At 51.4% G+C, this 116,858-nt stretch overlaps 2 protein-coding genes and 1 long non-coding RNA gene across 3 annotated transcripts; 1 reads left to right on the top strand and 2 right to left on the bottom strand.

The window, feature by feature from the left end:
- Positions 1-51,119: 51,119 nt before the first annotated feature.
- On the top strand, positions 51,120-61,223 carry LOC127193920 (uncharacterized). The gene is made up of 3 exons (XR_007831191.1): positions 51,120-51,258; positions 60,862-60,962; positions 61,074-61,223. It is a non-coding gene; the product is annotated as an uncharacterized LOC127193920 (long non-coding RNA).
- On the bottom strand, positions 52,169-79,021 carry LOC127193916 (cholesterol 24-hydroxylase). The gene is made up of 15 exons (XM_051151228.1): positions 78,859-79,021; positions 71,914-71,994; positions 71,202-71,283; positions 67,709-67,782; positions 67,163-67,249; positions 61,906-62,044; positions 61,217-61,327; positions 60,248-60,398; positions 60,001-60,063; positions 58,016-58,088; positions 55,958-56,042; positions 55,337-55,447; positions 53,487-53,575; positions 52,777-52,843; positions 52,169-52,552 (listed from the first exon to the last, which is right to left on the bottom strand). Exons 1-15 carry the CDS (start codon positions 78,975-78,977, stop codon positions 52,382-52,384), a joined length of 1,503 nt encoding a protein of 500 aa, XP_051007185.1. The 5' UTR covers positions 78,978-79,021; the 3' UTR covers positions 52,169-52,381.
- Positions 79,022-84,439: 5,418 nt separating this feature from the next.
- On the bottom strand, positions 84,440-106,100 carry Hhipl1 (HHIP like 1). The gene is made up of 9 exons (XM_051151214.1): positions 105,828-106,100; positions 99,108-99,754; positions 95,939-96,082; positions 94,005-94,333; positions 93,280-93,406; positions 92,787-92,932; positions 91,157-91,238; positions 86,930-87,012; positions 84,440-85,086 (listed from the first exon to the last, which is right to left on the bottom strand). Exons 1-9 carry the CDS (start codon positions 106,098-106,100, stop codon positions 84,542-84,544), a joined length of 2,376 nt encoding a protein of 791 aa, XP_051007171.1. The 3' UTR covers positions 84,440-84,541.
- Positions 106,101-116,858: the final 10,758 nt, after the last annotated feature.

The following is a 116,858-nucleotide window of genomic DNA, read 5'->3' as shown; positions in this document are numbered from 1 at the left end:
TACTTGACAAGAATTTAAAAGCAGCTGTTATAACCAGTGTTTTCAGTAAGATAAAATATCATCTAATCAATATAAAGATAACAATCTCAACCAAGAAGTATAAAATATAAAAGTGGATTAATTGCCAGCATTGTTCATAATAACCCATACGTGGAAAAAAATCTAAATACCTATCCTCTGGTGAATGGGTGAAGAGACGTGTTATGTCCATACAATGGATATAAGTTACAACGTGGGCAAAGCTGAAGCATTACAGTAAACAGAAGGAGGCAGACGCACAACCCTTCAGAGAGGAGGGTTCCCTTTTAGGACACAGCATAGCTAGAAAGTGAAATGTCCTTCATACTCCAGGAATGTGAACAGTTGGTCCCTGTAGCTGCTTTGAGATGCTGTGGAGCCTTCTGGCCGTGTGGCTTAGTGAGTAGATAAAGACCTTGGGGTGGGCCTTAGGGTTAGTGGGCTTAGATCCAGCTCTTGGCCTCCTGAGCCTCTGAGATTAGCTACAGTTAGGCCACAGCTCCACAAGTGAGCCCAGACACACACACACACACACACACACACACACACACACACACACACCGTGCCTTCTCCATAATAAACTGCATTTCCTTTAACCCTGGAGCAAATAAACCCCTCCTCTTTTATGGTGCTTTCGTTGGGTGTTTTGTCCCAGTGACAGGGAACTCCTAATGCACAGGGCCCTTGAGAACAGGCAAATCCATAAAGACATGAAATGACCCGGTGGATGCCAGAAGTAGAACGTGATGGATCATGAGAGTGGTTTTCTGTTTGGGGTTAATGAAAGGTTTTGAACTTAAATATTGACAGTGGCTATAGAACGTCTGGGAACAGACTAAATGCCGCTGGCTTGAATTCTTACACAGAATCGAGTAAGCATCGCACAACTGCACAGTGTCTGAAGTCCTGGGTAGACTGCATCGGTGAAAATGACAGAAAGAGTCAACAAGCCAGAAGAGAGATGGGTGAAAGGAGTGTAATCTGAAAGGGAGAGAGGGGAGGGGAAAGGGGGAGGGAGAGGAAGGGGAGGGTGAGAAAAGAGGAGGGACAGAAAGGGAGGGAGAAGAGAAACAGAAAGCCTGGGTGCTGTTTGAACTGGGTAGACGGAGCAAAGAACAAACTGACTGAAGGTGGAGAAGTGGGGAGGAGGCAGAAGGGACTTGTGGGAAATGTTCTGGGCGGGGGTGTTCAGATCTCTCTTACGGGGAGCAAGATGGCATCAGTTGCCATGCCCCTCCCACTGTCCGGCCGCCTTTCCCGAGAGAACAGCTTCAGAGAGATTTTTCTTTTCATTTAAATTGCTTGGACCTGAGTCCATAACCCATAACCGATGTAAAGATTATGAGATGTCAGGTGCAGGGTGTGGGCCTACAGTCCAGTGCCGGAGAGGCGGACCCAGGTGGATCCCTGAGACTTGCTGGCCCACCAGCCTCATCAACTTGGTGAAGTTCGAGCAGTGGGATGCCCTGCCTCAAAACAAAACAACAACAACAAAAACAAAAGCACTGGCTGAGGAATGACACCTGAGGGTGTCAAACGAGATAACAAACATGCAGGCACATTCAGAATAAGTAAGTAAATAAATTCAGTGTTTCCGGTTTAATGCTCTGAGCAAACCTGCCCCTCAAAGCCAGGTGTGGCTGGAGCTAGCCCGATTTCTTCCCTACAATTTTGAAGTCTCCTCTTCCAAGGCAGGTCCATCAACCCCACAGTCCTGAATCAACTTTCTATAGACACCACCTCCTGGCCCAGACTCTGCAAGCCTGCGCAGTGAGCTTTCACCTCACTACACGGAGGTGTCCTTCCTGCCACTCAGTCCCATCTGGGACCCACCCATATGCCCTTGTGGGGGCTTCCTAAACAAGGCTCTGAGATGATCAAATTTCGTCACCACCAAGACAAGCCTGTTTCCTTGTCCAATGTTACAATGGATCTTTCATCCAATGTACATCTGCACTGTGTGTGTGTGTGTGTGTGTGTGTGTGTTCCCATCCATAAGACAGACAGAAAACAGCAGTAAAGCAAGATCAACCTCCCTTTACCACCACTTTGACCTAGAATAAGGGATTTGTGTTATTTTGAGAAAGATGTTAGCATTTGCAAACATCCTGCATTTTGTCAACTAACTGGTTTCCATTCCCCACCCCGGTTTACAGGGAATGAAACTGAGGTTTAGAAGGGGCTCCTCACCCAACAAAAATGACTGGACAGTCCTGGAACCAAGCCCAGCTGCCAGCCCCCAGGCCTGCCTTGCAGCCCCTCTCAGACATAGCAGCAAGACCCACTACAGAACCCCTCTTCTCTGCACTCAAAACTCATAGCCCCACTTTCCGCGGAAGTCCGAGCTTGGCTGTGGAAATATGAAGTAAACTCTGAAGTTTCTCCCCGGGCCTTCTTCTCACATGGTCACCATGGTGATGGGAAAATATTATGCAGTGGAGGAATTATGGGAATATGAATCAGCAGAAGCAGGGAGAGAGCCCTCTGGAAAGCGGGGACTCCCAGCGGACAGGCTGCCTCTTCAAAGTAAGCCCCTGGGATGATGGATTGCCCTCCGCTTCCTGGAGAAGCCAGCGTCAGGCTCACTGCATTAGTGGCTGACCTGCTTGCTCCATGCAAACATGTCTTACAAGGAAAGCAATGGCCATTTATTAGTGTGATTGCTGCTTGGCAACACAGAGTTATGGAAATCTGCTGGCTCCATTAAATTTTAAACATCACTCCTTGCCAAGTGAGACGAATTATTGATGTTGAGTTGGGTGGACGCTTAACGCTGTCCAGCAGGTTTCCAGTGGTGAAGAGCTGAGCCCGCTTCAGGGGTCGAGTGCCGGAGCTGTTGGGATGGAATGGCCAGCAGAGGCCGTGGTTGGTAACCCCTTCCAGCTGCTCTAAATGGGATTTTTTTTTCTTTTAAGTTATCAATTGAGTCCCTCAAAGTAATTAAAAATAACATTCTAGCCAGGCACAATGATGTGCGCCTGTAATCCCAGCACTCGGGGAGGCAGAGGCTGGCAGATCCCTGTGAGTTTGAGGCCAGCCTGGTCTACAGAGCAAGTCCAGGACAGCCAATGCTACACAGAGAAAATCTAAAAAAAAAAATAAATAAACAAAAAATTCTAATACGAACCAGCAATTCCACTTCTAGATATACACCCAAAAGGACTAGAAACAGAGGTGCAAACAGAGATTTCCCACTGTATTCACGGTAACTCTCTCCACAGTAGCCAAGGCTGGGAAGTACCAAGTAGCCACTGAAGGAAGAGGGGACACATCCCTGGCTGGACAGGAGGGGTTCTGCTGAGCCTTGGCAGATCACGGCAACACTTGCTACGACACGAGTGAACCCTGGGGCTGCCACACTGAGCAAAAGGTGACAGATGTAGACGGTTAAAGTCTGGAGGACGGAAAGTAGGATAGTAATGAGGGTTGCTGTTTAACGGGGACAGAGTTCACACTTCTGCAAAATAAACTCATTTCTGAGGAGTGGCGGTGAGAGCTTTCTTAATTGCACTGAGCTTACTTCCACTGTGCACTTAAAGAAGGTTAAGGTAGCCAGCACTTTTATGTATTTTTACCACATTAAGAAACTGCTAATCAGGGCCGTGGGTGTAGCTCGGTTTGGAGACTGGTTGCCTGCTTTGCAAAAGGCCCTGGGTTGGATTCCCAACACCACATAAACTGAGAATGGTGATGCCTGCCTATAATCTCAGCACTCAGGAAAAAAATCAGATGTTAAAGTCATCCTTGGCTACATAGTGAGTTTGAGGCCAGCCTGGGCTACATTAGATACTATCTCAAAAAAAAAAAAAAAAAAAAAAAGTAGACTAGGGAAGAAAGGAAAGTGCCAACAGAGGAATGGATGGTGCAATTATTCAGACATCTCTATGCATCGGCTTGGACTCACTTCTAGTCAGCTCACAGGTCTCTCAAGCAACTTTTCATCAAAACATTTGATGGTGACATTTCATCAAAAAGTCATCAACTGCTTTTTAAAATGTATTAGTCTCAATGGGGATGGTGATACACACCTTTAATCCCAGCACTCCAGAGGCAGAGGCAGGTGGATCTCCATGGATTTAGTGCAGCCAGAGCTACATAGCAAGTCCTTGCTGTCTTACACAGAAAGAGAGAGGGAGGGAGGGAGAGAGAGAGAGAGAGAGAGAGAGAGAGAGAGAGAGAGAGAGAGAGAACTGCAGCTTGTGGCTTGAGCTGAAGACAACCCAGTCAATGGCAGGAGCTATCAACCATCTCCAAAGCTAAAAGCAAACACCCATCCTGAGATTGTGGCTGCACAAAATGTCTTCAACTGACTGTGAAATCAAGACTAACAGTCACAGAGTGGGATTAATGGCTTCTTTCTCATCTGGTCAGAGGAAAGGAAGTATAGTTTCCAATCTCAGGAATCTCACTGTTCTGGGAAGAACACAGTTTTCATGCCCATCTCAACAAAAGCCTGGATGGCCACAGACATGGGATACTGGGTTCCTTACCCTCTCTGGTGAACCAGCCTTAATTCTCCAAGGCATACCCAGCTCCCTCTCTCATTCTTTCCCATGGCCTCCATTTTATTCTTTGAGGATGTGCTGTTACTGAGGTATGTGTAATCTTGTGCCCAAGGCAAATCTCTGTTCTCCAAGCATGATGCCTTGGCCACAGAGCACGCCCTGCAGTTCCTGTGACTAATGTGGCAAGTCATGCCCGCTCCTTCCTGACACACTGACCGCCTCCCTCTCTGCACTCAGCAGCACATCTGCTGTGCATGGCCATTTCCATTTGACTTTACCATGGAACATTTACCCATTCTTTTTTAATTAAGTATTTGTGTTTTCCCCAATAGACCAATTTTTTCAATCCGGAGGTGACACTGCCGGGTCTTCTGATGTAGAAATGACACTCTAGATCAATGGTTCTCAACCTTCCAAATGCTGTAACCATTTAACACAGTTTACTACAGTGGTGACTCCCAACCATATGATTGTTTTCATTGCTAGTTCATAACTGTTATTACTATTACGAATTATAATTTAAATATCTGTGTTTTCCTATGGCCTTAGGCAACCATTGTGAATGGGCTTGAGACCCACAGGTTGAGAGCCAGGGCTCTAGATCCTAGATAATCCTGTTGTTCGCTCTCCTCCCTCCATAAGACTCACTTTCTCAGCCTCAGAGGACTCTTGTTCTCGGGTGGCATGAGAAGGGGTCCCACACAATCCACGGGTGGCAAAGACTGCTTCCCTCAAAGCATGCCTTTTAGCTCAAGCCACTCCTGGTGGCAGGAGAACTACATGTGACAGCCCAGCTGCTCTATTCACAGTGAGGCAATGTGGGTCAAGAGGCAACACAGATACTCTGAAGCCAGACAGAAAAGAAGCCATAACATATAGCCCTGGCTTCTTTGCACCTCAACCAGGGATGGGGTGCGCACACAGCCTTGGCCAGGAGGTATAAGGGCCTACCTCTGCAGTGCAGTTTGCCTCATCTCTCTGGGACCCAGAAGCTTCAATGCACCTAGCTTTCTGGTAAACAGAAGTAACAGCCACACCGTGGCATGGACCAGGGAGGGCCTGAGGGTCTCACACAAAATCTGGCCCTGAGGGCAGAACAGCCAGGTTTTTCAGGGTCATACAATATGATAGTCTATAGTCTGCGTTCCTTGGGGGAAGGGACCAAGTGTGTACACTTGACACCTGGCTATAGTTGGCACGGACACTCTTCTGAACCAGTGCCTAATGCCCTAACACAAGAAGCTTGGATTAGGCGCTATGTCTGTTGGAGAGGGGAAACAAGATGGAGGAAGTGGTCCACCTTGGCCTAGATGGTGAGCTGAGGAGGAAACCCTGGTGGAGGCAGAGTCATGGAGCAAGAACCCCGCGGGAAGTCGCTCGGCCTCTCTGAGCTGGAGCATGCGCCTGTCTATAAACAGCAGGACCCCTGCAAGGAGGCAGGGAAACCCCTGGGCACAGTGCTGCTATTGGGAAGTGACAGGTGAGACACAGAGAGGCAAGGACGCAGGCCCAAGCTACCTTGCTCAGTGGTCACGTGGGAGTCACAGAAAGTGTTGGGGAGAAGGAGAATGCCACACAGCAAATCAGCAGACATCAGGACTGGCCATCTGCCTCACTCCCTCCTTTCCAGGGCTCCTTGGCCCACTCCAGCCTTCTCCAGCATGCTCTGCTGGCATAGGGCTGGCATGAAACCACGGGTGGACATGACATCCTAACTCAGCCTCGAAGCACCTTCCATCTCATCAGGAGCCTCAGTCCTCAGCAGCCAACCATGCTCTCCTTGCATAGCAGAGGGGGGTGTGAGGGTGCCATGAGGCAGAGGAGGGTGCGGGGGTGTCATGGGCAGAGGAGGCTGTGGAGTGTCATAAGGCAGAGGGGGGTGTGGAGGTGTCATGAAGCAGAGGGGGTATGGGGGTACCATGAGGCAGAGGGGGGCGTGGGGGAGCCATGAGGCAGAGGAGGGTGTGGGGGAGCCATGAGGCAGAGGGGAGTGTGGGGGAGCCATGAGGCAGAGGAGGGTGTGGGGGAGCCATGAGGCAGAGGGGAGTGTGGGGGAGCCATGAGGCAGAGGAGGGTGGGGGGGAGCCATGAGGCAGAGGGGAGTGTGGGGGAGTCATGAGGCAGAGGAAGGTGTGGGGAAGCCATGAGGCAGAAGGAGGTGTGGAGGAGCCATGAAGCAGAGTCCTACCAGCATCTCTCCTGCCCTGACAGCTGGACCGTCACCACCCAGACATGTGCTTACTTCACTCCAGTGCAGTAAGAGGCTGAGGAACCTTCTGTCCATGGTGAAAACCTGCAGAGAGCCTCACAACTGAGCCTTGGACAGCAGTCAGTAATGACGCCATGTGTCCTGGGGTTCTTCTAAGCACAATCTGGGTGTTTCTTCAGTGGCTCCTGGAAACAACTATGAGTGACCCTATCATGTGTGCTGCCGTGGTCTGCCCTACTGACTTCCTTCCTCCTGGGTGCAGTGTCTTAGCAGATGAAGCTGCTGGTCTTTCTCTCTTCAGTTGCTAGTTTCCAGCTGGAAACCATCCTGCATGTGCTACTGCGGCCACTGTCACCTGAGGAAAAGCACATGTGTGCACGTCAACAGCGCACACTCCTCCATCTGTCTCTCTGCCCAGGCCCCACATGCCCCATACATACATACGTAAACACACACTGCGCCTAGGGATGTTACTCAGCATTGGATCATGCTCTGGTTTTCACATGGACCTAGTGGAGGCCAAGTGTTCACGTCACCAGTGTGATGGGATAGAGTCTACTGGGAGGTCACTCACTGGGTGCTCTTCTCTGAGAGTGGATTAAGATGGCTCTCAGAAGATGCAGCCATTTAAAAAAAAAAAAAAAAAAAAGGAGCCTTGCAGGGTGTGCTAGTTGCACATCTTTAATCCCAGGGCTTGTGAGGCAGAGGCCTCACAACGAGTATGAGGCCAGCCTGGTCTACACAGGGAGCTCCAAGACAGCCAGGGCTACACAGTGAGTCTCAAAAAATAGATAGCTAGATAGATGATAGATAATAAATTGATTACATAAATAAAACTAAAAGACAAGCCTGTCTCTATTGATATTTGGGGTCATTTTGTTATTTAATGCAAACAAACTGACCTGACCAACCAAATTCATCTACACACTTAAGAGCTCTTCCTCAGAGAGAGAGAAAGAGAGAGCGAGAGCGAGAGAGAGAGAGAGAGAGAGCGAGAGAGAGAGAGAGAGAGAGAGAGAGAGAGAGAGAGAGAGAGAGAGAGGAGTTTTTTCTCTGATCTTTCTGTTTTAATAGTGGAATCTTTTATAATACTAAACAGAACAGCAAAAAGCAAAACCAAACCAAAGTATAAGCCTGGCCACTCCCTGGAATCTTTGTCTTCCTCTGTCTGTCTGTCTGTCTCTCCCCCCCACCTCCACGAATGTGCGCGCACGCGCGCACATACACACACACAACCTGCTATTCTGCTGTCCTTTGCCTTGTCTTTAGAAAATCACTGTTGCAACAATCTCCGGGTCTTTTGTTAGTCACAGAGCTGACAGAGCCTTCAACCACTGCACCATCCTCCAGCAAGACGTTAGCAGCAGACAGTTGACCAGCCACTCATGAGAGCTCAGTGGCTCCAAGTCTTTACCAACACATGCTGTTGTCATTTACACAAAATCTACAGAGAGCAAGACTAAGCTAATGTCAGAAGCCAACCTGTGCTTGCCTTGGGATGGGGGGACTGGTAGAAAATGAGGGGGGCTTTCGGCACCGCGGTGTTCTTCCTCTCTTTTACGTGTGGGACCCAGAGTTTTTTTTTAAAAGATTTGTATTTCTTTTGAGGATGTCATACATGTTTACAATGTATTTTTACCATATTCACCCTCCACCCTCCCCCAGCTCCTCAGAGCTCTGTCCTAACACACCTCTCTCACAAGTTCATGTCTTCTCTTCTTTTTTATATTCCAACTTGTGCTGCCCATGTGCACATAGTGTGGGACTATCTACTAGGGCTGTGGCAACCTACCATGGGCCATGCCCACGGAGGAACTGCTCCTCCCCCAGCAAGCATCACCTGCCCACAACTTCTTGGCTGGGAGTGGGGGTGGGACAGGGGGCAGCCCTCTCATGCCCTTCCATGCTGGCCTGTTCTGTAGTCTCCCCGGCCAGGTGAGCTCACTTTGTAAAAATCCATGAAGCCATACACTCTGCATCTGAATGCTCTGTATGCTATAATTTTTTTTAAAGTATATGAGATAAATAAATTTAGAAACAACCCAGCCGAGCCACTGCTATTATTGTCACCGTGAGACAGAGGAAGACGCTGGCAGTCAAGGTCACTGTCTGGTTCAAGGCTCCCAGTTGGAGCGGATTTATATAAAGTTCTGTCTGTCTCACATGATCAGAATCTGTCTTTTCTCCCTCCATCTCTCTCTCTGATTGTCGTTGGTTTTCCTGTCATGGCACCTCCACAGGCTAACCTGGGTGTTGGACTCTGTGACCAGAGTTTCTTCCCTGTTTTAGCCACACTCACCCTGAGGCCTCCCTAGCCCTTCCTTGTCCACACTAGCTGTGCCTGTGAATACACTTCCTGTCAAATCCTCCAAACCCACTCTGGGCAGCGTGGCTCTGCCTGAAAGCAGGCAGCCGAGCCCAGTGACACGCAAAGATCTCTGCTGGTCTGTGTTTGACACCTGCCACCCTGCTCCATCCTTCTACCTGCCTTCCTCTAAGTCACTCAAAACTGTGATATCTGTCGAGCCCCAGATATCTGATAAAATCAATCAAAAACCTACCATGACTTGGAGAGGAAAGAACAAGGTGTTCGAATCCCAGCCCTGCTGCTCTGAGAGTCTGAGTTCGTGTTTGCAAAAGCCCTTTAGTGGGTGTCTGGCAGGAAGAAAACACTCAAAAGCCTTGTTGGTGTTGATGGTTGGTGTATTTGAGCTCTGGCCTTGTCTCTGGCTTCTTAGTTTGTTTCTCCTTGTCTGCCTACCTGCGGGGTGGGGAGGGGGCTCCTCGAAGCCAGGCTTTGCTTGGCTCTGTGGTAGCAGAGGGGAAATACACAGGAGGGTTACGGGGGCCGTATTCAAACCCCAGCTTTCTACTTACTGACTGAGCACAGGGATGGGCCTAGATCCTAGTTGTCCAGCCATGCAATAGGTTACTGAGGCACACCCCTCGGGGTTTCTGGCCCAGAGAGGAGTTTCCTGATACCAAGTCTGGCACTGGTGACTCTCACATGTTTTTGGGGATGAAAATGGCTCCCAGGTGTCTTCAAGGTCCCTTAGGGAAAATAGGGCTATTGTTTGCTCTAGGAGGCCAGGTGGAGGAGGGGCCAGTCAGTAGTGGTCATAGGTTGCCAAGGAGATATAGCAGAGGGCAATGTGAGTCATGGTGACTTCCAAACAGACTGCTTGCTTCATAAGGCTGATGTGACAGAAGGGGACGGTTGCATGCAGAAAGCTGCCTTGTTTGACTTCAGGTCCCACGGTCCTTATGAACATAAGCAACGACTGAGCAGCGTGTGCCTGTGACAGGGAGGGAAACAAGTGGGAGGAGCCCTTTGATGGAAAGATCCCAAGTGCCGGGACTGTAGCTGCTTTCATTTTTCTTTTCTCCACTTAACTAATTGTCTGGAGAGATCTGGCTTCTAACTCACATTTGGAAGCCCCACCCCCACTCCCACCCCCATCCCCAAGAGAGCAGCTTGAGCCCAGCCTACTGCCCTTAATCCATGGCTATGGATATCTGAAGGCATCTGAACGCAGCTTTCTGGAACCCTGCTGCAGAAGAGGAAGGCCAAAGCTGGACTACTTTGCAGGACGGTCCTCCCGACTCTGGCTGCAGCCTGGTTTGTGTGTACCATGCCAGGTCCCTCTCCAGACTCCTGGAGGGTTGTCTGAAAGGAGATATGAGTGCCTGTACCTATTACCTATGACTATATAGGAGTGACAGTGCTGAAGTCACCCAGAAGACTTATAAAGAGCTGAGACCTGACGGATGCCCAGGGGTATGCTCCCATAGAACTATCAGAGTCAATGGCATCCAGAAAGATGAGCAGGGAAAGGAGGACCCCGCCCCATGTTATGTATGCCACACAGCCAACACACCACCCTGATAGTGTGCCATCTGTGTGCTTGGCTTAAAGGAAGAAAGGACAGAAGAAGGGAAAGGTTCAATGGCTGGCTCCTCTCCCGGCCACAAGGACCTAGGGTGCAGGCTGGTCGCTTCCCCCTGGCCCTCCTAGAATCTGGGCTCTACCCTTGCATGAGTCTGGCTGCCTATACCCAAGAAGCTCAACTTTGGAGACCATATCAATCACCATCTGAGTAGCGGCTGTAAGAGCAAGTGATGAGGTATAGGTCTTTTCTGACCCTTGATAGCCACTGGCATCCATGGCCATCAGCGCAGCCACTGCCGAGGAAAGCCCAGTGGTTTCACAAGCAGAGTCCAGGACTTCCTTAACATGCCCCTCAAGTTCATTGTGATGGGAGGGAGGGATGTATGTGCTTGTGAGCAAGCCTTCTGTCGCCTGGGGCTAAAAATCACTCAGCCCTGCTTAGCCTCTCCCAGAGAAGACATGGAATGCATAATTGATGGACCAGTCTATGCATATTCATGAGCTCATTGCCTTCCAAGGCCAGTTGCCTCTGTGAAGGCTCCTTGCATAATGAACCAGCGTGAGTGTGACCAGACTCAGAGAGACCTCCATATTCCTCAGCATCACGTCTGGGCTCTGAAACTCACTTTGAAGAAAGTTCCCCCAAACTGTGCCTGTCTGTGCTAAACTGTGGGAGATCCAAAGAACGAAGTCTCTTCTGTGGGCCCTGGACCCTATGGGTGTTCAAACTAGGGTAGCATTTCAGGGGACGCCAAGCCTCTTCTCCCAAAGCAATCCCCATGACTATGGGCAGAATTCTATGTTCCTCGTGGTGACCAAGCCTAGAAATAAGTCCTGTTCAGCCTCGGATATCATGGCATCCAGGCCGAAGTCACTGGCCTCAGTCTTTCCACAAGATGATGGAGGCTCTCAGCCACTCTAAGATGTACTTGCCACACACCTGAGACTAGAGCGAGTCTCTCTCTGTCCATTCTGTCTGGTGCCAGAGTTTAAAATTGGGGACTTCCTTTCCTAGGGGCCTAGAAAAGATATGAGTCTCATAGTTAGGAGGAGCCTAGGCTCTGAAGAAATATAACAGTTACCTTTTGCCATAGACCCACTGTGTGCCACATAGTGTGCCTGGTGTTTCTGAATAGTGGAGCGTGGGTGACATCCGCAAAGCAGTTGAGCACGGGGCTGGCACATAGTCAGAGGTTTCTTCCTTTCAATACGCTCTACCTTGTTTATTGAGACAGAGTCTCTCCCTGGACCTGGAGCTCACAGACTGGCTAGGCTGGCGGACCAGCAAGCTCTGGAATCTACCCGCATCCCCTTTCTTCCTCCACTCCAGCACTAACACCACGTTTTTCCATAGATGCTATGGCCTCAAGCAGGGTCCTTCCTTGCGCTTGCCCATGCTTCCTTCCTTCTTGTTCCTAGGTAGAGAGAGAACTGACCTGTGCATCCTTTTTCTATGGTAGATAAACATTCACAAAAACTCTTTAGTCCACATTTTATTGAGAAAGCATCGTGGCTTTGGGAGCCTTAGTGCTGGTTGAATTTGGGTTTGGGAGTGGAAGACACCCAAAAGTTTTCCCAAACTAGTCACAACCCAATTAAAACGTTACCCGTGAAAGCGGAGACGATGATTCACAGACTGCCCCATCTGCTGGTTCTCACCACAAGCATTTCGCATGTGATTCAACTCCGATTTTTTTCTCTCATTAAATGCTAAACAGCACACTTCCCATCACAGCATAAGAACACTTTAAAAGCCTTGTTGCATGTGAGAATTCTCAGTGGGTACACACATGAGTGTGTGTTCGTGGCATCTGTACTGTGTGGCACATTGGTCTGGGAGGCCTTGGGGTGTATGCATGGGTCCAGTTTTGTTGACCTGTGCTGTGTCTCAGGTCCTCGCTGGTTTGGAGGTTCAGAATCAGTGTTGGGAAGGCCTTTAGCATTCTTTCACGTGCTCACTTCACACAGGGCCCTGCAAATCCTGCAGCTAGTGTGGGTTGCATCAGTGTGTGCCTGCACACTCATATGGACACAAGCATGCACATATGTAATGCGGAGGAGCACTGCCTGTGTGTGTGTTCTTGGAAGTGCAGACTCTGGTAGGACCTTGAGAAAGCAACTTGCAAGGGGAATAGAGGCTCCAGGAAAGGTCCAAAGGGGCCAGAGAGAGGGCTCGATATGTAAAGGAGCTTGCCGACGAGCCTGCCTCAATCCCCTAGACTCACTAAGTGGGAAGAAAGAATCAACTCTCTTAGGTTGGTCCCCTGACCACCACACAAGCACCAGGGCCTAGCACCCCCACGAGTGTGCACCCACTACAAAATAAATAATTTCAAATAATTTCTAGAAATAGTGTCCAATGGCACACTGAGACAGAAGGTCTCTGACATTAGGGGACCACACTGATTCTCCACTCCAGAATGGGTCCCTCTTGTCCTTACTGTTTTGGCACAGGTGTCACTATGTTGCCCATGCTTGCCTTGAATTTCAGGGGCCAAGAGGTCTTCCTAGTCCATCCTCACCGCAGCTGGGACTAAGAGAGCATCACCCCTGGCTTCAGTGCAGCATTGAACAAGCTCCCTAGAGCAGGCACCTTTAATGTTGTAGGTTTGGTCTGGGGAAGGCCGGTAAGGCAGGCACCCTTTAGAAATGCGCTGATGGCCTCTCACACAGATTAAAACTACATGGCCAACCACTTTGTGATCTTACGTTCCGATTCCCTGGGGCCTCAAAGCCACCAGGAATCTGAGGGCAATGCTGAGCTGCTAACACTGGGAAGTCCAGCCACAGGCCTCCCTCAGCCTCTGTCTGGGCCTCCGGCCAGCCAGTGACTCACAGTGGGGCCTGGACAGAGTGGCCTGACTGGTCAACCTTCTCTCTCCCCCAACCCTGTACCAGAGCCAGGCCAGGACTGCTGGCCTGTGATTTCTTCTTTGGTTTGGTTATATTGCTTGACTCTTCCACGCCAGGATCCCTCAGATCAGATGTGATTAGGCCTATGTGGTGCCCCCAGGCTCTGATGCCATTGGGCTGACATTCCTGGCAGTGTAGGCAAAGACCTAGTACGCAGATCTAGGACCCACACATTTTGACTGGCTCCCCTAAACTGTCCACCGCACAACTCCACTCCCTGGTTCTTTTTTCCTAGAAACCATCCGAGGGTCAAGATGATCCTTGAAGAGTCTGCTGACCACATGACAGGCAGCACAGTGACAGGTGAGGCTATGGCTGTCATATTCTGCCACTCCCCAGGGGATACCTGCATAGGTAGTGAGATCCCTCATCACTACAATACCCCCGTGCTGAGCATCATCCAGCACGGAGCCCTCTCTCAGCTTCCACTCAGTCTTCCTGGGCCATCATATGTGCACGTCCCTCCCAACCCAGCCTCTCACGAGGCTAGTAATGGGGTGACCAGTTCACACCCACCGCCAGGCACCTACTGTACACCTGGCATTGCACCAACTCTCTTCTGGAGCCCAGCAACAACTACAGAGAGATGAGGGTGTTGCCACTGATGAGAAGAAGAGGCCCAAGGGTGCACAGCCTGTGGGACCTGAGATCTAACTCTACGGCCTTTGGAGTACCCTGCAGTAGAGACACCGTACCCAGCCCTCAGCTACTGTGGACCTCAGACTCTCAGGCTGCCCTACACTGCCTCTCTCTGCTACACACACCACACACACACACACACACACACACACACACACACACACACACACACACACCCTCCGTTCAAAACACAGACGGGTAGCTGGGATTCCAGTGCCAGCCTCTCTATATTATTCATGGCTCTCTTCGGCTGCCAGCAGGGACCTGGCCCAGAGGCCCTGCTTTGCCAGGAAAGATAAGGAACCAACACCTGACTTGGCTTGTGTGGTCCCTCCTGTTCCCGAAAGAACAATGACAAAGGCCTGTTGTTCCTGGCATTGTGCAGGAAGCCTGACCTCCTCTTCCTCCTCCTCCTCCTCCTCCTCCTCCTCCTCCTCCTCCTCCTCCTCCTCCTGAGGAGATGGACATCAACCATTAGTGAGACTGCAGCCGTTTAGATTTACAGCTTTCCTCCACCTGTTCCCTCCCGCAGTACAGCAAAGGCCAGAGGCGGGCGCTTGCTGGCTCAGAGGGCACAGGGGTCTGATGGGCCCCTTCCTATATTATATACTGGGCTTCAAACACATGGCCGGAGAAGTCTATACAGAAACTTGTGGAGTTCGGATTGTATATACCAAGTGTCAGGTGGGGAAACTGAGGCTGGTGAGGCCGAGGGAATACTTAGACTGTACACTTGGCCATGTGCTGCCCATGCGGGGATATGCCAAGCTGAGTCATTTGTCCTCAAACAAGATTAGGAAAGATTGAGTTCATGCCCACCCACGCCACTGTCCTGAATACAGTCGAGTCAAACGGAAGTCCACAGCACAGAACAAAAAAAAAAAATGCAAGGCCACCAAAGAGAGCCAGAGGTCATGCTGTAGCCATTGCCTGGCCCTTCCATCTCCTTCAGCACAAGGAGGCAGGCAGGCCACACCTACAAGTCTGACAGGGCCTCCCAGGGCCAACGAGGACTCTGGTTCATAGTCACACGTGCCACTGTGGTGTGGCAGAAGGCAGGGTTGAGCGACGGGGACCCTGCCAAGCTGGCAACACTGCTGCCTGCCATGGAGTGGCATGCAGGAATGCCTGGACACTGACAAACATGGCCACGCCCTGGGATTCCCCACCCCTAATCTAGGGACACGTTAGAGATGACCAATTACAGCTTCCTTCCATTTACACAAACCGGGTGGCTGAAGCTCAGAGAAGGGATGCTACTTTCAGGGAGGGCCTGGTATGGCAGGGGCGGCTAAGGAGGGCCTCAGACACTGACCTCATGGGGATTCTCAGTGGAAAGCCCTGTGGTCTCCTTCTACCCCACCCCAAAACCCTGCAGCTGGACCTTGGACTAGCCCCACTGACGACTGATCACACCCTCCCAGCTGCAGTGTCCTTGTCTAACTAAGAACACCACCCACCGCTTGGGGCCCTGCAGGGGACTCTTCATTTGGAAAATCAGTAATGATCAGCGGGGTATGGTGGCCCACGCCTGTAATCCCAGCACTACTTGGAAGCAGAGGCAGGCAGATCTCTGTGAGTTCGAGGCCAGCCTGCTGTAAAAAGCAAGTCCAGGACAGCCAAGGCCACATGAAACGAAAGAAATGAATGAAAGAAAGAACGAGAAAAGAACATTCATGATCACGGGGCAGATTTAACAGTTCTGCACCTACTGTGAGCCAGGCACCGGGGAGAGCTGAGGCTCAGACCCTGCGCCCTGGCACTATCATTTAGTAGGTGGCCAGCATCCAGGACGCATGGAGTGATGGAGGCTCTTAGGGGCTATCACTACACAAAGGAGAACCCTCTCCACCCGTAAAGGAGAAAGCAGAAGGAAGAACTAGCCTGGGGTAACATGGGACCCCAGCAGAAGGGGCCTTCCCTGGCAACAGGCAGGAGATGAGAACTGTCTGTCGGCCTCAGCGGCTTTAGAGTTTAAGTGTCCTTACCTGCTGCTGTGAGAAAATACCCTGACAATCCCCTCGAGAAAGGCAAGGCGGACGCGGGCGCATGCGCAGTTCACTCTCTTCATTTTATACGGGCCGCGTCCCAACCCAGGTGGTCCCCTCCCAATTAATGTAATCAAGCTAATCCTTCACAAGCATGCTTAGAGGCCCATCTCCCAGACGATTCGAGACTCTGTCAAAATGGCAGTTAACTCTAACGGGTCACGGAGGCGGAGAAGCAGAGCTGGGTCTGAGGCCAGGCAGATGATGAGAGCAGTGCGCAGGAGCTCACGCTAACAGCGGTGGGGAATTCCCCTTAAGACTCTATTCACTGAAGTGTTAGCAACTGGGCTGAGACCGCACGCCCCTGCCTGGGAGCATTGGATGCATGTGTGCGTGCGTGCATGCGTGTGTGCGTGCCCTCCATGTGTGATGTGCCCATTCATTCACTTCCTGCTTCCTTCTCACAATTACCCTGAGACAGGCCTCCAGATACAAACAGGGAAACCAAGGCTTACGTGCAGTCAGCAGCCACAAATGACAGAGCTGGGAGAAAAGGCCAGGACTGCCTTTGCTCTCTGTGTCCCTGCCTTTGGCTTCCTGGAGAGTGATGGCAGGGCTTACCTCCTTATTTAGGCATCCCTCTTTTAAGATACCGCTTGGAAGTGTGTATTTTTTAACTTTTTAATTTTTGTCTAATTATTGCAAGGGGGTGTCACAGAGGGTGCCGCGGAGGTCAGTGGATTCTAAGGATCAAGCTCAAGCCTTAACCTTTTACATTTCTCAGAAACCCTAAAATGTGAGTGTTTTTGTGTAAAGTGTGTGTCCCTGTATATGCGTATGCGTGTGTACTGAGGCCTCAGGCTGACATTCCGTGTGTTTCTCTGTTACCCCTCACCTTATGTGTTGAGGTGGGGGCACTCACTGAACATGGAGCTAGGCTGGTAGACGGCCAGCGCCAGTGATCCTCTGTGTCTGCCTTCCCAGAGCTATGGTTACAGTTCGGTCTCCATGTGCAGCTTTTCACGTAGGTCCTGGGGACCCCAACTCAGCTCCCCATGCTTCCACAGTGAGCACGTCTCCCTGGTCCCTAAAACTTGTTTTTCTTTTTTTTTAAAGGGTAGCAGCTGCTACTCTTCCTGGAACCAGGCCTGCGCATCCTCTCCCACAGACCCTGCTTTCTCAGGGTTGTAAATCAACTCCTCTAAAGAGGACCTGGGGGTAGGGAGGACAGAGACAATTGCCTTTGGCAAGCTGCAGTTCACAGGCCATGCAGAGTTCAGGCTGTGCAGGCTGCGGGGCAGCAGAACGCCACCCTTGAGGTCACACTGCCTGCTAGGGGCCTCTTTCTTGCCACCCTGGGTCAGCTTCTGCACTGAGGGGGTACGGATGCTTCCTACTTCAAGGGCCTGACCTTGTGGCGGGGGTGGGGGGATGGGGTTGGAGGGTTGGGGGTGGGGTGGGTGGGCAGGGGGTAAGGGGGGTGGGGGGATGGGGGGATGGGCAGGGGGTAGGTGGGTGGGGGGATGGGGGTAGGAGGGTGGGCAGGGGGTAGGGGGGGGGGGGGGGGGTGGAGTTGGAAGCACAGGAGGAGGGAAGAGCTGTTAGTGGCTAATAAAAAGCATATATGCTGGTTTCCTCCATATTTGTGGGACACCGGATTCCAGGTACCCCACACCCTATACACCAGACCCCAAATCTCTCACAGGAATCAGGGTAGTGCTTTTAGAGCGCCCCACATCAGCCTTCCTTGCTGTCTAAGTCATTCTCAAGTTGTTTGTGACAGTTAATAGGATGCGACCGTTAGGTTGTTGTCTAGTGATCACAGCACGGTGTCCCGATGGCGGCATGGCTGAGGCTGCAAATGTGGGGTCTGCAGATTTAGAGACCAATTGTGCTTCTTCTCATATATGCCGCAACCCTGCCATTTATCTGAGATGGTTTCTGTTTTACATACTGTCTTGCCCTGTTGTCCAGTTTGGCCTGGAACTCCTGGGCTTAAGGAAATCCTCCTGCCTCAGTCTTCTGAGTGGGACTACAGGCATCACTGTACCCAGAAATGTGTGAATTTCTTGATTCTTCACTCACCAAAGCTTTCCTGAACCAGACACAAACACTTGGCGAGGGGTGGGCACGAGAGGCCAGGAAGGCCTAAACTGTAGTACCCACACAGGACAGAGCATGTGATGATGCCTGGGAGAGCCTTGGGATCCAGCCTCATGGAAGGACTCAAACTGTTTCTAGGGCTGGGGAGATGCTCAGTAGATAAACTGCTTGCCACAGGGTGTGGTGTCACACACCTTTAATCCCAGCACTCAGGGGGCAGAGGCAGGTGGATTGCTGTGAGTTGTGGGAGCAGTGAGGAGACAGACTGGCTCTGAGGCCTGGATCCACCTAACTCCTGCAGGCTTTGTTCAAGGCTGGCCATTGGTCTCTGGCTCTGTGGTACCCATGCTGTCTGCATCCATGGCTCCCAAGGCTGGCACGGAAACATTCAGCAAACATCTCCTGACCATCGGCAGACACGGTGAGGTCCCAGTCTTCGTGGTGGGGGGGGGGCTGACTTCTCCCTCTTCTTTCTGTCTCAACAGGTCACACATAATACAATGGAAGCTCTGATTTTAGGGGGCTCTGATCCGAAAGGACCCTGGTTCTCCAGCTCTGTCTGTCTGTGAGCACGTGACTTCATTTGCTTGTGGCACAGCCATCTGCTAAGACATTGTACTAGTGACAGAAGCAGCTGGCGGGAAGAAGGGCTCACTTGCTCGCTGAGAGGGTACAGTCCATAACCAAGGGCAAACAGAGGTGGGAGTGGCTCGTGGCGTGGCAGAAAGAGCCTGCGGTGGCTTGTTCGCATCTTGGTCGATCAATAAACACTGCTGGGACCAGAAGCTGGGAACCCTCAACAACCCACCCATCCCATAGGACACATAACTTCCCAAAGCGGTGCTACCATCTGGGGACCAAGCTTTCAGCCTATCAGGACCTGTCATATCTCACCCGAAGCAGGCATTATAAGCCTCATCTTGCACACAAGGCAAGAGTCAAGAGAGGTCACAGATCACACGGTGCCAGGTGGCAGATCTCAAGTGCCAGTGCCAACCTGATTCCTCCATCCTGCTCGCCTTCCCTACTTCCCACCTGTGGCCCTTTTGGCCCAGAACACAACCCCGGGACAGAGAATGAGACTGGTGGCACACAGCCTGCGCAGTATCTACAAACAGCTGGCTCAGGGCCAGGAGTTCTGCCTAGGGTATCACCTTCCTTCCAACTGAATAGACTCAGTGAACACCCAGGGCCCCTCGGAGACGCTCCTCCCCACCTGGTTCAGCTCCCTGGAGCCTCCTAATAAGTTTGCTGTTCCCAGGTGGATTGGGTTCCACTGTGACAGGCTGATTAGGTGCCTCACCTCCGCCCCCGCTCAGGTTACACCTACACAATCAGCCGCCCCAACACGGGGCACAGCTGCCCAGCCTCAAGGGAGGGTGCTCCTGGCTACAAAGCCCTCCAGTGACCAGCACAACTGTAGCAAGCCACTGCAGCAAGTCCCCGGGTGGCCAAACTATTTATAAGAAGGACACGCCAGGTCCCCTTGTCAGATGCCTGGTGCCAGCCAGGCCGTCAGCATTCCGCCGGGGAGTATCTGTCTTGGCCTGCCCATCCACAGCCTGGCAGCACTTCAAAGCTGGGGAAAGATCACCCAGGGCTGGGCCAAGTCCATCAGCATCTTCTCTGATGGTCTTTCTAATAGGGTTTTGGACACGCATATCCTTCCATGTGCCTGTTTTGCTTTTTGTCCCTCTCTACTCCCAGTTTTTGAAGGAAAGACCCTAATGCAGCCTCAAGCTCCAAGCAACAATAGCCACTTGCAGGCATCTGGGGTCAGGACCTGACCATTGCATAAACTTGGAAAGCAGATGCTGTCATTGTCCCCTTACACAGGTAGGCAAACTGAGACTTGAGGTCACAAAGCCAAGGAATGCTGGTCAGTAAGCATTTGAGGAAATGCATAGCAGCCTTAGCCACCAGAGAAGCCAAAGTCAATACCACAGGGAGATGACACCCCATCCTCCCCAGAGTGATTGTCACCCTGATTCTGTTTCCTGTGGGAGTGTGGGGCCAAGGCAGAGACGCCAGCCGGCAGTGCTAGTGGAACACTGGGTAGAAGCCACCGTCTGGAGAGTGAGTTCTCCAAAGGTTCAACACAGCCAGGTGTGGTAGCCAGTGTCATCGGCTAGTGAATGGATCTGGGTGCACAGTGGAACTTGCACAGAGGGAGAAGGATGGCATGACTCTGGCTGCAACAACAAACTTGGATATTACGCTAAGTGAAAGAGATCTCAGCTCTGAGCATCCAACAGCACACATGTGAGCAGTGCAGAGTGGGCAAACCCACAAAAACAGGAAGCAGAGGCTGAAGTGAGGGAGGGGTGGGAGTGCCATTGGGTACGGGATGCCTTCAGGTGACAACCACTGCAAATGAGCAAGATAAAGGGCAGAGTATTATTATTCTTTTGAGAAAAGAACCTATGTATCCTCAAAGGGTCTCACACTTCATATGTAGCAAGGATTACCTTGAATTTCTGGCCATTAACCTGAACTCCTGAATGCTAAGGTTACAGGCATGCACCACGTGCTGTACACCGTCTCACCTGTTTGTTTGTTTTTTTTTTTTAAGATTTTATTTATTTATTGTATATGAGGGCTCTATTTGCATGCATACCTGTATGCCAGAGGAAGAGGGCATTAGATCTCATTATAGATGGTTGTGAGCCACCATGTGGTTGCTGGGAATTGAACTCAGGACCTCTGGAAGAGCAGACAGTGAGTGCTCTTAACCACTGAGCCATCTCTCCAGCCCTTCACCTGGTTTTAGGCAGTGTTGGGAACAGAAGTCAGGGTTTTAGGCATGCTAATCAGGCATTCTGCCAAATAAACCACAACCTCAGCCCTAAATGGTCAAATCCTATAGCATATGAATGGTATTTCAAGAAAATTGTTACCCCCCAAAAAAAGAGAGGTAGGACAATGATTAGAACCCAGGACTCACCCTCCACAGAATGCAGCTGTAGGTGTTCCTAGCCATCCGTTTTGTTTCCTCAGATGGTCTCAGAAGACCCTGAGCATAGCTCACTTGGCTGGCTGTCCACTCTATGTCCCTATATTCTCTGAAAAAGGCAGGTCAAGAGCCGTAGGCAGGAGCTGTCCAGTACCTCAGGGCCAGCTCTGTGGCCTGCTCCTTCTTGCTGCCCTGGTGTGACTAAGGCCACCAGATATATTTGCCGAAAACCTGACTATAGCCTGTCCTCCTGCCAGGCCTGGACCAAGTGGAGTCCAGCGTGACAGGGAGTAGGGACACACACAGCCTCATGGCCATTACACCTGTCAGCCCTGGTGGTACCTCTCTACGGCAGCTCGTCACCACTGAGGCTCATCACTTCTGCAATACACTCAGCCAAGTTTCCGGAAAGACAGAAAAGGACAGAGAGTGCACAGGGAACATGGTCTGGCGTTTTGTGGCATAGGAGTCACTTCCCTGAGCCTCGCTGTCCCCACAGGGTCCTGCAGCCTCATCTTCACTCCCTGGCTGATGTCTGCCAGAGGGCAGAACAGAGACTTGGTGCCTTTGAAGAGCATGGGTGCTGAGCTGGGTGCACCCTCCCATCTCCTCACAGGCATGCCCAGGGCTGGCCGACCTCTTTTTCCCCAGGCCCTGCAGTAAAAGAATACCCAGGCCTGTCCACAAGCTTGCCTTGTCAATCCTGGCCCAGTGCAAACCTGAGTTTGACACAGGAGTGATCAACAGACACAAATGGGTGCTCTGGGGGTCTCTAGAGTGCCCTGGCCTATGAGCCATGGCATTTCTCCACTATCTACAAAGCACAGACCACCCCTGGAAGGAAACCAGCCCCCCCCCCCCTCAGATTCCACTGCCTGTGAGCCACGGCTGGCATTCCTTGGACTCCTGTGATGCTGCGCCCTGGATATAGAGTTAGACTGGGACAGAGATCAACATCCTTTAGAGGTTTCTCTACATTTCCAGGAGAGTTAAGACCTTAGCATCCTACAGTGGGGAATAGGTGGGGTATGGGGGCTAGAACTTGTGCCCCAGTGCTTGCACGACAGGTACATCCCTCACAGCTATCAACCCCAGATTTTCCATTGGTTTGGTTGGGGTTTGGTTTTCTCTCCTGAAAACCTTAGCTGTTTGTCAGTTTAATTGTGCTCATCCCAAGTGTCTGAGCTTGTGCACAAGTGTCACCTGATAGGGTTGTAACAGCCTGGATGAGCAAGGACAGATGGGAAGGAGTGTCTCAAAGCAGGGCACATGGGCATACATCGCAGGAGTCTGGTCCCACTTGTGCCTCCCTCTGTAAAGAACTGGGGTGGGGCAGAAGGCAAGTGGCACAGGCAATATCATTGCGGCCCTGGGCAGGATGGCAGGTCCTACTGCCACAGGTGTTACTCAGCCTTCTCCTGTCACGGGGCAGACCCAGGAACCTGCTGCAGTCCCCAACTGCTCCAGCAGATGGCTGGTGATTTGTGGGCCACCTCCCTGGCCCTGGCTCCTGGCTAAGACCTGTGATAAGCTCTCTGGAGAAACAGACTTACCTGAGTCCTGGCTTTTAAGACAGAGCTGGCGCCAGGCCAGGCCTCCAGCTTCAAACCCAGGGCTCTCCAGGAAGCCCTGCTTTCCAAGGACATGTGGAACAGGTAGCTCATAGTGCATGTTTGGTAAATACTGTGGGGTCAGACTGAGTGCTCCCCTCAGAGCGAGGCGCCTGGAAGGGTGTTTGTGGCAACTGTACCAATACCTGACATTTTCCCACTGGCAGTGATGGGGTAAAGTTCTAGCTGATGTGGTTAGAACCAATGCAGATTGCAGAGATATTATCGCCCCAGAGCAGAGCCACAGCCCCAATTACAATTCCAGCCCTACTTCCAGTCACATCATATATTCTTAGGGAAGGGTTCATAAACATCACCTAGGCCTCAGACTGAGTGTGTGTGTGTGTGTGTGTGTGTGTGTGTGTGTGTGTGTGTGTGTGTGTGTGTGTGTGTGTGTGTGTGTATCAGATGCACACAGATCTGGAGGCCTGAGCTAGGTCTCTCATGGAACCAAAGTTCACCATTTCTGCTAGGCTAGTCATCCAGCCAGCTCCCAGCATCTTCTGCCTCTACCTCCAATGTTGGGGGTTACAGGCACTTACAGCCATGCCTGGCTTTTTACATGGGCGATGGGGATTCAAACTCAATTCTCCATTCTTGAGGTGCAAGTGCTCCTACCCACTAAGCCATCTCCTCAGCCCTGAAAACCAGGTCTTCTCTTGTTATAAGATTTAAGGTGTATAAGACAGGGGCATGGTGACACACACTTTTAATCCCATCACTAACTCGGGAGGCAGAAGCAGATGGATCTCTGTGAGTTAGAGGCCAGCCTGGCCTACAGAGTGAGTCCAGGACAGCCAAGGCTACACAGGGAAACCCCCTCCCCAAGCTCCCCAAGCTCCCAACTAAAAAACTCAAAAAACCAACAAGGTCTATTATGGTCTGTTCTCTGGTAGGCTATACATTTTTTATTTACTATGTACTATATGCTATATACTATGTACTATATACTATGTACAATGTACTATACACTATATACTATGTACTATATGCTATGTACTATGTACTATATGCTATGTACTATGTACTATATGCTATGTACTATGTACTATATGCTATGTACTATATGCTATATACTATGTACTATATACTATGTACAATGTACTATACACTATATACTATGTACTATATGCTATGTACTATGTACTATGTACTATATGCTATGTACTATGTACTATATGCTATGTACTATGTACTATATGCTATGTACTATGTACTATATGCTATGTACTATGTACTATATGCTATGTACTATGTACTATGTACTATATGCTATGTACTATGTACTATATGCTATGTACTATGTACTATATGCTATGTACTATATGCTATGTACTATGTACTATATGCTATGTACTATGTACTATATGTTATGTACTATGTACTATATGTTATGTACTATATGCTATGTACTATGTACTATGTACTATATGCTATGTACTATGTACTATATGCTATGTACTATGTACTATATGTTATGTACTATATGCTATGTACTATGTACTATGTACTATATGCTATGTACTATGTACTATATGCTATGTACTATGTACTATATGCTATGTACTATGTACTATGTATTATATGCTATGTACTATGTACTATATGCTATGTACTATGTACTATATGCTATGTACTATATGCTATGTACTATGTACTATATGCTATGTACTATGTACTATGTATTATATGCTATGTACTATGTACTATGTACTATATGCTATGTACTATGTACTATATGCTATGTACTATGTACTATATGTTATGTACTATATGCTATGTACTATGTACTATGTACTATATGCTATGTACTATGTACTATATGCTATGTACTATATGCTATGTACTATGTACTATATGCTATGTACTATGTACTATATGCTATGTACTATGTACTATATGCTATGTACTATGTACTATATGCTATGTACTATGTACTATATGCTATGTACTATGTACTATATGCTATGTACTATGTACTATATGTTATGTACTATGTACTATATGCTATGTACTATGTACTATGTATTATATGCTATGTACTATGTACTATATGCTATGTACTATGTACTATATGTTATGTACTATATGCTATGTACTATGTACTATGCTATGTACTATGTACTATGTACTATATGCTATGTACTATGTACTATATGCTATGTACTATGTATATGTTATGTACTATATGCTATGTACTATGTACTATATGCTATGTACTATGTACTATGTACTATATGCTATGTACTATGTACTATATGCTATGTACTATGTACTATATGTTATGTACTATATGCTATGTACTATGTACTATGTACTATATGCTATGTACTATGTACTATGTATTATATGCTATGTACTATGTACTATATGCTATGTACTATGTACTATATGCTATGTACTATGTACTATGTACTATATGCTATGTACTATTTACTATATGCTATGTACTATGTACTATATGCTATGTACTATGTACTATGTACTATATGCTATGTACTATGTACTATATGCTATGTACTATGTACTATATGCTATGTACTATGTACTATATGCTATGTACTATGTACTATATGCTATGTACTATGTACTATATGCTATGTACTATGTACTATATGCTATGTACTATGTACTATATGTTATGTACTATGTACTATATGCTATGTACTATGTACTATGTATTATATGCTATGTACTATGTACTATATGCTATGTACTATGTACTATATGCTATGTACTATGTACTATATGCTATGTACTATGTACTATGTATTATATGCTATGTACTATGTACTATATGCTATGTACTATGTACTATGTATTATATGCTATGTACTATGTACTATATGCTATGTACTATGTACTATATGTTATGTACTATATGCTATGTACTATGTACTATGTACTATATGCTATGTACTATGTACTATATGCTATGTACTATGTACTATATGCTATGTACTATGTACTATATGCTATGTACTATATGCTATGTACTATGTACTATATGCTATGTACTATGTACTATATGCTATGTACTATGTACTATATGCTATGTACTATGTACTATATGCTATGTACTATATGCTATGTACTATGTACTATGTACTATGTACTATATGCTATGTACTATGTACTATATGCTATGTACTATGTACTATATGCTATGTACTATGTACTATATGCTATGTACTATGTACTATATGCTATGTACTATATGCTATGTACTATGTACTATATGCTATGTACTATGTACTATATGCTATGTACTATGTACTATATGTTATGTACTATATGCTATGTACTATGTACTATGTACTATATGCTATGTACTATGTACTATATGCTATGTACATTTACTATATGTTATGTACTATAGCTATGTCTATGTACTATGTACTATATGCTATGTACTATGTACTATATGCTATGTACTATGTACTATATGCTATGTACATTACTATGATGTTATGTACTATATGCTATGTACTATGTACTATGTACTATATGCTATTACTATGTACTATATGCTATGTACTATGTACTATATGCTATGTACTATGTACTATATGTTATGTACTATATGCTATGTACTATGTACTATGTACTATATGCTATGTACTATGTACTATATGCTATCAGAACAATGTTAGGCTGATTGGTTAGCTTGCTAGTTAGTTTAGTTAGTTTGTTCGATCGTTCATTCATTCATTAGTTAGTTAGTTCATTAGTTAGTTCGCTCATTAGTTGAAGCAGGATTTGGCTCTGTAGCTCAGGCTCACCTCACACCCCCCATTGTTCTGGGCTAGCCTCTCCTGCTGGGACTGCAGGCCTGTGACTCGACCAGCTGGCAGAGCTGTTCACTGTGGCCCCGACTGTTCTGTGAGCTGTGTGCAGTCACATCTATGTCAGAGCCACGAAGCCGACTTTCCCAGAGCATTCACAGACCTTCCCCACAATCCTTTCCTTCTGAGCTCCCTGGGATGATGCCCCTTGGTATCACACCTCACCTGCCATGCTCCCTCTTTTGTGCCTTATCAAACAAACATGAGAAGGGACTTTGGAGCTGGGGAGGTGGCCCAAGCGGTAACAGCGGGACTCTTGACCATCAGGAGCTGGTGTTTCCCTTAGCTGTGCTGTTCCTTGTTGGTATTGGAACCAAATCTTTCAGAAATTAATTTTTGCTTTCCTTTTACTTCTTTTTTTAAATTGTCCCTCAATTCTGTGGCCAGAGGTCTGAGATTAAAATGTGTCTAGTCCCTCGTTGGCTAGCACATGGCCTCCTGCTGTCTTGATGCCTTCACCTCTCTGTCTCTGTTCTGATTTCTTCTTGTCAATGAAAATAAACAAACTGCATTCCGTGTTATTTATCATGTGCCACATGATGTTATAAGGCTTACACGTGATGGCAGAATGGCTGACTGGCCAAACGGACCACCTCACATAGCTGTCTAACAATGAGAGTCCTTGCCATCTGCTCTCTGTGTATTTCGTGCACATGGTATGCCACCCTTACCAACAGTCACCTTGGCCCTTACCGATCTTGAACATCCTGCTTCAGTCTTGCTTAGATCCTGTCCTCTTAGTTCCTCCCTGGTGCAGCCTCTGGTAGGTACCATGTCCTGCACTCCACATCCGTGGATCAAGGCTTTCAGACTCCACATGAGAGTGAGATCGTGCAGTATTTGTCTTTTGATGCTAGACTCATTATCATGTTGAGTAACATAACTTCATCCTATGTTGTCACCGGTGCCTGAGTTTCCTCCTTTTTGATGGCTGACTAATATTCCATTGTAATAGCCCACCACCAATGTACACATCATTCTAGGCAAGGATTTTTTTCAATAATATTTCAAAAGCGTAGATAAATAAGTGGGATTATATCTCATGAAGAAGCTGCTGCAGAGCAAAGGAAGCCATCCACATGGCATAGAGAGCACTTCCTGGACAGCACACGATGTTGGTGAGGCACAGTCACCTTCAGTGTCCTTGCCTGCTGCAGCCGCAGATCCAACCACCTGGGAAACAGTGTTGGAAAGCAAAACAGCCCAGCGGAGCTGACAAGTGCTATGTAGTTAGGACTAAGGACTCATCTACTGGACATGCACAGATGGCCTTGTCATCTCTCCCTTGCCAGCGCAGTGTTTCCGCTTCCCGTAGCCTCTGCACAGTGGCAGGAAGTACAAGCCACCTAGAGATGGAGTGAAGCGCTCCAGAGGACGTGTATGCGAATACCGCGTCATTTTATATAACACCCCAAGGGAGATCTATATACATCTAACAAAGGGTTAATATGCAGGGCACATAAGAAATTCAAAGGGCTGAAAAGATAGCGCAGGAACTAAAAGCGTGTATGGCTCTTGCAAAGGACCCACACCAAGGAGCTCACAACTCTGGTAACTCCAGCTCCAAGGGGTCTGATACCCTTTTCTGCCCATCTTAGGCACCCACGTGTATATGTATGTATACCCAGACACACACATGGTGGGCGGAGGATCTCAATCTTAAAAAGAAAGAAATAGTCCATGCCTATAATCCCAGCACTGGGGAGGCTGGGGCAAGTGGTTTTGGTGCTAGCCTGAACTACATAGTGAGTTACAGACCAGCCTGGGATACAGTATTAATGCCTGTCTCATTAAAAATAAGTAAACTAAAAAAGAAAGAACCACCCGGAGCAGTGGTGCACCCCTTTAATCCCAGCACTGGGGAGGCAGAGGCAGGAAAAGCTCTGTGAGTTTGAGGCCAGCCTGGTCCACAAAGTGAGTTCCAAGCCAGAGCTACATAGCAAGACCCCGTCTCAAAAACCTAAAAAAATAAAAAATTTAAGTTAAAAAGAAAAGGAGGGGAAAAAAAGAAAGAAACTAAAAATAGCTCCATAGGTAAGAACCGGGCAATCCAATTAAAAAGTAAGGAGCCAGACCTGACGGACACTTCTCAAAAGAGGACATTGAGATGGCCATGAGGTATGTGCAAACAGGCTTGGCACTGAAAATCACCAGAGTGATGCAAACTAAAATCACAGCAAGGCATTGCCTCACATCTGTTAGAGTGACTGGAGCCACAAAGATGAGGGGCAGGGGAGACAGCTTCACAGGGGAAATGCATTGCCACGCAGGCCCACAACCCTGAGTTCAACCTTGGAACCATGTACAGGTGGATGAAGAGACTGAGCTCGAGTTGTTCTCTGACCCCACACATGTGCTCAAGCACCTCCCCCAGGGGAGCATATCATCTGTGCACACACACTGACACACATACACACACACAGGAGCATATCATCTGCACACACACACTGACACATATAGAGAGGAGCATATCATCTGTGCACACACACTGACACACACACACAGGAGCATATCATCTGTGCACACACACAGAAGAGCATATCATCTGCACACACACACAGGAGCATAATATCTGTACACATACACTGACACGCACACAGAGAGGAACTTATCATCTGTGCACACACACTGACACACACACAAAGGAGCATATCATCTGTGCACACACACAGAGGAGCATAACATCTGCACACATACACTGACATGCACAAAAAGGAGCATATCATCTGTGCACACACACTGACACACACACAGGAGCATATCATCTGCACGCACACACTGACACACACACAGGAGCATATCATCTGCACGCACACACTGACACACACACAGGAGCATATCATCTGCACGCACACACTGACACACACACAGGAGCATATCATCTGCACGCACACACTGACACACACACAGGAGCATATCATCTGCACGCACACACTGACACACACACAGGAGCATATCATCTGCACGCACACACTGACACACACACAGGAGCATATCATCTGCACGCACACACTGACACACACACAGGAGCATATCATCTGCATGCACACACTGACACACACACAGGAGCATATCATTTGCACGCACACACTGACACACACACAGGAGTATATCATCTGTGCATACACACTGACACACACACACACAGGAGCATATCATCTGTGCACACACACTGACACACACAGGAGCATATCATCTGCACGCACACACTGACACACACACAGGAGCATATCATCTGCACGCACACACTGACACACACACAGGAGCATATCATCTGCACGCACACACTGACACACACACAGGAGCATATCATCTGCACGCACACACTGACACACACACAGGAGCATATCATCTGCACGCACACACTGACACACACACAGGAGCATATCATCTGCACGCACACACTGACACACACACAGGAGCATATCATCTGCACGCACACACTGACACACACACAGGAGCATATCATCTGCACGCACACACTGACACACACACAGGAGCATATCATCTGCACGCACACACTGACACACACACAGGAGCATATCATCTGCATGCACACACTGACACACACACAGGAGCATATCATTTGCACGCACACACTGACACACACACAGGAGTATATCATCTGTGCATACACACTGACACACACACACACAGGAGCATATCATCTGTGCACACACACTGACACACACACAGGAGCATATCATCTGCACGCACACACTGACACACACACAGGAGCATATCATCTGCACGCACACACTGACACACACACAGGAGCATATCATCTGCACGCACACACTGACACACACACAGGAGCATATCATCTGCACGCACACACTGACACACACACAGGAGCATATCATCTGTGCACACACACTGACACACACACAGAGGAGCATATCATCTGTGCACACACACTGACACACACACAGGAGCATATCATCTGCACGCACACACTGACACACACACAGGAGCATATCATCTGCACGCACACACTGACACACACACAGGAGTATATCATCTGTGCACACACACTGACACACACACACACACAGGAGCATATCATCTGTGCACACACACTGACACACACACACACAGGAGCATATCATCTGTGCACACACACTGACACACATACACAGGAGCATATCATCTGCACGCACACACTGACACACACACAGGAGCATATCATCTGTGCACACACACTGACACACACACACACACAGGAGCATATCATCTGTGCACACACACTGACACACACAGGAGCATATCATCTGCACGCACACACTGACACACACACAGGAGCATATCATCTGTGCACACACACAGAGGAGCATAACATCTGCACACATACACTGACATGCACAAAAAGGAGCATATCATCTGTGCACACACACTGACACACACACACAGGAGCATATCATCTGCACGCACACACTGACACACACACAGGAGCATATCATCTGTGCACACACACTGACACACACACACAGGAGCATATCATCTGCACGCACACACTGACACACACACAGGAGCATATCATCTGCATGCACACACTGACACACACACAGGAGCATATCATCTGCACGCACACACTGACACACACACACAGGAGCATATCATCTGCACGCACACACTGACACACACACAGGAGCATATCATCTGCATGCACACACTGACACACACACAGAAGCATATCATCTGCACGCACACACTGACACACACACAGGAGCATATCATCTGCACGCACACACTGACACACACACAGGAGCATATCATTTGCACGCACACACTGACACACACACAGGAGCATATCATCTGCACGCACACACTGACACACACACAGGAGCATATCATCTGCACGCACACACTGACACACACACAGGAGCATATCATTTGCACGCACACACTGACACACACACAGGAGTATATCATCTGTGCACACACACTGACACACACACAGGAGCATATCATTTGCACGCACACACTGACACACACACACAGGAGCATATCATTTGCACGCACACACTGACACACACACAGGAGTATATCATCTGTGCACACACACTGACACACACACACAGGAGCATATCATCTGTGCACACACACTGACACACACACAGAGGAGCATATCATCTGTGCACACACACTGACACACATACACAGGAGCATATCATCTGCATGCACACACTGACACACACACAGGAGCATATCATCTGTGCACACACACTGACACACATACACAGGAGCATATCATCTGCACGCACACACTGACACACACACAGGAGCATATCATCTGTGCACACACACAGAGGAGCATAACATCTGCACACATACACTGACATGCACACAGAGGAGCATATCATCTGTGTACACACACTGACACACACACAGGAGCATATCATCTGTGCACACACACTGACACACACACAGGAGCATATCATCTGTGCACACACACATAGACAAACAGACTCACACAAACACATACACAAATGGGCACACATCATTTGTATACACATACAGAGACACACAGACACACACACAGGCACACATCATCTGTGTGCACACCCATACACACACTACAAAACATTTAAGAAGTTGAAAGGCTGTAGAGGAGAAGCTGTCAGCCACGGCTGGTGGGAATATAAACTAATCCAGCCGCTATGGGAATCAGTCTGATTCCTCAAAAAATTATAAATAGGCTCACCATCTGATCCAGACAGCTCACTCCTGGGAATGGACCAGTTTGTTCAGGGACATCTGCACTCCAGGCAGCGCCGTGAAGACAGCCAAGAGACAGAAACAGCCTAAGTGTCCATGAACAGATGAACAGATATTTTTGTGCTTTTAAGTGCAAATTCACGTCTGTGGGAAAGCAAGATAGCCAGAAAAGTCTCACCCCTTGCTTTGTGTGATTTGCATGTTGAAAGTCACATGACTTACATTGTGACAGTCTGCTGGCCACAGTTTATGCAATACGCTTTGAGTTTTTCATAACTAACTAAAGTGGATTACTGTAAAGTTACAAAAAAAAAGTTGAAGGGGGGGAGTCATCAGCGGGTGACTATTACTATTAGTCACTCAGACAATACCCACCCTCTTGCCTTTATACATGTCATGTGACTTGCTTTGGCCAATGAGATGCCAGCACAGCCATGTCCATCACTTCCTGGGGCTATACGGGAGTATCCCAGCATACAGTTCTGTGTCAGGGGCCCATCAACCTGTACTGGAACAGACTTTGCATGAGTGAGAAGCCTTCACCACTGTGAGCCACTGCTATTTGTGTTTTCCACAGCAGACAGAGCCTGCCGCAACTTTCCGTGCAGCTGGTGAAAACCAACAGAGGCCATTTGAATGAGTGCCAAGTGCAAAAGTTTGAGGTGCTGCCTGAGTGACCGCTCATAGGTCAAACCTGCCTCAGCAAACAGTTCCAGGGCTTTACTGGACTGTATAATATCAAGGAGCAAGCAGCCTGCAGCTTGAAATGCTAATAACTTTATTTCATTTAAAAAGAGATAAAAGACGCAGGCGAGATGGCTCCAGAGGTAAAGGCTTTGCTGCCAAGCTCATGGGGTGAGTTTGATCTCCAGAGTCCACACTTCACCATCGCCCTCCCCCCCCCGCCCCCATCTCTCTCTCTCTCTCTCTCTCACACACACACACACTTTCTCTCTCTCTCTCTCTACACACACACATACACACACACACACACACATTATTTAAAAAAAAAAAAAAAAAAAAAAAAACAAGGGCCCAGCAAGATGTCTCAGTGGATAAAGGTGCTTCCCCCAAACCTGACAAACTGTGTATAACCCTGGAACCTATATGGTGGAACCAACTGCCACAAGCTGTCCCCTGGTTACTATGCATACATATGGCACATACCCAAACTTATACACACACATGCACGTAAATAGACAGGTAAAATAGAACAGATAACACGTCCTGCTGTCTCAATGGTGCTCAACTCCAGCTGGCCCTGGTCTCTAGTCTGTGACACTATCAGCAGGTGGTGGAACTGTTATGGGATGGGGCCCGGTGGGAGGAAGTTAGGTTACTACAGCAGGCTCTGGAGGCAATATTAGGACCCTATCCCCTCCCCCCAATTCTCTCTACTTCCTGACTACCATGAGGTAAGCCACTCTGCCACCATAATGTTCTGCCTGCCACAGGCCCAGAGCCACAGTGTCAAGTGACCCTAAAGTGAAGCCACAGTGGCCTTTTCCTTCTTGTGATGCCACAGTCTCGGGATTTTGTCCTGGTCACGGAACGCAGATGAACAGGGTGCTTGGGCTCCTGTCCTCCAGAGATGCTTCCCAGGCTCTGAGGTGGGTGTCCATCATCTTTGGTCAGCAGCCAAAGAGAGGACAGAACCCAGCCAGCTTTGCTGTCTCCAAGCCTTGGGGGCACTGCAATCATGTCACTTCTCTTTCTCTTCTGGGGCCAGCACAAGGCTTGGCTGAAATCCTCAGAGTGATCCAGGCTAGCCCAGTCCATTTCTGGAGCCAGTGGCCTTAGGTCATCTTGGAGGCCTCCTTGTGTCCCTGGGTCCTCTCTGTCTCTTTCAAAGTGTCTGAAATCAGGGCAGGCACAGCTGTTAGACCTGTCCTGGGAGGTCTGCACAGCTGCACGGGAGTCTGAGACAGCACGGATTGAGGGCAGCCTCCAGTCGGAAACTGAAGTGGTCCTCCAGGAGATGGAGAGAGGTGAGGCTATCTTGGTGCATGTTGAGGGACGCAATATCAGGCATTGGGAGAAAGAAATTGGGTCTCTTGTGTGCCCAGAGACACCAAGTGAGCTATGGATGGCCCCCCAATATCTTCAAGCCCAGCTCTTAGGGAAATGCCTTTGAACTGAGGAAAAGAGCCAAGTGCTTCAGGAGACAAGGGAACTGTGAGGATGTCAGAGGCCCTCTCAGCTGAATATCTTCTCAAAGGACTGTGAATGCAGGTGATGGTGAGAAAACAAACCTCCCGCAAAAGTAGCAAAGGCAGCAATTTCTCAAGGTACAAAGAAGCTACATAGAAAGAAATAGGTCACTGAACAACCAGGCACACGCTGAGTTACAGTGCACCAACCACACACTCAGTTATTGTCCCCCTCACACACTCAGTTACTGTCCCCATCACACACTCAGTTACTGTCCCCACCACACACACAGTTACTGTCCCCACCACACACTCAGTTACTGTCCCCAAAACACACACAGTTACTGTCCCCACCACACACTCAGTTACTGTCCCCACCACACACTCAGTTACTGTCCCCACCACACACACAGTTACTGTCCCCATCACACACTCAGTTACTGTCCCCACCACACACACAGTTACTGTCCCCATCACACACTCAGTTACTGTCCCCAAAACACACACAGTTACTGTCCCCACCACACACTCAGTTACTGTCCCCATCACACACTCAGTTACTGTCCCCACCACACACACAGTTACTGTCCCCACCACACACTCAGTTACTGTCCCCAAAACACACACAGTTACTGTCCCCACCACACACTCAGTTACTGTCCCCATCACACACTCAGTTACTGTCCCCACCACACACACAGTTACTGTCCCCTCCACACACTCAGTTACTGCCCCCAAAACACACACAGTTACTGTCCCCACCACACACTCAGTTACTGTCCCCATCACACACTCAGTTACTGTCCCCATCACACACTCAGTTACTGTCCCCATCACACACTCAGTTACTGTCCCCTCCACACACTCAGTTACTGTCCCCATCACACACTCAGTTACTGTCCCCACCACACACACAGTTACTGTCCCCTCCACACACTCAGTTACTGTCCCCAAAACACACACAGTTACTGTCCCCACCACACACTCAGTTACTGTCCCCACCACACACTCAGTTACTGTCCCCATCACACACTCAGTTACTGTCCCCTCCACACACTCAGTTACTGTCCCCACCACACACACAGTTACTGTCCCCATCACACACTCAGTTACTGTCCCCATCACACACTCAGTTACTGTCCCCACCACACACTCAGTTACTGTCCCCATCACACACTCAGTTACTGTCCCCCTCCACACACTCAGTTACTGTCCCCAACACACACACAGTTACTGTCCCCATCACACACTCAGTTACTGTCCCCTCCACACACACAGTTACTGTCCCCACCACACACTCAGTTACTGTCCCCACCACACACTCAGTTACTGTCCCCATCACACACTCAGTTACTGTCCCCACCACACACACAGTTACTGTCCCCTCCACACACTCAGTTACTGTCCCCATCACACACTCAGTTACTGTCCCCACCACACACACAGTTACTGTCCCCACCACACACACAGTTACTGTCCCCATCACACACTCAGTTACTGTCCCCATCACACACTCAGTTACTGTCCCCACCACACACACAGTTACTGTCCCCTCCACACACTCAGTTACTGTCCCCACCACACACACAGTTACTGTCCCCATCACACACTCAGTTACTGTCCCCACCACACACACAGTTACTGTCCCCACCACACACACAGTTACTGTCCCCTCCACACACTCAGTTACTGTCCCCATCACACACTCAGTTACTGTCCCCACCACACACACAGTTACTGTCCCCACCACACCACACAGTTACTGTCCCCATCACACACTCAGTTACTGTCCCCACCACACACACAGTTACTGTCCCCACCACACACACAGTTACTGTCCCCATCACACACTCAGTTACTGTCCCCACCACACACACAGTTACTGTCCCCACCCACACACCACAGTTACTGTCCCCATCACACACTCAGTTACTGTCCCCCACCACCACACAGTTACTGTCCCCACCACACACACAGTTACTGTCCCCATCACACACTCAGTTACTGTCCCCACCACACACACAGTTACTGTCCCCACCACACACACAGTTACTGTCCCCACCACACACTCAGTTACTGTCCCCACCACACACACAGTTACTGTCCCCACCACACACTCAGTTACTGTCCCCACCACACACTCAGTTACTGTCCCCACCACACCACACAGTTACTGTCCCCACCACACACACAGTTACTGTCCCCATCACACACTCAGTTACTGTCCCCATCACACACTCAGTTACTGTCCCCACCACACACACAGTTACTGTCCCCATCACACACTCAGTTACTGTCCCCCCCACACACTCAGTTACTGTCCCCACCACACACTCAGTTACTGTCCCCACCACACACTCAGTTACTGTCCCCACCACACACCACAGTTTACTGTCCCATCACACACTCAGTTACTGTCCCCACCACACACACAGTTACTGTCCCCACCACACACACAGTTACTGTCCCCATCACCTACACTCCAGTTACTGTCCCCACCACACACACAGTTACTGTCCCCACCACACACACAGTTACTGTCCCCATCACACACTCAGTTACTGTCCCCATCACACACTCAGTTACTGTCCCACCACACACACAGGTTACTGTCCCTCACACACTCAGTTACTGTCCCCACCACACACACAGTTTACTGTCCCCATCACCACTCAGTTACTGTCCCCACCACCACACACAGTTACTGTCCCCATCACACACTCAGTTACTGTCCCCACCACACACACAGTTACTGTCCCCACCACACACACAGTTACTGTCCCCATCACACACTCAGTTACTGTCCCCACCACACACACAGTTACTGTCCCCACCACACACACAGTTACTGTCCCCACCACACACTCAGTTACTGTCCCCCACCACACACCAGTTACTGTCCCCACCACACACTCAGTTACTGTCCCCATCACACACTCAGTTACTGTCCCCACCACACACACAGTTACTGTCCCCACCACACACACAGTTACTGTCCCCATCACACACTCAGTTACTGTCCCCATCACACACTCAGTTACTGTCCCCACCACACACACAGTTACTGTCCCCACCACACACTCAGTTACTGTCCCCACCACACACTCAGTTACTGTCCCCACCACACACTCAGTTACTGTCCCCACCACACACACAGTTACTGTCCCCATCACACACTCAGTTACTGTCCCCACCACACACACAGTTACTGTCCCCACCACACACACAGTTACTGTCCCCATCACACACTCAGTTACTGTCCCCACCACACACACAGTTACTGTCCCCACCACACACACAGTTACTGTCCCCATCACACACTCAGTTACTGTCCCCATCACACACTCAGTTACTGTCCCCACCACACACACAGTTACTGTCCCTCCACACACTCAGTTTACTGTCCCCACCACACACACACAGTTTACTGTCCCCTCCACACACTCAGTTTACTGTCCCCACCACCCACACTCAGTTACTGTCCCCACCCACACACACAGTTACTGTCCCCTCCACACACTCAGTTACTGTCCCCAAAACACACACAGTTTACTGTCCGCACCACACACATAGTTACTGTCCCCACCACACACTCAGTTACTGTCCCCACCACACACTCAGTTACTGTCCCCATCACACACTCAGTTACTGTCCCCATCACACACTCAGTTACTGTCCCCACCACACACACAGTTACTGTCCCCTCCACACACTCAGTTACTGTCCCCAAAACACACACAGTTACTGTCCGCACCACACACATAGTTACTGTCCCCACCACACACTCAGTTACTGTCCCCCCACATACACTCAGTTACTGTCCCCTCCACACACTCAGTTACTGTCCCCAAAACACACACAGTTACTGTCCCCTCCACACACACAGTTACTGTCCCCACCACACACTCAGTTACTGTCCCCACCACACACTCAGTTACTGTCCCCACCACACACACAGTTACTGTCCCCATCACACACTCCGTTACTGTCCCCACCACACACACAGTTACTGTCCCCTCCACACACTCAGTTACTGTCCCCACCACACACACAGTTACTGTCCCCACCACACACACAGTTACTGTCCCCTCCACACACTCAGTTACTGTCCCCATCACACACTCAGTTACTGTCCCCACCACACACACAGTTACTGTCCCCTCCACACACTCAGTTACTGTCCCCATCACACACTCAGTTACTGTCCCCACCACACACACAGTTACTGTCCCCTCCACACACTCAGTTACTGTCCCCATCACACACAGTTACTGTCCCCTCCACACACTCAGTTACTGTCCCCACCACACACTCAGTTACTGTCCCCTCCACACACTCAGTTACTGTCCCCACCACACACACAGTTACTGTCCCCACCACACACTCAGTTACTGTCCCCACCACACACTCAGTTACTGTCCCCAAAACACACACAGTTACTGTCCCCATCACACACTCAGTTACTGTCCCCACCACACACTCAGTTACTGTCCCCATCACACACTCAGTTACTGTCCCCACCACACACACAGTTACTGTCCCCATCACACACTCATTTACTGTCCCACCACACACTCAGTTACTGTCCCCAAAACACACACAGTTACTGTCCCCATCACACACTCAGTTACTGTCCCCCACCACACACTCAGTTACTGTCCCCAAAAACACACACAGTTACTGTCCCCACCACACACACAGTTACTGTCCCCATCACACACTCAGTTACTGTCCCCACCACACACTCAGTTACTGTCCCCAAAACACACACAGTTACTGTCCCCATCACACACTCAGTTACTGTCCCCACCACACACTCAGTTACTGTCCCCAAAACACACACAGTTACTGTCCCCATCACACACTCAGTTACTGTCCCCACCACACACTCAGTTACTGTCCCCAAAACACACACAGTTACTGTCCCCACCACACACACAGTTACTGTCCCCTCCACACACTCAGTTACTGTCCCCATCACACACTCAGTTACTGTCCCCCACCACACACACAGTTACTGTCCCCTCCACACACTCAGTTACTGTCCCCATCACACACTCAGTTACTGTCCCCACCACACACACAGTTACTGTCCCCACCACACACACAGTTACTGTCCCCACCACACACTCAGTTACTGTCCCCACCACACACTCAGTTACTGTCCCCACCACACACACAGTTACTGTCCCCACCACACACACAGTTACTGTCCCCTCCACACACACAGTTATTGTCCCCACCACACACTCAGTTACTGTCCCCACTACACACTCAGTTACTGTCCCCACCACACACACAGTTATTGTCCCCACCACACACTCAGTTACTGTCCCCACCACACACTCAGTTACTGTCCCCTCCACACACTCAGTTACTGTCCCCTCCACACACACAGTTATTGTCCCCACCACACACTCAGTTACTGTCCCCACTACACACTCAGTTACTGTCCCCACCACACACACAGTTACTGTCCCCTCCACACACTCAGTTGCTGTCCCCTCCACACACACACAGTTACTGTCCCCATCACACACTCAGTTACTGTCCCCTCCACACACTCAGTTACTGTCCCCACCACACACACAGTTACTGTCCCCTCCACACACTCAGTTGCTGTCCCCTCCACACACACACAGTTACTGTCCCCTCCACACACACAGTTACTGTCCCCTCCACACACTCAGTTGCTGTCCCTCCACACACACACAGTTACTGTCCCCTCCACACACACAGTTACTGTCCCCTCCACACACTCAGTTGCTGTCCCCTCCACACACACACAGTTACTGTCCCCTCCACACACTCAGTTACTGTCCCCACCACACACACAGTTACTGTCCCCACCACACACTCAGTTACTGTCCCCACCACACACACAGTTACTGTCCCCACCACACACTCAGTTACTGTCCCCACCACACACACAGTCACTGTCCCCACCACACACACAGTTACTGTCCCCACCACACACTCAGTTGCTGTCCCCTCCACACACTCAGTTACTGTCCCCACCACACACACAGTTACTGTCCCCACTACACACACAGTTACTGTCCCCACCACACACTCAGTTACTGTCCCCACCACACACACAGTTACTGTCACCACCACACACACAGTTACTGTCCCCACCACACACTCAGTTACTGTCCCCAAAACACACACTGAGTTACTGTCCCCTCCACACACTCAGTTATTGTCCCCACCACACACTCAGTTACTGTCCCCACCACACATTCAGGTACAGGTCCCTCAACACACACACATGTACATGCTTGTACACACACACACACACACACACACACACACACACACACACACACACACACACACACACACACCATGCTCTCCCACAGGACAAATGTTCACCCATCAGGTATGGACTTGTTCAACGCTACAGGATTTGAACCCTGGGCCAGTTTGACTACATTCACTGCTCTGATAATGCAGCAGCATGTTCTTAGGGCTCACAGTTGATTGGTTGCTTCATTTTCCTCCTAAGCACAGAGAAACTGACAGCCCAGATGCCTGGATACTCTCCCAACTGAAAGGAACAGGACACAGGAATGTCCGGGTGTATGGAATCAGTCCCTTAAGGGCCAGTATGTCCAGAAGATGCTAAATGCAGACCTGCTGAGGGATGGGGCTAGTCTCCATTTTACCAGTGATGAAACTAAGGCTTTGTTGGGGCATGTGATACATCCATGGCTCCCCTGTACCCAGGAAGTAGGGCCCAGTCTGAAGGGCAGGCATTGAAAAGGCAGCATCTTCAGTAGGCTGGCGGTTCCTGCTATAAATACAATGCTGACTCCTGGGTAACCTTAGCCTCCTCCAGGCTTGCCCGCCCAGGCATAAGGCCATAAATCCCAGTGCCTGCACCGCCTGCTGTGCTCCCCTCTTGACGGAATTTTCCGGATGCCCTAACAAGGTACCACATTTTTTAAAAACAGGCTCCAGATGATTGGAGACTGTGGTGAGCTACCTGGCTCTCCTGGAAAGGGGGTGTGGCTGAAGGCAGGAAGACATTCCTGGACTAAGGACCTGAGTACTGAGCCCTGGGAATGGGGGAGGTGGGTTCAAGCCTCTGCTAGACCCTACAGCCATGGGATAACCTTGGGCATGCTATCTGCCCTCTGGCTTCCGTTTCTTAGCTATATAGCGAAGTTGATGCCACTTGCCTCCAGGCAAGTAAAGTCTGATCCAAAGTGCTCAGGACTAGGAAGGTGTCCTGGTCCCTTCACTTCCTTCTCTGTGCTGGCGCTCATTTGTCACACTGCTAAGGAGGAGTGGCATCATTTCAATGCTTCTACGTGCTCGGGGGGGGGGGGGGGGGCGTCCCTTACTCTTACAGAAGCACAAAGAGCAGAACCGCTTCCCGGACCCTTCAGAATAATGAGAAAACAGTGGAGCTGTGTCCAAGAAGCACATGTCTCCAGAATGTTGACACTGTTATCACAGGCCCTGAGTCTGGTTAGGGACAACAGGGAGATTCCACTGCAGCTTCCTGGGTCTGAAGCTGGAGGCAGGAGTCCCAGAGAAGCCTGAATGTCAGGGGGATATATTCAAGGAGACTCCAGCACGGAGCCCCCCCCCCCAACACTGCACCCACAGGCCAGGTTCTTTGTTGTTGTTTGGGGAAAGGAGTCTTGTTTCGTTTTGAGCTGTTGTGTTTTTTGAGACAGGGTCTCTCTCTGTAGCTGAAGCTGGCCTCAGGCTTTAAACCCTCCTGCCTCAGCCTCCTCAGCAGGACTGTTTATATTCGCAGACAAGGGCTCTGTGTCAGACCCATATAAGGAAGAGAAAGACTGCTGCATTGCGTTTTACAACCAGAAAAAAAAAAATGATGCTAGGAGCTTGCTCAGGGTCTCTGCTGAGCCATGACAAAGCAAATCAGCAAGCCAGGGCCTAGTGCCCCCCTCCTAGTCGAGGAAGGGACAGAGAGGACAAGTCCTGGCCCCCAGGCCCAACACATGCATTCCCTCAGCGCCACACCATTGCCTTGGCAGGCTAAATATTGTCTTAAGGCCTTCCTGAAATACGGGTGGCTTTACAAACTGCTAAAACTAGGGCTGTGTCCCTGGTGCAGGGAGTGAGCTATTCCGGGTCTGTGTCAGGTGTGGGGCCTGGTCAGCCAGAGACTGCTGTTGGCGGCTCTCCAGGCACCGGTGGCCTACACAGCGCCACCAGCAATGCTTGGCAGCCAGCTCTGCTGGCGCCTAGTGGAAACAGGCGAGGTCAGGCTGCTTTTGAATATGTCTCCCTCCCAGCACACATGCACACATAGAGCCAGACCCAGACTGTCCATCAGATAGCACAGTGCCTCCTGGGACAGCCTGGCATGGCTGCAAATGCCTAAGAATCACCGAAGTGAGCTTTTAGGACAAAGACTGTATGGGCCAGAGATGAGCCACGTCTTACCAAGGACGCCACTTCAGGGAGATGCCCAGGCCATGTGTGCCTCTGAGCATCAGCTCTCAGTAACCACCCATCCTGTCTCAAAGGAACCACTGTGGTCATGATACACTGGGCACCAGCAGACACTTTTATACATTATTATAATTTTCACAAACTGTGGCTTAGGTATATAACCACAGTCCCGTTATCACCTGCGAATGCTGAAACTCAAAGGAACTGATCGATGTCACCCAACCTGAAGGTGACAGTTTGGAGATCAGAGCCTGGGCCACTTACTCCAGAGTCCCACAGTAAACACCGAGTGCGTTGTCCTCAGCTCCCACTATTTGAGACAGCCAATCCCCACAAGTCAGGACATGTGGCAGGACCAGAACCTGACTGTATCTCCTCTATCCTGTGTCCCCAGCCCTCTCTAGGCCGGAAGGTGTTCTCTGGAGCTGACCATAGGCTGATAGAGTTGAGTCAGGACATCCCAATGGGTTCAGGATCCCGGGAAACCCCGTAGGACATACGAGATTGCCCCAGATTCATGTTTACATGGCTTCTGTTACAGATGATATCAGAGGCCATGCACCCTGCACCTATTTTGAAGCCCAGTCCCCCATCTCGATCCTGCACCCTGTGGTCAGCACTGTCCTTTCTCCAAGCTGACCAGCCTGGAAATTTGCTAGAGGTACAGCTTCCCGCAAAGAGGAAATAAGGGGTGCAGCCAAGGCTGAGCTTTAAAACTCAAACTGCCTCTGCTGGGCTGCAGCTCCCGAGTGTCAAACTAAGAAGAAAGGGTCCCCATTTCACTGCTGCCTGCAGCCCGTGGGGGGCCCGGTGCCCTTGGTGACCGGAGGCCTTGCCTTTGCAACCGGAGCCATGGCTGGTAAATATAGCACTGCCACTCACCAGCTGAGGGGCCCTCGCCGTCCGACATGGTGGGGGAGATGGGCAGCCAGCTGGCCACCAGCCTGCAAGGACACTCAGAGCCCTCAACAGCCGTCACCCACCCAGCCTGGCTTGGAACTGCTGTGTCCAGCCCCTAGGCAGTGTCCTGCCTCAGCCAGCCTGGCCACCCCCCCATGTTGGGCTGGGCAGATAAGAGCACGCTCCCAGTGCCAGGAACCTGTGCGATTGGTGGATAATTCTAGGCACTGCCCTCCCCTGTCTGGGGCCTCTCCTCAGCAGCCCCAGAATGCTGCCTGAGAAGCCACGGCACCCCAGGGTGCTGGACCAGTCCCTAGAAACCCAGCTCTGGAGACTATGGAATGCCTATTCCCTCCCTGCTGGGGCTGGTCCCACCTACTAAGCCAGGCCCATTTATGGGCATTTAGTGAAGGAGAATCAAGGGGTGCCCCAGTGAACGCATGCTGGCACCAGGAGGCATGCAGACAATCACATTAGGTCCATGTCACAGACAGGGTTAAATGACCCTGAAGGGAAACCAGCCCTCTAGGGGTGTAACCGGGATCTGGAGCCAGGCTGTCTGTCTCCAAGGCAAAGGAAGCCTTGCCTTTGTTTAGCTGAGAGCACCCACACCTCTGGACATGCACGGGATGCTTTCGGCTCCCCACATATTGGAGAGCTTCAGGAAGAGAGGAGCTCCCTACAGGAAGCGAGATGACTTCTGTATTCACACAAGAAACATAAGATTGAGAGAGCGCACAGCCACATGCACTTAGTGTGCGCTTGTTGTGTCAGGAGTCCACGCAGCCCTCTCCTGGCTCCCACAAGGCAATGGGCAGTTCTAGTGGAGGACCCAGGATCCCAGAGGCATCACCTGGGGTCACTGCAGTTGTGAGACTCACCAAGTGAAACAGCTTAAAGAAAAAGGGGTTGGGGGTGGGGGGTGTAGGGGTGGATTTGGGAATGAACTCAATCAGAGAGATGGAGAATGTTCTCATATTGTCCCTGAAAGCGTTGTCTGGCTACAGCGTCCATCCCAGGAACGTGAGCCAGCAGGTACAAAGGGAAGCGCTGGTAAACCCCAGCAAGAGACTGGCAGGGGTCCCCAGCATAGCCTGAGGGTGATGCCACTGTCCAAGCAGGAAGTCTATTTTCCTGTGGAGGGAAACATTCAAGGCAGGAGAAGCCAGGCAAGCTTCCTGGAGGAGGAGGCAAATATTTGTGCTAAGGGCTAGGAACTCTCAGAAAAATGGTTCTGGGGGCCTCCTGGCAACTTTTATATGGCCTCTGAGGCCTTTCCTAGCTCAAAGACCACAGAGGGTTAAGGTTACCAGCTTTCAAAGGAAGTCCTTTCCAGGAAAAGGGAGGAGGGAGGGCTGAAAAGTTACATCTCACCCTCACCCAGCACTGGCCCACTGGAAGGCAGAGGCTTGCAAAGGAATTCAAACTCTGCAAAAGGCCCCAGGTCTTCCAGTCTGGTCCATGTTGCTCCCTGTGCCGAGCACTCCCCCCCTTCCTCCTCCCTTCCCCCTTCTCCTTCCTCCTCCCTCCCTCCCTCCTCCTCCCCTTCCTCCTCCCTCCCTCTTCCTCCTCCTCTTCCTCCTCCCTTCCCCCTCTTCCTCCCCTTCCTCTTCCCTCCCTCCCCCTCCTCCTCCCCTTCCTCCTCCCTCCCCCCTCTTTCCTCCCTCCTCACCTCTCCTCATCCCTCCCCCCTTCCCCCTCCTCCTCCCCCCTCCTCCTCTCCATCCCCCTCCTCTTCTCATCTAATTGTCCAGAGGCAGCTCAGGGCCCCTGCACTGTGCGTCCACTGCCCCTGAACACCACTGTACAAATGCTGACCTTGCTGTGGCCAGGTCCTGGGCACCACTGTGCCGACCCCTTGTTGCTTTCATGGGCGATGTGCTCACCACCACTAGAAGTGTGCAAGCAAAGCTGGGCAGCCTGGCTAGGTCTACAGAGGAAGCTCGGGCATCAGATGGGGCTGGAGAAAATAGTGTTAGAGTCCCCTTGAGGGCGACTAGTAAATTGGAACTGATGGCCATACTGGGTCCCTGCCAACTAAGGCCTTAATTTTAAGGGATAAAAGAGAAAGCAAATCCAGACACTCCAGGACAGTCTCCAGATCTGTGAGGTCTTTATCGCCTCTGCCCTACAAGTCTTCTTCTTCTTCTCCCTTGACCCAGGCTGAAACTACCCAGTGCTCACCAAATAGCGTAGGCACTGAGGATATCAGAGCTTGGACGATGGGACAGTATCTCACCTCACAGTGGTCCTGCCTTTGGGAGTGTAGTGGTTTGGATAAGAATGGCCCCCATATAGGCTTATCTATTTGAACACTTGGTCTCCAGTTGGTGGACCTGTTTGGAAAGGATTAGCAGCCAGTGGCCTTCTTGGAGGGGCCAGGTCACTGAGGCTGGCCTCAGAAGTTTCAAGAGCCCATGTCCCTATGCTGAGCCATGCCCACTTAGATCTCCCTTGTGCTTGTGGATGAAGATGTGAGCTCCAAGCTCCTGCTCCAGTGCCACGCCTGCCTGCTTGCCTGCCTGCTGCTGCCGGGCTCCCTTCCACAATGGTTACTAACTCAAACCTGCTGCAACCTTGAGCCCCAAAATAAATGAAGACAGGGGGTAAGGGCAGTGGGAGTTAATAGTGCCAGGTGTCCCCAGTTTTGGGTAATGCAGCAAGTCACAGTAGGTACCATCTGTGTCCCCAAGGAAGTGACCAGGAAAGGGGTAGCCATCAGAAGGCAGGGTGTTGGGGAGTCAGACTTGGCTCTTGGAATCTGCCTTGCTCTGTGGCTTTGGGCTATGGTGCCCCTCTCAGTGCCTCTCCTTCCAGGTTTGGAAGCACTAGTGGTGTGTAGCTGGCCTTAAGCTACATAGTGGGCAGGAGAGTCCCACGTGCCATCAGGTGTGCACAGCCTCAGATCTCACCTTCTACTCTGGGCTCTTGAGATAGGCTCATTTCACAGGAGTACACTTCAGGATAGAGGAGTGCAGTGACTCACTGCAGGGGCCTCGGAGACTGCTGAAGTCCCAGCCAGGGCGTCAGGTATGCAGCTTGTCCTAGTATGGGCAACAGCAGGGCTTAGGGAGAAGGCTGCACGGAGATGCTCACATTTAGCCCTGGTGGGCAGACTGCAGGCCCAGGGCTGGAAGGAGCCTGGTGACACACACAGAGAAAGGGTCAGATGCCAGCTCCACAGGGGCCTCTGGACGGCTGGACAAGCCTGGGCCCAACCTCAATATCCTCCCTATCAGGGGCTGCCAACATGTCACAAGGAGCCTTCGGCCTCCTTTTCTGGAGCCGTCTCTCTGTCTGGCTCTACATCCCACCCAGAGGGAGAACCCAGTGTTGGCTCCTGTGTGCAGGCCACTTCCTCTTCCTGTCCTTGGCCCCAAGTCCCTTCCTGTTCTCTTTATTGTGGGAACATGTGTTAGGAGGAAAGAAAAAAAAAAAAAAACCCACCAACAACGACAACTTGATTATCTTGCCCTTGAGTCATAATAGCAAGAAATGAGCCCACTGTATGTATGAGAATTTGTGAGCAGGTGAGTGGGCATGTGTGCATACGTGTGCTTGGTAGTCGGCATGTAGGATATGTATGTGATGCTGTGGGTATGTGCTCCCATGTAATCATGCACCTGTATACATACATGGGCTTTACATGCATAGAGTGTGTATATGCATGTGAGGCAAGCAATTGCACATGTGCAGTCAAGCTTCTGCCAGTTTGTGCCAACCTTGACAGCTAACCCCACCAGCTCCCAGCGCTCACGAGCACCTGGTGAAATTCCAACAACTACTGGTGGCCACTCCCAGGCCTCTAACAAGGGCTCAGTACAGTCTCCTGGAGCCCCAAGCTGCTACAGGTGGAGGGGCTGAGGTCAGGAAGGAGGGACAGGTGGTCGGGGTAGTATTCTATGGGGAACAGTTTCGCAGAAACTTAGGGGATGATTGGGAGCGGGCAGGAGAAAGGCCTGGTGTAAGAAAGACTTCATGGCTCCCCAAGAATGGCAAGGCGTCTGCAGGTGGGATGAGAGAGGTTGGCAGGAGTTGAGGCCTTTGAAAAAGAATAAGGTATGAACAGCCACCCCTGTATATGGACATCAGTGGGATCCAGCCCTGAGCCTGGAGTCTGGGTGACATGGTCAGAGAGGAGGCCCACTTTCTACCCACTCTCCCACTGGGGCACTTACTTGCCTTCAGCTCATCAGTCCTGGCCAGGTCTTGGGCGTCCAGCATCTCATCCTTTCTAGAAACCTCCTTCTCTCTTTGTTTGGTTTAGTTTGGTTTTTCGAGACAGGGTTTCTCTGTGTAGCCGTGGCTGTCCTGGACTCACTCTGTAGACCAGGCTGGCCACAAACTCACAGCGATCCGCCAGCCTCTGTCTCTTGAGTGCTGGGATTAAAGGCGTGCGCCACCACATCTGGCATAAACCCCGTTCTCTCTTGACCTTAGATGAGAGAGTATACAGCTTACCCCCCAGCAACTCAGTGGGTGGGACTTGAAGGTTGGCACATGCCCGCACTGAATGGAACTGCACTGAGCTGGTAGCCTTGTGGAGGAGGCCTATGCTATGCATGGGAAGAAGACTACTTAGCTAAGGCTAGCCCAGGGCAGTGTTCTCACTTGTCCACCAACTCAGATTGGAGCAGACACCTCCTCCAGCTAGGATAAAGTCAGTTACATCCAGCTACACACAGCCTGAGACACACACACATGAACATACAGACATGCATGGAGACTCCCATGCATCACATATGCAAAGAGGAGACTACGGGAACACACAGCGATGCTGAGAGACCCAAGCAGACGCAAATGTGTACCCATGGGGCTCACGCACATATAGGTTTACATACATAGGGGTTTACATGTATGAGGCTCATACATAATAACAGGAAGCATATGCACATGGGAAATGCACAGGCACGTGTATACACACACACACACCCCTATGTGACTCCAGCACAGCTCTGGAAATTAATCCTGCATGCCCAGCCCCCTGGCCCAGCCCAGGCACCTAAGTAAAACACTCTTGGGGTGTCCTCTAGGCTCTAGACCAACAGGCCAGGACAGCTACTTTAGTGTGCCTGGTGGGAGGAGAAGCAGCCTGTGGCTCCTCAGGTCAAAGCCCTCACATCTAGCTCAGGACCCTAAAAAGCCTACCTTGTGGTGAAAGCAGGAAGAGCCTCACAGGAAGGCTTCTTGTCCTGGGCACGGCACCTGGATGTTGAGGCCCTCACTCTCTCTTGGGCCCTGTAAAAGGGAAAGCCCCCCACCCAAAGCTAGGACCTCATGAGCACTGCGGAGAAGCTGAACTCAAACGTGCCATTTTTGTAGTGCTCAACAGGCCATCAAGGCTGCCTCTCCTGATGCTCTCCCTTTCACACAGAGGCAGTCTTTGCCCTGGTACAAGGGCAAAGGCGCATACCCTAATCTCAGGCTAAACCTTCAGCCAAGACCTAAAGAGGGAGTGGGAAGCAAATTTGGATCCTCTGACTCCACCCCATCCCCACTCAGGATAGAGCCTGGAACCTGACCAGTCACCTGGAAGGACGTGATTATTCCCGCTGCAGCTGGCCCCATTCTTACCCATCATGCCCAGCTCCGAACACAGCAAGGTGGGCCCTTCCCAGTGAGCTGGCATCCAGTGGAGTCCCCAGCTTCCCTTTAGACTCCACGCTCTTGGAGGGTCAGAACCCACCACACCTTACCCATGGCAGCGAGAATTCCCAGCATGCCTCTTGCTGGGGGGAGCCACTCTGTCTGCTTGGGAGCTGGAGCCACCCCTGTTAAAGGGTCTCAAGTCTAGGGAAGTATAAACTGCCCACCCAAGACCATAAATACTAGAAGCTTCCTGCCAGAGAGCGTATATTCCAAGCCCATGTCCTCCTCACATTCTTGTGTCCATGTTTTCAAGGGAGGGAACTTTCAGAAAAGGTCACCATTGCCTAGAGGCAGGCAGGGAGGCAGCAACCTCCCACGCCCCACGCCCCACCCCTTGGGGGAGGGCATCAGAGGCAGAAGGAGAGAGCTGACCCAGCCACCCTCCCCTTCTACAGCTCTGGCCAATGACTCCCATCTGTGGTCTGAGAGTTCCAGCTGGCTCTCGGAGTCAGGTTTTCCCCTCCCTAGCAGCCCACAGTGCAGGTCCATCTCTAAGAAAGCTATTGAAAACTGAGGGCCAGGTTGTTGGCCAGCAGGAGACTGAACCGGCACCTCCCAACCCCAGGATCCCGGCAGGGTAAGGAAAGCACAGAGCACCCCTGTCATAGTGAGTGGGTGAGCAGGCCATTCCAGAGCTGCTCCAGGGTGGCCCCATGTGGCTGGTCTGGGGACTGCAAGCGATATAGACGTTAATAATGGGCAGCGGGAAGGGATTCCAAGGCTCTGTGCCGAGCTCCACCCCATGCATGACGGTGCCTAGCTGCTCCACCAGCCCCCAGAAGTGAGTCCTTTTGTCTTCCCTGCCTTTTGGGTGAGGAGACCATTGTGCAAGCTCCAAAGCCAGTGACAGGTGGGGTCAGGATTTGACCTCTGCTGGACTGAGAGCCCTACCCCTCACAGAAGGCCCACTGTGTGGTAGGGAGTGGTTTTGGAGGTCTTGGGAGGACCCTTCCTGCCTTCTGCCTCTCTGTCCTTTAGGTTCCAGCACAGAGATCTAACTCAGGCCTGGGTGACAGGCCGCCAGGTGGGAGGGGCCATGAGTGCATCCTAATTCCATAAGAACTTTGACGTCCCCAGTTCCTGTCCCCTGGGAGGATTTGGGGCAATTACCAGCCCAAGTCAGAGGACACTGACTTGTGTGTGCAATTTGACACTTCTGGAAGCAGCTAATCCTCCAGATAAGGTTGGGCTGTGCCCTTACAGTACGGAGACGCAGTGACTCGTGGCCCTTCAGGTGGATAAGGGAGGTGCTGTCCTGTGGAGGTCAGGCCCAGCCATGGCAGAAATCCGGGACTGGCATGGGGCTTGAAAGTGGCAGGTGAGCTTCAGACATGCTCCAGGCAGGGGTTGAGGGGTGGTTGTAGTAGGGCAGAAGCGAGGCAGGGCTGGTAGGGGCAGTGACCAGTCAGGGGTGGTTTTGCCTGTAAAACATAAGCCAAGCTACAGAGAGTGGCAGGAGGTGGACTGGAGCCAGGCCTACAGCTCCAGAGGTGTCCCCAAGCCCCTGTGCAGAAGCTGAAATCAAAGTACTTGTATAAGACAACCTGGGCTGGGGCAGGGACAGGCCAGGAACCCAGGCCCTGACTGTACAGAGCAAATCACCTCCTCTGTAAGCCTTGGCTTCTTCATCTGTTCCTTAGGAAAATCAAGACTGCTCAGGACCAAGGGACACAACGGCTATCGAAGATCGTCACAGGTTTACACCTCCCCTAGTGTGGAGAAGGGGCCTTGCTGAGGTAAGGGCAATTTGTCTCTGACACAGGCTCCCAGTGACAAAGGAGGAGCTGAGACCGCCCCCTCCTCCCTGAGACTGGCCCATAGCACACAGCCTGCCAGGCAGCCTATAAAGGAATGATTTAGTCAACCTTGAAGTCTGACCACCCCCAAGACCCTACAGCTGCCCAGAGCCTCCTCTGGCTAGGCTCATAGGTACAACACAGTGCCCGCGGGTGTTGGCAGGTGTGAGGCAGATATGGGTGTCCAGTTCAAGCATAAACTTTACACAACTGCTTGAGGGCCAACACACACACACACACACACACACACCTCAAAGCCAAGACCCCTCCTGTAATCCCAGAGCCACTCAGCACCTTGCTGCAGAGACTCTACACACAGCACATGAATCCTGCTAAAGCAGGGCCCTCCTTCTGGTAACAGGCAGGCTTCTTGAACAGTGATATTGTCTGGGCCTCTCTAGAGCCTTCTGTAAGCAGACAGCCCCCCCAGGGATCACCCACATCATCCCACCCTGCACCCAGAAGAAAGGAGAGCATCCTGGCCTGGGCGGCCGTTCATTCATGCAGTCAACACACATTTATTGGGCATCGACTCTGGTCCAGACCCTAGTTAGCAACAAGGACCTCAGAGGTGAAGTGCACACAGACCCTGCCCTGTGGCACTCACAGCCTGGCAGGGCAGCTGGTCACATGAGCAGACATTCACAATACAGTGTGGTCAGTGTGTTAGAGGTAGCACAAGTGACCGAGGGAGCACAGAGGAGGGACCCTGGCCCGGCCGTGGGTAGCAAGGACGGCTTCCTGGGGGATGTGTCACTTGAAAATTTTAGGGAGTGAACAAGAGTTAGGGTGTCTCTTTCGAGGGTATAGCCAGTGCAGAAGTTCAGAGGTTCGGGAGAGACAATGGTGGTGGTAGTGGCTAGGAGTCAGGCAGGGCCCACCAGAGGGCTGAAAAGCCAGTGGTGACAGGAAGCACTGAGGGTGTGAAGCAGGCAAGGGTATAGGGCCCGCCAGGAGCCATCATGGAAGGTGGCAGAAAAAGGGTTGGGGCGCCGGTGGGTGGCCATGGGCAGCAATGGGGGCCATGAGGCCCTGGTCCAAGGAGTCTGACCCTAGCCAGGGCTCAGCAGGGTGGGGGTGGGGGTGCAGGCTGCCAGCCCCGGGGCCTCAGTGTGCACAGCACTGGGTCCAGTGGCTTGAGTGTAGCCTGCTCTTGCAGCCCAAAGCGCTGCCCAGGCACCAGCCGGAACTCAATCCTCTGCAGCAGCTTGGCCATAACGACCTTCACCTCCATCTGTGGGAGCAGGACATGAAGGAAAGAGGGGAAGGGGGTGAGTGAGGGAAGCAGTGAAGACACGATGAGGGACGGTGGAAAGGGAGGGCACAGTGTGGGAGAGAGAGGCAGTAGGGAAGCATACTCTCCTTCCTGGTTCTCCTGTCAGACATGCTCAGCCTCACCCCCGGCCCCCCAACATGCCCCCAACCCTGTAGTCATTTCACAAGCCCTGTGCCTCCTACCTGAGCAAACTGCTGCCCTATGCAGGAGCGGTGGCCCAGGGAGAAGGGAAAGTAGGTGAACCGTGGCCTGCAGGAGAGAGGCCCTTCAGGGTCAGTACAAGGTGTCCACGCCACTGTCCCCTCCTATGACCAGGTTGGGCCCAGGGGCAGAGCCATCCTCAGCCAACTGCTGAGCTCCAGCCCTTGGGCAGGTATGGTGGCTACTGTTAATCACTGACTTGGCAGAACCTAGAGGCTGGGAGGAGGCTTGCCTGTGGATCATTATCTTGATTGCATTAATTGGGTGGGAATGGGAAGACTGCCCAGTGTGTGGCACCATTCTCTGGGCAGGGCACACTGGACCATCTAAGATGGAGAGAGTGAGGTAAGCACTGGCATAAACATACCCTATCCTCTCCGCTTCTTTACTGAAGAAGCCACATGCTAGCTGCCTCAAGATCCTGCCCCTGTGACTTCCCGTAAACTGCACGGACTGCATCCTCAAACTGAGAGCCAACCTAAAGCCTTTCCTCAGTAAGTCAGTTTCTCCACGTATTTATCACAGCCACAGAAAAGAAACTCAAAACAGCATGTGACCAACATCTCTGAGCTGTGATGTCCCCCCACACAGCCCCTCCTGGGGCTCTAGAGGAATGGGTCCTGTGGGTGCAGGTAGCTTAGTCCAGAAACCTCTGTGGTGCCCCATCACGGCAGCTCAGCAAGGGACTTACTTGGGTGCGCCAGGGCCGAATCGGTCAGGGTTGAAAGTCAGTGGGTCTTCAAAGTGGGTGTCCATCCGCCCCATGACATAGGTGCTGAACTGCCGGGCAAAGGAGCTGGTGTCTCTGGTTCCCAGGCCATTCCCCTTGTACCTCCCAACCCATTGCCCCCCAGAGGTGACCTGGAACATTGCCCCTTTCCACTACCCAGCCCCCAGAACCTCAAAGAGAAAGAGAGGGGACTCTGTGATATACCCTTGAACTTCAGGGTGTGTTAGACCATCCCAGACCTGGCACAGCCCTCTAGCAGCCACAGTGACCCCTGTATTGCAGATGAGATACCAAGGCTCAGAGGCTTACCTGAAGTTGCCCAGCAACTAAGTGGCCACAGACTGTGAGGTGAGGCCTGGTACTGAGAGGTACCTTCCTCCTGGCCCCTCCTTCACCTCAGTCTCACTTCAGCTTTCAGGACAGAAGATGAGGAAGCCATAGCCCCACCACCTTCACCTGAACCCAGAGTGCTCCTGAGGGAGCTGGTACACCTTCTATGCCCTGGGTCTTCCCTGGAAAAGCAGTGTGGCCCTAAAGGAGCTGTGGGCACTGGCCACGCTGGGCCTGCTCGCCTCACTTCACTGTGAGAACAGCAGCCTGGAGCTAAGTTGTGTGTGGGAAGCTGGGCGTGATAGAGTCAGGGGATCTACTGTGAACCAGGGGTGTTTGCTGAGCATTACCTCACACACGTGAACAGACTGACATTGGTGCCATCACCAACTATCATGCATGGAGGAGCCAGGCTCACAGGAACCTGAGGCAGGGTGAGCAGAGAGCTCAGGTGGAGCCTCCTCTATACATCAAAGCCTTGTGTGCACCCTCAGCCTGCCTGGCTACTCATTTCTTTACTGTTCCTTGACAGCCCTGCTGTGCCTGTGGCTGCCTCTGTTAGGCCTGGCAGAGACGGCCTCGTGGGCACTGAGTGAAGCATCCCCACTCGGCTCCACCCACATCCACAGACAGAGGCAAGGCAGTGGAAAGCGCTGAGTTGAGGACAACGATTAGTCCTGGAGGTGAGCAAGTGACATGCAGAGATGGGGGAGGGGATGAGTGAGTGAGTGAGCGAGCGAGTGAGCGAGCGGACCATACACAACAGAACTGTGCACATTCCTGCTAGATGCAACGGGCCGAGGGCAGAAGAGAGAGGATGGCAGTGGGAGGTCTGGCTGTAGGAGTTAAGAAAACGTGTAGGGGTTGGGGGGGGCATCAAAGCGCTGGTTACTGAAGCAGGAAGAGCAGAGTTTAGAGCCCCCCAAAGCTCACTTAAAATGCCAGGTGAGCACAGCTGCCCTGCTGCACCTCCAGCCTCAGAAGACAGAGGCAAACTCCCCAAAGTTGGCCGGAGAGACTAGTCATATCTACACTTGGGATTGCTTGAGAGACTACACAGTGAGGAAGGGGGAAGAGGGACTGAGTCTCCACAGCGACCTCAGGGTCCCACGTTCATGAGCACCACATGCTTGCATACGTCCCACACATGTGCTTCCTCACACGTTTATACTCCCACAGGCACACTTGAATGCATACAGAGACACACACACACACAAACACACCACTGTGACGGTGTAGCACCCCATATCTCCCTCCTGGCAGCTCTGGAGTCCAGGACAGTGACTAAGCCTCGGTGGATGCAGCTGTGTGTGGAACATTTCCTTTCTAGACCTGTCTGCTGGAGTCATTGGCTGAACATGTAAAGGGAAGGAGAGGCCTGACAGGCCAGCCAGGACATTTTGAGTGTCTGACCTCAGGGAGAGTCCCAGATTGGCCACCCTACGAACAAACAGGCCAGCCCACCTGAGGGCCCCACGCACCAGGAGAGGAGTGTTGCCGGGGACTCTGATCCCATCAATCAAGGTCTCCTCCTCCAGCAGGCGAAAGGTGCCCCATGCTGGTGGGTACAGCCTCAGAGACTCTTTGAGGACCTACAGAAGACATGCAAGAAGGTGATGTGGGAAGCCAAGAGACCCCAAGGCTAGTAGCAGTGTGCTCTGTCCCTGTCCCATTCCCACTGCACACACAGCCTTTCCTGGGACGGCCCAGATTCCTGGAACATCACCAGGAATCCAACCCCTCATGTGACCAAAGGAGAAAGTGATGTCTAAAGGAGAGCACTGTCCAGGATACAGGGGCAACATTGGGACCAGATGGCAGGGCCCTTCTCCTCCCAGAGGATGGTATGCCTGGTTAGGTGGGAGGGGCCTGCTGAGCCAGTTGCCAGGTGAAAAGCTTTAGAACCAGGCTTTGCCTGGAGGTACAATTTAGCCCCATTTGTTAAAGGGCCACTTTCCAACCCTGGCTGCATCCTTGGGGGAAGGAGGATATCTCCATCCTCCTGTTGAGTCCAGGGGAGCTTGGTCTCCAAGCAGACCCAGCTAGGCATCAAGGCTTGCCTCCCCACATCTGCCCAGAGGTGTCTCACCCACACTGCACACCTGGGATAGGTACTGCAGTCTCCCCAGATCCTCATAGTCCAGGTGCCTCTTGGAACCGACAACCTCATCCACCTCAGCCTGCAGCCTGCCGGGTAAAACAGAGAAGTTCACCTCTAGAGAGAGACTTACACCTGCAGCCCTTTAAGACAGGTGGAAGGGAGACAGAAAAGTGAGGCACGGGCTCCCCATGAGCACACGCTGCCTACCCCTTGGGAAAAGGCAGCTGCATCCTAGCCAGGCCACATCTGATAGCAAATAGGAACCGTGTTCTCAGAACCTTAAAATACCCATCCCTACTGTTTGTTGCTCAGATGCAACCTTAAAAAAAAAAAAAAAAAGAACACACCCCATGGAGCCTTTAAGACAATGCCCAGCACTGTGGACTGACAGAAGCTACAGCCAGAACCACTGGCAAGAATGGTCCAGGGAGGCTACAGCCTTAACGTGAAACGCTTCACACCTATCTGGATGGCAGTGAAGAAAGAGTAAATAAAACATAAAGACCAGAGCATAACAAGTCATGTGGAGCACTGGAGGAGCTGGTGTGCCATGGGTGAGGACAGAAAGCTGTGTGGCCACTGTGGAAAGCAGGGTGGTAGCTCCCACAGAGTCAAAATCAGAATTGCTGCCTGGTGATTCCACTTCAGGTAACTAGTGAGCAGCAGACAAAGGGCAGAAGCTGCCCGAATGTCACTGTGTCCAGAGAAGCCGAGGTCCCTCCAGCCCCACGATGGAGCCAGATCTAGACTTTCAAAAAGAAAGAAGATGGTTCTGACCAGGGCACCGGCGATCATGAGCCTTGAGGACTCGACCCTGAGTTAGCATGACCCGACACAGACACACCCACACTGACTCAGCTCTCGCCAGGCACCTACATAGATCAGTACACTGCAGGCTGGGAGAGCACAACTGTTTAACGGGGTACTGCTTTCAGTTGGGGAGATAGAAAGGCCCTGGGGTCAGGTGGTAGACAGGCTTGCACCACAGTGTCAACGCATTTAGTGTCCTTGTACGTTGGGCTTAAAAATAGTTCAAAGTGACCTATTTTCCCAGGGTCTGGGATGGAACCTGGGCCTTGTACATGCTAGGCAAGTGTTCTGCCACTGAGCAACACCCCCAACCTGCTACAAAGTGCATATTCCTAACATATCTATATACACACACATTAACACACATATGTTTATTTAAAATCCAATAAGCTTTTTTTAAATTTTTGAGTGTATCGGCATTATGCCTGCATATATGTCTGTGTGCCACACTCATGCCATGCCTATGGAGGCCAGAAGGCACTGGACACCCTGGAGTTAAACCTACAGATAGTTGTGAGCCACCACCTGGGTGCTGGAAATCAAACCTGGGTCCTCTGGAAGAGCAGCCAGTGCTCTTAACCACTAAGCCAGCTCTCCAACTCCCTAATAGGCTATTTTATACTCTCAGGCCGTCTCACTTCTACCCTTTAGACTGGTGGCCATCAATGCTTATAACAGGCTTCATCCACTTCCCAAGAGTTCCTATGGCTCCTCGCATGGCCAGAGGCTCTGAGCTTGGCTCTGTCTGCTGTCTGACACTCCCGAGGGTGCCCAGCAAAGGAAGCCAGCTAGGATCTGTGCAGCTTAGGCACCATGTCCCACCTTGGTCCTGCCACCTAAGGGCTGGTGGTCAGCCACAATTGGGATGGGACGCTCTGTGCACAGTGGGAGGAAAGGGACCACAGCTCTTGCTGGCCCCATACTTGTGGTCTCTTAGCAAACAAAGACTCATGGCCAATAGCACCTGCAGGAAACACTGCTAGCTAGGGCAGTGGGGAATGGGATACTGTGGAGGGGTAGAGTGACGGCTACGTCAGGGACCCCAGGTGGCTTTTCTGGAGGAGTGACAATATGTTCTCCAGGAGAAAAGCAGAGAGTAGAGCCTCTAGACCAGGAAACAAGCACAAAGGCTCTGGAGTAAAAGGAAACAGGGTCCATTGGAGGGTTCCAGCCATGGCGTGTGGGGACAGGGAGCTCTTGGAAAGACATCAGAAAAGCCCTTTGCCAGTCCCCAGGGCAGCCTTCATACCTCGCCACAATCTCTGGCTGCCGAGACAGCTCCATCACTGTGAACGCCAGGTGGTTGGCAGAAGTCTCATGACCTGAAAGAGGAAGGAGACCTCTGGGTGGAGCTGCAGGGGCTGCCCACGCCCTGCCCACGCCCTGCGCTGGGATCCTGGTTCTTCCCTCCCCCCATGCCTGAGGTCTGAAGGAGACGGTCTGTCTTTGCAAGCCCTCTGCTAGCCAGCGGGTGAGCACGCCTGCCCAAGCCTCTCCTTAGATGCCCAGAAAGACATTCCTTCCATCCTCCACACAGCTGCCCCCCCCCCCTTTCACAGAAAAGAAAGTCAAAGAGCCACATGCGGTAGTGCACACTTTTAATCCCAGAACTTAGGAGGCAGAGATGAGGTGGATCTCTCTGAGTTTGAGGTCAACTTGCTCTACACAGAGACCCTGTCTCAAAAAAGCTGAAGCTAGGAAGAGCTAGGAAGGCCCCCACCCTGCCTCAGGCTTCTGTGTGCCTACCCAAAGCCTTCCTGAGGTCCAGGAAGGAAGGTGCCCCTCTAGTCACAGGGACTGACAGAGGCCAGAGAGCCTCTCGGGAAATCAAACCCTTCCAGGGTGACTTGACTAGGGAGAGGGGCAGTCACATGAATGCACTTGAGACGGGCAACTGGCTCGGCGGGTAGCCTCCAGTAACCAGCCAAGCACAGGTAGGTGAGGCCACCTGCTCCTGGGGTCTCTCAGCCAGGACAGCTGAGGAGTGGCCAAGATGGCCCTAGGCTACCTGAGCTGTGAGGACGGGAAGGATTGCCCAGTCCTTGCTGGGAGACTGAGGTAGGAGCATGGGGACACTAGCAGCCCCAGCTGGCTCAGGCTCTCCAGAAGTTCCACACTGGACCTGGATCCATTCAGAGGCGGGCTTATTTCCACTTTTCTTTTTTGTGTGAATGTGGGAAAATATGCGCTCATTGGGGTGCACGGGGGTACACATGCATGTGTGTGTCCATGTCCACACAGCCCAGAGAAATGACCTCACATGTCATTCCTTGGGAGCCATCCACCTTGTTTTTTGAGGCAGGGCCTCTCACTGATTAGGTGAGGGAGGCTGGCTGGCCAGCGAGTCCCAGAGCTCTCTTGTCTCCACTCCCTGCACAGGGGTGCCAGGTGAGCACCCGCCTTTCGATGTGGATGCTGTTAGCTTCCACTCAGCTCCTCAGCTTGCACAGCAAGCAGTTTACCAACTGAGCTATCCCCCAGTCCCCAGAGATGCTTTTGACCCTGTGTGGGGATGGTGCCCTGTAGCCCAGCTCTGACACGGCCTCTGTATAGGCTTCTGCCCACCTGGCCACATCGCATCCATGTGTCCACCCCGTCCACTTCTGCCTCGAGACCATGACTTGTTCCTCCACTGCTCACCTGGGCCCTGCCAGCCACCCAGCATTCCTTCATCTTGTCCCATCTGTGTGGGTCCCCACTGCAAAGGGCTGTGGGAGGGTCCATATCATGCGGCCTCACTACTGTAGGGACAGCAATCCTTATGACGGGGGAGACAGCCCTCACCAATCAAGTCAGCTAACTACAGCCTACCATCAGGAAGAGCGGGCAGAAGAAAGTCTCTAGGCGTGAGGATGGCTTCTAATTGGGCCTAAAATGTGCTCATTGGGCAATTGTAGAGCATGTCCCTGAAGAGGAGGTACCTGCCAGACTGCTAGAGGTGAGGAGAGGCCCTCTGGGTGAGCAACAAAACTCAAGGAATGAGCAAACGAATGGATGCTCTTTGCACACAAGCCAAGCTAATAAATCTGAACAAAGCTGAAATGAGGAAGGCCGAAATTTACAGCCAGACTCTCCTGAGACAAAGAAGGCAGCTTCTCAAACATCCCAACCACCACCTAGGTCACAAGGACAGCAAGGAGACGGGGCTCCCTTTCCCTGGGACCCGTGGGGAGCTACGTCAGGGTTCAGGTACCCGGAGCAACACTTGGGCGGACCACACCCCAAGCTACATACCGGCAATGAAGAAGGTAACAAAGTTGTCCAGCAGCACTTCATCATCCTGAGCGCCCTCTTCAGCTGAAAGGCAAGGACACGCTCAGCCCCACGGCAGCCCTGGCTCCCCGGCCCCCAGCTCATGGAGCATCCTTTTCTCTGAAGCCAGAGGCAGAGCCAACGTTGAGAAGCATTGGGTGGCTGGACGGGGAGCACCCCAAGCCCACCTGCCCAGGCCTGCTCTTGGGTGCCCCACCTCGCCCCGCACCTTTGAGGATCTGCGTGAGGACGTCGGCAGGCGCAGCTTCACCCCTCTTTAGGGCCTCACGGCGACGCTGCACCCAGTCCTTTCCCAGCTGGCGCAGCAGGCGGATGCTATCCCGGATCTCCCGCAGCTGCTTTCTCTTCCCTGGCATGAACTGAAGGAAGGAGAGCCCCCACTCAAGGCGGCCCCCGAAGGTCACCAGTTCCCTCCCCAGCCCCCGCCCGGAAATCCATACAGCAGCGTGCTGGGGGAGAACGTGAGAAATTTCTAGAAAAGATCAAGCAGCCAGGCAGACCAGAACAAGAAGGCAGACTGAGTCCAAGCATGAGCTTCCCCCTCCTGCACCAAATCCCTGGAAATGATGGGAAGAGAGGCCCTTGCACCTCCATGCAGCACCGGGAAGAAAGGGCCCCTAAAGGAGGGAGACAGTTAGGGCTGCGTTGGGAAGGAGAAGTCGGGGGGCCAGAGGGAAGTGAAGTAGAACCAATGGCTGTAAAGATGGGGTGGCGTTGGGGGCTGCAAGCTCAGAGACTGAAGGCCCCCAGGAGCAGAAGGGAACCTGGAGGTTGGCTCAGGAATCACCTTTCCCCTCTCTTCTTCTTCATGTCTGGAATAAGGAAGTGATAGCTGGAGCTACAACAGCCATCTTATGACAATGAGGTGATGTGCTGAGGACAGTGGAAGACAAAGACAGAAGAATCCAGGGACGTCTGACACGGTGAAGTCATCATAGCACCCTAGAATGCCTGCTTTGGGGATCGGTTAACACAAGAAAAAAATTAACTCCTGACTTACACGAAGCCACTCTCTTTTGTCCTTCCACTTTTAGGTAAAGCATGCAAATGTAGATTCGGAAGTCGTTCAGGACACACTGGCACACAAAACCCATTCTGCAAAGGTCACTGAGGGAGGTGCTTCGGCACATGCGGAGGTACAACTGCAATGTGGTCACCGGGGAGAAACAGGCAGTACCTTCGCCAGGGTGTTCCGGGACGCGCTGATACCCTCTAGCATGACCTTCACTGCCCGGGACAGGGGCTTCTGGGCGCCCAGCAGCATACTGGTCTCCATCCCAAAGGCTGCCTATGGGGAGAGAAGGCTGATGTCAAACCTAGAGATTCAGGGGACAGCACAGAGCCTGGCACATGCAGCTGGGGACCTGGGCCTTGCTCTGTGTCACCCACACCTGATGGTGACCCACGGAGAGTCCGACCCCATGGGAAGTCTGGAGGCTCAAGTGGACAGAGCTTTTGCCTCCTCCCTGGGCTAGCACTGCTTGTCCCTGAGCTGCAGCCTTCCTGGGGTGGGGGTACATGCACACCCACACCCCAGTGCACTGTTCATGACTCCACTGGCTGCTTCCTGTGACCAGCCCAGCCTTACCCCACAGGGGTGCAGGAGACTGGCAGGCCTCAGAGAACATCCACCTCTGTCTTGACCAGCTGAAGCCAGTCTACCTCTGGGGGTCCACTTCTGAAGACAGAGGCAGAACCCCAGTTTCACACTAGGTCACTTTTAATAATCAAGGAGATAAAACATATGGAAACTATGCAGAGTATGCAGCGGCGGAGCTACAGAAGGGCAGAAGAGAGATGGGAACTCTCAACCCCTGGGCCCGGGCTTCCCCACCCCATCCCCCGCCAGCTAATGCCACCTGTCACCTTGGCCAGGATGTCGATGGTGGCACAGGTCAGCATGTCCTGCATGGACACCGGTGTCTGCCCGTCAGCCTTGGCTTCTAGAATTTCCACCAGCTGCTCTGCTTTCTCATTGAACGTCTCCATCAGGCTAACCAAGGAACTGGGAAAGCAGTACAGGCATCTACTGGTTGGCCACCCAGCCCCCTCATTCAGCCTCAGTGAGGCAGGTGGATCCTGTCAGTGTCCCAAACCAACCCCCATATTGAGACTGGGGTCAGAGCAACTGAACCTAGCCCTGAGTGAACACTTCCCTCTGCCCCCACCCACCCCAGTCTTAATGGTTTACTAGGTCCTCTGCCACTGTGATACCTCCATTCTGACTTCAAAGGGACATGACAATGCTGAAATTCTGGGGTCCCCAATAGTCCTAGAGACAGCTGCCCTGGCTCCCGCTCCTGCCCCTCTGTTTGCACTGTCTGCTCCCCTCACCTCCTTGCCAGGTCACCACGTGAAGCCTCTGGTTTTCCCATTTCACTTCCTGAGCAGTCACAGTGTCTAAGCCTAATGAAATGCTCTACCTAATTCCACTCTTAGTGGAAATGAGACCCTGGGTGCCATCTGCAACTCAGCTCCCAAAGCCACTGTGTTCTCTGCCCTGGGACATTCCCCCAGGCACAGATTTAGAAAGGTGCATGGAAGGGTACACTCCAAACTTAAAACCAGCCACCACGGGAGGAGAATGGCGCATTTTCCATTACACACCTCCAAGTTTTTACCAAGAGAAAGTGATGTTTTATAATCAAAACATTTGGTTGTAATCTGAGAAAAAGGTACATGGGTAATTTTTGCTCTACTCTTTAGAGATTTGCGTGTTTTTATTTTATGTGTATGAGTGTTTTGTTCACATGTATGTAAGTGTGCCACGTGCGTGCCTGGTACCAGTGAAGACCAGAAGAGGGATTCAGATCCCCTGAAAACGGGAGTTAGACAGTTGTGAGGCACCATGTGGGTGCTGGTACTTGAGTGCACACATGCAGACATGTCCATCGGAACGCAACCAGGTCCTCCGTAAGAGCAGCAAATGCTCTTAACCACTGAGCCATCTCTCCAGCCCCCTCTTTGTCCTACTTTTTTTTTCTTTTCTTCTTTTTTGTTTTTGTTTGTTTGTTTTGGTTTTTTGAGAAAGGGTTTCTCTTGTAGTCCTGGCTGTCCTAGACTCCCTCTGTAGACCAGACTGGCCTTGAACTCAGAGATCTGACCGCCTCTGCCTCCTGGAGTGCTGCGATTAAAGGTGTGCACTGCCGCACCTGGCAATATTTGTAAATTTGAAAATTATCTGGAAATTTGGAATTCTTTCCAAATAGGAGGCTTTTAAAACATTAACAAGAAAGTATAAAAGAGAAACAAAGAGAGCATTTTTTGAATTAGGGGTGGGAGTGGGGGTGGGAAAGACAGGCAATTCACTGTCCTTTACCGCTCTGGGAGCTCACCAGCTTGCTGTGACTCTCCCCCTCGCTGTGGCCAGCTAAGGCTCTTATCCTATAGCCAACCTTCCCTCAAGCACCTCTCCACACCCCTTCTCCCTAACCCCAAAACCTTGGAAGCAACTGTTGCTCTTAGGGAGGTAAAAAAAAAAATCCACCCCTTTGAGGGAAGGACTCTGCCCCCTGCTGACTTCTGCCTGCAACAGCACCTCCTACAAAGAGCAACACTCCAGCCCACGGCAGGCTGTTGCGCATCTGTCCTCGCTGTCCTTCCTCCCATTAGTACCTGGACATCTGGCAGCTTCCAGATGGTCATTAGGACAGTCTCTCTCTCTCTCTCTCAAGCACCAAGACATACTCCCAATGCCTGGGTTTCTCTTCATCTGCTCACATGCTCTGCAGAGATGCAGTGAGTGGCTGGTTGGGGGTTTTGTTTTGTTTTGTTTTGTTTTGTTTTAAAGCAATCACAGTCTGGTGAGCTATTTGGGCAGTGTGTGGCTGGCCAGTACTGACTTCCTGGCCACCACTGTAAGCAGAAAAGGCTGCTGGAGAAAGAGGGATACAGTATAGCCTCAGCAGCCTTTTGTTCTAAGCATTTGTTTGTTTGTTTGTTTACTGTGTGTGTGTGTGTGTGTGTGTGTGTGTGTGTGTGTGTGTGCACATGGTGCACACCTGGAAGTCAAAGGACAACCTGTGGGAATTGGTTCTCTCATTCCACCAAGTGGATCCCAGGCATCAGACTCAAATTGCCAGGCTTGGCAGCAAGTGCCTTTACTCACTGGGCCATCTTGCTGGCCCCCACACTCTAGTCTTTCCCGGAAAAGAAAAAAAATAGACCAGGCTCTTTTATTAAAATCTAGCAAAGTAGAGTGGAGGTGTACTTTCACAGTTTTTGTTCAGAGTGTGCCCTGACATCCTGTGGGTAATGGCTGGGGACTGCATCACTAACAGTTCCTGTTTTTTCCTTCATTGATGAGTTAGGACTTAGTGTTTGTGTTGTCCAAAGTGTCTTCCCTACAGCTTAATAATATAGGTGTTTTCAATGAAATAGTCATCTCTGAGGGGGCACCTTATGGCCCCTTGCTATCTAGTGAGAGCTCCTACAAATGCAAATGAATGTCAGGCACGGGGCTGCCACCTGAGAGGGCCAAGATGGCATACTCTGTGCCGTGTGTGTCTCAGAACGATGGACTTTTTTGCTCGGGGGTCTGGGGGTGTGCACATAGTACATGAGCACATATATGGGTGTGGGGGGTGTGCCCACGCACATGTGTGCTATTGTGTGTGGAGCGGAGCCCTGAGGTTGGCATGGGCTGTCTTCTTCCACTGCTCCCCACCTTATGTGTGGATGCAGGGTCTCTCAGTGAATCCAGAGCTCACTATTTGACCTAGTCTAGCCAGCCAGCTTGCTCTGAGGATTTCCTGCCTCCATCTCCCATATACTGAGACTACAGGTGGACCTCCATGCCCACCCAGCTTGAGGGGCCTAAACTCATGGCAAGCATTTACCTGCTAAGCCATTTCCCAGCAGAGAATGAAATGAAATAGTAATCAGACTTGAGGTCCTCTTCACCTTTGAGAAGTCATGAAGACTGTCCTCCAGTTTTGTTGTTGTTGTTTTGTTTGTTTGTTTTTAACATTTATTGTAGAAGATGCAGCTTGAAGGAGTTGGTTCTCTCCTTCTAACATATGGGTGAGAAACTGAGCTCAGGTCATCAAGCTTGGTGGCAAGTATCTCTACTGGCTGAGCCATTCTACAGACCCAATCCTGATGTTTTGACCCTGTGGTTAGAACCTTTTGGTTGTATCACAAGGAGACTACAAGCCCCAGGCTGAAAAGCCAGCTGGCACTTGAGAGGAAGAAGCAGGCAGATCATTTGCAAGTTTGAAGCCATCCTGGTCTACACAGTAAGTTCCAAAATAGCCAGAGCTACATAGTGAGACCTTATCTTGGAAAACAAACACAAAAAAGAAAAGAAAACTAAATAAACCTATATACACATCATAGAACGAACAGAAAACACAAATGTATGTATGTATCTGTATAGTCAATTATATGTAGATAATGCCTCATATGCATAAATACACATATACATTCGCACATGCATAAATTATATGTATATATTCATATATATGCATATGAATCACTTATTATTATGATCATAATACAATGACCTTCATACAGTGACCATCACATAGGTTTCTATGTCACAGCAGCTATCACATAGTGCCCATCACAGAGTGGCCATCATGCAGAAGCCATCACAGGGACTATCACACAGTCCCTGTGGAATATGTATACAAATGCAATTTGTTTGTTTGAGACAAGGTCTCATCACATAGCCCAGGCTAACCTAGAACTTGTAGTATTGCTATCTCAGTCTCCTCAGTGCTGGAGTTACAGGCAGAATCACCACACCCAGCACAATAAGTATGGATGCACACAGAGAACGAAATTATAAATCAAATTGTGGTTCTAGATACAAGTGAACATGAGTATATGGCTTTTTCTATAAATGTGAAATTATATCTAAGTAAAACATTACCTCCCTCAGAATGTTAAGCACAACTCAGCATGCTAGTCCATGACTACAAACGGTAAAGGCACATGCTCACAAAAAAGCCTATGTCGATGTGTCCTGGTGGCACTGTTCATGATAGCTGCAAAGTGGAGACAACTCAGCACCTACTAACTGAATAAACGACATGCATAGCCCTGTGGTGGAACATTATTCAACAATAAAAAGGAGACAAACATTAATGCAGGCTATCGACATCACTCTTAGTGAGAGGAACCAGGTACGGAGGACCACATACTGTGCTAGTGCATGTGTGCAATGTTGAGAATCCAGACAGAGTCAGTGTGATGAGAATTAAGGCGCGATGGTGGCACAAATCAATGAAGACCAAAAACTTATCAAATGATACATATTAAATAAGTGAGGTATGTGGAAAGAGACATATAATTCAATAAGAATTATTTTAAAAAATAATGTACCTTCAAGAATTAAAAAATAGTCCAGCTGAGCCGGGCATGGTGGTGCATGCCTTTAATGCCAGCACTTGGGAGGCAGAGGCAGGCGGATCACTGTGAGTTCGAGGCCAGCCTGGTCTACAAAGCTAGTCCAGGATAGCCAAGGCTACACAGAGAAACCCTGTCTCTTAAAAAAAAAAAAATTCATCATGGTGGCACACACCTATAATCCCAGCACTCAGGGAGGCAGCAGCAGGTGGGTCTCTGTGAGTTCAAGGCCAGTCTGGTCTACAAAGTGAGTCTAGGATGGCAAAAAAAAAAAAAAAAAAAAAAAAAAAAGTGAATAAGAAAATGAATAAAATAAGAAACCCAGAGTTTGGTTGAAGAGATAGCTCAGAGGTTAAGAGCACTGACTGCTCTTCCAGAGGTTCTGAGTTCAATTCCCAGCAACCACATGATGCCTCACAACCACCTATAGTGTTATCTGATACTCTCTTCTGGCCTGCAGGTATACATGCAGGCAGAGCACAATATACATAATATAAATAAATAAATCTTTTTTTTTTTTTAAGTAAAGAAAAGAAAAGAAACCCAGCATCTGCGAGGGGCAGCAGGGACTCCATCCTTGTCCTCACCTCTGGCCATTGGAGTCATGCAGCTCTTAATGTTCCCAAGACACACAGGGGTTTCCCTCAGCTCTTCCCTTTGACCACTAATGTCCCTACATTTCTCTTCAGCTGGGTGAGGTCCTGAATGCGAAGCCCTCTCCAGCCAGCACTGCCCCAGCCCAGGCAGGGCCGTCCCATCCCAGCATGCTCACCTGCGGCTGAAGGCCAAGTCCATGACTCTTCTCTGCTTGTACCAGCGCCCATAGTCGCATTCAGACACCAAGCCCTGGCCAAACAGTCTGCAAGAGACAGAAACTGGGTGCCAGAAGGAAGGCAGGGAGGAGGAGGGACTGCTCGGTGGGCACGGGGTCACCTTGGGGTTGAGAAAAAGACTGTAGGACTAAGTGGGGTGACGGCTGCCTCACACTGTGGATGTAGCCAGATCACAGGTGTGTCACTATGTGTGAGCTAGTGAGCGTGACACTATGTACATACAGCACGGTAAAAAGGAAGTGTGGCGTGTGTTTCAAAACATCATGTGTATCCCACAAACCTCCCATTTTTAACTAAATAAATGAGCAAGATGGCCCTGTGTCCCAGCATCAATAGTGCCCACCCCACCCCACCCCTGCTTTCCCCTATCTGCCTCCAGACAGGAAGGAAATATTAAATGCCAATGACGAGGATGGGGCCACCATGCACGGGGCAGCCATCATGGGTGCTGCTCGCCGTGGAGTCCTTCCTCCTCAGGTCCTTACCTCTCGCCAAACACAGTCTGAATCGCACGGTACATCTTGGAGTCCTTGTTGTACTTGGTGGACATCAGGAACTTCTAAATGGTGCCCCCCCCAAAAAACAACACGGTCCATAAGCGGTCGCCCTGAGCGCACCGGCGCCAGCCAAGCCCCAGCCCCACAGGGAATGCAACAGATACATGACACATGGGCTGCTGACACATACCAGGAAGCCTGTCTCTGAGCAAGAACGATTGTAGAGGGCTGTGGAAAGGGGTTCGGAGGTGCTGAGGGACTGTCCTATGACCACGCAACTGGAGTGGCCACAAGACCCTACACCATGCCTGCCTTCCAAAGCAGTGTGAAAGAGGCCTGCATTGCTGTGAAGCCTTGGAGACGCAGGAGGGACCCTTAGGATAAACTCACTGTCATTACCAAGCCATCCTCAAATGAAGGAGGTCTCTCTGGAGGAAGGGCCATCTTGTCTCTCAAAAGCTATGGCAACATCAACACTGACCACTGTTACCCAGCAGCCTCTGAGGCAGTCTAGCTCAGTAGAGACTGGCTTGGGCCGACCTCAGTATCTCAATCCATATTTGCTGTTACCCTGGATGAGTTTCCTTCTCTGGCCCTGGTGGTCTGTATATAATGATCACGCCTAAAGGGTGCCTGCCTCTTCCAGGGTTATAGTGAGGAGAGAGTTAGTCCTGCAGCAAGAGAGCTAAAAATGGGGTCCTGGTACACAGCAAGTGCTCAGTAAATGCCAAGGATGCATCAACATCCTGCAGTTTACCTCCTGCACTGTCAACTCTCAGACACACATGCTGTTTTATGCTCATCTCACACATGGATGGGAAAACAAAGATTTAAAACTAGCCCAAGGGGGCTTGGGATGGCGCTGAGTTGTAGAGTGTTGACCTAGAGAGCACAAACCCCAGGATGTGTCCCCAGCACTGCACAATGGGCACGGTGGCGGACACCAGCCATGCCGGCACATGGAGATGGAGGCAGGAGCGTCAGGAAGTTTAAGGTCATCCTTGGCTACAGAGTGAGTTTGAGACCAGCCTGGGCTATGTTAGACTCTGTACCAAAAACAAAAAAAACAAAAAAACAAAAACAAAAACAAACCAAACAAAAACTGAAGCAAGGTAAGAAGCAAGGTAATGTTTGTGCTGGACACAGAATTTGAACTAGGCAATCTGAGGCCAAGTGAAAGGAGATGATGCCGGTTCTGGGCTGAGGGAACAACATCTCAGCCATGACGTGTGAAGTGAGGTGGGCAGCAGAGGCCACAGGGCCCAGTTGGTCCTGGGCTTGGTCCTGGGAGCCCTAGGAAGGAGGAGTTGGGGACTTCTCTACAAAAATGGTTACTAGCTTCCACGGGCTCCACTCAAGGGTCTCACACCTAGCTTTCAGCAGAGAGCAGAGAGGAAATCCATGAGCCACCTCCCGAGACCTCAGCCCCACCCCCACACTGCAATTTATAAACCAAGCTCTGTCATCACCCTGCCCAGCCAAGACCACCATAGCAGATGCCACCTTCCCACTCCTCTCAAAGATCCCTCACATCTGTGACCCCTTGAGAGCTAAACTAGGGTACCCACCATTGAGCTGCCACCACCAAGCATCTCCCAGAGTCTAAGGATCCATGACTGACCACTGAGCTGAGCTTCGGGGGTGAGAGAGAGAGAGAGACACATGAACCCCTATACCTTACCTCTTCCTCTGGTCACCTCTGCTTGGTGCCACAACTGAGCCAGTAACAGCTAGGGACTTACTCTCCTGCTGCAAATAAACACAAAACTGGGCAAAAGAAAATGTCTGAAGTGTCTAGTCTTAGATGCTCAGTCATGCCATGCACAACTGTGAAACCAAAAGGATGGAAAAGCAAGACAAGGGTATGGTGACAGAGGGCCGTCCTAGCTTTCTGCCCCTATCAATTCCAGGACAGAGGCACTAAAGGAGACCTAGATACAGCCCAGAAACCATCCGTGCTAAGTGGAGCAGTGAGAGGGCAGGCTGTAGGAGGCTGGCAGTTTTAGGCCAGCATCCTGGAGGGGAGCTATGTGTAGAAAAAGCCCCCTCTGCACGAGGTCCTGAGAGCTGCATGAACACGCCACGTGCACACACAGTGACACTGCAAAACCAGAGGTAGCAGACACGGTGGGCAACTGTCTCGGTTTTGAGTGTCTCGGGGTTTCACACACACCACAAGTGGTTAAAGTTGCCTTCACCAGAACACACCAACCTCAGACATGAAGCCCTCAGCAGAGGCCACAGGTTCCTTCACAGACGGGCTGTCCCAGCCCTACACCACAGAACTTAAACAAGGCTGGGAGATTCATCTGCCAGCAAGTTGCTTGTCAAACTGAAGTCTGGCACTCTCTCATGAAATGAAGCAATAATGACCAAAACACCATTTTTTTTTTTTTTTTTTTGAAACAGGGTCTCAACCTGTAACTCTTGCTGACCTGGAACTCACTATGTGGGCCAGGCTGGCCTTGAACTCATAGAGATTCCCCTGCCTCTGTCTCCAGGTTGCTGGGATTAGAGGCGCACACCACCACGCAGGACAAATTCATATTTTAAGTGATTTTTTAAATTTTGTTTTTGATGCCATGGTTGGCCTATCTGTCTCCTAATGTATCTATCAATCCATGGAGTTCTAGTTTAGGGCTGGGGTTGAGTTCAGTGGTAGCACTTTTGTAGAACTCAGGCCTGGGGTTTTATCCCTGGCATCACCAAAGCAAAACAAAAACAAAACCCATTACGCTGGGCTAGAGAGATGGCTCAGAGGTTAAGAACACTTACTGTTGTTACAGAAGACCTGAGTTCGATTCCCAGCACCGGAGTCAGGTGGCTCACAGATGCCCCAGGGGAGATAAGCCTTGTTCTATATTTTGCATCCATTTGCACTCACATGTGCATACCCATACCCACACACAGATGCACACACACACACACACACACACACACACACACACACACACACACACACACACACATACCCTGAGTGGTACTTTGCCCCTTTCAGAGTCACCACAGCCACCCTGCATGCAGAAAGCCACACCCACAAGTCCACTGTGGGAACAGCCCCATCTACTGAGGTGTTGCTGTGTGCCAGGCATGGACCAGAGGGCTCACACACATCAATTCAGCCCCACTCCCAAGCCTCCCTGGAAGAGGCCATCATTCCTGCTTTACAGACGAAGAAACTGAGGATCAAAGTAATGAAGCCATTTGCCCAGGTCAGCGTTCGGATTTGAGTCCATTCCTGTAGATAGTGGGTGCTGTTCCTCGTACAACATGGCCTGCCCTCCTTGTAGCAGTAGGATGCTTAAGCCCCACCTCTGGGAAGACTAAACACACCCATGGTGGTGGTTGGAGGACACAGAAAAGCCTGTCACACATCAGTGGAGAGGACTCAAAGGAAACTGGCTAGAATTGCAATACTAGTCCCTTGGGCCCAATGTCCTCTGGGGAAAAGGAAGCGCGTGGCAGCAGAACCATCTCCTACCTTGACGGATTCAGGGCTTGTGACGATGACTGAGGTTTTGTGGAAGACATTGACTCTCACGACAGGACCGTATTTCTTAGCCCTGCGAACCAAAGTGACTGTCAGTTTGCCCAAGCTTGAATCCCATCAGCCCTGGCTCTGCAGACCCACTGTCAGGAGACGCAGACACATCCACAGGCCCAGTCACAAGAGGCCCGGGCTGGGGGTAGGGGTGTCTCTTGTCTGTTGTTAACCCATTGCTAAATCAGGACCCCTGTAAACAAACTCACTTTCCACATCCATTAAATGAGACCTGTATTACCCTGCTCTGTCCACAAAAGCTGTGCCAGAAGTTAAGCAACTCCAGATGTTTAGAAGTATTTTGGAATATGGAAAATAACACCCCAAATAATAACTGCTACCCGAGCTTCAAGTCAGTTTGCGGATGAGGAAACTGAGGGTCAGAGATGCTTCAAAAGCTGCTCTAAGGCTCCTCGGTTAGCCAGCGGGAAATCTTGGTCTCCTACTGCCTTCACTGCCTCTGTGCTCAGGGGAGCTGCGGAGGCAGGAGCACCCTGGGTAAGGTGGGGTACTGGGAGTACCCAGCTAGGAGGAACTGGGAGTCACTTGGGGCAGGGCAGGCCGACTGAGAGTTTCTGTGGTGGGTTAGACAAAGTATGGTCCCTGCTGAGAGCCCCAGGGTAAGAACAACAAGAGACACCTTGGGACTCACCAATCCAAAAACACATCTTGGAGCACACGGCCACAGGCCTCATCCTTTTTCCAAAAGTAGGGGAGATGTCCAAGAAGAAAGCTAGAAGAAAGGAAGACATCAGGCCTGGTAGTGGTCCCCCTCAAGGGTACCCTTCCCCCTCAGGACCAGGAGAGGTCGTGTTGGGAACTGAGATCTAAGGGGTGGGTGGCTTGGTGCTGGTTTGAGGGCACCAGGCCAAGATGCCAATGGTGCAAAGTCTGGTCCAGTGGGTACCAAAGGCTTCCTTAGAGAGCAGTCTCGCTTCTGTCCCTCTGACACTCATGAGACATTTGCCATGTGCCAGGTCTCATGATATGCCATACCCATGATGCCTAGCATCACCTGGCTAGGTGACACAGCACAGTAACCATCATCATCATTATTTATAGGTCGGGAGGAGACAGGAAGGATGAAGCCATTTGCCTGGTGTGTATAGCAAGCCCCAGGCTGAGCCCCACGGCTCTCATCAGGACAGGACATGCTGTCATCAGTGTGAGCAGCAAATCATAGGCACACCTGCTTGCTGTCACCTTGCCGCACATCTCAAGTGCACATGCTGTGTCACTGTATTCCTCTTTGCATCGCAGCCTCTTGAATGGGTGGCAGTAAACTTACAACTGGAGCATTTGTTCTAATAAGGAGGATCTAATAAGGAGAATCTAATAAGGAGGATCTAACAAGGAGGATCTAACAAGGAGGATCTAACAAGGAGGATCTAACAAGGAGGATCTAACAAGGAGGATCTAACAAGGAGGATCTAACAAGGAGGATCTAATAAGGAGGATCTAACAAGGAGGATCTAACAAGGAGGATCTAACAAGGAGGATCTAACAAGGAGGATCTAATAAGGAGGATCTAACAAGGAGGATCTAATAAGGAGGATCTAATAAGGAGGATCTAATAAGGAGGATCTAATAAGGAGGATCTAATAAGGAGGATCTGGTGACACCAAAAAACAATCAGGCTGGGACCGAACCCGCTGGCAGAGCACTTGCCTAACCTGCGTGAAGCCCTGGGCTCTGCCCCCGCCCCCTGCCCAAGAACTGCATCAGCTAGGTGTGGTGGCTCACATCTATAATCCCTGGACTCAGGATGGGGCGGTGGAGGCAGGAGGATCAGAAGTCGGGCCATCCTCAGCTACAGATCTGAGATGGGGCAGCGATGGATAAAAGAGCGGCAGAGCAATAGGGACAGGCGTGTGGGGATGGCACTTAACGCAGATAAAGAACACCCCCTTTCGCTGAGGGGCTGAGAGAAAAAAATTCACTTGTTAAAGTAATTGCCATGCAAGCTTGAGGGCCTGAGTTCTAATTCCAAGCACCAATGTTAAAAAAAAAAAAAAAGGTATAGTGGTTGAAGAAGATATCTAACATCTCTGTCCTCTACCTACACACACATGCATACACTACACACACACACACACACACACACACACACACACACACACACACACACGGAGGTGACTTGTGAGCTGAGGCACAGTAGAAGACGCACATATGAAAGCAGGAGCACTACAAGAAAAAGTATCAGGAGGTGGGATCACCAAGGTAGAAGGGTAGAGGGTATTGTGAACTTTGACCTCAGTGAGGTGAGGGTCACTGGTGGGATTTTGGGGGGTATTTGTTTGCTTCCTCAAACCGTGGGACAGGTGTGGAACATGTGCTCCACACAAGCACCGAGTTACAAAGAAAGTTGTGCCTCAGTTTCCCAAAGGTTCCTCACTTTTTTGGCTTAACCTCTTTCTCTGTCAACATCCCCAAACCTCATCCCATGAGCTACTTTCCTTTCTGGTCACAGGACCAACAACCTGAGGTGGGCAGACGGACGGACCCACTAGTTTGTGCCAGCCAGTGGACCAAAATGAGGAGCTTATAGCAGTGGTTCTCAACCTGTGGGTCACAAACCGCACAGGAGTCACATATCAGATATTTATGTTAAGATTCATAACAGAAGCACATTTTCAGTTTTATGGTTGGCGGTCACCTCAGCATGAGGAACTCTATTAAAGGGTCACAAAGTTAGGATGGTTGAGAACCACTGGATGGGAAGCAGAGACAACATCTGGAGTCCATGCTAAACCCAGGACTGAGGACTCACGGGAAGGCGCCGTGGTCCAGCCCATATCCAGATGAGGCCACACGGACGCACGGAAACAGAAAAAGAGGACCCACGGGCTAGAACATCACGCCAAGGTCATAAAGCAAAGAGACAGCATCTAAGGGGACTGAGTAGGTGCCACCAGGTAGGAAGGTGCAGAGTGGAGTGAGTAGAGAAGATGTCCCCATCTTTGGGGACAGGGGTGAGGGTTGGGGATGAGGTGGGCACCTGGGGCTGGCATTCACTTCAGCAACATGGATAGAGAAGCTCTGGCCAAAACTAGATGGTAGCTGGTGGGAGGGAGACTGGAAGCCCACAAGCAGGGCCTGCTGGAGGGCTTGCTGCAGAGGGCAGAAGCCGCCAGAGATGAGAGGGTGGAGAGACAGGCTTTTTCAAGGCAGAGATTGATGTAAAGTGTTACGTAAAAGTGGGGGAGATACAGAAGAAAACCAGTGGTGTAGGCAGGAGGGAGGTGCTGCTGGGGCCCGGCCACTGAGCCAGGGGGCCAGGCTGGCCTTTGGTCAAGGCATCACTAACCACCCGCAAGAGCAGCTAAGAGGTGCCTGTGGGCTGTGGGGCAGGGGTGGGCAGCTGTGACAGTGGAGGCCAGGGCAGGAATTTCTCCCCAGTTGCTCTATTTGCTGGGGGGGAGGAGGAGGCAAGAATAAAAGCTGAGCATGCGATTGGAGGGGGAGGTATCGGGGCTGAGAGAAAGCAAGAGAACCGCCTGGAGAGGGGGTGGGTGAGTGTACTGGAGCAGAAAGTGGAGGGCAACTGAGGTCACTTCCGGTAAGGGGCCTTGGAGAAAGGCGAGCTCCATACATCACACACTGTGGGCTGTTATTCCCAGAATCAAATATTCATTGCCCCTAAAACTATACGAAATGAGGTGAATGCTCTCAGATTTGAGTCACTGCTGTGAGTTTGGGTCCTCTTTCCCCTCCTGAGCCTGTCCAACTCCAAAGTCTACGCCTGGCTCAACAGCAACCTAGGAAGAGCAGGGAAGAAGGGGACTAAGAGCTGTTCCTTCTGGCCCCAGCAGGGGGCACCAGGAACAAGACAAGCAGGAAGACCTGGCGCTGGGAACAAGCAGATACCGCTGGCTGGGACCCTACACACAGAAGCCACTTGTCATAGGCCTGGTGATAGATTGCATAAGGCAAGGCAGGACATGGAGGGCAGGCAGGACAGCACTTCCCAGAACATCCACTTTCCCATAAGAGTGCCTGGCCAGCTGGGGAGACAAGGGGTCTATGGACTTGGGCAATAAAAGAGTAGAGGCCATCTAGAAGGGCCACTGTGAGGCCACCAGAGGGAGGTCCCCACAGTGGCTGGGGAACAGGCTATCCACCACAGGTGTGTGCAGGTAAGACCCATGAGTGTGTCTTGTGCCAGAAGTACCAAATGCTCAGCTGGGAACTCAGAGTGCACTGGATGGTACCACATAACAGGATCGGAGTGGGGCTCTCCCATGACTAAGCCCTGACTTGTGTTTTGTGGACCAGTCTCCATCCTAGACAACTCATGGACCAGCAATTCTGAGTGGGAAGAGAAAGCTAACAATGCCTCCATCTCCATCAGATCATTCAGGAGGCAATGCCAAGATATCTATCCCAAAATTAATAAAAAAACAAAAGTACGATAAAGAAGACCCTTCATCGCCAAGTGGTGCCCGCTGCATAGTACCAGCAGATGAAGGGATGATGACGTTTGCAGCAGAGACAGAGAAATAACAAAGCAAAAAGAGGTTGTGTGGGATCAAAACATGAGGCTGGAGTCTTGTGCCACCACACAGATCAGAGCAGCGGGATGCTGTACTCAAAGCCGAGAAGGCAGGTTGAGGGAGGGCCTCCTGCAGGGTGAGGAGGGTGGAGGGCAGGGTAGGGGTGCGGCAGCTGCTTCTTGCAGGCAAAGGGCCCCTTGCTTGCAAGCTGGCACAGCCCTGGAACACCAAAGGACAGACGCTGTTACATCGGTTTCCTATTAAACCTTGGGGTGGCCAGGCACAGTTTGTGAGTCCAGGCTTTGAATGCCAGGGCTTCTTATTTGCACTGGAAGGTGTTCCAGAACTTTCACTTAGTTTAGTTTTATATTTGACCACCAATCCGGTTTGAATCCAAAAATCTTTGCACTTGTGTACTGCTCAGTTCACCTGCTAAGGAGCCTGGTCTGGTTATTATGGTCAGCCTCTTCACGTTGCTCTGCCCTCAACAAACCTGCAAGTCACAGGTGTAAGAGATGGACAGTGTTACAGTTTGTAAGGGTCAGGGTTGTTTGTTTGCTTGTTTTGGGTCAACTTAACACAAGCTAGGGTTGCCTGAGAAGAAAAAACAAAAAAACAAAAAAACTTCAATTGAAAAAAATGCCTCCAACCAAAGTGGCCTATAGGCACTCTGTTTCTGGGGCATTTTCTTGACTAGTGAGTGCTTTGGGAGGACCCTGCCCACTGTGGGTGGTGCTGTCCCTATGCAGGTGGTTCTGGGTTGTATAACAAAGCAAACCAGCAAGCAGCACCTCTCCACAGTCCCTGCTTCCAAGTGCCTGCCTTGATTTCCCCATGTGATGGACTGTAACCTGCCAGGTAAAGTAAATGCCTTTCTCCCCCAAAATTCCTTTTGGTCTTGGTGTTTCATCACAGGAAGAGAAGAAAACTAAGACAGACACACACTGCTACATAGACAGCCCTTGATACGTGCTCAGTAAAAGGCAGGCAAAAGGGGCTCCAGAGTGTGCGCCTCCATTCATATGACGTGTCTAGTGCAGGCCAGCCATGGACACAGACACAAATGCACGCTGGGGATGCTGGGGCAAGGTGGACAGGGCGTGCTAGGCAGTGGATACCGGATTTCTTCTTGGGGTGGCAGGGGTGGTACAGAATCACTGGCGATGGTTATGCAACTCTGAGGCTCCTTCAGAGGGTAGATTCTAAAGCATGCGCATTACATCTGTTTTTTTTTTTTTTTTTTTTTTTAGAGAGAGTAGACAGAGCTCAGTCCTGCCTTCTCCAGACAGGCCCAACCACAGGCCCAAACAGGTCTGAAGGGCCAGAAGCCCCCGGGTTTAGGAGAAGACAGTGTCAGAACAACAAGAGAAGCTTGCCCGTTTCAGGTCTCTGGAGAGACTGATGGGAAACTGAACCTGGGAATGCCACCATATACAACTTCGAATCTGTGCATGTGCCAGGTTCTGCAGAGGGGGAGACACTCAGGGTATCACGGTGAAGGAGACAGACCCTTAGCAGGAGGCGGCAGCGACTTAAGAAATCTATGAGACGACTCTAATACATCCAGGGGTCCAACGGAAAGGCCCCTCCCTAAGGAGCTAGCAGTCTACTCAAGCCATGTAGGTCAAGGATAGGCTTATTTAGGTGAATTGAAAGACAAAAGTGCTAAGCAGGGCAAAAGGGGTCCCGGAGAGACCCCCAAGGTCAAAAAGAGGGCACAGGGAGGGCAGAGAGACAAGGAGAGAAAGGGGCTGCCTCCTTATGTTATGTTGCCAGCCACAGGGGTCACTCTTGAGTTCACACACAGGACTCCAGGCTGCCATGCTGGAGATGGTACCTTCCAGAATGTTCATGGTCAGAGACGTACAGAGGTCCTCAAAGTGTGTCTAATACCGTTGTTTATTTATTCATTCAACAAACACTGACTGAGCACGTGTAACATGGCAGGCACTGGGGACACACAAGCAAACACGGTGTCTCTGCCTTCCTCAGCCGCACATTCTGGTGTGGGGGCAGTTAACAGGTGGAAAGAAGGTGACACACAGGCCTGGTGCAAACGACCCAGGGCTGGGCGGGTTTTACACGGCATGACTGGGAACAGCCTGTTTGATGTGAGACCAAGACAATACTGTCCACGGGCCTGAAAAAGTTAATAGATAGATCCAATGGACCAGCAGGGGACCAACAGGCTGGCAACAACCATTAAGTATGCAAAAGGGAACAGGTACCTCAGCAGGGGCCGTGCTAGCTATGCAGCATGGTTCAAGTGGAACTGGATTTTTCAGCTCTAAAGTGAGGGGGAGCCCTCAGGACACTGCCGTAACACACCTATTCTAAGCTTCAGAAAGCTTTTGCCCAGCATGGTGGCACATGCGTTTAAGCCCAGCACTCAAGGTGCAGAGAAAGGAAGATCTCTCTGTGAGGTTTGAGGCCAGTCTGGTCCACATACTGAGTTCCAGGATAGCCAGGGCTATGTAGAGAGACCTTGTCTTAAAAAAAAAAAAAAAAAGAAAAGAAAAAAAAAGAAATAGAAAAGAAAAAAAGAGAAAGGTTAGCTTTTGACGCAGGTCACTGGTAAAGTGAATAAGGGCCAAAAATGGAATAGAAATACTGAGGACAAATGGAATGTCCCAGGACATAAACACAGACGCAGGGAAACGTAACGGAAGTACAGTATTCTGTACTTGGATAGGATGGCCTTGCCCAAGTCCTAAAGTTAGCAGCACCCACTTTGAAAGCAGGCTGACCTGGGCTTAAATCTAGGCTTACCAACTGTGTGACCTTGGGCAGGTGACTTCGCCTCGCGAGCCTCAGTCTGCAGGTCTGAACGATGGGGTAACAGCAGCGCCTACCTGACAGGACTGTCGCTGCCATCACATTTGTGCGGCCCAGCCAAGCGCGGTGGGCGCCCAGCAGCTGCTGCGGCTGTGAGTAATTTGTTACTAAGAATAGTTAGCGCCCCTCTCCGGGGCCTGCGTCTCCCAGCTGGTCGCGCGTACAAGACGAGGCTGGACCCCTGGCCCGGACGCTGGCTCGAACGCGGTCCCCAGACCCCTCCCCGGATCGAGCGCCCCAGCCATGCCCCCGCCCCCACCCCCGCTCACCTGGGCCGCGGCGGCCCGGGGATGTGCTCATAGCGGCTGCGAGCGCGATGCACGAAGGTGCAGCAGAGGCCGAAGGCGAGCAGGACCGCGCTGCCGAGCAGCAGCAGCCCGGGGCTCATGGCTCCGGGCCCGGCCGGGGTCGGCGCCGGGTGCCGAGGGGGCCGGAGGCCGCGACCGACTAGCTGTCAGCGCCTCGCGCCGCCTCGGCCCCAGGCCCCGCGCTCGCCAGCACCGCCCCCGCCGCTCGGCTCCGCCCCCGCCGGCTCGACCCCGCCCCAGGCACGCGGACCCGCCAACCACGTCTCCGCCTCCGGCTCCAAGCTCGCAGGACCCGCCCCCGCACAGCCACACCCTCTTTCGGGCTCAGCCCTAGCCGCCACGCCGTTCCCGCCCAGAGCAATAAGTATTTACCAATCACGACCTCGCTTTAGGCTCAGCCTCCAAGGCCCCGCCCCTTCTCACCTCCCTCGGGCTCAGGCTCCACCCCGAAGTCGGCCCCGCCCAGAACGCGTTGTCCTGGCAACCTCGCTTCCTGGGCGCATGCTGCCCCGGCGGCGGCGCAAATCCAGCCTGCTGGCTCCGCCCCTTTGGCACCTCCAAAAGCCTCTGTCAGCGTGCGGTGCCGGCACCCTTCTTTTCTAGTGCAAACCTTCTGGAAACCCAATCCCAGCCCTCCAATTCCCGTCTTTTGCTGACTGTTCCCAAACATCTCCTTTGAACCCCAGCGCCCCAAAGTTGGCCATCCCCGAATGTCCTCGTGCTGCGCCTTCACTGCCGGCCCGTGCAAACCGTGCGCTCACTGTGCGCCAGCGTCGGCCGGGAGGAGGCAAACAAGATCCCAGCGGGATGTAGGAGCCCCGAGACCGGGAGAAACCCTGATCCTGAGTGTGGATGGTGGTCCTTAGCCTTCTCATCCGGTATGAGCGCGAGCTCACCTCAGGCCTCTCAATTCCGAATTTAAGTTCCCAGGGGGTCGCTCTGCTTGGCCAGCAGTGGATGGGAAGGCCTGACGAACACTCTCCTAAACTAGATAAAGAGCCTCAGGTTTGGGGAGTGGGAGTTCTGAAGACTGCAGGAGAAGTTGGATTTCTGACTACCCCACCTTGGTTAGGTTCGGGAGGGCTTTGAAGACAGAAAAACAGGAGAGCTGTGTGCCTGTGCCCACATTTCCAGGACTAGTCCCCAGGAGGGATGTGGCAAGGATGCGTGAGGTCAGGGTGACAGAGAAAGCAGTAGTATCTGTGCTCGGTACCGAAGAGGCTTGATTTCGGCCTGGAGAGGCCACGGCAGCCTGAGCAGGTCAGGAAGCCACCGCGCCCCCGTGTGGTAGCGAGCGGCAGTCGCGGGTGCGCTCGCGGGACCTCGGGTGGCCCTGCCTGGGGGCAGAGAAAGGTCAGCCAATCTAGTTTAGCCATTTGTGAAAGCTCCCGGATTAAGGGGCCCGATGTGGAGGAAGAAAATGAGGCTGTGAGGAGGTTGTAGAATTTTTTCATGGTTTTAGGTAAGTTGAAGAGACTAGACAGAAAACGGAAGTCTTGGGGCATAGCAGTGCACACAGGAGGAAGGGTCAAAAGTCCTAGGTTTGGTGTGGTGATACAGACCTTGAATCTCAGCACTTGGAAGGCCGAGACTAGATAGAGACCCTGTCTCAAAAATAAAACGTTCTAGGCTTTGAGAGTTCAAGGCCAGTCTGGGCAACTTAAAACCTAAAACCCTGTCTTAAATTTTTTAAAAAAAGGTTAGCAATATAGCTTAGTGGTAAGGTGCTTGTTTGTAAATACACAATGCAAGGTCTTGTGCTTAATTGCCAGTACTGGGGGACGCCTATTGGCAAGGCAGAGTGGCATGCATGGTCACCTTAGGAGGCCGGTTATGAAGCTCCGCTCTGAGCTTAGCAGACATCCCAAGCTGCATGGAGCTAATTTCGTGTTGCCTTGTCTGTCTGGACTCTGAAAAGGGACGGACTCCTTGGAGGCATGGCCAGATTCTGATGGGCTCTGGGCACAGTCTGAGGTGGTCCACACAGGACAAACTAAGGAAATGAGGAGGTAATAATACTCTTTGACACACCAGGCAACACCTAGTGACCTCTGGCTCAACAGGGCCATCTCACCCCTACCATTTCTGCCCCTGTTCCTGTAGTGTCCTTGTTCAGTGGTGGCCCTGTCCCGGACCCCTCATCCACTCCGTTCCCATGCCTCCATCCCCAATGATGCTCCTAACTGTCCTATAATTAGTTGTGGGACACAGGCTGCTCACCAAGGCCCTAGGTCCCAGGGCTGGCTGACTGCCCTTTCACTGAGCAGGTGGCCAATGGCCAGCAGAGCACACTGCCTGCCACCTGGCCCTTCCCCAAGGTCTACACTAATACCATCCAATAGGGTAGCCACAGGCCACATGAGACTACCACTTGAGACATAGTCTGATTTGGAATAAGCATGTGTGTTAAATACATACCAGATTTCAGAAATTTAATAGCCTGTGTGTGTGTGTGTGTGTGTGTGTGTGTGAAAGAGAGAGAGAGAGGAGAGAGAGAGAGAGAGAGAGAGACAGAGAGAGAGAGAGAGAGAGAGAGAAAGGCATCAGATGTCCTCTCTCTCACCACCTATTTCTTTGAGGCAGAGTCTCTCCCTCAACCAGGGACTCACATTTTCTCAGCTAGGCTAGAACCCAGCAAAGACCCACAACCCTGTCTCTGTCCCCTCTCGGCACTGAGGTTACAGGTGTGAGCAGGACGCTCGGTGAGTTAGGTGTACAATGGCACTTAAACCTCCATGGCGCACATGCTTTCACCGGACAGTGGAACACGGACAGCAGCCCTTGAACATGGTCCTTAAGCCACAGCATTTCCATCACACAGGAACCCCAATAATAAACCCCAGTACACACACCCCAGACCAGAAGTCAAAATGAAGACGGGACCCTGCCACCCATGTGGAGTTTCGGCCAAACTACCACTGTAGATGTTTCCTATGTTAGTTAGGATTTATTTTGCTGTGATAAAAAAAAAAAAAACAAAAAACAACAAAACAAAACAAAACAAAACAAAAAACAAAAACAAAACAAAAAAAATGACCAAAAGCAATTTCCAGGGGGCAGAAAGGGTTTATTTAAGCTTACATCTTGTAGCCCATTATCCAAGGAAAGCAGGGCAAGAGCTCAAATCAGGAACCTGGAGACAAGAACTGACATAGAGGACATGGAGGAACACTGCTCGCTTCCCCTCCCCAGGGTGATTTGCTCACCCATCCAGGGCTGGCACCACCACAGTGGGCTGGGCCCTCCCATATCAATCATTAATCAAGAAAAATGCCCTACAGGCTCTCCCACGTGCCAAACTGGTGGGTGCATGTTCTCAGCTGAGGTTCCCACTTCTCAAGTGACCAGCTGTTTAGGGACATTTAATGTTAAGCTGACATAAAAACTAGCCAGAACGACCGCCGCCACCCCCCCCCCCCCATAGAGTGCCATTCCCCAGCAGGAAACCCTTGGGGAGAGGTAGTAAAAGGAATCTGGAGCCACTGCCCCAGGAAAGCTTAGGGATGGGGGAGCCGCAGAGAAGTGGGCCTCGGTCCTCCAAAGCTCTGGACCCCAGTTTATAGCCACCATGGGGATGAAGAGAGGGATGGTAATGTTGGACGTGCAGGGGGACCATTGAGACAGGTGCTAACACACCTGAGGCGCCTGGCGAGCAGCACATTCTGCAGAAAGGCTGGGTCTTCATCAAGAGGTGGGGGAGAGGCCAGCCGCCCAGCTGGAAGACTCGAGTTCTCCATGCTAACCTGAAGGCACTCACTTTTCTCACTTTACCTGTTCCTTCCTATTTCACCCCCATGCCAGTGTCTCCATATGGCATGCCTCCCTACCTAACACAGTTGGCAGCTGCCAGCATGGATGTCACCAGATCACTACCGAGCTCTCTGTTCAGAAGATCCATAGGATGCATTGGTTACATCTGTAATGCTACCTTGGTTTTTTTTTTTTTTTTTCACCCAGGAATCCTATTAATTACCTCCATTTCCCCCACAAGGCTCAGAGAAGGTAAGTGACGGGCTGTCCTCAGGCCACACAGGGAGGACTAGAACCCTCAACCTCTTCTAGTCTAATGTGGGTAAGAGGTGGACATGGGTGTCTTGGGAGCTCAAGGCTAAAAGAACCTTCTCGGCCAGGCCATGACAGACCAAGTGCACCTGCTCAGCACCCTGCCCTCCACACCCAAACCTCCCCCTCCAATCAATAACCAGAACAGACCGTGTAGACTCTGTACTCCCTCCAGGAACTGTCCTGCAAAGACGCAAAGGACACGGGCTCCCCGGATCCCCAGTCTTGCGGCTGCACAGCTTTGCTCCAGAAGATGATGTTTTCCCTTTTCAGTTTGTCATTTTCTTAGCAGCTCAGTCAGAGTTGCAGAGCAACCAGGGTGACCCTCAAGCTCCCTCCGCAGAGGGCTTTACTCTTAGCTGCACCGGAGAGGAGCAGACGTCACCAAGCCCGAGCCTGCACCAGTTCCTCTGCCTGGAGCACCACACCGGCCTGTTCAGACCAGAACTCAGTGCGGGAATGACTTCTTCCCGCAAAGCTTGGATCAGGAGCCTCACCCAGAAACCCTGGCCACAGCTGCCAGACACAGGCTGCATCCTGGTCTCCCTGCCTAGTGGCTCTTTTGTTTAGCTAGCCCCACCCCTGTCTATCCAGGCACAAAGCCACCGGTGAGGCCTCACATGTGCAAGGAACCTTCTTCCTATACAGCAGAAGAGAAGCTGCAGACCCCACCCTCTTTCCTTGTGGGGCCCTCACCTTGCACCCCAGATTCTGGGTATGTGGGATGATAACAGGAGGGAGGAGAGGCTTGTGAATAGGGAATTGTTGACACAGCCATGATGACTAGCCTTGATGCCCACCCCCCAAAACCCCTCCCCGCAGGCTACTTGGCCCACAGATGGGTCTGAGGAATCTGAGGGTCCCCTAGGAGGTGATGGAGACAGTAGAGCCCCACCCCCACCCCACCCGGGACTCAGAGGCTTAAGGGCCTGAGTGGGAGCCTAAGGGAACTTCTGTCCCAGAAATAGGTGAGAATCAGGCTTCAAGGATGGAAGAGACCCAGCAGTCTCCCCCAGGGTGCCTGGCAGGGCTCATCAAATGGTTTCAGAAGTCCTCCAGGCCCTCTAGTCAGCTTTCTGTCCTGGGTGCTTGCCTTCATTTCATCAGCCTGATCCCTGGTGGGCAGGAAATGACCACAGCTCCCCCCCTCCCATGCCCCCTGGCCCTTTGAGATCCTTCTCTGTGGGCCTCAGACTTCGTTTCTGCAGTGCGTTGGACTGCTGGATCACTTGGTCACATGCTAGCCATGGTTCTCAGGCTGTTCTGGTCCCAGCCCTGGCAGTGGAAGGCTGGCCCCTTCCCTCAGATTCACACTATCATGGCAGCCAGCTTCCCCTACCCGGTGCTGTTCCTGAACAGTGGCTGCCCTTGCTCTCCGAAGTGCTGACAAGTAAGCACTAACCAACCAAACACACACACACACACACACACACACACACACACACACACACACACACACGTAGGCCATGTCCAGATGAACCACCTCTTGGGCCCTCCACCATGGCAACGGGTGCCCGCAGACCCAAGGACCACTCCAGGCTCCATCCTCGCAAGGTGACACAGCCTGGCAGGAGAAGCCAGGCTACAAGTCCGGATCCTGGTGGCTGCACTCAACGCCAGCGTCCTCTTCGTGCTTGCAATTGTGCGTGCCCACGCCAGCGTGCGCGCACTCCAGCAGGTTGCGCTCGCTGCCCGCGCATCGCACATCGTCCAGCAAGATCGGCAGCGCGCGGCCCTCACCGAACTCTGCGCGCTTAGCGGCTCGCACCGCGTGCGCAAAGCCCAGCTGGCGACACACCACGGCGGCCGCCTTGGTGTCCCAGGCGTCGTCGCACACCGTGCCCCAGTGTCCGCCTACGAACACTTCCACGCGTCCGCGGCCAGGGCTCAAGCCTGCGGGCCGTACCAAGCGCACAGAGCCATTCTGGGGTGCAGGGACCTCAGTGCTCGGACGTCCTCGCCGTCGCCCGCCCTTCTTCCGGCCCCCTGGTCGCCGAGTGGGCCTTGCGGGCTTTGTGGGCCTCAGGGTGGGCACCGGGGGAGCAGCTGTGGGGCGCTTGCGGCGGGGAACCTTGGTGGAAGCGCGGGCTGTGGGGCGCGGAGTGCTCTCTGACGTCCGGATAAACTCTACACCGAGGAAAAGGCCTGGGTCAGAGGGAACTGGCTGTCCCTGCCTAGCTCGGGCTCTCCTCCTGCTCAGCCCGCAAGCTTGTGCCAGGAAAACAGATCCTAAAGAAAGACACCTGGTTGGGCTCTACTCAGACTCTAAGATTAGAGTGCCTCTTAGGGAGCCAGCTGTGTTTGATGGGTCACCCTGACCCTAAAGTTACTAGCCTAGAGCTGTGTTTGCGCTTCTTCAGCCATTAAGCAAACCCTGGTTGGCAAGCAGAGAGGCACAAGGAGGAAGTAGGAATTTTGTTTTGATTTGTTTTGTTTTGTTTTTCGAAACGGTTTCTCTGTGTAACAGCCTTGGCTATCCTGGACTTACGTTATAGAACAGGGTGGCCTCGAACTCCCAGAAAGCCACCCGACCTCTGCCTCCCCGAGTGCTGGGATTAAAGGCATGCGCCACCACACCCGACTGGAAGACCCTGAAGTTCAGGCACAGTAAGGGAAATGTTGTCTCTGGCTTATAGGAGCAAAGGACCCATTGCTTCCTACTCTCGGTTTTCCATGAGGAAGCAAAGGCCACAGAGGGTTTGTAGCTAGCAGTAGCTTCAGAGTGAGTTCTAGGGCAGTCAGGGCTATACAGAGAAATCTTGTCTTGAAAAAAAAAAAAAAGATTGGCAGGTCTGTGAGGCATTTTCTTGATTAATGATTGATGTGGAAGTGTCCATCCACTGTGGGTGGTACAAACCCTGGTCAAGTGGTCCTGAGTTTAAAAAAAAAAAAAAGGCTGAGCAAGCTTTGAGCAAGCAAGCCAGTAAGCAGTGTTCTTCCATGGCCTCTTCTTCAGTTCCTGCCTCCAAGTTCCTGCATTGAGTTCCTGCCCTGACTTCCCTCAGTGATTGAATGTGACCTGAGAATTGTAAGTAGAAATAAACTCTTTGTTGCTTTTGATCATGGTGTTTTATCAAAGCAATAGAAACTCTACCTAAGACAGACAGATTGCTAGATGGATGACAGGAGGATAAATAGATGAATCAATAGATGGATGGATGGATGGATAATGGTAGATAGATGAAGTAATGCTTGGATGGATGGATGACTAGATAACTAGTGGTTGGGTGGGTAGTTGGGTGGGTGGTTGGGTGGGTGGGTGGTTGGGTAAATGGATGATGGATTAATGTTTCAGTGGATGGATGGCTAGATGAGTCGTGGATGGATAGATGGATGGATGGATGGATGGATGAATTTGTGAATGGATGGATGGCTGATGGGTCCATGGATGGAAGGTAGGTGAATCAGTGAGTGGATGAATAGAGAGATGGATTTCCTTTATCTTTTAGTGTGCAAAAGTTCTTACTATACCACACCACTGTTCCTGCCTAGCCTGGACCCAGTGGAGCAGCCCCTCTACCGTTTTGCAAGACTCTATGCCTAGGCAGTCATTCACAGCCTTGAGTGGCCTTCGGAACACAGGGTTTGCTCACAGTCCCCTGGGTCCTAAACCGAGAGGGACAAAATGGAACTGTGGAAGGCCCAGCCCAAATGCCCTGCTCCCTTACAGGTAGACATCCTCCCAAGAGCTCTGAGCATCCCTTGCCTGGCACAGCTATCTGATTCTTGTTCCATCCTGCCTGAGGCTGCAGCCCCTTGGGATTGCCCACCCAACTGCCTGGACCTAGTTGAAAGATCTGTCAATCAAGATGTGTTGTACTTATAGTCCATTGACACCTGCTGGGCTGCTCAGAAGTGTCAGACATGGTGCTATGTATAGGGGCTGTGAGAGCATTCTAGGTCCCTCTAGGACCGCAGCCTGACCAGAGGGGTAGCGAGAACCCCCTTTCCCACTGGACAGTATACTTACTTTCCTTGGGCACAAAGGGAATGAGCCGGCTCTTCGCCTTCACCTGAGCAGGGTGTATCTTACACTTCCCTGGTGGCGCCCGTCTGCCAAACACACACAGAAGGTCAGGATCGGCAGCCAGCCTTGAGCAGCCCCTATTCTCACGCCTTATCTCCCACCCCCACCCATCACTTTCCCTTGCAGTGGGACAAAGAAGATAAGGGCCAGATAGGCGTGACCAGGGACAGCAGTGACTAGAGTTCAGCCACTGTGTGAGGGCACACGGGCCCTCTTACCATGGCTTCTGCTGAACCCCAACAACTTGGAAGCCTCTCAACTCATTGCCCACCCCACTCTTGTACTGCACCATTCCTGCCCACCCCTTCCACCCCAGGCCTTTGAAAAGAGTCTGTCTCCCTGCCTCTAGTTTCTGGGTTTCTGGTGATATGTGGCCTGGAGAGATGTGGAGAAAGTTAAGGCAAGCTCAAAGGCAGAATGGGCAAAAGAGAGGAGTCGTGGGAAGCTGGCTTCAGTGGACCAGTACAGTCTTAGGGCCTATAGTTCAGAGAAAAGAGTCTGAGAAAGGTTGCCAGGGTGTGAACATCCTCCTTCCCCAGCCTGCAGAAACACGAGGACCAGAATTCCATTTTAATTAGTTTTTGGCTGTTGATCTGTGATTTTTTTTTTGAATGGGCCCGACCCTGTTCCAAGACTGCCCCACGTGGGCCCAGCACTTCAATGGGGGTTCCATCAGCCTGGGATTGAAGTAGACACATGACGAGGTGGCCCCCATATAGACCTGGAACAAGCAGGGACATGTACCTCTTACAAGGCACACAGACTTCTCAAAGCTGGAGATGAGGCCATCGCTACACTGATTGCTTGCTGGGTCTGCATTTTAGGCAGAGCTTGGAAGCAGGGGAGGGTATTGTCTCTTAAGGAAATTATATTTTTTTAAAAATTCTTGTATGCTACACCACAAAACACCATGGTGGTTCTGTTCAGGCAGTGAGCCATGACCCTGGGCCTTCTTTCCGGTCTTCCCTTTCCATATGTCTGCTACCAGGCCTCTGAAGTGAGGGTGTCAGGAAACATACTTCTTCCAAAAGAGAAAAATAAAGGGGAGAAGGACAAGGGAACAGGGGAGGAGTCCCACCCACTTCCGCCTGTCTCTAACCTCAAGACCTCGAGCAGAGCAAGAAAATGCCAAAGTCCTGCCGGGTCCTTTCTCCATACACAGGGACAATGACCTAAGACTAGAGGATGTTGCAAAATCAAAGGCCAGAAACCCGCTAAGGTGACATCTTTCAGGAATTAGATGCTCTGTATAAGTGACAGGTCCTCAGGGAAGCATTCTTTTTTATTTTCACAAGTAAGGTTGTTTTTATTTTATGTATATGAAATGTTTTGCCTATGTGTACATCTGTGTACCACATGAGCACAGTGCCAGCAGAGGGCAGAAGAGGGATTCTGGTCCCTGAAACTGGTTCCAGATGCTTGGGAGCCATTATGTGGATGCTAGGAACCTAACCCAGGTCCTCTGGAAGAACAGCAGTGTCCCCCCCACCACCACCACCACCTTTTAATTATTTTTTATTAAAAAAAATTTTTTTTAAAACAGGGTTTCTCTGTCTGGCCTTGGCTGTCCTGGACTCACTTTGTAGACCAGGCTAGCCTCGAACTCATAGCAATCCACTGATCACAGGTCCGCGCAATCATGCCCCCCCAGGCAATGTTCTTAATCACTAAGCCATCTCTCCAGCCCCAGCATTCTTCTTAAATGAACATAACTTCAACTTCCAAGAACCATGAAAGCTGACAGCGGCTGAGTGACTCAGCAGACAGTGACTGCGTCCTTTTGAGAGGGATGATGCCATGTGGAGACAATGACACTCCTCGGGGACAAGCAAATGAGATCAGAGATGATTGTGGTCCAAGTATGAGGTCACAGGTGTAAAAGTGGATGAGACTTTAGGGAAAACAAGATGGCGGCATATAAGGGGAGGGACTGTGCTTTCGGCTTTTATGATTAGGCATTACATCATTAACTGTCAATTTGTGCTTTTCTAAGTCCTGATTTAAAACAGTGTGGAAGGACAAGGAGCCTGAGAAGCTGCCACTGCAGACGGGAAATGACAAGCGCTATGAGGACGTGCTGACTAGATGAGATGTGCGGTCCTGAGGTCAAGAAGGAGCACGAGAGCATCTGAGAGAGGCAGAAGCACGAGGAGTTCAAAGCCAGCCTAGACTAAAAAGAATGCCAACGGGCCAGGCATAATGGCATATGTGTGTAATTTCAACACTCGGAAGAGTTAGGCAGGTGGGATCTCTGTGAGTTCAAGGGCAGCCTGGTCTACACAGAGGATTCAAGGATGAGCAGACAGACATAACAGAAAGAGCCTGTATTTAATAAATAAATAAATAAATAAATCTAATCCGGGGTTCCGAGGAGGTGACTCAGTGTGTAAAGCACTTGCCACACAGGAGTGAAAACTGCAGTTGGAGCCTCAGCACTTACGTAAATACAAGGTGGGCATAAAAACCTGTTTGTAATCCCAAGTAGAAACAGGGAATCCCTGAAGCAAGCTAGCTCGCCAGTCTACCAAATTATGAGGTTCAAGAGAAAGGCCCCCACCTCAAAATATAAGGTGAAGAGCAAAAGTGGGAGACGTCCAACCCTGTTGACCCCTGGCCTCCACATGCACACCCACATATGTGCACCTACACACATGAAAACACATATCTACCTATACCCATACCGCCCCCATACTTAAACAGATACACACACCACACTCACACGTAGCACACACACACTCAGATACCATATATACCACACTCACACACCACACTCACATACAGATACCACACATAGATACACACACCACACACACACACACGCACGCACACACACACACACACACACACTAAACAAGCCTGACAGTCATCATTTAAGAAAATGCCCCTCCAGAATCTGTTGGTTTTAGAGACGTTAAACAATAGCACACAATCTACCCAGACATTAGGCGGGCGCAGTGCAGCCTTGTCATGGTTCGCTTTCACCCCTGAGAATGTCCATTACACAGTGACCTCTCTGGCCACTGGCCACTCTCACTCCGGGGATATAAGTGTGCTCCTCTGCGAGGGCACCATTCACTCCTGGGAGTGCCTTGTGCTAATCTGTAGTGAACTTTTCTCTTCTACACTGACTGGAACAGCAGAAGTGAACTGGAGAATTAACTCAAAGGCGTGTGTGTGCCAGACAGACCCTCTATGTTCCTAGTCTCACACACACACACACACATACACACACACACACTTTTAATCTGAGATTGGATCTTACTAAATTGCCTAGGCTAACCTAGAATTCTCACAGAAACTGGCCTCAAAATTTGTAGTTTTCTTGTTCCAGCTTCCTAAACAGCTGTGGTTATAAAGTATATACAGCTATATCTAACTAAAAAAAAAAATTTTTTTTTAAAACAAATTTTTATTTGTTTTAGAACAATGTGTGCAGCCAGGCATGGTGGTGCACACCTTTAATCCCAGCACTCAGGAGGTAGAGACAGGTGGATTGCTGTGAGTTCGAGGCCAATCTGGTCTATAAGTGAGTCCAGGACAGCCAGGAGTACACAGAGAAACCCTGTCTCAAAAAAAAAAAGAAAAGAAAGAAAGAAAGAAAAAAAAAAGAAAAGAAAAGAAAAGAAAAAAGAAAAAGAAAAGTTAAAAAGCGTGTATTTTAGAACTTCTTTAAACCTAATATGTCTCAAAGTTTAGGGTACTTGGCTACTATCATCTAGAAAGGGCTTCTGCAAAGACCAGTGGTAGGCATTCATTAAAACACCCGTGTGTCTCTGTGCCAGTCCCAGGGCAGAGGGGTATGACTGGGGCAAGGAAACACTGCCTTCTTCCTGGAGACTCTAACCATGTGAGAGACCATTCCAGAAGTGAGTGATGATGACCAAGGGAGGGCCAGGGAGGCCAGGAGGGCAAGTGGGCCAGGGAAGGCACCTGGAGCCTACAGGTTTATACCTGCCAACGGTTAGGGCTCCTGGCTTGTGACTCATCTCTGCATTCACACAATGGGGAGCTGAGAGGGCTATGTCCTAACAGAGGGAGTCACTGTAGGCCCTGAACCAAGGCCTCACAGCAAGAACTGAAACAGGCAGGGGCTGTGGGAATGGGTAAAGGATGGGGAAACTTACTGTCTCTGCAGACAGCAAGGGGCCAGATGCCAGTTCAGGGACTCACCTGGACGGGTCAATCACTTTGTAGATGACCCCGCGTGCGGCTGTGGCACTGGGCATGCCAGTGGACATGAAGTAAAGCTCCCCTTTGAACAGGGAACAAGAAGCAATGAGTGTGAAGGCCACCATCTGCAACAAAGTGGATGCAGCCCTGCCCCACCCAGGCTCCTCTCAGGATCAGAGGCTGACCGCCCCCCCCCCCCCCCGGCGGACCTCCACCAGCGATGAGGGGGTGTTTTGGCCACCTAACACCTCAGCATGCCTTTATCCTCTGCAGCACAGTCCCCAGATGTCTCCTCCTGCCTGGCCCCATAAAGGGGACCACCATCCATCCAGCATTACGCTGCTCCCTGCTTAGACGGGGTTCGACCAGGACTATTCTGTTAGCTATGGCCATCCCAGAGCTCAGCCCCCACAACCCGCGTGTACATAAGGCCCGAGCTGAAGCTACCAGTGCTGCCTTTGGTGGCCCTGTCCTTTTGGTTTCTGCACTGCAAATGCCCCTGAAGGTTACCCGCGCAGCCTCATCTCATGAGTCCAAAGCACAGCTAAGACGGCCAGGAGCTTCAAGAGGCTGCTATGCTTTGCCTTGGCTGCACTGCTACTTTACATGATCCAGGGCTGTCCTTGGTCTGGCCAGCTCACAAGTGCCTCCTCCTGGTTTTCTGTCACTCTTTGTCACTCAAAGAAACTGAGGAAAGGCACTTGAGAACTGCACCTTCCTTCCAGGCTCTGCGCTGGGGAGGAGGGGTGCTACTTCTAAGTCATGTTTAACCCCCTACTGACCAAAAGAAAAGGCTTCCAAGGGCTCAGTGAGATTAAGGATCTTGGGGAGGCTGGCGCTGCCCATTGGGAAATTCACATTCTAATGAGGTGGGGGAGGTTGTCAGTTCAACAAAAGTTTCCCAGACTAGGCCCCGTGGGGGTCTTTGGGCACTGGGCCCTGCAGGGGATACCCCTCCAAAGGCCGCGGTGAGCGTTGCCTGGAAACTTCAAGAAACTAGGGCCTGCTGGGGGCCCCTGGCCTTTTGTTAGGGAACAATCCCAGAGCCAAGGACAAAGACAGGATGCCTGAGTGGGATTCTAGCCTTCTTCTCTCCCTTCCCCCGCTGCCCCCTGCACATGAGGTCCGGTGACAGGCTAGAAGGCTGTGTCTGCTTGCTTTGGAATAACAACAGCAGCTGTCATTAGCTGTTACCTCACTGGCTCAAACCCCACTGGCCATCAAGAATCCAGCTCTACCCTCGCCCGCCTACAGCCCATATTCCAGTTCTTCCCTGCTCCTTCGGACTCTGGGGACTGGTACCCATTACGTCTCTAGCTCTCTTATCGACTCTTCCATGGAGGTGGAGGATGGCCGTTTCTATTTTCCAGATAAGAAAGGGAAAGTTCAGGAACAGATGCTAAGGCTGATTCCCACCCTCCTAAAAAAAAAAAAAAAAGAAAAAGAAAAAGAAAAAAGAAAAAAAAAGAAAAGCCTGAGCCCCAGAACAAGCCCCTCCCCAGTGTGAAAGTCATTTCCTGCTTAAGCTTCTTTCCTGTCAGAGGCCTGGAAGGATGACCAGGGTTGGTGGTTACAGTCCCAAGCACAGGAAGAGGGTGGGGTGAGGGGGTGGGGATCTCAGCACGCTCACCAGCCTCGTCCTCTGCAAAGGAGATGATATGTGGGTAGTAGTTGTTGATGAGGCCTGGGAAAGCGCAGGTCTGTCCACGGCCCATGCAGACCTCGCTATACTTCCACTGGCCTGTCTCTGGGTTTTCTCGGAGGGACATCAGTCTCCTGCAAAGGAAGACGAAGTGTGAGGTCATGGCTAGTATTCATCCATCTACCCGTCCATGCAGTTCCTCAAAAACCCATTAATCCACTCATCCAGATCCACCTGGCTGTCCAGTTATCCGTTCTTCCATCCGCTCATCCACCTGGCTGTCCAGTTATCCGTTCTTCCATCCGCTCATCCACCTGGCTGTCCATCTTTGCATGCACTGACTCGTTTTACTAATCCTTCCTAAAGAATGACTGGGACTTTCTCACCAAGCGAGAGAGCTGGTCCACTCCTAGGCACACGCATACAAACACACACTCCTTTTTACCAGTCAGGGAGCTCATAGGCCATGTCGGCCACTTACCCGCTCATGAAATCGCCAAATATGTAGAGTCCGTTGAGGTTGGGGTACTCACAACCACGGTACACGTAGCCCCCGGTAACTGATTTGCCCAGCTTGTGCGGGTAGGCAAAAATCGGCAGCACATCATCTGAGGGACAGACGAGAAAATGGGTTCATCTCGACGCCCAAAGCTTCGCAGGCAGGGCTCAGCTACACACTGAGATGGGATGGCCTGCGCAAGGAAGGCTCTCAAACGGGCATACCATATTTTTAAGGGCTCGGCAAAGGGTGCATGAGAAGGAGCCTAAAATGTTGCTTGAAGGGACCCCTGACGTACACGGAGGTCTGGAGTGGGAAAAGTCAGTCAGGTGGTAGAAGCAGGGTACAATACTATATGGAGGTTGGGGAGACAGTGAGGTCAGAGATTGTAGGGTGTCCAGGGAGGGAGAGAGGCAGGAGGTCCCCATGGGGTCACTCAATGGAGTGAAGGGGGTCAGATCTGGCTTGGAATGGGACAGGTCTCAGTCTACGACCCAGGGAGGGGTGAGACATGGCGGATCTAGGTTTGGGGTCCTGGATTATGCTGATGTGAGTAAGGGGTCCCCAAGTGGATGGGGTGGGTAGGACTGGATCCATGTCGAGGGTCTGTGCGGGGGGGGGGGGGGGGGGAGGGTAAAGGTAGATCTAGCTGGGGGAGGGAGAGGACCGGACACATCCTGTTTGAAGGTCCCCAGGGACGCGGTCACCGAGAGAGGCGTTGGCGCACAGCTTGCGGTCGTAGCACTCGAAGCCCTCGCGGGCGCGCCAGCCATAGTTGCGGCCCCGCTCCACCAGGTCCACTTCCTCGTACTTGTTCTGGCCCACGTCCCCGCAGAACAGGCGCCCACGGCCAGTGCCAGATATTGGGTCCCCACGATCGAAAGAGCAGCGCCACATGTTGCGCACGCCCAGGGCGTAGACCTCGGGCCGCGCTCCGGGATCCTCCACGAACGGGTTGTCCGGAGGGATACCGTAGGGCAGGCCGCGCTCCTTGCGGTCCACGTCGATGCGGAGCACCTTGCCCAACAGCGCCGACCTGCGGCCGGGGTGGAGAGCACGGGCTGGTTATGCTGGGTCGGCACAAGAGGCAGGAAGAGAGCGTGCCACCCCAAAGCTCAGCCACCTGCACCCGCCCTCTCTGCCCATCCTCCTGCGTGTCTTTTCTGCTTTCGCTGCGCACCAAGCCCTGCTGGAAGCCCTAACCCCCCACCTATGGCTGCGTTGCCTCCTCACAGCTCACCTTTCAGGTCAGTGCCGACCTTTATAGAGGGCATCCGAGCTATGACAAGCTGCCACCCAGCTTATCACTCAATAGCCCTTGGCCCTAGAAACCCAAGCTCTTTATCACAACCGCCTATGGAATGCCACTATCCTAAGCGCTAATGTTGTGAGTGCTGCTGTTCACATAGCTGTGCTGTAAGGTGAAGACTGTACTAGAAAAATAACTCAGATTTATGTTTTTCTCATAGCTCCCACATAGTGGAGGGACCACAAAGTGTTGAGCCGTTGAACCAGCGCAGGCCACCAAAGCAGAATATATCATATAGTGCCAAGTAGTTGGGGGAGGGGGCACGTGTGTTCTAACCTCCTGGCAGCTCAGGTGGGGGTGGGGTGGGAGAAGGAAAGTAGCTGCTGGCTTCAGTGATCACATGAGCAAAATGGTCTGCAGTGGGAAACATCGAGGGCAGCAGTTCTCAACCTGTGAATCTCGATCCCTTTGGGGGACCTCATATCGAATACCTTGAATAGCCGATATTTACATTATGACTCATACCAGTAGCAAATTAACAGTTACAGAGTAGCAGGGAAAATATTTTTATGGCTGAGGGTCACCACAACATGAGGAACTGTATAAAAGGGTCACGGCGTTAGGAAGGCTGAGAACCACTGATCTAGAAGATACCCGTAGTTAGAGGGGTGTGGTTCCTGCCGTGCGTCCCTCCCTCTCGGTTAGCTTGAGAGCTGACCCCTCCCTCCAGCCTGCCCAGCAAGGCAGAGTTGGTGCAGTTCGCTCAGGTGACACACTTGTGTAGCTGTCACTGACACATGGCATCAGAACCCAGTGTTTCCCTCGCTAGCAACACCTCAGAAGTGTCCTGTCATAGCGACAAACACTCCGGTGACAATGGCTCCTCCCCAGGCACTCCAAGGCCCCCATCTTCACACCCTACATCCAGCTCCAGGATCTACAGGCAAAAGCTCCCAGCAGCAAAATGATGGGTTTTTAACTGCTGCTCAATCCCCATCTAGTTTCTCAGCCACGTTTCTCAGCCTCAGCACCAATCTGGGATGTTCCTCACTATTTAAAAGGACTGCATAAGCCACAAGCAGTAATCTTCACATCCTCACTACTGTTGCTTCCTGGGCCGAGAGAGGCTGTGCATAGTCTCTAAAGGAATGGGAAAGACTGGCTGAGGCCTCCTGCACAACCCTGTGTACATACACAATTTCCTCCTGAGTGCGCACACACACGCACACACATGCACACACACACACACACACACAGAGAGAGAGAGAGAGAGAGAGAGAGAGAGAGAGAGAGAGACAAAAGGAGGAGAAGTCCAGGCCATTGGCTCAAGACAGGAAATAGTTATATAAAGATGGGACAACCAAGCCACCGCCAGGCAAAAGCAGGACATACTTGTTTTGCGCATTCCCAAACTTCCCAAAGGGGTCTCCGGCCATCCCGCCATCTCCGGTAAAAATGTAGAGGAAGCCGTCATCCCCAAAGAGCAGCTGGCCCCCATTGTGATTAGAGGCTGGTTCTTCAATCTCCAGGATTATTCTAAAGAGAGAGAAGAGCCCCTCAATAAAAACACTTTCCAAATGGTAACCCCAAAACAGCAGCGAAACCTTCTCTCAGATGCCACTTGGCAGTGGGAAAAACTTTACAGCTCTTGTAACATGTTGTCTTTCATAAGGACCAATAGGGAAAATCCCCTTCCTTGTGTCAAGGAAGGACCTGGATGCTTGAAGAGGTTGAATGACCCACTTCGAGGGCACACAGACTGTCAGCATCAGCGCTGGGAGCAGGGCTCTGGGCTGTGTTTCTTCTTCTTCTTCTTCTTCTTCTTCTTCTTCTTCTTCTTCTTCTTCTTCTTCTTCTTCTTCTTCTTCTTCTTCTCCTCCTCCTCCTCCTCCTGTTCTTCCTCCTTCTCCTCCTTCTCCTCCTCTTCTTCTTGGTTTTTTGAGACAGGGTCTCTGTGTAACCTTGGCTATCCAGGACTCACTCTGTAGACCAGGCTGGCCTGGAACTCACAGCGATCCACCTGTCTCTGCCTTCCAAGTGCTGGGATTAAAGGCATGCGCCACCACGTCCTGCTCAACTCCAGGATTTTTGTTTGTTGCTTGTTTGTTTTTAGGCAGGATCTCCCAACATGTCCCTGGATGCCCAGGAACTCACTATGTAGACCAAGCTGGCCTTGAACTCACAGAAATCCACCTGCCTATGACTCCATAGTGCTGAGACTAGAGGTGTGTGCCACCACATCCACCTGATCTTATTTTATTTTTTAATTTTATTTAAGACTTATTTTATTATGTATACAGTGTTCTGCCTGTCTGCAATACCTAGAGGCCAGAAGAGGGCACCAGATCTCATTATAGATGGTTGTGAGCCACCATGTGGTTGCTGGGACTTGAACTCAGGACCTTTGGAAGAGCAGCCAGGGCTCTTAATCTCTAAGCCATCTCTCCAGCCCTTATTTTACTTTTTTTTTTTTTTTTTTTTAATTTAAAGGCAGGGTCTCGGGAAACTTAGGCTACCTGGACATGGTATGTAGCCAAGGATGGCTTTGAACTCCTGATTCTCCTGCTCTTGTTGCCACCACTTCCTGTGTGTTGCAATTACAGTACATGGGCCAACAACTCTCCATTTCCAACCTCGGTTCTGTTTTTTGTTTGTTTGTTTTTGGTTTGGTTTGGTTTGGTTTTTCAAGACAGGGTTTCTCTGTGTAGCCTTGGCTGTCCTGTACTCACTTTGTAGACCAGGCTGGCCTCTAACTCACAGTGATCCACCTGCCTCTGCCTCCTAAATGCTGGGATTAAAGGAATGTGCCACCATGCCCTGCTTCAACTTCAGTTTTTATCTCGAGTCATTTTTTTTATGTCACTGTTGGGGACACATGCTTTCATCCTCCATCTGTCCTCTGTCAGGTCCATGGAACAAATCTTCTTCCATTGAGAAGTTGTCTCCCAAGCCAGGCGTGGTGGCACATGCCTTTAATCCCAGCACTCGGGAGGCAGAGGCAGGTGGATCACTGTGAGTTCGAGGCCAGCCTGGTCTATAGAGTGAGTCTAGGACAGCCAAGGCTACACAGAGAAACCCTGTCTCAGAAAAACAAAAACAAAAACAAACAAACAACCCCCCCCCCCAAAAAAAACAGGTGTCTCCCAGGCTTGGGTACAATCATGAAAACTTTATTTTCCCTTTTTCCTCTGTCTGCCAGATAACTCACGAGTCCACATTAATGCTATAGGACAAGGTGTATATTCACCTTCAACACTACCGTTGTGGGTTGTTTCTCATTTTTATATGTCCAACGTTAACATTTCACAGTTATTTGCCTTTTCACCAACACATCTGATCCTGGTCTTGCTCTGGCTTGCTCTCTACATGAAGGCAAGAACAGGTCTCTGAACTACAATTCCCATGCTCCTTTGCTAGCTGAACAATATCAACCAATAGAAGGTATTAGGGGAGCCAGGAGTGGGGCTGGTGTTTTGTTTGTGTTTCTGGCAACGTCTCTGCCTCTCTCCCATGGCTCTGGTTAGGTTAACCCCCAACCAAGCCTACCCCCACAGTTCTGGGGTTACAGCACCTCACTTCTCCCTAGGTCCCTCCAGCCATAGGAGGAGGCAGCTTCCTCCAGTGATCCAAGCTCAATGCCACCTTCCCCAGGCTGTCCTTCCAACACTTTTAACAGCCTTGACTCTTATTTTCAGTATCCACTTCTGCCTGGGAGAGCCTCTGCAGCAGGGTGATCAGGTCAGGTTGACTGCCCTCTGAAAGCATTGGCACATAAATAACAGAGACTAGGTTCTGCAGGCACTAGGGGCTTAGAGGTGGGAGCCGATTACATGGGGTAAAAGCTGGACATGGTCCCCAGTGCCTGTAATTCCAGTACTTGGGAGGCAGAGACACAGAGGATCAGGAGTTTGAGACCAGACTTGGCTACATAAAAAGTTCCAGGACAGCATGGGCTACACAAGACCTTGGCAAGAGAAGGAAGAGAGGGAGAGAGAAAGAGCAAGGGAGAGAGGGAGAGAGAGACAGACAGAGACAGAGAGACAGAGAAAGACTGAGAGAGGCAGAGAGAGAGAGAGACACAGAGAGAGGGGGGCACCAAGACTGTAGTAGGAGAGAGCCAGCTGCCCAAATACAGCCAGTGGAGAGGTTGGGAGAAATGCTGGCCATAGGGTCAGGAATGGTAACTTTGGACCACAGCCCAGCATGCCCAGTGGTAGGATGCACTTCTGTGGACAGAACAGGACTCCAGCTTGGATGCTTCCTAGCTGTGTGACCTGACAGGTCATTTCCCACCTCTGAGCTGTGACCTCATCCCAATTTTATGAGTCAGTCGAAATAGCTCTCTCAGAGGCTGCAGGAGAGAAGTGTCTGGCCTAGGAGGTCATAGGCAGGGGCGGTGACATGACCCCATGCAAAACCAGGCCCCAGAGCATGTGATTCAACACCCCCACCCACCCATGGGGGTGGGGGGTGTTAGATAGTCACAGTATTTAAGACAGACACGCCCACGCAGCCTCCCACGTGACCATTCAGCCCTCCCTTAGCCCTTCCGGTAAGCAACCTCTCTGAGCTGTGATCCACGGTGTTCTCGTCAGCATCCGAGACTCTGAACTCGCTGATACGGATCCACTCTCGGAAGCCGACCCCGACAGAGTAGTAAACATAGAGCTTCCTGGGATGTGGGAAGCGGGGGTGGAAGGCAAGGCCCAAGAAGCCACGCTCATCCCCTTCCCAGGGTGACGTGAGCACCGCTTGGCTCACATTCAGGAAGGGCTTCTCCAGACGAGAGCGGTCAGGCAGGTAGGTCCATACCAGCCCCACCTGCTCTGCCACGAAGAAGCGGTGGCTGCCATCCCCAGCGTGTACCATGGCAACCGGGTTTCGAAGCCCATTGGCCACCTCCTCCAGACACAGCTGCAGGCAGCCCTTGGCATCAGCCACTACACGACCCAGGTTCAAGTTCAGGTTATCGTTGACCAGCAGGCTTGGGAAACAGTAGTCTGTGTCATCTAGGGACAGGTAGTGGCATAATTTGGCCCGGTTGCTCTCGAGGGCCCAGAGCTCACGGTCAGGGGAGAGGTAACGAAAGAGGCCTCGGCAGGTCTGCCACATGTCCAGGCAGTAATCTTCACATAGGCCAGGCACTGTCCGCAGTGGGGTGGCCGGATCCTCGGCATCATAGAGGTGGGCTGCATAGGGCGAGCATTCCTGTAGAGACAGGAGGGCTCAGAGATGCCAGAAGGGGAGCTCACACCTGCTCACTTTGCTCCTTGCTTTTATGTCCCTATTCAAGTGTCATCTCCTAAAATCTAGCCTTCCCCTCCAGGCCTCCCTGCAATTATTTCCTGACCTCTGACTACTTAGAGAAAACAAAGCCCAGCCAGGAGGTGGTGGCACACGCCTTTAATCCCAGCACTCGGGAGGCAGAGGCAGGCGGATCGTTGTGAGTTCGAGGCCAGCTTGGTCTACAAAATGACTCGAGGACAGACAAGACTACACAAAGAAACCCTGTCTCAGAAAAGAAAGAAAGAAAGAAAGAAAAGAAAGAAAGAAAGAATAATAAAGAAAGAAAGAAGGAAAACAAAGCCCAGCCAGGAGGTGGACGTTCACACCTTTAATCCCAGCACTCTAGAGGCAGAGGCAGGTGAATCGTTGTGAATTCAAGGCCAGCCTGATCTACAAAGTGACTCCAGGACAGACAAGGCTACACACAAAAAAACCCTGTCTCAGAGAAAAAAAAAAAAAAAAAAAAGAAGAAGAAGAAGAAGAAAGAAGGAAAGAAAAAATAAAATAATAAAGAAAGGAAAGGAAAACAAAGCCCAGCCAGCTGGTGGTGGCACACGCCTTTAATCCCAGCACTTGGGAGGCAGAGGCAGGCAGATAGCTATGCGTTTGAGGCCAGCCTGGTCTACAATGCAAGTCCAGGGCAGTCAAGGCTACACAGAGAAACTCTGTCTTGAAAAACCAAAGAAGAAAAGAAAAGAAAAAAAGAAAAAAAACAAAGCCCAAAAACTTACCACGAGCCTTCAGCTTTCAAAACTTAACACTCTGCTTGCTTATTGCCTATCTTCTTCAGAATGCGCATTCTATCAGGGCGAGAATTTTCAGTCTGCTTCCCTGCTGTATCCTCTACCCTCACATAAACCCAGGGCACAGCAGTGCACAGCAAATGATGAGGGGGCAGTGAGAAAGATTTTACCTTGCCAGCCTTCTGGCAGCCTCAATGCACCTGTGTCAAAACCCTCCTGACTCTATTATCATTTAGTGTTTATGAGTATTTCACAGAGGGGAAACTGAGGCTCAGGGCCCCTAGTGTCATTCAGTTGTATTCAGCTTGGATCAGTAGCACTTGGAGGCATCTGGCTTTGGGCTCAGGTCTACCCTGCTGTCTCCATAGCTAGACAGCAAACATATGCACAGCAGCTGCGTGAGTGTGGGCCGAGGCCCAAGCCTTTGCCTTCCAGGATACCCCTGACCCTCTCTCCTACCCTCAGTCTCAGCTCCTTGCAGCAGGACCCTGAAGCATCCCCCACTGGAGCTACCCCTTGGGCACTGCTGGACCTGAAAGGCTTCCGGGGTTCTTGTCCTGGCTCTGCCGGGTGTGGGTAGAACTAATCACTGTTTCTGTCTTGCAGGCTTCCCACTAGCAGCATGCTGTGGACCCTACTCAGGCCCCCATGGACACTGCATGGGAGGAAAGTTACAGCCTTGGGGAGCAAGCCTGTGACCACAGCCAGCAGTGTGTGGCTAGGTAACGTGCCCACCTTCTACCCTGCCCTAGACAGTCTTACCACACAGCTAGTCTTGTTGGAGTCGGTCATGTGATCCCCTCCCAGACCATCTCCGTGCCCTGCCTGCAGCAAAATTCTCCAAAACCCAGGCTCCTTCAGGACCCTCTGTGGAGTCCTTCACGCTGTGGTTGCTTTTCTCTGGTGTGACAGACCGTTGTTGCTACTCCCCTCAACCCCAGAGATGACTCATCTCAGAGTCTTAGAGAAGCAATTCCTAGACAGAGAAGACAATGTCACCTACATACCACCTGCCCTCGCCAGGACACTGGGCTGGGTTGTAGCAGGAGACCTCGGTGGAAAGCAAATGGACAGCTAATGTCAGGGCTGTTCCTAACTCAGGCTCCCTACTGTTACAGCTTCAGTCACCCCACGACCTATCTGTCCCCTTGGTCCCTCTGTTGCTATGGGCTGAGTCCCACATGACAAGCCCTATGTGTTTTTGGCACCTCTGGTCAGTCCCTGTCCCTGTCCGAAGTGTCATATCTCATAAGCTCCATTCTGCACTCTGTGTATGCCCGGCCAAGCCTCAGGCTGTGCAGGGCCAGCTCACCTGTGACCCTTGCATGCTATTGTGGACCAGCAGTGACTAACAGGAGACCTGAGAGGGCTGTGTACACACAGGCTTTAGTTCCTCTCTGCGGGGCAGTGTCACTGTGACCCCAATGTTATAGATGAGGAACTTGGGCTAACAGTGACTACGTGTCGAGAAGTGGCGAGAGCAGGAATCACCCTCAGCTTTATGACACCCAGCCTTCTGCTCTCTCCAGCAGTCACTGACCAGTCTCTGCAGGGCACAGACTATACCAGGCACTGGACTTGGATCCAAAGACACAGTAGAGACTGGACTTAACCTGATAGCCCTTTCCTTGTTAAAACTTAGAAAGGGGCTGGAGAGATGGCTCAGTGGTTAAGAGCACTGTCTTTCTCTTTCAAAGGTCCTGAGTTCAATTCCCAGCAACCACATGGTGGCTCATAACCATCTATAATGTGATCTGATGCCGTCTTCTGGCATGCAGGTGTACATGCAGATAGACACTCATATACAAATAAATAAATATTTTTTTAAAACTTAGCCAGAACACATGGAGAGCACAGGGCTCTGGGGACCTGGTGAGGACCTTGGCGCCTTCCCACTTAGTAACCATGGAGTCTAGCAATCTCTTACATGTGGCCTCTTTTTTTTTTTTTTAAAGATTTATTTATTTTATGTATACAGTGCTCTGTCCTCATGTACACCTGCAGGCCAGAACAGGGCATCAGATCACATTACAGATGGTTGGGAGCCACCATGCAGTGGCTGGGAATTGAACTCAGGTCCTCTGAAAGAGCAGTCAGTGCTCTTATCTGCTGAGCCATCTCTCCAGCCCCCGCATGTGGCCTTTCTATTCTTCCTTACATTTTATTTGAATGTGGGGCTCAAACCAGAGTCATGCAGAATTAATAAATGACAAGAGGGGACAGTAGTTGATGCTGGCAGAGAGAGTGGTCAGTCACTGAACCTCATGTCCAGGTAAGGGACGCAATGAAACATCCACAACGGTACAAGGGGTGCCTGCCAGCTGATGGCCCCAAGGTTGCCACACACCATTGCTGATGCTCATGACTCACAGCCTCAAGTCCTGAAGGCTTCTCACCCACCCCACCCCTGCACCCCACCAGGAAGACTGAGCCTTGTACACAATGTTCTCTCTGTGGGATGTTCCTTCCCCCCTCACTTCCACATCTGGCAAACTCCTATTCATGATGCAAGGCCCATCCCACAAGCCTCCTCCTTCCTCCTTTTCCACGGGCAGGCTCCTGCCCCTCTGGGGTTTATGACACTCTATCCCTGACTCACACATAGAATCTTCTCCTGGTAACTTGTTAGTTCGGGAAACGATGTTCCTCCTCTGCCATCACCTCTGCTTTACCAGAGGTGACCCGACTGTTCTGCCCGGCCAGGACTCAATTTTCTCTTTGCCTGCCTGTCTGCCCCACACACTGTGAGACCCTCAAAGGTTGCCATCCCAGGTTCCAGGACACAGGTTGGCTTCAGGGCAGGGGCAGGGTTACGAAGTGGCCACATGAAAGGCTTTGGAGCTAGAGTTTATGTTCCACATGTAATGTTTGGCTAACTCCTTCCTACTCTGTACCTATGTCCCCATCTATAAAAGAGGACAAGAACTCCAAAGAGTTGTAGGGAGCAATACACTGAGATGTCATGTGTTTGTTCAGTAAGTGTCCAAATAAAATGAGCCCCGAGGGAATGACACAGTGAGTGGTCACTTTCCCAGGCTGTCCCAGATTTTTTTTTTGAGGACTTTTCATTACTTGCCCTGGTACCTTGGGGTAGTCTCTGGGTTGCATGTCTATCTGTCTGTCTCCTGAAATGAATAGAGGGGCTTTTTGAGGCTAAGTCTGTGACTTGCCAGCTGTCTCTGGGCCCAGCAGCACAGAACCACCTCCTAGCTTGCCCTGAGGAGATGCGTGCTGAGTGCATGAGGCTGTTCAGTGCCTTTCCCGGTTACTCACGTTGATGAACCCATGTGCCCAGCTACAGAGAAGTTAGCCACATGTGAGCCACACACCAGCCACAGTGAGGTTGCTATGTGCAACCATTGCCTGACACGTTTTCCCAGAGGAGGGCAAAGCCTCAGGAAAGAGCCTCCTGCCTCCACAAGACGTTGCTGTGAGCCTTGAAGGATCATTGATGGATCTGATAGGTAAGGTTCCTTAGGGTTGGTGGCAGTAAGGATGGCGCTCCCACACTCTCCCAGGACCCCCTCAGGGAGACCATGCCACAGCCTTGGAAGCCTGCCTGATGCAAGCTCAGTCCAGACATGAGGTCATCCCCGAGACGCCTCACTGGAGGTCTGAGCAGACACTCTACCACAGACTTCTTGGGCCAGGCCATTTTGGGCAAGTTCCCAAAGAAAAAGAGGTGCCTCCTGCCAGCAAACAGCCTCAGGATTGGCTCCTGCCTCATCCTTGGTCCTGCCCATCTCCTTTGCCATGAGGTGCCCATCACATGGTGACTGCCCTATAAGTAAACATGGCCTTGGGTGTAGAACCCTGCTATTGGCCTGGGTGTTGCAGGGAGACCTGCAGGTAGCCTGGGTGGACCTCCAGGATGGGGAGAGAGGTGGGTGATCCACCACACCCTATGGCCTTCTTGGGATGCACAAAGTTTGGGGGGTGGCTTGGTAAAACCCACTACAAGATGAGCAGAACACCCTGAAGCACTGTGGTCTCCCCTGAACCCCCTCTTTACCTCCCAGGGACACTGAGTGTGGTCTAGGTCTTCCGACCCTCCACTGGGTTGTGCCATCACTGGGTAAGGTGCCCACCTTTCCTGGAACAGCTGCTGATCCTAACACTCTAGGGACAGCAAGTAAACACTGAAAGAATTTACCTACAAACCCGAACTGAACCACTATGCCTGTGTCATTTAATCTTCATGGGGTGGGGAATGGGGTAGAAATCTGTCCCTCTTTTAAAGATAATGTATCTGAAAGACAACCAGGAGCCTCTCAAGTTCACAGTTAGGAGAGACCGTAGCATCAAACCAAATCAGCCCTTTCAGTCCTCTCCTCTAGGCTGCCCCCTGCTGGCTGGGACCGGAACTGTGTACGGTCGGCTTAGGCCCTTCAGCACATGGATCCCTTCACTTCACAGGCCTGGGTTACGGCCAGCCTTGGATTTTTCCCTGGCTGGCTGGCATTCCTCCAATCACCCCAGTCAGGCAGGGGAGATGCAGGGGGTTGCAGTCAGAGACTCCACATCAACAGAAGGGAAGTGGTAGTTCAGTGTGGATCGAAGTATGGGTTCCACTCTCAGAGAGGAGATGAGAGGGGAAAGAGCCCAGCAGCCGGAGCCTGGTGTGTTGCAGGGAGACCTGCAGATGGCCTGGGTGGGCCTGGGTTCGCAGCCCTGCTACACCCTGGCCCTGATAAAGGGCCTCTCAGACTGCTCCATTCAGTCTGACAGAGGAAGGGTCCTCATCGGTATCAGCAGTCCCCAGATTGCTGACAAAGCCACGCCCCCCTATCTTGGCCACCCTTTTCCCGTCCTGCCATATTGTCCTCGGTCAGGCGAAGACTTCATCCTGGTACCTGACAGCTGACAGGGAGAGATCTCTCTGAGGGTGTGGGGGTGGGAGATGACACGGAGGACTGGGAACAGCTTCCAGAGTGTCCCAGAGAATAGAAGTCTCTAGTCTCTGAGAGAAACTGAGGCAAAGGAATGAATCACTCCCTCTTGGACCCTCCAAGCTCCAAAGTCCAGGACCCACTCCTGATCTCGCCCCTGTGGTTGCTATCACCTCCAAAGTCCAGGATCTTCCCCGTAAACCTCGCACCCGTGGGGTTGCCATCACCTCAAAGTCTGGGACCCATTCCTGAGTCTCGTCCTTATGGGAATACCATTCCCGCCCCCCCCCCCCCCCCCCCCCCCCCCCCCCCGCCAACAGCGACCAGTGCCCCGCGTGCCTCCGCCGCCGCGCGCCCGCTCACCTGGCACAGCAAGTCCAGCGCGTAGCCGGCACACGTCGCCCACACCCCGGCGTCCATGCGGTTCTCCAGGGCCCGGAAGCGCAGGGCCAGAGCCTCGTCCTGCTCCGCTGTGCAGCAGCCGAAGGCGGAGTACTGCGCGCAGAAGCTCAGAGGCTGCGGCGGCCGGAATGGCGGCCTGAAGTCCAGGCACTGCGGGTGCGCGGTGGCCAGCAAAGCGCGCAGAGCCAGCAGTGCCCCGGGCCCAATCCCGGCCACAGCTCGTCGCCCCGCCATCGCCCGACGGTCCGCAGAAGAAAAAGCCCAAGGACGGCCAGCCCTGGCGGTGTGACCAGCTGGGAGCCGCTGGCCGCACCCCGAGCGACCGCCTCCCGCCTCGCTTGCACCCTCCTGGGCGCTCGCGGGGGAAACCCGTGGAATCGGCCCGCAGGCCTAGAGTCTGAGGACTCCTCTCGCTCGAGGTCACTTCTGCTTGGGAGCACTCTGTGGGATTGGAGGAGCGCTGCACACCCAGCGCTCCAGCTCTGCGGACAGCCCCCTCCTCCTGGCCCCAGCCTTTCCAAATTCAAGGGCAGTGGCCTGGCGTCTGGGAAGCCCCGTTTGCCCAGTTTTTCACAGTTCCACCTCTGAGTCTCAGCTTCCTCTCTTGGGCCTCTGCTTAGCCGCCAAGGAACAAGAACCCCAAAGCCCGAGGCAGGGACTCCTAGGTTGTAGTCTCAACTCTCACTGAGCCAGACGGGAACTTTAGCAGAATGTTTAAAAATGGAGGTGTGGTGTGAAAGACAGGTGGTGTTGCCTGGGACCTCACAAGAAGTGGAGCCTGACCCTGGGGGCGGGGGCCGGGGGTGAGGGTGGGGGAAAGAGAGAGGCGGCAACCCACAGTCCATCCTTGGCCCTGCCCGGGCCCTACCCTGGCCGTGGACCTCTCCACCCGAAGCTAAAAAGCCCTGGGCCTCTGTCCTTTCTACACAGGAAGCCCTAATGAGTGTGTGTCTCCTGGATGAGTGTTTACCTCTCCACCGGCGTCTCTTGCCTCAACTTCAAACCAAGAGCGCAAATATACACTAAGGGGCCAGAATTGCTCAACACTAAGACCCCAGCACTGGCTTCTCCCTAGAGGGCACATCCCTTCAGTTCTGTCACACACACTCTCTCACGTGGTCTTCACTCATTCTCTGCCGTCTCTGAACTGCCCTGTTGAGTCAGTCTGCCGCAGATGCTTCGTGTGGTTGGAGCTGCTTAGATTCCACGGGGCTGTGGTTGGAGCCTGAAGGGGGTTGGGGGTGGGGACCAGCAATGAGTCATATCCCCCATATAAGACCAAATAGCTCTTAAGTATTTAAGAGTGAGCACATTTAACATGAAACTGATGACAGGGAAGTTGAGAAGCGACACAGGGGACGATGAGACCAAGTGGAGTTTTGTAGCAGCAGCAGTAGCAGTTGGTCGACAAAGTCCCTGATGGCTGGGGGTGGTTAGAGACAAGAGGGATGACCAGCGCTGCAGTTGTACCCTCAAGAGTGAGAGGGGGAGACAGCAGGGGAAGAACACCCCCTCCTCCCTCCTCCTGTGCCAGCCAGGGCTTATTATAGGCTGAACTGAACATGGCTGCCTGAATAGCAGTCTAGAGAGTATGATCTTGGAGTTGAGTGGCCACACAAGGTGCCTGGCAACTGCAGAGGCCCTGGAAGATGCAGGCATAGGCAGGGAAGGACATAGTCACAGCATCCTTGTCCCAGGCTGGTAGCCAGGTTAGGGTAAGAGTAATACATCCAAATGGTGATGTAGGGAAATTCCTGGAGGCTGGGTGTGGGTGAGTATGAGTGGAAAGCTAGGGGGTTCACAGTCTTGGGGGTCAAGCTTCTACAAGTTTACCTCCAAGAACCCTTCCAAGGACTCAGAGAAGGGCCAAGAATGCACCCTCACAGTTCCGGTGGGCAGAGGGAAGAGGGGCTGTCAGGACCCTGAAGCAGGAGAAAGGACTTTTAGACTCACCGTGGGGGAGGGAACCCCTCATCTGGATGACTCAACAAGAAGACAGTCAACTCAGACACTGTGAGAGCCACAGCCCAGGGGCATAGGGTTATAGGTATCCCCTGGCCAGCCCCTGAGTACCCCATCAGCAGGCTCCAGCGTAGCAGCAAGTGGCCCTTGTGTACACTGTGGACAGTGGTGGGTGCTTCAGGTCTCTAGCTCCTCATTCGATGCCCAACCCCTACCTAGGTTCATATTGTGCCTCTCTCTAAGGCTTGGTGACCCTCAGTTTGCTCTCCAAAACAAGCCAACCAACCAACCAAGGCATGATGCAAAGCTTTAGGAAAAGTCTGACGGAAGAGTCCAAGCGCTCATGACACATGCTGTGGGAGAGGGAATTCAGAAAGGCGATGACTCAGACGTAGAGGTTCCATTGTAAACAGGGAACTGTGGGGGGAGAGATGGGTAGTATAAACACAGAGTGCTAAACTGTCAGATTAAAGAGCTGAAGGCCAAGCATGGTGAAGGCTCTGGCTTCCATCCCCAGGGGAAAAAAAAAAAATTCTTTGCAGAAACAAATTAAAGGGGAGGTAGAGACAGCTTAGTGAGCAAGCTCCTTTGCAAGGATGACTCTGAGTTCAATCCCAGAACCCATGGGTGCAGGAAGCATGCGGATTCAGGCATGAGGACCATTATATGTCACACCTGTAATCCCAGGGCTGAAAATGGAGAGGCGGTCAGATCCCTGGGGCTCTCTAGCCAGCTATCCTAGCCTACTTGATGGATTCCAGTCCAGAGGAACAAACAAGAACAAAACAAGATGGAAGATATAATAGACGGCGGCTGGTGAGGCTGCTCACTCACAACCTGAATCAGTCTCTAGGACCCACCTAGTGAAAGAGGAGAACTGACTCCCACAGGTTGCCCTTTGAACCTATGCGTGCATGCGTACACACACACACACACACACACACACACACACACACACACACAGGCACACACATAAATAAAAAGTTAAAGATATAGTAGAAAGGAAAAGCATTAGCCAGGCATGGTGGCGCCCGCCTTTAATCCCAGCACTTGGGAGGCAGAGACAGGTGGATCGCTGTGAGTTCGAGGCCAGCCTGGTCTACAAAGTGAGTCCAGGACAGCCAAGGCTACACAGAGAAAGCCTGTTTCGAAAAACCAGAAGAAGAAGGAAAAAAAAAAAAAAAAGGAAAAGCATTAACAGAAATAAAAATGTGCCAGGTGAACTCACTTTATATGTATGGATATTTTGCCTGCATATATGCCTGAGTCACATGCGTGTCTGGTGTCTAAGAAGCCAGAAGAGGGTATCAGATCCCATGGGACTGGAGTCACAGGCAGCTATGAGCCTCCATGTGGGTGCTGGCAAGCAAACCCTGGTCCTCTGAAGGAACAACCAATACCCTTGACCTCTGAGCCATCTCTCCAGTCCCCAGGTGAACACCTAAGATTAGTCGCTGCTGTGGCCTTCAAGGCTGACCCACAAAAGGGATAAAAGGAAGGGACGAACAAAAGGGAGACGGCTAAAGACATTTCAAAAGCTCTCGTACACGAGAAATTAGGAACCAGAAAGAGAATAAAGCGAGAAAGAAGGACAAAGGAGCCGGGCGTGGTGGCGCACGCCTTTAATCCCAGCACTCGGGAGGCAGAGGCAGGCGGATCGCTGTGAGTTCGAGGTCAGCCTGGTCTACAAAGTGAGTCCAGGACAGCCAAACTACACAGAGAAACCCTGTCTTGAAAAACCAAAAAGAAAAAAAGAAAAGAAAAAGAAGAAAGACAAAGGATATTTGAGGTGAAGATGGTCAAGTCTTCTAAAATGTATAACCGATATCAGAGGACAGATGAGCTCACAAACTCGTAAATAACAAAGGAGCGACACAATCATATCACATTCAAACTGCAGAAAACCCAGAACAAAGAGAAATGTTGAAGGAAGCCAAAGGTGGCGGGGTGGAGTGGGCTAGGGCTGGGGGCTGAACTGTAGGGCAACAGGAAGGAGCAACAGTGAGCTAGCTAGCATCTCCTAGGACACCTGCAAACCAGGAAGGTGTGTGGGGGGGGGGGGGGGGTATACACAAAGACCAATGCGAGAGGACCCTGCCACCTGGAAGCGGTGTCCAGGAAACCGCCTTCCAAGCGTAGGAGAAGTCCACAGTGAGATGGCTCAGGGGTTAAAGGCAAAAGCTGTCAAGCCTGAGGATCCCTGAGACTCACAGGTTAGAAGCCTAGAACCAACTCCTGCAAATTGTTCCCTGAGCCCCACCTCGTGCACCATGACACCTTGCCCACCAGTAATTAAATAAATGTTTTGGGTTTTTTTTTAATTTTTAATTTTTTAAAAAAAGTTCTTTAACTGAGAATGGGTCATAAACTTCCATATGGCTGGCCCTGACTGATTATATAATCAGAATGAGCTAATTGGCGACGAAGCTATAATGTATAAATGCAGGTTTATTGGAAGCGCAGATGAGGGGGTGCGGTTAGGGGAAAAGAGAGCGCACACTGCGGGTGGGGGGGGGGGATGGGAAGGAGAGAAGGCAGGGAGGTAGAAAAAGGACAAGGGCGGACAAAAGGGCAAAAAAAAAAAGGGGGGGGCGTGGAACCGAAATGTCTGCTTTACATAATCAACCTCTGGGAGAGAGGAAGCCCCGCCCCTAGGTAGAGGTCAGGCCGTGGCAGCCACGCCCAGCACCACACAACCTAACACTGACTAAAATAATTTTATTTAAAAATGTTAAGAATGCCTGATAGCATGAGCTAGGGAGAGCGGCCCCTGAGGGAGGGAGTGAGAGTGGGAGAGCTGGCCCTGCGCCCTGCCTGGGCAAAGCGGGAGAAGTGGAGCCGGTGGCGCAGGTGCAGGAGAGCTGGTGGGCTTACTAGCCCATCTCCCGCCCAGGCCCAGATGCAGGGCTCTGAGTTGACCCCACCCCAAGATCTACGTCATCTATGAACTGCTGGAGCCATGAAAGGGCCCGTCCTGCAGATCCAAAGCTGTAGGAGTCACGATGAGAGAGTCCAGTATTGACAGTGAGGCAGAAGCCAGAGACCTCAAGCCAGACGGATGCCTCGATGCAATGACCATTTACAAGTAAAGCTGTTTGGGCAAAAGGATATACTGTGTGACACACCGCAACTACCGCAGAGATTTTTTTTTTTTCTTTCTCTTTTTGTTTTCTTCGGAAGGGAGGTTACAAGGGTGAAGGGCAGATATGGAGGGACTGGGAGATGAGTGGGATTGTGGTGCACCATATGAAATTCACAAAGAATCAATGAAAAGATTTTTGAATGTTAAAAGATGTATGTGTGTCTGCATAGCGGTGCCCTTAGAGCCCAGAAGTGGGGATCATATGCACAGAGCTGGAGCTACAGGAGTTGTGAGCCACCCATAGTTGTTAGGAATGAACTCCAGCCCAGCGCTGTGGCGCACACCTTCAATCCCAGCACTTGGGAGGCAGGAGGATTTCTAAGTTCAAGGCCAGCCTGGTCTACAGAGAGAGTTCCAGGACAGCCAGGACTGTTACATAGAGAAACTCTGTCTCGAAAAAAACCTGAGAGAGAGGGAGGGAGGGGAGGGAGAGAGAGAGAGAGAAAGAGAGAGAGAGAGAGAGAGAGAGAGAGAGAGAGAGAGAGAGAGAGACTCCAGTCCTCCAACCCTCCAACCCCTGCAAGAGCAGCCACTGAGCCATCTCTCCAGCAACCTTTTTTTGTCTTTTGAGCAGGAAATTGGGTAGCGGTGAGTTCAAGCCTCTGTTGTCTCAATCCCAGCCCAGCCCCTTCGTTTTGAGGGCCGGGTGAGGTCATGATGGTCCAGGAACACTGTTGACATCTCTAGGGGCCCAGTAGTGGGCTCTGTCAGCTTCCAGAGCCAGGGCAGGTAGGCCAGCACAACTGCACCCAGTGACTCTGTGGCTTGAGTTCTCAGTGTGGGCAGCTTCTCCAGGCCAGCAGGTGGGCTCCTTCCCTGGGAAGGGGAGGTGTGCTCTCAGCAGCTGGCTCACTGCTGGGCCACCTGCCGCCTCATCTGTGGGGAAGAAGGCGGGCGTCCATTCACTTGTTAATCCCTGGGTCAGGCCTCCTCCATCCCTTTAAACCTGGGGCTGGGAGCCTCACGCTAGGAAAGCACTGGGAGTTGGGGTGAGTTGGCAGTTACTCCACTACTCCAGACTTGCGGGGTGTGGACCCAGACAGGCACAGAGCCAGACAGGAGCCCAAGGCTTTTATAAGCATTTCACATGTATGGAAAATCACCAAGAACAGAGAAAGGAACTTCCAATAACACACTCCAGGCTTTGCCAGTGGCAATATTCAATCACATTCCTTTCAGGTGCCTGAGTTTAAAACATTAAAAAAAAAAAAAAAGCAGAGTGTGGTGGGACAGGACTTTAATGCCAGCACTCGGGAGGCAGAGGGAGGAGGATCGCTGTGAGTTCGAGGCCAGCCTGGTCTACAAAAATAAGTCCAGGACGGCCAGGACTGTTACACAGAGAAACCCTGTCTCGAAAAACCTAAAAAACAAACAAACAAACACCACATGAGGATCTGTGCACCACACTGTGAAACATGGTGTGTTTTAGTGTTTAAGAGCACGGTCCAGCTGCTCAGTGGTTAAGAGGACCTCCGATCAATTCCTAGCATCCACACTGGGCAGCTCACAACTGCCTACAACTGCAGTTCCAGGAAATCTGACACCCTCTTCTCCCTGGTCACCAGGCACACGTATGGTGCACAGACACACATGCACTCATATGCTCATACATATAAAAACAATAAGTAGAACAAAACAAAGCAAAGCAGAGATGGTGTTTACAGTGTTGGTGTTCTGCTGGTCTCACCTTGAACAGGATTCATACGGTGGCTTGCAACACCTGTACCAGCCCCCCCCCCCAAACCCCACCATGGAGCAGGGGAAGGGCTGGGTCAGAGAGTCCAGGAAATCATCCTCTCCCCTGATGCTGTCTCACCCACAGCTATCTGCTAGAGCCCAAGGGCTCCCCAGTTCTTTCTGACTCTCCAGAATATCTTACTGATGTTCCGTACCCCTCAGGAAGCCACTCCCCCCTCCCTCACCAATGCTATCATTTCTCCAGCACATGGAGGTGAAGAAACTGAGGCAGCGCATAGAGATGGCAGCAGTGAGTCACAATGGGATCAGAAAGGGGCTGGGACCGGGGGTGTCAGTCCGGGGACACGGCCCACTAGTACAGTGTTTGTCTAGCATTCATCAAGCCCTGGGTGTGATCCAGGCTCTGCGAGTGGGTGTGATCTGGGCACTGCGAGTGGGTGTGAATGGTTTATCCTAGCGCTCAGGAGGGGTAGTCAGGAGGATGAGGAACTCAAGGTCATCCTCCATTGCACAGCAAGTTTGAGAGCAGCCTAGACTACAATGTTTCTCTCTGTAGCCTTAGCTGTCCTGAAACTTGCTCTGTAGACCAGCCTGGCCTAGAACTCAGAGATCCACCTGCCTCTGCCTCCTGAGTGCTGGGACTAAAGGTGTGTGCCACTACGTCCCGGTTTGAGATCTTGTCTTTAAAAAGAAAAAAAAAAAAATTTTTTTTTAAGCAGAGAGATCAAGACATGAACCTAGGACCCAGTAGCCTGCCAGTGTAGGCCACAGTGGACTTGGTGGCAATGGAGGCCCCCAACCTCGCACCTGAGTCCTAGAGCTGCCCTCTGGCCACACCCAGCACTATGTTGGGTATTCACTGTGCTCCAATCTCAGTTTGGTCAAAGGCTCTCTGCAGGGAGCCACAATCTGCAGGAGCATGCTTTCTCCATGCCAGAGTCCCTCCTGGACTGTAGGGCCTGGGCCACTTCCTTGGTTTTGTTGTGGTGGCTTTGTGTTTTGTTTGTTTGTTTTCTTTTCCCAAGACAGGATCTCTACTATGTATGGAGCTCTGGCTGTCCTGGAACTCACTCTGTAGGCCAGGCTGACCTTGAACTCAGACAGAGAGATCTGCCTGCTTCTGCCTCTGCCTCCCAAGTGCTGGGATTAAAGGCATGTGCCAACCACTGCCAGGCATTCTTATGGCATTTTTTTTTTTCTTATGGCATTTCTTGTAGTAGAGAAAATGAACCAGCATAGATCAGGAAAGATGGGGCAGGAGGGAGAATCCGCCTCTTATTTTTATTTTTATACATGTACCTGTGTGTGTGCGGTGCCCACTGAAGCCACACACACCATGGCATCAGATTCCCCTGGAGCCCGGGCGTGGTGGCGCACACCTTTAATCCCAGCACTCGGGAGGCAGAGGCTGGTGGATTGCTGTGAGTTCAAGACCAGCCTGGTCTACAAAAGTAAGTTCATGACAGCCAAGGGTCAAAAAACAAACAACAACAACAAAAACCCAGAGACTCCCCCTGGAGTTCTAAGTGGACGTGGGTGCTGGGAACTGAACTCTGATCTTCTCAAAGTGCAGTGTATGCTCTTTCCCAGCTGAGTCGGGACTTCTCTGCCAGTCACCACAGAGCCCATCAGATGCCCTCAGAGCCTAAGCCCATCCTTTGTGGCCTCAGTAGGCAAACTGAGGCCCAGAGAAAGACAGACATGTGTAACTCACTGGGCACATAACTCAGCCCCACAGCTGTTTTTCCTTGGAGTTGCCCTGCCGGGGTCTCGAGGCTGTCTCTCCTCTTTAGCTCCCTCACCCTTCCGTCCCCAGCTCTACCTTGTACCCTCCATCCTGACCCTCACACTTGCTGGATCCCTCTTTCCAGCAGCCAGGCCTCACCCTCTAGGGTGCCCCTAGAGCCCCAGATGCCATTCAGGCTGTGACTAGGCCAGCCAATACGTGCCTGTTGACCCTTGGCTTTGGGTGAGGCAACCGGGCTAGCCAGGGGCACACACACATAGCCACCCTCCAGGAATGGAATGACCCCAGGGCCTTGGTTCCCTCTGCCTGTTCCTCCAGCTTGCAGGGTAGGGGACTGCAGAGCTGGAAACCATAGGGCTGGGAGATGTGAGTGCACTCCAGGGACCACGATGGAACAGTGGCTCCCGGCAAAGCTAGGGTTCTGTTTGTGTGGGAACTGGAGGGATGGAGGTGGGTGGAGTGGGAGGGGCCAGGCAGGAGCGGGGCTAGAAGGAACATGTGCAGACAGGGCTGGCCTCAGCTCCTGGGTAGCTGCATATTCTAACTCACAAGCTGACTCCGAGAAATCTGAGAGTCTGAGACTCCTCACAATCTCCTCCAATAGTTCCCAAGCTATATTGTGTGGTATCTCAGTGTTTTCTGCCAGAGCTGGGGTTGCTTGAGTGTGCCACGGTCAGGCCGTGTCTCAGTTAGGGTGTCTATTGTTGTAAAGAGACACCATGACCACAGCAACTCTTAATGCAGACAGCCTTTAATTGGGGCTGCCTTACAGTTCCATTATTGTCATGGCAGAGAGCATGGTGGAGTTCAGGCAGACATGGTGCTGGACAGGGAGCCAAGTGTTGACTCTTGTTTTTTGTTGTTGTTGTTTTGTTTTGTTTTTTCAAGACACGGTCTCTCTGTGTAGCCCTGGCTGCCCTAGACTCGCTTAGACCAGGCTGGCCTCAAACTCAAAGTGATATGCCTGCCTCTGCCTCCTGGGAGCTGGGATTAAAGGTGTGTGCCACCATGCCCAGCTTGTTTTTAAATTTTATTTTATTTGGGGGATTGAAGCTTCTACCTCCCTTTCACCAACCCCTTAACCCTGAGTATGAGAAAGAATGTTAGTAGGGAGAGGGGGTACAGACCCCTTTACTTCTCCCAGCTGTTTAGAGTCTATTGGGTTCTTTTGGGGCAATACCAATCTCTGTCAACAGCAAAAGCAGCAGCGGTCTCCTCCAAGCTGCTGCACTGAAACGTTTCTCTCCATCTGCCACATTGGCCTCTGGTCTCTCCAAAGTGCTACACCCCTCACGCCACCACCGCACACCACACCTTCTCTTTCTACACTCTCCCATTTATCTTCCTCAGAGTCCTAGACCACTCTGAGTGAGGCAGGCCGTTACCAGCTGACAAAGACAATTATAAACTACGGGCAAACTAAAGCCCAAACTAAAATCTCGCACTTGGGATTAAAGCAAAAACACATTCGTATAACATAACTGAGTTTACAAGGAAATCAAAACTTCCATTACAGGCAAGAGTTCTACATCTGGATGGGCAGGCAGCAGAAAGAGAGAGAAACACTGGACCTGGCTAGAGCTGCTGAAACCTCAAAGTGCACCTCCAGGGACACTCTTCCTCCAGCAAGGCCACACCCACTCCAGCAGGGCCACACCTACTCCAGCAGGGCCACGCCCACTCCAGCAAGGCCACACCTACTCCAGCAAAGCCATGGTAATGCTACTCCCTTTGAGTCTATGGGGGCCATTTGCATTCAAATCACACAGATTGCATTAGAAACATCCCATACCAAGCCCTCCTAAACATTTTTTAAACATTTATTTTATTTTATTTTTAATATACATTTGTGTTTTGCATGTGTATCTGTATGAGGGTCTCAGATCCCTTGGAACAGAAGTTATAGACAGTTGCCAGCTGCCATGTGGGTGCTGGGAATTGACCCTGACTCACTCTGGAAGAGCAGTCAGTGCTCTTAACTGCTGAGCCATCTCTCCAGCCCCTTTGTAGACATTTAGGACATGGTGTTGTCCACTAAAAGGCTTCTAAGAAGTCCTGAACTACTTGTTTATGTATTTGCTTCAGCAAGACTTATTTTTGCCCCCCCCCCCCCCCATGTGTTGATAGTAACACTTTTCTAGCTTCTAAGTCAGAGCCTGGGCAGCAAGGAGCAGCTCTGTTAACAGAGTTCCCCTGCCCACCAGGGCCTCCACCTCTAGAAGTCCTGGAGGGCTCTCCCTAGCACACTCCTCCATGCTCAGAGCCTCTGGGGCCTCTACGTGGAGGTCTGCCAGACGTCCCTGTGGAGAAGTCTGGCCACACCTCCTCTCCTCACACCCCACAGCCTGTGTCCTGCCACACCCTCTGGCATCCCTGGGCTACAGCCTATGTGAGGCTCTGCCTTGACTCTGTAGCCTGCGTTCCTCTCACAGGCCAGGGCTAT

The sequence above is a fragment of the Acomys russatus genome, chromosome 1 (assembly GCF_903995435.1).
Source record: "Acomys russatus chromosome 1, mAcoRus1.1, whole genome shotgun sequence".
Lineage (NCBI taxonomy): Eukaryota > Metazoa > Chordata > Mammalia > Rodentia > Muridae > Acomys > Acomys russatus.
Note: the sequence above shows the minus strand (reverse complement) of the source record. Positions and strands in the feature narration are given on the sequence as shown.

Bases quoted from the DNA above. Each gene is read 5' to 3' on its own strand.
- LOC127193916 (XM_051151228.1), bottom strand. From the start codon at position 78,977: ATGAGCCCCGGGCTGCTGCTGCTCGGCAGCGCGGTCCTGCTCGCCTTC. The intron at 67,783-71,201 runs GTAGGAGATGGT...GGCACCATTTAG, and splicing joins CAAGCCCTGAATCCGTCAAG to AAGTTCCTGATGTCCACCAA. The intron at 52,553-52,776 runs GTAGGAGGCACA...CTGCTCCCACAG, and splicing joins TAGGGCAGCAGTTTGCTCAG to ATGGAGGTGAAGGTCGTTAT.
- Hhipl1 (XM_051151214.1), bottom strand. From the start codon at position 106,100: ATGGCGGGGCGACGAGCTGTGGCCGGGATTGGGCCCGGGGCACTGCTG. The intron at 87,013-91,156 runs GTGAGTCCCTGA...TGTGTTTGGCAG, and splicing joins AAAGTGATTGACCCGTCCAG to ACGGGCGCCACCAGGGAAGT. The intron at 85,087-86,929 runs GTAAGTATACTG...TCCTCGGTGTAG, and splicing joins TCCCTTTGTGCCCAAGGAAA to AGTTTATCCGGACGTCAGAG.